This window comes from Nomascus leucogenys, chromosome 10 (assembly GCF_006542625.1).
Source record: "Nomascus leucogenys isolate Asia chromosome 10, Asia_NLE_v1, whole genome shotgun sequence".
Taxonomy (NCBI): Eukaryota; Metazoa; Chordata; class Mammalia; order Primates; family Hylobatidae; genus Nomascus; species Nomascus leucogenys.
The window spans coordinates 4,468,914-4,594,493 of record NC_044390.1 but is presented as its reverse complement, the minus strand read 5'-3'; the positions used below and the strand labels follow the sequence as shown (position 1 = coordinate 4,594,493).

Sequence of the window (125,580 nt, the reverse complement as noted above, 5' to 3'; positions counted from 1 at the left end):
ATGCTTGAGATTCGGGGTGGCAAATCATGTTTCAGCTTCGTTGTCAAAACTGAGTGATTCGTACGGGCTGCTTGGAGACCGGTATTAGAAGGATTCTGAACATCTGCTCAGTGGGAAAGAGTGTCGCCATTGATTGGTGCTGTCTGCCGTGCTGCTCAATTGGTGCTGTCTGCCTTGCCTGCAGGATGGGCTGTGGTGACGCAAATGCTAGATATTTGCTAACACTATGGGGAAGTTAACAACCTAAAATCCTAAGGTTTGTGTTCTTTTAAAAAATCAAGCTAGTTCTTTTGTTTATTAAACTTTGAAAATGGAATACAATCCCACAGTTCAAGATTGGTGAGTTTTTTGTTTTGTTTTAAAGAAATGCTGTGAAAAGTTCCACCTTTGTTTATCCAAAGTAAGTCAGGATGTCCTAACATTCTGAAATCCTCCCCTTCCTGAGGCATTATTAGTTTTTAATGTATAATTTCAGGAATACTCTATGCATATTCAAGCATATATGCATGTGTTTAAATCCACATACAGATGAGTATGTGGTATACACGTTTTTATTTTATACATTTATCATGTAATGCACATAGGTCTGTGCCTTCCAGTTTCAAATGAGAATGCATGGGGCTCATTTAGCATGTTATATAACTCTACTGTTTTCCAAGGCTGCTTAATAACAATTGTTTGCATAAATTAATTGCATAATTTATTGAGTGCTTACATGCCAGCCACTTTGTGTTTCAGTCCTAAGCCTTTTACATTCTGTAACCCCAGGAGGTTTGGTGCTGTTAGTATCATTCTCACTTTATAAATGAGATCCTGAGACACAGAGAGGGTAATTAGCTTTCTCCTGGTCACACAGCTAGTAAGTGGTCAAGCTAAAATTTGAATCCTGGGAGTCTCCTGTGTCGACGATACTTATCTGCTAAGCTGTATACCTGTGTGTGTGTGTGTGTGTGTGTGTGTGTGTGTGTGTGTATACTGCCCTCCTTGGCCTCCCAAAGTGCTGGAATTACAGGTGTGGGCCACCATGCCTGGCCCTCTGTGTATATTGAAGCCACCTGGTTACATCTATTTCTCTCTCTCTCTATATATATATATATATATTTTTTTTTTGAGATGGAGTCTTGCTCTGTTGTCCAGGCTGGAGTGCAGTGGTGCCATCTCGACTCACTGCAACCTCTGCCTCCTGGATTCGAGCAATTCTCCTGCCTCAGCCTCCTGAATACCTGGGACTACAGGCACACACTGCCATGCCTGGCTAATTTTTTGTATTTTAGTAGAGGTGAGGTTTCACCGTGTTGCCCAGGCTGGTTGCGAACTCCTGAGCTCAGGCAATCCACCTGCCTCGGCCTCCCAAAGTGCTGGGATTACAGGCGTGAGCCACCGTGCCCGGCTTTTTTTTTTTTTTTTTTTAAACGAATCTCGCTCTGTTGCCCAGGCTGGAGAGCAGTGGCACGATCTCAGCTCACTGAAACCTCCACCTCCTGGGTTCAAGTGATTCTCCTGCCTCAGCCCCCAGAGTAGCTGGGATTACAGGTACAGGCCACCACTCCCGGCTAATTTTGTATTTTTAGTAGAGACAGGGTTTTGCCATGTTGGACAGGCTGGTCTCAAACTCCTGACCTCAGGTGATCTGCCCTCCTTGGCCTCCCAACGTGCTGGGATTACAGGTGTGGGCCACCATGCCTGGCCCTCTGTGTATATTGAAGCCACCTGGTTCCATCTATTTATCAATGACCTATATCTCCCTATTGCCTTTAGGAGCAAATCTAAGTTCCTCACCTACGTCTTTTGCCAAGAGCACAAGTCTCATCGTGTGCCGCCCCCATTGCTGCCTCCTGCAGACTGCAGTTGTCTTCCCTGCCATTCCCAGCTCCTGTTCTGAGGGTTTCCTGGGTGGTTTCCTTCCATGGAATCCCCTTCCATCTCTCAGCCATACGGCAAACCCTCTATCCACTCTTTTTTTCTTTCTGAGACAGGGTCTTGCTCTGTCACCCAGGCTGGAATGCAATGGTGCAATCTTGGTTCACTGCAGCCTTGACTTCCCAGGCTCAAGCCATCCTCCCACCTCAGCCTCCCCAGTAGCTGAGACCACAGGCAAGCACCACCATCCCCAGCTATTTTTTTGTATTTTTCATGTTGCCCAGGCTGGTCTCAAACTCCTGAGCTCAAGCAATCCGCTGACCTGAGCCTCCCAAAGTGCTGGGATTGCAGGCATGAGCCACCGTGCCGGGTTCTATCCACTCTTGAGATTCAACTTACATGCTCCTTCCACCAGGAAGCCTTCCCTGAGCTCCCAAGCCTGCATCAGAGTCTAGCTAAATGCTTCCACCCTACCCTATACTGCCCCCCTTAGACCACACTGGTTTACAGGATGATATTACCTACCAGCGTTTCTCCAAGTGTGTCCTGGGGAGACAGGACATCCCTGAGACCCATTAAGGAAGTCCACAAGGCCAAAGCCATTTTTATCGTAATACTAAGATATTTTCCTTTTTTTCATTCTTATTCTCTCACGAGTGTATAGAGTCTGGAGGCTTCACAGGAAGTAAGAACATGACTGAACGCAGAAGCAGATATGAGACTGACTTTCTTCTGTTGAGTCAAATGTTGAATCGATTTTAAAAAATATAAACCAATATACCATTATATAATTTTTTTATTTTGGAAACTATAGTTATTTTTATTAAAGTAAGTTGCTTATGTAAATATACAATAAGCTGATTATTTTACTTAAATACATATTTTAGATTTTTTTCTCAGTTTGAATTGCAAATATGCAAAATATCAAGACGTAGCACAAATTTAAAAAGCTCTTTGGGGTCCCCTACAATTTTCTTTTTTTATTTTTATTTTTAGAGACAAGGTCTTGCTCTGTTGCCCAAGCTGAAGTGCAGTGGTACTATCGTAGCTCACTGCAACCTTGAACTCCCAGGTTCAAGCAATCCTCCCATCTCAGCCTCCTGAGTAGCAAAGACTACAGGTGCGCACCGCCATGCCCAGCTAGTATTTTAATTTTTTTTTGTAAAGATGGAGTCTCAAACTCATGGCCTCAAATGATCCTCTCACCTTGGTCTCCCAGAGTGTTGGGATTACAAGTGTAAGCCACCAGCTCTCTACAGTTAAGTGTACGGAGGGATCCTGCATTCAAAGGTTTAAATGCTGATGCTGTATGTCACAGAGCTAGTGAGATTTACCTAATTCCTCTAATGACTATGTAGTGGTCCATTGAAGAGAGGTAATTTATTTGAACAATAAACTCATTTTAATTATGAATTTATTTATGTATTTATTCTTCTTAAATTTTAATTTTTTCTATTTTAAATTTTTTTCTATTTTTATAATAAATCGATTAATTTATTTGAGACGGAGTTTCACTTTTGTCACCCAGGCTAGAGTGCAATGGCGCTATCTCTGTTCACTGCAACCTCCGCCTCCCAGGTTCCAGTGATTCTCTTGTCTCAGCTTCCCGAGTAGCTGGGATTACAGGCATGGGCTACCATGCCCGGCTGATTTTTGTATTTTTAGTGGAGATGGGGTTTCGCCATGTTGGCCAGGATGGTCTCCGTCTCCTGACCTCGTGATCCGCCCGCCTCGGCCTCCCAAAGTGCTGGGATTACAGGCGTGAGCCACCGCGCCCGGCTGTCCAGAGATATTTTTGGATGTCACAACTCAGGGTTGGGGGGAGTGAGGTGCTACGGGAACCTAGCAAGACCCTGGAATAGACCCTGAAATGTGCAGGAAGGCCACCCATGGCAAAGAATCCTCTGGTCTCCGATGTGACTAGTGCGACGGTGATTGACAAAGCCTGTGCCAGACTTTTATCTAGAAATCAATAAATAGAAATATCTTTATGAAGGTATTTCTTTTGCGGCTGGGTGCGGTGGCTTACGCCTGTAATCCCAGCACTTTGGGAGGCCAAAGCAGGTGGATCATGAGGTCAGGAGTTCGAGACCAGCCTGACCAATGTGGTGAAACTCTGTCTCTACTAAAAATACAAAAAAAATTAGCTGGCTGGGCCTGGTGGCGGGCACCTGTAACCCCAGCTACTCGGGAGGCTGTGGCAGGAGAATCATTTGAACCCAGGAGGCAGAGGTTGCAGTGAGCCAGGATCATGCCATTGCACTCCAGCCTGGGCAACAGGGCAAGACTCCATCTAAAAAAAAAAAAAAAAAAAAAAAAAAAAAAGATGTTTCTTTTTTTTCTTTTTTGCCTTTATTTTTATGGACACAAATGAGATTTTCCTAAATTGAGTCACCAGCCTGGCCAACATGGTGAAACCCCCATCTCTACTAAAAATACAAAAAATTAGCCGGATGTGGTGGTGGATGCCTGTAATCCCAGCTACTCAGGAAACTGAGGCAGGAGACTCACTTGAACCCGGGAGGTGGAGGTTGCAGTGAGCCAAGATTGTGCTACTGTACTCCAGCCTGGGCAATAAGAGCAAAACTCCGTCTCAAAAAAAAAAAATTTTTTTTTTGTAGAGTTGGGGGTCTCACTATGTTGCCCAGGCTGGGCTCAAGCAATCCTCCCACCTCAGCTTCCCAAAGTGCTGGGATTACAGGCATGAGCCACCGCACTCTGCCAGCCGTGATAATCTGCAGGAGATTAGGGACCTCTTTGAGAGTCAGATAAAAGCTACGGACCCCCAGAAAAAAATACTCCTACTCACAATACTTTGTACATAATATCGGGGGCTTCAGTGACATCCCGTTAGCTCTGCCAGAATGCCTTGGATGTGTGATTTTGAATCACAGTTCAACAATGGAGAGATCACTAACTCTATCCCTCCTCGCCTTCTACAGATGAGAGAATGAGAGAAGGAAGGTGCAGAGAGAACCAAGGTTTGGATCCGGGTTCCTCAGGGAGGCAAACAAGAGCTGGAGTTGGAACTCCAGCCACCTGGCTCCCTAGCGTTGGAATATTTCCACTTCACCCTGAATGAGGACGTTTAAGAAACGCTGATCGACGCTTCCTGGTACAGCAGGAAGACATGCCACCACCACCACTCTGTTCCTCTTGAGGAAACACAAAGGCCCCAGCTGTTGTTGATGAGAAACACTCGAGCACCTGGGAAAAACCACACACTCAGGATATGAGGCAGGGAGAAGGGTTGGATAGGGACAAGAGGTTGGAACTGGCTGCGTAGAGGGTGGAGACCCTAGAATACGTATCCACTTATTCCCTGACTCATTCGTTTTCTCATTCATTCGTTCATTCATTCATTCATTTGTTCATCATCCCTGGACCGAGGACTCCTGGCCATCAGGGCTGAGCTGGGATCTAGGGGACACGGAAGTAAATCAGACCCGTGCCTGTCCTTGAACAGCTCCTGCACCAGTGCGGAGAAGACCGACCCACATGTCAATCACAATATAGCGTTGCTGTGGCTTTAAGGAGCCAGTGCAGGCAGGGTGGAAGCACTGATGTAGACCCTGATGCAGGCTTGGGAGGTCAGGGAAGGCTTCCTGGAGGAAGGAGCATGTAAGTTGAATCTCAAGCGTGGATAGTGCCAGGTGCAGTGGCTCTGTAATCCCAGCATTTTGGGAGGCTGAGGTGGGCGGATCGCTTGAGCTCAGGAGTTTGAGACCAGCCTGGGCAACATGACGAGACCCTGTCTTTACCAAAAATACAACAACAACAAAAAAAATAGTGGGGTGTGGTGCTTGCCTGTGTCTCAGCTACTGGGGAGGCTGAGGTGGGAGGATGGCTTGAGCCTGGGAAGTCAAGGCTGCAGTGAACCAAGATTGCACCACTGCACTCCAGCCTGGGTGACAGAGCAAGACCCTGTCTCAGAAAGAAAAAAAGAGTGGATAGAGCATTTGCCATATGGCTGAGAGATGGAAGGGGATTCCACGGAAGGAAACCACCCGGGAAACCCTCAACAGGAAGGAGCTGGGAATGGCGGGAAAGACAACTGCAGTCTGCAGGAGGCAGCAATGGGGGCGGCATACGATGAGACTTGTGCTCTTGCAAAAGGACATAGGTGAGGAGCTTAGATTTACTCCCAAGGGCAATAGGGAGACATAGGAGAATTTTATTTTATTATTATTTTTTGGGAGACAGAGTCTCGCTCTGTTGCCCAGGCTGGAATACAGTTGCACAATCTTGGCTCACTGCAACCTCTGCCTCCCAGGTTTAAGTGATTCTCCTGCCTTAGCCTCCCAGGGAGCTGAGATTACAGGTGTGCGGCGCCACACGTGTATTTTTAGTAGAGACGGGGTTTCACCATGTTGGCCAGGCTGGTCTCGAACCCCTGACCTCAAGTGATCCGCCTGCCTTGGACTCCCAAAGTGCTGGGATTACAGGAGTGAGCCACTGCGCCTGGCGAGCTCTGGGTCTCACAAGGCTGAAGTTAAGATGCCGGCTGGCTGTGTCCTCTGCCGGGGATTTGGCTAGGAAGAGAGCCACTTCCAACCTCCCACAGGTTGAGCAGAATTCATTTCCTTGTTGTTGTTTGACTGAGGTCTCTGTTTTCTAGTCAGCAGTTGCCACTCACTCTCAGGTCCTTGCCATGACAAGACAGTTTGCTTCCTCAAGGTTCTCAGGAGAATCTCCTTTGCTTTGGTTATTTCTGATGTCTTGATCCTTTCCTAAGAGATCACCTGATTAGGCCAGGCCCACCTGGGATAATTTCTTTTTTAATTAAGTCAACTGATTAGGGACCTTAATTATATTTACAAAATCCCATACCTTGCCATATAATGTCACATAATCATGGGAACAGCGTCACCTCCTAGTGACAGGTCTTGTCCACACTCAAGGGAAGGAGATTCTCTCAGGTGTGTACATCAGGGGGTGGGAATCTTGGAGGTTATTTTAAAATTCTGCCTATCACAGTTGGCAGTGAGGACTGAGGACCTTCTCAAGGGAAGGGATTAGCAAACCTATCTCTCAGTCTGCAGGCTCTAGGTCTCTGGGTCAAGCCCAGCAGAGGTCTTGGCTAATGTGAGATGAATATGTGAGCAAATGTAGAAGTGAGATCTTATAAAAGTCCACAACCTGCTTCCTCTGTGACACCCCTTTTAAGGGGCCTTCCATGAACTGAAGGAGTGATCAGTGGGTTCAGTACTCTCTTTCTTTCTTTCTCTTTCTTTCTTTCTTTCTTTCTTTCTTTCTTTCTTTCTTTCTTTCTTTCTTTCTTCTTTCTTTCTTTCTTTCTTTCTTTCTTTCTTTCTTTCTTCTTTCTTTCTTCCTTTCTTTCTTTCTCTTTCTTTCTTTGTTTCTTTCTTTCTTTCTTTCTTTCTTTCTTTCTTTCTTTCTTTCTTTCTTTCTTTCTTCTTTCTTTCTTTCTTTCTTTTTTCTTCTTTCTTTTTTGAGACGGAGTCTTGCTCTGTCACCCAGGCTGGAGTGCAGTGGCATGATCTCGGCTCACTGCAAGCTCTGCCTCCCGGGTTCACGCCATTCTCCTGCCTCAGCCTCCCAAGTAGCTGGGACTACAGGCGTCCGCCACCACGCCCGGGTAATTTTTTATATTTTTAGTGGAGACGGGGTTTCACCATTTTAGCCAGGATGGTCTCTATCTCCTGATCTCGTGATCCACCCACCTCAGCCTCCCAAAGTGCCGGGATTACAGGCGTGAGCCACTGCACCTGGATTTTTTTTTTTTTTTTTTTTTTTGAGACAGAGTTTCACTCTTGTTGCCCAGGCTGGAGTACAGTAGCATGATCTTGGCTCACTGCAACCTCCATCTCCCATGTTCAAGCGATTCTCCTGCCTCAGCCTCCCAAGTAGCTGGGATTACAGGCGTGCACCACCATGCCTAGCTAATTTTTGTATTTTTAGTAGAGACAGGGTTTCACCATGTTGGCCAGCCTGGTCTTGAACTCGCGACCTCAGGTGATCTGCCTGCCTCGGCCTCCCAAAGTGCTGGGATTACAGGTGTAAGCCACCACGCCTGGCAATACTCCCATCTTTCAAAATGAAGTCAAGAGATGCTATCTCATTCCTTAAACTAATTCCACAAGTTCACTGCCAGGTATGTGCCCAAGAGATATGAAAACATATGTCCACACAAAAATGTGCACACAAATGTTCACAGTAGCATTATTCATAGTAGCCAAAATGTGGAAAAAACTCAAATGTTCATTGATACATGAATGGATAAATAAAATGTGGTATCTCCCTCTATACCATGGAATATTATTCTGCCATATAATGGAATTAAGTACTAACTCACGCTACAACATGGAGGAACCTTAAAGACATTACTTACTTAGCCTGAAAGCAGCCAGACACAAAGAACCATACGTCGTATGATTCAATTTCTATGAAATGTCTAGAATGGGAAAATCTATACAGACAGAAAGTACATTAGTGATTGCCTAGGGCTGGAGTGGGTGCTTAGATTGGGGGTGATGGCTAAGGAGTACACAGTATCTCCTTGGACTAGTGAAAATGTTCTAAAAGTGATCTGAAGTTGGTGATTGCACAGCTCTGTACAATTAAAAGCCATTGAATTGTACACTTTAAGTGGGTGAGTTGCATGATATGTGAATTCGATCTCAATAAAGCTGTGAAAAAAAAGAGATATACTCTTTAGTTGTTGAAATAAATCGTGATGTAATCATGCGTCACTTAGTGTCACAAAATTACCAATAGAAGAACTAACACTTGAGGAAGAAGGGAAGGAAAAGTGAGGGCTGCATGAATTAATTTGTTATCTATTAGAGAAAAAATACCTATAAATAATGTATAATTTTGATACATCCAAAAGAAATCATTATTTAGGGATGTCAAGGCAAGTAAGAGAAGAAATAGCTAAGAATATTAATAGACGGCTGGGTATGGTGGCTCATGTCTGTAATCCCAGCACTTTGGGAGGCCGAGGCGGGCAGATCATGAGGTCAGGAGATCGAGACCATCCTGGCCAACATGGTGAAACTCCGTCTCTACTAAAAATGTAAAAATTAGCTGGGCATGTTGCTGCATGTCTGTAATCCCAGCTACTTGGGAGGCTGAGGCACAAGAATGGCTTGAACCCGGGAGGCAGAGGTTGCAGTGAGCCGAGATTGCGCCATTGCACTCCAGCCTGGTGACAGAGTGAGACTCCATCTCAAAAAGCAAAAACAAAAGCAAAAACAAGAATGTTAATAGACTTTTCCAATAAGGAACAGGACTTGAGGTGGAACAGGCTAAATTATTTTTATTGTAATCCCTTGTGTACCGTTTGATTTTTTCTTTCTTTTTTTTTAAACCATGAGCCTGTATTGATTTGACTAGGAAATATATTTTCATTTAAAATAAATAAAGAGGTTCCCCCCAGTTGCTAATTCGTATAATTTAATAGTTCTCAACAGGGGTGATTTTGTTCCCCAAAGGACATTGAGCAACGTTTGGAGACATTTTTGGTTGTCCCCAAATGCTATTTTTAGGGTGCTATTTGGAGGTGCTATTGGCATCTAGTGGATAGAGGCGAGGAGTACTGCTCAGCATTCTACAATGCGCAGGACAGCCTCCACCACACAAAATTATCCAGCCCAAATGTTGAGAACATTGAGGTTGGGAAACCCTGGCTTTAAAAAATTATCTTCCTAGTCATTCTCACCAGTGCAGTTATATCAGCACAGGCTCTGGAATTTGATGTCCTGACCAATTTCCTCCAACACAACTGACCTGTCAACCTCAGTTTTCACATCTTTAAAGTGGGGGCTGCTAACAGAACCCACTTCTTTTGAAGATGGAACCAATACCCTCAGACTCCTTGGAGTCTATAATATTAAATGTCCAGTTTATTTTTATTTTTATTTTTTCGAGACGGAGTTTCACTTTTGTTGTCCAGGCTGGAATGCAATGGTTCGATCTCAGCTCACTGCAACCTCCACCTCCCTGGTTCCAGCGACTCTCTTGCCTCAGCCTCCCAAGTAGCTGGGATTACAAGCATGCACCACCATGCCCGGCTAATTTTGTATTTTTAGTAGAGATGGAGGTTTCACCATGTTGGTCAGGCTGGTCTCGAACTCCCGACCTCAGGTGATCCGCCCACCTTGGCCTCCCAAATTGCTGGGATTATAGGCATGAGCCACTGCACCCAGCCTAAATGTCCAGTTTATATTGGTTATCATCATTGTTTGCTGATGTATCTCCCCCCGCACCCCCCAGCAAAAGAGCAGAAAATAAACAACTTTCCTCAAACGAATGAATTCCAGGCCCCTTCCCTTGGGGGCTGTGTTTCTTTGCTTCTAAACCAGGAGTGTTGGAATGCATGTCTAAACTTTCTCCCATGGGGCAGGGTGAGAATTAAGTGAAACGACCTAAAGAAATTTCAGTAGAAAATGTGAGATGCTGGGTACTGAAAGATATCTCCTCTCCAAAGGAAGGGACCAGCAGGTGCAAACACTAGGTAAATAGATGTAGGGAACACAGGTTATTCCTGTTTCTGCCAGCCCCCAGGAGGGAGCAGTAAAGGTGTGTTGGGTTAAATGACTATGAATTCCACCTGTTGTTGGCCGCCCTCCACCCCCCCACAACCCCTATTGTCTCAGAGCCTCGGGTTACTCCTGGATAATATAGGAACATTGGTGCCCACACTGCAAAGATTCTGTAGGAATTCCGTAAGACAGTGAAGCATGCCCACAGCCTTCAATCAGCCATGGCTAGTTCTTAGTTTCTGATAACATTTGTAGAGGATCAGGTCTTGAGTAAACGGCTTGCCTAGTGCCACGTGCAAGCCCACTTTCCATCCGCGTTCTCACTTGGTTGGAGGCAGCTTCTGTGCCCTTTATAACCAGGAGCAACTGAGTATAGAGGAGAAGAAGTGTTTTGTCCAAGGTCACTCGATGCCTAGGGGGCACCCGCGAAATTTGGACCCAGGACCGAACTTTCAGACTCTCATCTCAGACTTCACCTCCAATTGTTCCACTCCCCCAACCTACTAGCTAGTTCTAGAACGGACAGATCCATGCTTCTCAAAACTGTTGCATAGACCCCTACCCAGTCCCAGACAAGTTTCTTTAAGACATATTTGCACCCAAGCTTTTGGCATTTGACTCTCCTTCCCAGCCCCAGCGCCATCTCGGGGGCATCTAACTCTACCCCTTCTTCCCCATCAGGTTTGAACTAGGGGAGGGGAGGGGGATGAGAAGAGAAAAGAAAAAATTGTTGGTGAAAGTCAGAAGGCTTGTTAACGTTGTAAGTTTAATATTGTTTTATTTGGGGTGGGGGGGGAATCTTTGCCCTCGCCACTTGGAGGAGGAGCGGTGGGAAGACCCCGGGAAGTTGCGCTTTCCCTTGGATTTTGGGAAAGGGGAGCATTCCTGGGGTCCTTTTGAAAAGGCCCTCCCCTCATTTCCGGCCGCCGCTGCCAGCCTTGGCTGGGCGCCTGGATCCTGTTGCTATGACGACAGGAAGAGGCGGTGGCGGCGGCAAGCGATGCTGAAGAGAGATGGAGGCTAGTGGGGGTGGGGGTGGTGGCATTGGAATGGGGGAGGGGGCAGGGATCCGGGGCTGGGGACGCGGGAGGGGGCGGGGGCAGGGGTATCCTTCATCTCTGACCTCCTCGGGGCATCTCAGCCTGACCCCTCTCCCGTTATTTTTTCCGGGCTTCCTTCGGGTGCCTCCCAATCTCTGTTTCTCTGGATCTCTCTCTCTTCCTGTCTCAGTCCCTCTCCGTCTGTCTCTCTGGGTCTCCCTCTTCTTTTCCTGCACTTGCCTTTCTTTCCCCAGGTACCTTCTGCCATCCAGGCCCTTCTACCCTCCATTTCTTTCATTTACTATCTTGCTCCCCCGCTCCCTCTCCGCACCTTCTTCTCTCTTTAAAGCTTCCTTCTCTCTAGCAAGAGCTTGCCCCCATCCCCAATTTCTCTCCCTCCCCGCTCTCCGTTTCATTCCCTCTCCCCCCCTCTCCCCCATCCTCTCAGTCTCTCTCTTTCTGTCTGTCTCTCCCCATCTGTCCCTCCTCCCTCCTCTCTGGATGACTCTCTCCCTCTCTCTTCTTTCTTTCTGTTTCCCAGATCCTGACCCCCCTCCCAACTTACCCCAGCCCTCCCCCACCCCCCTCCCTCCAGCCCCTGGGTTCCTGTCTTTGGGTCTCTGTCCCTGTCCCCTTCTCTCTCTGGATATTTCTCTGTGTGTATCTCTCCAACTTCCTTCTGCTTCCAGCCGCTGCCTCCCCCAAATTTCTCCCTCCCCCATTTCTGTTTCGCGGTCTCTGGGTCTCTCTCTTTCCGTTTCTCCTCGTCTCTCTCTGTCTCTCTCCCTCCCTCTCTGGATCTCTCTCTCTTCTTCTCCGGCTTCCTTCTGCCACTCGACCCTGCCCCCCTCTTTCCCTTCCCCCATCCATCTCCTCTCCGAGGCTCCCCATCCCTCAGCAGCTCCCCTCCCCCTCCCTCCCTACTCCCTCCCTCTCGTCCTCCAGCTCCGCACTTTACCCAGCGACACGAGAACCAAATTGTCTCCTCACCTTTTTTTTTTATATATATATATATCCCGACCCTCACTCCCTTGGGGCCCAGGCTCAGAGCTGCCCCTCAGCCCCAGCCTGGCCTCAGCACCCCCATTCTCCATACGCCTCCTCATCTCCACCCCCCGAACCAGGTCGGACGCCTGGGTCCCTCACTGCTGGGGGAGGGGGAAGCAGCGAGAATTGGGAGCCAAAAGGTTTTTCTGGGGGGGGTGCCAACAGGGGAGGCTGGACGTCCCCTCCTCCGTGCATCGGAGAGTTGACCTATCATTAACAGAGGTGAGACAGATCTTTTTATTAATCGGAGGTGGGTGGAGGTAGAATTAATGTTCTGTGACCCCCCCCCCCGCCGAATTCTGGAGAAAAGAGCTGGTCCCCTTCCTAAGGAGAAAGGAGAGTGACCCCCTTATATCCGGAAGCTTTAGAATTGGGGGTCCCAGCTCTCTTCTCCCTGGCAGCTGCTGAACGATGGACTAAGAGTCCCTAAAACCAGATTGTCCCCCAAATTGACAAAATGAAAAGATCTTCAAATCTTTTTTTTGGACGGAAGGAGAATTTCCCTCCTTTCCCTCCTCTTCCCTTCCCTCTTATCCCAGGTTGTTAGGGGCCTGGGGTGACAGGCTTACCCCACTGAAAGCAGAAATCTGTTAAGACGTGGTAGGTGGCCCTGCTGGTGGTGAGGGGGCACCATTTCGGGGAGAAGAGGCCAAGAGATCAAGAAGAGAGGAAACTCGGCATGCGGACAGAAAAGAGAGGAAGGGGCAGGCGCCCAGGCCGGGAGGCTGGAGGATGCCCCGTCCAGCGGGCTGCTGAACTGTGGCCTGAGGAAGGGCTGTGTGTGGGCAGACGGGAGTTGAGGTGGGGGAGGGAACACAACGTGTGGGGCACTAGGCCCAGTTGCCATGGAGACACCCCCCATAGACAACCTTTTTCCACAGCCCCTCCTGGGAGCAGCCCCAGTCTGAGGCCAGCTGATGGGGGGCCGTGGAGACAGGGAAGGAATCAGGAGGCCAAGGTCACCCTGTACTGGGACCTAGGTTCTGGTTTTTGTTTTGTTTTTTTAATCCCCCCTTCGTCTAAGGTTTCCAGGCTCTTAACTATAGTGGGTTTGGGGGAAGAAGTTGAAGAAGCAGTGTGGAAGCAAGTAAGGAGTACATCCCCCAGAGGACAGTTGGGATGGGGGAGACAGGCAGGGCTGGGGGCATGGTGGTCGGTGGAGAACGTGGAAGGGAGAAATGAAGGAGCCACGGGGCAGCGGGTGCAGGCTGGGAAAGTATTCCTAATTGAAAAGAGAGTTGTAGCCTTGTGGATCACATTTTTTCGGAGGGACCCAGTCTACTGGGGGGCTGTTTCTGCATGTGGAAGAAGATGAGGGGCTACTGTGTGTGTTCCTGTACAGGTGAAGTCGTAGAGGGGAGTACTGGGGGGCGTTCCCAAGAAGGGAAGCCTGTGGGGACCTGCGGAGGGGATTTTCCGGGGCAGAGGAGAAGCTGGGAGCTTTAGTGGTGGAGCAAGAGGAAGTGAGTCAAGGGAATTCTATATGATGGGAGAGAAGTTGGGGAGGATGCTTCCTGGTACATTGAAGAGAGAGTGAGGTTCAAAGTGAGTTGGGGGGGATCTCAAGTTGGGGGAAACAGTGTGCTGAAGATCCCGTGTGATGATGAAGGGCTACGAGGAGGGGATTTGGAGGCAGTGGGAGCTGCTGTGAGTGCAGAGGGGCGGGTGGGTGGTACAGTGTGCCCCCTGCTATGGGAGTACAGGGCAGAGATTGGAATGGTCCTGAATGGACAGACATTTGGGGTCTGGAGGAAGCCATTCTTGCGAGTAGAAAATGCCGTGGAACTCATGGAGGAAATTTTTCTTAATGGAGGAGAAAACGATGGTTATGATATGAGTTCGTTTAAGTTGTAGGGGGGGGTGGCGGGGGGAAGACTCTTCTAAAGCAAAAGAGAGAGTGGGGGTTTTCCTGGAGTAAAGGCATAGTATGGGGTGGGGAGTGAGTGGCTTGTGGGGAGACAGTGGGGGCTGTGAGAGGGAATGGGCTGGAGATGGGGGGGCATCTTGCAAACCAGTGGGTCTGATGTTGGGTGCATTAGAATTCCCCAGGGAGCTTTTAAAAACTTAGATGCCCAGGCCGCACTGCAGACCAACCATGTCGGACGTTCTCAGGTGGGACTCGAACATCCGAATTCTTAAGGTCCTCGGGTGATTTCAAGGCGTGTTGGAGGCCACCCGAGTCAGGAAGGGGCTTCCAGGGAGAGGAGACTGACTGAGGGTGGCTGGTGATTCTGAGTTGCACGAACTGTGAGGGCCAGCTGGGATTCTCTTTTTCTTTTTCTTCTTTTAATTTTTCCTTTTTAGTTGAAGAGAGATTGAGAGATTTATTTTTCCTAAGGAGAGGAAATTGTGGGGGACCATTTGGAGTGATGGAATGACAAAAGCCAGACCGGAGGGGGCTCGCGGAGGTTACTCCCGCAGAAGTGGTGCTGCTCGGGCTTCTTAAGTTGTGGAGGCGCTCAGGGAAAAGTTGGGGAGACAGGGAAGGGTTCTGGCAGGTGGAGAGGTGGGGCTTGCAGGGGAAGAGTGGGGAGAACTGGTGGGAACCGAATGGTGATGGGGCGGGGGTCTCTAAGGAAGGAAGAACGCGACAGGGGCTCCTGGGGAGGAGGAGGCGTGGGGCTTGGCCTCATGGGGGGCGGTGGCTTCCCATGCGGTGAGGACCGTGGAGCCCACTGGGGCGGAGCCAGCGGGGGCTAGGGGCGAGGGCTGTGAGTGTGAGCGGTGGTGGGGACTCCTCTGAGTGGGGTTAGTGGGATGGTGGGATGACTCTTGGGCGGAAAACAAGAGTGGAGAGAGATTTTATTTTATTTTATTTTATTTATTTATTATTTATTTTTTTTTTGAGAAAGGGAAGCAGTGGAGCCCCGAGTGGAAGGAGTTTCTGGAGCTGAGGCAGGGATTTTAGGGGGGGCGGGGACTGGGGGAGGTACCTGTGCCTTCTTCTCCTCTAATGCGAGATCTCGCTCCTTGCCCTCCACCAGCCGCCGACCATGGCCGCGCTCTGACCCCCTCCCCGGCCGCAGCCTCCTCCTCGCCGCCCCCTCCCCAGCCCCGCCGGCCCCGGGCCCCCCGCTTCTGCCTGCGCTGTGACCCCCCCCAGCCGCCGGCACGGCCCCGCCCCCGCTGCCCCGGTGGTGGCCCACGGCCCCCCGGCTGCCCGTGGTCAAACTGGAGTCGCTGAAGCGCTGGAACGAAGAGCGGGGCCTCTGGTGCGAGAAGGGGGTGCAGGTGCTGCTGACGACGGTGGGCGCCTTCGCCGCCTTCGGCCTCATGACCATCGCCATCAGCACTGACTACTGGCTCTACACGCGCGCCCTCATCTGCAACACCACCAACCTCACGGCCGGCGGCGACGACGGGACCCCCCACCGCGGGGGCGGCGGCGCCTCGGAGAAGAAGGACCCCGGCGGCCTCACGCACTCGGGCCTCTGGAGGATCTGCTGCCTGGAAGGTAGGGTGCGGGCGGCCCTCCCTGCAGCCCCCGCCGCTCCCCTCCGAGAGACCCTGAGCCTCCCGGGGCTGCCTGTCCCTGATCCTGGGGCCCCCTCGGGCACCCCTCTTCCTCTGCCAGAGGGGCTTCTGCGCCTTCCCACTCGGGCCCCTGACCTCCTCTCCCTTCCCACTCCTCCCTGCGTCCTGGCACCCTGCGGAATTCCTCGGCCTGGTCCCTCTGCAGCCCCTCTGCGCCTCCCCTGAACCCCCTTATCCTATCTTTCCCTAGTCCGTGTCTCCTGCGCTGCCCCATCACAACCCTGCGTCTTCCCTCTCTCCAGTACCTGGGGCTCCTCCTGTTTCATTTCTTCCACTCTGCCCTGTGCCTTTTCTCCTTTTTTTTTTTTTTTTTTTTTGACAAGGTCTCACTCTGTCACCCAGGCTGGAGTACAGTGGCACAATCACAGCTCACTGCAGCCTCGAACCCCTGGGCTCAAGCTATCCTCCCACCTCTGCCTCCTGAGTAGCTGGGACCACAGGCCTGAGCCACTGTGCCCAGCTAATTTTTTTCATTATTTGTAGAGATGAGGTCTCCTGTTGCCCAGGCTGGTCTCGAGCTCCTGAGCTCAAGAGATCCTCCTGCCTTGGCCTCCAAAGTGCTGGGATGACGGGCATGAGCCACCGCACCCAGCAGCCTCTTTCTCCCTCTTTCCCCTCAGTTCATCTTGACCCTGCTCCTCCGCTCCACCTGCCCCTTCATTTCCTCTCCCTCGTGCCCCGTGACATCTTCCCCAGTCCTCGGAATTCCCCTGCCTTTCCCGCCCACTTTCATGGCCCAGTCTCTGTGTCTTTCCCCTTCTCGTTGGCTGCTGCCCCCCGAAACTTCGTGCCTGAACTTGCCCTCACTCATGACCTTCTCTCTTTTCTGCCTTGTGCTTCTCTTCCCGTACATCTTTCTCTCCCCATCAGTGCCACCTCCCACATCTCTCCCACCAGGATGCCCTCCAACTTCCCTTCCTGGTCCTTTCGTCCTTCTTCCTTTAGTGGGCTCCACTCCCTCTTCCTCCACTCCTGCCTTCTTTGACGTCGTCCTGACTCGATGCCTCATGCCTTCGCGTTAAGGCTCCTCGTTCCTGCCACTGCTACCTCCTCGGATGTTCATCTTGGTTCTTTTCCTCTGTCCTGTTCTCCCTCTCACAGCTTCTCTCCTAGCTCGGCTCCCTGGCTCTCGACTCCCCCACTTCTCCAAGACTCCTGCCCTCTGCTGCGTCAACCCCTTCTCTCTCCCACTCTTGGCATGAGTATTTCTTTCCTGAGTATCACAGAGCTGCGGGGCTGGGAAGCAGGAGTCCTGGGTGCCAGTCCTGCTGCATATCTGCCCCGTTGTGTGACCACTATCTTCCCCCCCTGCACCCCAGCCTCACAGCCCTTGTCTGCAACGTGGAGGAGTGGAACCAGCCATCCTGATGCCCCATTTGGCCAAAACATTGAAATCTCTTGCTTCTCTTTTTCATCCCCCTCTATTTCCTCTGCCCCTTCTTCCTCTGTTTTGCTGAGTGTTCACGACAAGCCAGGAACGTTATCTCATTTAATCCTATGAGGTGGGCAACCACCTCCCTGTTGGGGATGGGTAAACTGAGGCTCAGAGAAGTGAAGTCACTTGCCCAAGGTCACCTAGCTGAGAAAGGGGCAGAGCCAAGAGCAGAACTCGAATCCCATGGATGGGATTCGCAGATGCGCTCTGTCTAGTGTACAAAGTGTTTAAAACTGAAAGCAAAATCTGAATCCATTGCCAACAGTTAAAAATAGGGAGGCTTCCTATTGTAGTTCTGATTTCCGGCTTCTTCTGAGCTAGCGGAAGATCTAGCACAAGCCTCTGTTCTACCCTGACCACGATGGGCCGGATCTGAGCAGCAGCTGGGGGGTCTCCGTTTCCCCACAGTCACCTCCATCCGCTCCATATTGCCTCCCATTCCTCCCACGGCTCTCGTGATGTTATTTGTCTCTCCTGTGGAAGTTTGAGTTCATGTCCGTTCACTGGTCTGACTAAGTACCAGGCATAGGGCCAAGTGTGAGGGCTCGCATCATGGAACCCCTAGGACAGCACGTGGCATCTAGTAGGGATGTCATTCATTCATTCACTCATTCAACGTCCCATTTTTATTGAGTTTATATTATGTGCCAGGCATTGTTCTGGATTCTGGGGCTGCAGCAGCAGAAAACAAACAGGCAAAACCTCCCGTCGTTATATATCTTATATTCTAAGGGAGAGACAGATAATGATGGAAGTAAAGTCAACCTTTAGGGTGTTAGATAGAAGTGAGTGCTAAGGAGGACAAGGAGTTGGGGGAGGGGATGGGAGGTGTCAGGGATCCCTGTGGGAAGTGGATAAGGAATCTAGGAAAAGCTTCCCCGAGCAGGTGACATTTGATTGCAGGTCTGAAGGAAGTAAGAGATGGAGGAAAGTGCTTCAGACTGTAGGAATAGCAGGCGCAGAGGCCCTGAGGTGGGAGCGTGGCTGTGTGTTGATCAAGCCAGTGGGAGGTCAGTGTGGCCAGGGCAGAGTGGGTGGCGGGGAACGTAGTAGGAGGAGGTGCAGTCATAGGGCTATCAGGGTCCCCATCCCACAGGTTCTGTTTTTTTTTAAAAAATTATTTTATTTATTTATTTATTGAAACAGAGTCTTGCTTTGTCACCCAAGCTGGAGTGCAGTGGCGTGATCTTGGCTTACTGCAACTTCCGCCTCCTGGGTTCAAGCGATTCTCATACCTCAGCCTCCCGAGTAGCTGGAATCACAGGTGTGCACCATCACGCCCGGCTAATTTTTGTATTTTTAGTAGAGACGGGGTTTTACCATGTTGGCCAGGCTGGTCTTGAACTTCTGACCTCAAGTGATTGGCCCGCCTAGGCCTCCCAAAGTGCTGGGATTACAGATGTGAGCCACCATGCCTGGCCAGGTTCTGTGTGTGTGTGTGTGTGTGTGTGTGTGTGTGTGTGTGTGTGTGTGTTTCTTTTTTTGTTTTAGGCAGGGTTTTGCTCTGTCACCCAGGCTGGCGTGCAGTGGTAAGACCATAGCTCACTGCAGCCTTGAACTCCTGAACCCAAGCCGTCCTCTTGCCTCAGCCTCCCAAATAGCTAGAACTACAGGCATGTGCCCCCATTTTTTGTAGACACAGGGTCTCACTACATTGCCCAGGCTGGTCTCAAACTCCTGGGCTCAAGCAATCCTCCTGCCTCAGCCTCCCGATGTATTGGGATTACAGGTGTAAGCCATTGCATCCGGCCTCACAGCTTCTTATACATCCCAGAAAGCACTTTGCTTTAGATTCGGAGATGGGAGCCGTTGAAGGTTCTTGAGCAGAGGAGTCACATGAGCTGACTTACATTTTTGCAGTATGTTTCTTGCTGCTGTGTTAACAAATGACCGAGGGGAAGGCAAATGAGACAACAAGAGGCTCATCTAGGGTGGGGGCAGTAGGGTTTGGGAAGTTGTTTGAATTTTTAGTATATTCTGGAGCTACCGTGGGCAGGAATTGCTGATGGAGCAGTTGTAGGATATGAGAGAGAAGAGCCAGGAGCGTCTCCAAAGCAGGGTTTTTCCACCGCAGCATGGTTGATATTTTGGGGTGGCTAATTCTGTGTGGAGGGGCCGTCCTGTGCATTGTAGGATGCTGAGCAACAGCCTTGATCTCTCCCACTAGGTTGCTAGCAGCGCCCTTCCCAGTCGTGACAACCAAAATTGTAAATTGTGTCTAAACATTGTCAGCTGTCTCCTGGGGGATAAAATCGCCCTGAGTTGAGAATCACCGCTCTAAAGCTTTGGCCTGAGCTCCTGAGAATAGGGGAGCCATTCATAAGATGAAACAGCAGCTGTTTTATTTATTTTCTCTTATCAAATTTATTATGAAGGAGAGGGATCATGGGCTCAGTTTTGGGCATGTTAAATTTACGATGCCCATTAACAGATAACATGTGGACAGAGGTCAGCACAGTGAAGGTCCTATAAAGTGCCATATAGTAAAGATTTCAGGCTTTGTGGAGCAGTCTCTATCACAACTACTCGTGAAAACGACCGAGACAGTCTGTAAGTAAGTTGAGTGTGGCTGTGTTCCAATGAGACTTCATTTATGGACACTAAAATCTGAATTTCACCGGGCGCAGTGGCTCACACCTGTAATCCCAGCACTTTGGGAGGCCAAAGTAGGTGGATCACCTGAGGTCAGGAGTTCAAGACCAGCCTGGCCAACATGGTGAAAACCCATCTCTACTAAAAATACAAAAATTAGCCAGGCGTGGTGGCACACGCCTGTAGTCCCAGCTACTTGGTAGGCTGAGGCAGGAGAATCACTTGAACCCAGGAAGTGGAGGTTGCAGTGAGCCGAGATCACGTCACTGCACTCCAGCCTGGGCAACAGAGAGAGACTCCAAGAAAAAAAACATGCCACAAAATCATCTTCTTCTTTGACATTTTCTCAATCATTAAAAACACATAAAACCCATTCTTAGCTGGATTTGGCCTGTGAGCCATAGTTTGCTGACCACTGATTCAGGTTGTTAAAGATATGATATATGAGGCCAGAGGCTGGGCTGGAGATATCAATTTGAGGGGCATCATCATATAGATGAATTAGATGGATGGAATCACTTAGAGAAGAGACAGCTGGGTGCAGTGGCTCACACCTATAATCCCAACACTTTGGGAGGCCAAGGCAGGAAGGATCACTTGAGCCCAGGAGTTGGAGACCAGCCTGGGGAAAATAGCGAGACCTTGTCTCTACAAATAATTTAAAAATTAGCTGGAAGTGCTGGTGCGTGCCTGTGGTCCCAGCTATTCAGGAGGTGTAGGTGGGAGGATTGTTTACACCCAGGAAGTCAAGGCTAAAGTGAGCCATGATTGCACCACTGCACTCCAGTCTGGGCGACAGGGCAAGACACCATCTCAAAAAAAAAAAAAAAAAAAAAAAAAAAAAAAAAAAAAAAAAAAAGAGACCAGAACAAATGATAAAATGTCATTATGTCATTGAAGGCTTAAGCCTTCGGCCAGTCCACTATTAAAATGTGAGGGAGTTGGCCGGGCGCGGTGGCTCATGCCCGTAATTCCAGCACTTTGGGAGGCTGAGACAGGCGGATCACGAGGTCAGGAGTTCAAGACCAGCCTGACCAACATGGTGAAACCCTGTCTCTACTAAAAATACAAAAATTAGCCAGGCATGGTGGCATATGCCTGTCATCCCAGCTACTCGGGAGGCTGAGGCAGGAGAATCCCTTTAACCCTGGAGGTGGAGGTTGCAGTGAGCTGAGATCGTGCCACTGCACTCCAGCTTGGGCAACAGAGTGAGACTCAATCTCACAAAAAAAAAAAAGAGAAGGAGATGAGAAGTCATCAAAGGAGTGGAGAAAGGAGTGGCCACAGGTTTGGGGAAAAACAGGTCCTTGGATGTCCTGGAAGCCAAAGGAAGTTAGTGTTTCAAGGAGAGGAGGAAAGAAGGCTGACTCCGTTGTTCTTGTCATTGTCATTCATTTGTCACTGGATGTGCACAATAACCCTGCAAAGTAGGTACTTTATTTATTTATTTTTATTAATTTTTTTTTTGAGACAGATTCTTGCTCTGTTGCCCAGGCTGGAGTGCAGAGGCGTGATCTCAACCCACTGCAACCTCCACCTCCTGGGTTCAAGCAATTCTCCCGCCTCAGCCTCCTTAGTAGCTGGGATTACAGGTACCCACCACCACACCCGGCTAATTTTTGTACTTTTAGTAGAGATGGGGTTTCACCATGTTGACCAGGCTGATCTCAAACTCTGGCCTCAGGTGATCTGCCCGCCTTGGCCTCCCAAAGTGCTGGGATTACAGGTGTGAGCCACCGCGCCCGGCCGGTACTTTCATTATTCCCATTCTAAAAGAAGAAGTGAAGGCTCAGAGAGGTGAAGTGATTTGCCCAAGGTCACACAGTTAATATGCAGTAGGGTCTGGATTTATTTTTGTTTCTGATTTGTTTACTTTTTTTTTTAGAGATGGGTCTCACCACATTTCCCAGCCTGGTCTAGAACTCCTGGGCTCAAGCAATCCTCTCACCCCCGGCCTCTCAACGTATTGGGATTACAGGCGTGAGCCATCCTGCCCGGCCCAGCATCTGGATTTGAATCCAGGTGTGTCTGGTTTTCTAGGAGAACGAAGCAACAAATCCACTTGCTTTCAGCCCATCGGGGCTCCAGGGGTGTAGAAACTGGGCCCCCCTGAGTCATTGCCTCCTGCAGTCACTGTGCCCCTGGGAACTCTCAGGCTCAATCTCCATCTCCCTTTGGAGTGTGTCTGACAGATGTAGTAGAATGTAATGATTGAAACAAGCTCGGAGGCTGCTCTGCCTAAGGAGCGGCTGTTCTTTATTCCTTTACTGTCTTTAATAAACTTGCTTTCAGCTGGGTGCAGTGGCTCACACCTGTAATCCCAGCACTTTGGGAAGCCAAGGCAGGTGGATCACCTGAGGCCAGGAGTTCGAGACCAGCCTGGTCAACATGGCGAAACCCTGTCTCTACTAAATATACAAAAATATTAGCCGGGGCTGGTGGCAAGCGCCTGTAACCCCAGGTAATTGGGAGGCTGGCAGGGCACGGTGGCTCACGCCTGTAATCCCAGCACTTTGGGAGGCTGAGGCGGGCGGATCACGAGGTCAGGAGATCAAGACCATCCTGGCTAACACGGTGAAACCCCGTCTCTACTAAAAACACAAAAAATTAGCTGGGCGCGGTGGCGGGTGCCTGTAGTCCCAGCTACTCAGGAGGCTGAGACAGGAGAATGGCGTGAACCTGGGAGGCAGAGTTTTCAGTGAGCCGAGATCACGCCACTGCACTCCAGCCTGGGCAATAGAGCAAGACTCCGTCTCAAAAAAAAAAAAAAATTGGGAGGCTGAGGCATGAGAATTGCTTGAACCCAGGGGCGGAAGTTGCAGTGAGCTGAGATCATGACACTGCACTCCAGCCTGGGTGACAGAGCAAGACTCCGTCTCAATTTATAAAACAAACAAACAAACAAACTTGCTTTCACTTTCTCTGTTTTTTTTTTGTTGTTTTTTTTTTTGAGACAAAGCCTCCCGAGTAGCTGGGGTTACAGGTGTCTGCCATCATGCCCGGCTAATTTGTGTATTTTTAGTAGAGACGGAGTTTCACCATGTTGGCCAGGCTGGTCTCAAACTCCTGACCTCAAATGATCTGCCCACCTTGGCCCACTTTACTCTTTTTTTTTTTTAATTTCTTTTTGAGACGGAGTCTTGCTCTGTTGCCCAGGCTGGAGTGCAATGGCATGATCTCGGCTCACTGAAACCTCTGCCTCCCGGGTTCAAGCAATTCTCGTGCCTCAGCCTCCTGAGTAGCTGGGAGTATAGGCATGTGCCACCATACCCAGTAAATTTTTTGTGTGTTTTTAGTAGAGACATGAGTTCGCCATGTTGGCCAGGCTGGTCTCGAACTCCTGACCTCAAGTGATCTGCCTGCTTCACCCTCCCAAAGTGCTGGCATTACAGGCATGAGCCACCACGCCCAGCCCCACTTTACTCTTAAAGAAAAAGAAAAACAAACAAACTCTGAGAAATAAGACTGATTAGGTTTATCTTTTGTTTGCCACGTCCAGCATCGTGACCTTGGCCATATATTTAACCTTGCTGTGCCTCCATTCCATCATTGGGGAAATGAGAATCCTAATAGACCCTAACTCACAGGGCCAGGGAGGGATTCAATGAGCTGATATGAGTAAAGCATTTCAAAGACTAGCAGGCACAGAGGAAGAACTAGATTATAGTGTTGCATTTTGTTGTTGTTGCTCGGCTGTTCTTCTCCTTATTATTATTGGGAATTCTAATGTGACCAAGTCCTGATCCCCTCCACTCTGATGACCCAGGAGTTCCAGCACTTCCCAATAGAAATATAACATGAGGCTGAGCCAGTGGCTCACGCCTTGTAATCCCAGCACTTTGGGAGGCCAAGGTGGACGGATCACTTGAGGTCAGGAGTTCGAGTCCGGCCTGGCCTATATGGTGAAACCCCGTCTCTACTAAAAATACAAAAATTAGTCGGGCGTAGTGGTGGGTGCTTGTAATCCCAGCTACTTGGGAGGCTGAGGCAGGAGAATCGCTTGAACCCAGGAGGCGGAGGTTGCTGTTTGCTGAGATGGCGCCACTGCACTACAGCCTGGGCAAGGGTGAGATTCCAGAGTGAGAAAGAAAAAGGAAATATAACACAAGGGTGGGCCAGTGGCTCACCCCTGTAATCCCAGCATTTTGGGAGGCCGAGGTGAGAGGATTGCTTGAGTCCAGGAGTTCAAGACCAGCCTGGGCAACATAGGGAGACCCCGCCTGTGTAAAAAATTAAAAATTAGTTGGGCATGGTGATACACGCCTGTAGTCCCCACTACTAGGGAGGCTGAGGTAGAAGGATTGCTTGAGCCCAGGAGGTCGAGGCTGCAGTGAGCTGTGATTGTGCCACTGCACTCCAGCCTGGGTGATAGAGCAAGACCCTATCTCAAAAAAAAAAAAAAAAAAAAGAAAGAAAGAAATATAACATGGGTGACCATATATAGTTAAAATTTTTAGGCTGGGCACGGTGGCTCACGCCTGTAATCCCAGCACTTTGGGAGGCCGAGGTGGGTGGATCACCTAAGGTCGGGAGTTGGAGACCAGCCTGGCCAACATGGTGAAACCCCATCTCTACTAAAAAAAACAAAATTTAGCCGGGTGTGGTGGTGGGCAACTGTAATTCTAGCTACTCGGGAGGCTGAGTCAGGAGAATTGCTTGAACTCGGGAGGTGGAGGTTGCAGTGAGCCGAGATTGTGCCACTGCACTCCAGCCTGGGCAACAGAACGAGGCCCTGTCTCAAAAAAAAAAAAAAAAAAATTAGAATTTTTCTAGTAGCTACATTAAAATAAAAAGGAACAGGTACCCAGCATAGCCAAGATATTATCACTTGAACATGTAATCAGTATAAAAATTATTAATGAAATATTATACATACACACTCTCTCTCCCTTTTTTCCCCATCCTGAGTCTGAAACCCAGTAAATATTTTACCCTCACAGAACCTCTCCATTGCCACGTTTCAAGTGTTGGGAGCTGGAGGCATCTGCATGGGACAGCCCAGCTTGTGCCCCCTCCACAGGGATTTCAGCCACACCCCCAGGTCTTCTCTCAGGACTCAAGAGTCTGGGCCCACAGCCCTATTTATTAGTGCCGACCACACAAAGCCCCTTTGCTAGCACTTTGCCTGGCTTATTATCTCATTGAGCCCTCGCCATTTTGCCAGGGGAATGTATTATTAGCAGGAATCTGATGGCCAGAAAGGGGAAGTGGCTCAGCCTGGACCACCCAGCCTGCGAGGGGCAGAGTGGGTTGGATCCTAGTTCTCCACGTGTCCACACTGCAAGAAAGCTGCCCCTTAACCCTCGCATGCCCGGGTCTGCACTAGGCAGCCCCTGGGAAGAGACTCAGGGCCACGACATCACGATCCATGCACAAGAAAAACTCCTAGCTTGATCGGTGGCATTAGGCATAAGTAAGGTGTATTCTGTGCCTAACTTTCGTTTTTTTTTCAGACGGAGTCTTGCTCTGTCCCCCAGGCTGGAGTGCACTGGCACAATCTCGGCTCACTGCAAACTCCGCTGCCTGGGTTCAAGCAATTCTCCTGCCTCAGACTCCTGAGTAGCTGGGATTACAGGCACCCATCACCATGCCAGGCTAGTTTTTGTATTTTTTAGTAGAGACGGGGTTTCACCACGTTGTCCAGGATGGTCTTGAACTCCTGACCTCGGGTGATCCGCCCACCTGGGCCTCGCAAAGTGCTGGGATTACAGCTGTGAGCCACTGCGCCTGGTCTTCTGTGCCTTTCTTTTCTTTTTCTTTCTTTTTTTTTTTGAGACAGCGTTTCGATCTTGTCGCCCAGGCTGGAGTGCAATGGTGTGATCTCTGCTCACTGAAACCTCCACCTCCCAGGTTCAAGCAATTCTCCTGTCTCAGCCTCCCGAGTAGTTGGGATTGCCTGCCACTATGCCTGGCTAATTTTTTGTATTTTTAGTAGAGACAGGGTTTCACCACGTTGGCCAGGCTGGTCTCGAACTCCTGACCTCAGGTGATCCACCCGCTTTGGCCTCTCAAAGTGCTAGGATTACAGGCATGAGCCACTGTGCCCGGCTTTCTGTGCCTAACTTTCATTGAAATTTCACTAAAGCCCTCTAAAGTCACACTACCGTCCTCAATTTCCCAATGAGAGAGCAGAGGCTCAGGGACGATCCGGTTCCAAAACCACACAGCTGGGAAGTGGTGCGTTGGGATGTATGTCCAGAGAGTTGGATTACAGAGCCCACGATCAATAACCCCCACAGCCACCAGACTCTACTGTCTTAAATATGCCGACCTCCCAAACCGAGCTGTGCTGGAAGGAACCTCTCCCCATCACTCACCCCCAATGGGGCTTTGGGCAACTTCTTCAGCTCCCTATGCCTCCGTTTCCTCATCTGTAAAGCAAGGATGCTGTCGCTGCCTACCTCCAAGGGTTTGTCCTAGGGACTGAGCAAGTTATTAACCACCGGTCATATGCTTGGAGCAGTACCTGGTGCACAGTTAGTGCTCAGTCAGAGTAGTTATTATTACTGTCGCCACTACCTGTTCAGCAATTCGGCGTGCCATGTGGTTTACATGCTCAGTCTCATTTAATCATCACGAATATTTTGAGAGAATTACTATGATCCCATTCAAAAAAGGAGGGACCAGGCTGGGCGTGGTGGCTTACGCCTGTAACCCCAGCACTTTGGGAGGCTGACGTGGGTGGATCACCTGAGGCCAGGAGTTGGAGACCAGCCTGGCTAACATGGTGAAACCCCATCTCTACTAAACATATGAAAATTAGCCAGGCGTGGTGGCAGGTGCCCGTAATCCCAGGTACTTGGGAGGGTGAGGCAGGAGAATCATTTGAACCTGGGAGGGGGAGTTTGCAGTGAGCCGAGATTGTGCCACTGCACTCCAGCCTGGGCAACAGAGTGAGACTCTATCTCTTAAAAAAAAAAAAAAAAAAAAAAGAAGAAGTCCGGGCGCGGTGGCTCACGCTTGTAATCCCAGCACTTTGGGAGGCCGAGGCGGGCGGATCACGAGGTCAGGAGATCGAGACCACGGTGAAGCCTCGTCTCTACTAAAAATACAAAAAATTAGCCGGGTGTGGTGGCGGGCGCCTGTAGTCCCAGCTACTCAGGGAGGCTGAGGCAGGAGAATGGCGTGAACCTGGGAGGCGGAGCTTGCAGTGAGCCGAGATTGTGCCACTGCACTCCAGCCTGGGTGACAGAGCAAGACTCCGTCTCAAAAAAAAAAAAAAAAAAAAGAAAGAAAGAAAGAAAAAAGAAAAGCTGGACAAGGCGGCTTACCCCTGTACTGCCAGCACTTTGGAAGGCCGAGGCAGGAGGATCACCTGAGGTCGGGAGATTGAGACCATCCTGGCTAACACAGTGAAACCCCATCTCTACTAAAAATACAAAAATTAGCTGGGCGTGGTGGCACACGCCTGTAATCCCAGCTACTCAGGAGCTGAGGCAAGAGAATAGCTTGAACCCAGGAGGTGGAAGTTGCAGTGAGCCGAGATCGAGCCATTGCACTTCAGCCTGGGCGACAGAGTGAGACTCTGTCTCGAAAAAAAAGAAAGGAGGGACATTGAGCTTGTCATCTTACCTACCACACCGTGGTGGAGGTGCTGATGGGTAAGAGTTTGTACGTGGGCGTTGTATATTCATTCACTCATTCGCTCATTCATTCATTCATTCATTTTGATAATTGTAGTAAATTATACATAACATAAATTTACCATCTTCATCGTTTTTAAGTATGCATTTCAGTAGTGGTAAGTGCACTCATGTTGTTGTGCAATCAATCTCCAGAACTCTTTTCATCTTGCAAAACGGAAACTCAGTACCTGTTAAATAACTCCACATCCCCCAACCCTCCAGCCCTGGCAACTACTATGATACTTTATCTCTATGAATTTGATTATTCCAGGTATTTCATATAAGTGGAATGACACAGTATTTGTCTTTTTGTTACTGGCTTATTTCACTGAGTATAATGTCTTCAAGGTTTATCTATGTTTATAGCATGTATCATAATTCGCTTCCCTTTGAAGGCTGAATAATATTCCATTGTATGTATATAGCACATGTTGTTTATCCTTTCATCGGTCAATGGGCACTGGGGTGTTTCCCCTTTTTGGCTATTGTGAACAATGCTACTATGAACATGAGTGTATGAATATCTATTTGAGTCCCTGTTTTTAATTCTTTTGGGTCTATCCCCAGTACTGGCATTGCTGGATCATATGATGATTCTATTTGCAGTTTTTGAGGAACCTCGACACTGTTTTCCATAGCCACTGCACCATTTTATATTTCTACCAACAGTGCACAAGGTTCCAATTTCTCCACATCCTTCACAACACGTGTTATTTTATTTTTTTATTTTATTTATTTATTTTTGAGACAGAGTCTCACTCTGTCACCCAGGCTGGAGTGCAGTGGCATGATCTCGGCTCACTGCAACCTCCACCTCCTGGGTTCAAGCGATTCTCCTGCCTCAGCCTCCCAAGTAGCTAGGACTATAGGCACACACCACCATGCCCAGCTAATTTTTGTATTTTTAGTAGAGACAGGGTTTCACCATGTTGGGCAGGATGGTCTCGATCTCTTGACCACGTGATCCACCCACCTCGGCCTCTCAAAGTGCTGGGATTACAGACGTGAGCTACCGCACCCAGCCTGTTTTAATTTTATTTATTTACTTATTTAGAGATGGAATCTTGCTCTGTCACCAGGCTGGAGTGCAGTGGCGCTATCTTGGCTCACTGCAACCTCCACCTCCCGGGTTCAAGTGATTCTCCTGCCTCAGCCTCCCGAGTAGCTGGGACTACAGGTGCACACCACCATGCCCAGCTAATTTTTGTGTTTTTAGTAGAGACGGGGTTTCACTATGTTGGCCAGGATGGTCTCAATCTCTTGACCTTGTGATCCACCCACCTCCGCCTCCCAAAGTGCTGGGATTACAGGCGTGAGCTACTGCACCCGGCCTATTTTATTTATTTTTAATAGTAGCCATACTAACGGATATGAGATGATATCTCATTGTGGTTTTGATTGCATTTCCCCAATGATTAGTGAAATTCAGCATCTTTTCATGTGCTTGTGGACCCACTCAATCATTCTTTTTTTTCTTTTTTGAGACTGAGTCTCGCTCTCTCGCCCAGGCTGGAGTGCAGTGGCACGATCTCAGCTCGCTGCAACCTCCGCTTCCCAGATTCCAGCAATTCACCTGCCTCAGCCTCCCAAGTAGCTGGGACTACAAGCGTATGCCACCACACCTGGCTAATTTTTGTATTTTTAGTAGTGATGGGGTTTTACCATGTTGGCCAGGCTGGTCTCGAACTCCTGACCTCAGGTGATCCACCCATCTTGGTCTCCCAAATTGCTACAATTACAGACGTGAGCCACCACACCTGGCCCATCCAATCATTCTTTCATTAAAAATACTTATTAAGCACTCAGTATGCACTAGGCACTGTTCTAGATGCTGGTAATACAGTGTTGAACAGCCCAGATGCTCACATTCATGACGTGTGTTTCAGTTTTGTTGCCACCATCAGCTGTGAAATGATGACCCCTTTCTGGGCCTCAGTTTCCACGTTTGGGTAATGGGTGCCATATATCAGCTGCTATCAACTGAGCACTTAATTGTGTTCAAGGCAAAGTGCTAGATCTCCATATCAGTCCCATGAGGTAGGTCCTGTTCTCTGCATTTTATAGGTGGGGAAACTGAAGCAAGTTGGCCTGTGTAACACCAGCGAGGACACAGAATAAGGAAGTGGTGGAGGCCAGCGCAGTGGCTCACACCTGTAGTCCCAGCACTTTTGGAGGCTGAGGCGGGCGGATCACTTGAAGTCAGGAGTTCAAGACCAGCCTGGGCAAAGTGGGCAACATGAGGAAACCCTGTCTCTACAAAAAATGCAAGATTTAGCTGGGCATGGTGGCGCCAGCCTGTAGTCCCAGCTACTCAGGAGGCTGAGGCAGGAGGATCACTTGAGCCCAGGAGGTGGAGGTTGCAGTGAGTCGAGATTGCGCCACTGCACTCCAAACTTGGGCAACAGAGGGAGACCCTGTCTCAAAAAATATAAAAAATAAAAAAAAAATGGAGACGTTCCAATACCTAACATTTGGCCGCCACAGGACACAAACCACATGATCTATCTCATAGGACTCTTGGAAGCATCAAATGAGTTGGCCCACCTAGGAAGCACCGAATGCACATTAGCTCTTGACAGTATTACTCACTCCCTTACATTAATTCTTCCCAGTTCCTCCTTTATCTCTATTCTTTCCCCTACTTTTCTTTGCTGGTCATGGTCTGCCTCTGATCTCACCTTCTGCTATGCTTATATTCATTCATTCATTCATTCATTCTTCATTCAACCCTCATTACTTTCTTTTTTTTTTTTCTTTTGAGATGGAGTCTCGCTCTGTCACCCAGGCTGGAGTGTAATGGTGCGGCCTTGGCTCACTGCAACCTCCACCTCCTGGGTTCAAGCGATTCTCCTGCCTCAGCCTCCCGAGTAGCTGGGATTGCAGGCACCTGCCACCATGCCCAGCTAATTTTTGTATTTTTAGTAGAGATAGGGTTTCACCATGTTGGTCAGGCTGGTCTTGAACTCCCGACCTCAAGTGATCCACCCGCCTTGGCCTCCTAAAGTGCAGGGATTACAGGTGTGAGCCACCGTGCCCAGCCTCAACTTCTTGAGGTCTCCCGTGTGCTGGGCCTACTGCCAAGAAATGCTGGGACACACAGAGGAATCGGACTCCCATGCCCTACCCCCTCCAGGAACTCTCAGCTTACCGAGGACAAAGAAGATCATCTACCATCTAATGCATGTCCTACGGGGCACCTCAGAGCGGGAAACTGACCCAAGTTTGGTGGGAGGAATGAGTGTGCGTGTGTGTCTGTGTGTGTCTAGGGAAAGCCTCCTCAAGAAGGTGCCTCCTGAGCTGCCTGCTGCAGGTAAAGTACTACATCAGCAAAGAATGTGAGCGGAATGTTCCACAGCATGGGCAGAGGCCTGCAGAACTGGACACAGCTGGGCAGTTGAGGAAACTACATTATTTATATTTATATTTTTAATTTTTTTCTCCAGCTATGTGCTAGAGGTAGTAAAACATTATGTTCCCAAGGATAAGAAAATAGCTGAGGGTGAGCATCTTAGGAGGGGAAGGAGATGAGGATGCATGACCTCTAGAGGCATGCTCCACCCCTCACACACCTCTGCTTGCTTCAACTACTCCATCTCTCTCCAGAAGGTTCCAGGTTCCCTGCAGAAAGAGACTGGAACCTCTCTCTCTCTCCTCCCAACCCCCACAGGACTGGAGACTACAACTCCCATGATCCACTGCGGCTGCTCTTTCACAACTGGACTCCAGACTTCACGAGGTCTCATGGGAAGTGTAGTCCTCATCGGCCTCGGCATCACTTTCCTTGTTTTTTTTTCCACGCATTTCCAGACTTTTCAGCCAATTGAGAGGTGGGAAGCGCCTTGCTTTTATTGAAGCCAACAACACCCTCTTTCTTACAGAGGTGGGAGCCGGAAGTCGAGTGCTGGAGCAACTTAGCGCAGCTTACAGGACAAAGGTCCCGTGGCCTTGCAGTGAGTGCTGGAAGGATGTTAGACTTTGGGTTTTTTTCCTTGCTTTTCTTCTTTTCTTTAACAGGCGGGGAAACTGAGACCAGAGAAGTTGAAAGTTTGTCCCATATCACGAGTCGGGCTCAGGAGCCAGGACTTGCGGTCTCCCAAGCAGCCCAGAGAGAGAAGGAGTTTGGGGAAGGGAAGGGTCTGTTGTCAGTGGGGTTGCCCCGCCCCCAACCCTGAAGTATCCGCCCCCACCACTGCCCTCCCCGCTCCTCCAGGGTTGAAAAGAGGCGTCTGCGTGAAGATCAATCATTTCCCGGAGGACACGGACTACGACCACGACAGCGCGGAGTATCTACTCCGTACGTGGGGGTCCGGGACAGACATGGGGAGTGGGTCAAATCGCGGGGCCTGGAGGGCGTCGGGGTGGGCGCCGGGAGAAGGCACTGGGACTCCGGCACTTGGATCGACACGCCGAGGTTAGCCTCCCAGCCAATCCGAGTCCAGATAGTGGGATCCTCTGGTCACCGATTGGCTGACTGATCTCGCTCCCGCCCCCTCCCCTCACCTTGGGGCGGGCTGAGGGAGGATCCTGGGCGCTAATTGGCCGCTTTGCTCTATTTGGCCCTCGCGGCGACTCTGCGCCGTGACTGGTTGTGGAATCCCGGACTGGGATTGGCCACCGCGCCGCAGGGCTGTGGGGGCAATCTGCGGCGGTGACCGGCCACTCCTGGGAGCCGGCTGGGAAAGCCTGTGTTGTCATTGGTAGCTACCCCGAGAACGCGGCAAATCCTAAATGATGATTGGCTGCGGCCTCAGCCAGGTTCCGAAATCGCAAAATCTGGTTGCCTGGGGTTTTAGGGGTGGGTGGAAAGGAAGGCCTGCAGAGAAAGAGAGAAGGAGGGCGGGGCGGGGAGGGGGGAGAGAGATAAGGGGAAGAAGGGAGGGAGGAAAAGAGGGAGAGAGACTCAGATAGATGAAGTCAGGCCTAAAGGGGGTAGGGAGGGAGGGAATGAGGAAGGGAGAGGAAGGGAGTGGAGAATGGAGAAACCTGGAAGATTGAAGAAACCAGGCAGAAAAGGAGGGGAGAGAGAGACCCAGGAAGATAGAGGAGGCCAGGCGAAAAAAGGGGCGGGGTGGGGTGGGGAAAGACCTAGGAAGACAGATAAGGCCAGGCAGAAAACAAAAGAGGGGGGAGAGACCTAGGAAAATAGGTGAAGCCAGACAGAAAAAGTTGGGGGGGGTGGCTAGGAAGACAGATGAGGCCAGGGAGAAAAAGTGGGGGAGAGACGTAGAAAGACAGATGAGGCCAGGCAGAAAAAGCAGGGGGGGGGAACCTATGCAGACATACGAGGCCAAGGAGATAAGAGGAGAGAGGGGAGACAGACCCAGAAAGATAGATGAAGCCAGGCAATAAAACGGGGTGGGGTGGGGGCGTGAGGAGAAGGGAAGAGAAACTCAGAAGTAGATTCAGCCTGGCAGAAAAGGGAGAATGAGGAGGGAGGAAGGAATGTAGAGAGAGAGAGAAACCCAGATGGATGAAGCGAGGCAGAAAATGGGAGGGGGTGTGGAGAGAGGTAGTAAGTGATTTGCGGGATATGGAGAAAGAAATTCGCAGACGAGAGGAAGGAAGGGACGAGAAAGAGAAAGGGAGAGGATCCATGGAGAAGTTGGGAGAAAAACAGGGAGAGTGATTTCGATAAATAAAGAGGGGGAAAGGTATTCCAGGAGAGAGAAAAATAGTCCGAAGAAGAAAGAAAAAGAGGGAGAGAAAATCAGACCGAGAAATAGAGAAATGTTAAAAACAGGAGAGAGAATGAGGCAACAGTAAAATAAACCAGAACACAGCCGGAGAGAGAGAATCACAGAACTGGCGGGAGGCGCCGCGAGATGGGGGGCCGGGAAGGGGGCGCAGGCGGCCGCGTCTGACCGCCCTCGCTCTCCCTCCTTTTCCTTTCCTTCCTCCCCCGCAGGAGTTGTCCGGGCCTCCAGCATCTTCCCCATCCTTAGCGCCATCCTGCTGCTGCTCGGGGGTGTGTGCGTGGCGGCCTCCCGCGTCTACAAGTCCAAGAGGAACATCATTCTGGGCGCAGGGATCCTGTTCGTGGCAGCAGGTGAGAGGCAGAGGGAGGGGGCGACCGGGGCGGCCCACCTGCGCGCCCACGTGTGTGTGTGTGTGCGCGCGCGCGAGTGCACGTGCGCGTGTGTGTGTGTCTGCAAAGCCACCTTGCCCCGAGCACCCCCGGGGGCCCGGAGCCTTCCTAGGCGGTCCCCAAGCTCCATCGCCACCCGCTGGGTAAGGTGGGTGTAGCTCTCGCGTCGCCTTCGGAGGAGTAAAGAGGCACAGACAGGTGTCTGGCGCGTAAGACGCCGGGCGCTTAGGAGTCTAAGCCCGCCGTCCTGGAGACGGAAGGGGAGGAGCTGGGGAGGGGGTGGGACCTTGAGACACAATTGGGCTCTTGAGGACAGAGAGGCGGGGCTGGGCCTCGGAGGGCGGGCCCAGGAGAGGTAGAAAGTGATCTGGGCGCCGATGAAGAGCCTGCTTTAAGGGGCGGGCTTTTGGAGACCTTGGTGGATCCAACAGGGGGCTGGTCCTGGGAAACCGTCCAGGACCGGGAAGTGGAAACTAAAGGGGCTGGGTCAGGGAGACTGAATCGGCCCTTGCCCGTTGCCATTTGGAGAAGGAGAGGCTAGAAAAGACGGGGCGATGCCTGGAAAAGCCAAAGGGGGAGGGGTTATGTCCTTAAGGGCACAGAGAGTCAACCTGGCTGATTGAAGCAAGAGGCCGACCAAAGCCAGTCAGTACCTGGGATTGGCCGTCTCAAGAGCTAGGGCCTAGACGAGCAGAGAGCCAGGACTGGAACACTTAAGAGGCACGTAATTAAGGGGTAAGGCCCCCTTTCTACCCCGTATGAGTAGCATTGGGAAATTCCAGGGGCAGAGCTTTTTTGGAGGAGTAGAATACAGAGAAGAGAGAGGGCTTTGCGTATTTGAAGAGCAGGGTGTGCTTTGGGGATGGGTCTAGATCCGCAAGGGGTGGGGCTTGGAGGATCTGAAAGGCCGGAGTGGCTGGACCTGAGACCGAGGAGGACCCTGGCCAAGATCCGCACGGGGCGGGGTTTGGTAAGCTAGAGGTGGGGCCTAGAGTAGAAGGCGGGGCCTGCTTTATTAAAGGCAAATTTTTGACCAGCAGGGGACGGCCTAGAATCGATACCCTGGCAGGAATTATATGAAGAGAGATTAGATAAGTGATAGGCAGGGCCTGATCACAGCAGGATGACATCATTAACAGAGTTCAAAGGAGCAGAGGGACGAGGCTTGGGAAAAACCCAGGTTTATGACGTTAAGGATGGAGGTAGACTAACTAGGGCAGGGTCTGGAAACTCATCTCATCAAAAGTGGGTTTTAGACCAGTCAGGGCAGGGCCTGGACTCTCTGGGAGTGGGGCTTAGGCCACCTAGGGGTGGGGCCTGGACAACTTAGGGTGGAGTTGCCACCAGCCAGGGTGGGGTTTAGACCAGCAGAGGTGGGACCTTAGCTAGAGGAGTGGGGTTTATGCCATGTGGGGGCAGCCCAGACCATCTGGGGGTGGGTCTTACACAACGTGGGGCCGAGTTTAGACCAGTCAGGGCTGGGTTAGACCAGCAGAGGTGGGGCTTGGGTTATCCGGAGGCAGGACCTGGACCATCCAGGGCCTTGTCTTGTCCATTCAGAGCAGGGCCTGGACCAGCCGGGGGTGGAGTTTAGACCATCTGAGATGGGACTTGAACCACCAGCCAGGGCCAGGACCATCTAGGGTGTTGTCTGGACCATTTGGGGTCCTAGACCACCTGGGGGTGGAGTTTAGATCAATGGGGGGGTGGGGGTGGGGGGGGGTCCTAGACCACCTGGGGCAGAGGTTAGACCAGCCAGGGCTAGGTTAGACCAGCAGAGGTGGGCCGTGGGCTATCTGGGGGCAGGACCTGTACCATCCAGTGCCGTGTCTGGACCATTCAGGGCAGGGCCTGGACCACCTGGGGGTGGAGTTTAGACCATCTGAGGGGGTGCTTGAGCCTGCCTGGGCCAGGACCACGCATGATGCAGTCTGGACTATTGGCGGCCCTACACCACCTGGGGGATGGAGTTTAGATCAGCCGGGGTTGGATTAGACCAGCAGAGGTGACGCCTGGGGCTAGCTAAGAGTGGGCCCGAGCCCTCTGGGTTGGAGCTTAGACCAGCAGGGAAGCGCCTAGAGCATCGGGCGGGGAGTCGTGTTCACTTCTGGCAGGACTTGGGTCAGCCAGATCCAGGACGGGGGGGTCTAGCCCACTCGGGGTGGGGCCTAGACCGCCTGGGGGTGGTGCCTGGGCCCGCTGGCGCAGGCGGGCAGGGGTCGGGGCCGGGGGGCGGGGGCGGGGCCGGGGGTGGCCTCGAGGCTCCCGTCTGACCGTCCCCGCCCAGGCCTGAGCAACATCATCGGCGTGATCGTGTACATCTCGGCCAACGCGGGCGAGCCGGGCCCGAAGCGGGACGAGGAGAAGAAAAACCACTACTCGTACGGCTGGTCCTTCTACTTCGGCGGGCTGTCGTTCATCCTGGCCGAGGTGATCGGCGTGCTGGCCGTCAACATCTACATCGAGCGCAGCCGCGAGGCGCACTGCCAGTCTCGCTCGGACCTGCTCAAGGCCGGCGGGGGCGCGGGCGGCAGTGGCGGGAGCGGCCCCTCGGCCATCCTCCGTCTGCCCAGTTACCGCTTCCGCTACCGCCGCCGCTCCCGCTCTAGCTCCCGCTCCAGCGAGCCGTCGCCGTCGCGGGACGCGTCTCCCGGCGGCCCCGGGGGCCCGGGCTTTGCCTCCACGGACATCTCCATGTACACGCTCAGCCGCGACCCCTCCAAGGGCAGCGTGGCCGCGGGGCTGGCGGGGGCCGGCGGCGGCGGCGGTGCCGTGGGGGCGTTCGGCGGCGCGGCCGGGGGCGCCGGGGGCGGCGGCGGAGGCGGCGGAGGGGCGGGTGCCGAGAGGGACCGCGGGGGGGCGTCCGGCTTCCTCACGCTGCACAACGCCTTCCCCAAGGAGGCGGGCGGCGGCGTCACGGTCACGGTCACCGGGCCGCCCGCCGCGCCCGCGCCCGCGCCACCGGCGCCCGCTGCGCCCGCCCCCGGGACCCTGGCCAAGGAGGCCGCCGCCTCCAACACCAACACGCTCAACAGGAAAACCACGCCTGTGTAGGGGCGCGGCGGGGGAGCCGAGGGGCGTGTCCGGGGCGCGTGCGCGGGCGCGCGTGCATCGAGGCTGCCGGGGTCGGGGGCGCCCCCGCTTTTCCCCGTGAGCGCGCTGGAGACTGCTGGGCCCGCCCCACGCCCACCCTCCTCGCCCCCCTCCCCCTCCGAAGCAGGGACCCCGAGGGAGGGGGCAGGGGAGGGAGTGGGCCGCTGTGAGGGAGCGTTGTGTTTTATTTTTTTGGGGGATCTCTGGGGAGGGGGGAGGGCCATGGTGTTTTTTGCAGTTTCGAGATGTTTTCTTTTTCATGTTTTGCTGTGTGCATGGGGGGCGGGGCGGGGGGAGGGGAGGGAGGGACTCCCAGCCCAGCCCAACTCCTGGAGAGGGGCCCATAATACACAAATACATAGTTACACCCACAAACTATATATATGCCCTATATAAAGAGACACAGCGAAGGGATGCAGAAAGGCAGAAAGAAGGGTTGGACGCGGGCATTCATTCATTTTTTTCATTCATTATTCCACAAGGGCTTATTAAGCACCTACTGTGTACCAGGCACTGGTACATAAGAAGGCATTGGAGCAGGGGACACGAACGAGGCACAGAAAGGGCCTCCTCATTCATTCATTACCGGCAATTTATTTGTGCGCCTTAAAAAGCTAGGCATTGTGCTCCGTGCTCAGCGTGCAGGAGGCAGGAAAACAGCCAGGGGCCCCGACGTCTCATAGAGTAAACATCCTGTGCATGAGACAGGCATTAATCGGTCATGTACATGCACAATAAATTACAGTTAGGCTACAGGAGAAACGGGATGCTATGAAATGCTCCATCAGGGGAGCCTACCCCAGTTGTGAGGAAGAGATTTCAGTGGACAGTGAAAGGATGAGAAGAAGCCAGCAGGGGGGAGCTGGTGCAGGAGTGTGGAAGGCAGAGCAGCACGTGCAAAGGCCCCGGGGCAGGAAGGAGCTTGCAGCGAGGGCTGAAGGGTAGTGAGGCAGGTGAGCGGGGATCAAGGTGAGGCTGGAGACGCAGACAGGGCCAGATTGTGCAGGGGCTCGTAGGTCAGGAGTTCAGATTTTATTCTAGGAGTGGTGAGGGCCATGGAACGGGTTTAAGCAGGACGCTAACGTGAATGGTGTACAAAGGGAAGACAGGATATCGAAGGCAAGAGTAGGTGGCAGAGATGTGCTGAAATACAGCATCAAACATGGGCACTGGCCCTTGGAGCTCACACCCTTGTGGGAGGAAGCACATAATTACACAGATGCTGAAGCACCGACATGGTGTCTGGTGTGCAGGAGAAGCCCTGGGGCTTAGAGACTCATGTGTCTGTCACTCGTTTATTCAGCCACTCATCCGTTGCCATTTTTGGCCATCTGCTAAGGTACCAGGAAGTGTGTTAGGATCCAGATCCCCAGGGGTGAAACAGACTCTAGCCCTGCTCTCAAGCAGTTTATTGTCATCAAACACCGCCATCCAGGCAGGGCAACCGGTGCTGGAACCCGGACCACAGTGGGTACTGTGGCACACGGTGGACAGAGTGACCAACTGCCAGGAGTGAGCAGCACTTGGGGGAGGCTTCCTGGAGAATATGATGCCCATTCTGGGTCTCGAAGAGATGAAGGGGCATCTTCCGGGTGATGAAAGGCATGAGAAAGGCTTGTGGGGCCAAAGAACAACGGGTGAAAACGGGGGGAAGTGAACGAGCATGATGTATTGGGGTCAGTGCTAATAGTTCTGGGATGCTGATGTACAAGGTGGGGCTGGGAGATGAGGCCGGGAAAGTAGCCACAAGCCAGAGTGTAGAGGTGCCAGGGTGGCCGGGCATGGTGGCTCATGCCTGTAATCCCAGCACTTTGGGAGGCTGAGGCTGGAGTATCACTTGAGCCCAGGAGTTTGAGACCAGCCTGGGCAACATGGCGAAACCCTGTCTCTACAAAACATAAAAAAAAATTAGCCGGGCATGGTGGAGCACACCTGTGGTCACAGCTAGTCGGGAGGCTGAGGGAGGAGGACCGTTTGAATCCAAGAGGTTGAGGCTGCGGTGAGCTAGGATCGCAGTGCTACACTCCAGCCTGAGCAACAGACTGAGATACTGTCTCACAAAGAAAAAGAGAAAAAGGTGCCTGAGTTCTAGACAGAGGGACTGAGGCTCTTCTAAGGATGGTGAGAGAGGATGACAGTTGAGCGGGGGCAAGGGCTGTGCGGTGGAGAGGAGGGGATGAGTTTGAAGTTCACGGAGAAGGCAGAGGGGACAGCGTTCAGGAGGCTTCCCTTCCATATTTGCTCAGCAAGTGTTTCCTGAGGCCTCCCCCGAGGCCTTGTGCTGGGCGGTGCTGGGAGTGGAGAGGTGATTTTGATCTTGCCCTGCTCTCAAGGGGCTCCCAGTCTGGTGGGAAAACAGGCACAGACGCAGCTTGAGGAGGACGTGGCAGCGGTGGTGCCATGCTGCCACGGCTCAGCGTGCCCTTATCTTGAGCATATGGGGCTGCAGAAGGGTACAGATCAGAGCTGAGTGTTCAGAATTTCTCTCTGAGGCCTGCGTGTGGAAGGACCAGGAATAGAGAGACTGAAAGGTCAAGGTCCCTAGGAAGAATTCTGCCAAGGCGCTTTCAGGAAGAGATGCTGGGAAATGTAGGAAAAGGAATACGAATTAGTGAGACGGAGAAGCGCTGAGTGAGAGAGAAGGATACGTGGAGAGAAGAGGGATGCCGGAGCAGGTGTTAAAAGAGACAAATCTGGCTGGGTGCTGTGGCTCCTAATCCCAGCACTTTGGGAGACTGAGGCAGGCGGATCGAGGCAGGCGGATTGAGCTCAGGAGTTCCAGACCAGCCAACATATTGAAATCTTGTCTCTACAAAAAATACAAAAATTAGCCGGGTGTGGTGGTGCACACCTGTAGTCCCGGCTACTCAGGAGGCTGAGGCGAAAGGATCTTGCTTGGGCCTGGGAGGGTGAGGCTGCAGTGACCCATGATGGCACCACTGCACTCCAGCCTGGGCAAAAGAGCGAGACTCTGTCTCAAAAATAAATAAATAAATAAATAAATAAATAAATAAATAAAATTGAGAGAGAGACAGCAAATATTTGCTGGAAGAGGGAGAGGGAACTGGTTAGGGGAGAGTGGATTCTAGAGCCTGACAGCCAAACAGAACGAGAGAGAGAGAGAGAGAGAATGAGGTTGAGGGTAGGCAGGAGGAAGAGCAAGATGGGGAGGGAGGGGGAGGGCAGGAGAGACCAAACTAGTAGAGTCACAGACAGAGAGAAAGTCAAAGACAGGAAGGTGATACAGAGAAGAGAGAAGAGGAGGAGGAGACAGAGACTGACAGGTGCACAAATCAGAGAAGTCCCAGAGATAACAGAAACACAACCACAGAGACAGGGAGAGGTAAGCCGGAGACAGACTCAGAGATTTGCACAAAAAGCAACGTGGAGACTCAGAAGCAAGCACAGCGTCAAGGAATGCTCCATTTCCAGTGTGTTGTTTTCCCAGTATTCAAGAAATATTTATTGAGTTCCAACCTGTTCTAGACCCAAGCTAGGCCCAGGGGATGTGGTGGCAAATAGACGGACAAGGGCCTGCTCTCCTGAAACTCACTGGAGAGATAAACAATAAATAATATCATTTCAGTAACCAAACAGTGCTTTAAAAATTAAGCTGAAGGCCGGGCGCAGTGGCTCATGCCTGTAATCCCAGCACTTTGGGAGGCTGAGGCTGGTGGATCACTTGAGGTCAGGAGTTCGAGATCAGCCTGGTCAACATGGTGAAACTCCATCTCTACCAATAAATAAATAAATAAATTAGCTGGGTGTGGTGGTGCGCCTGTAGTCCCAGCTACTTGGGAGGCTGAGAAAGGAGAATCACTTGAACCCAGGAGGCAGAGGTTGCGGTGAGCTGAGATCGCGCCACTGCACTCCAGCCTGGGCGACAGTGAGTGGTAACAGGATGACAGAGCAAGGATGACTTTAGATGAGGTACTTGGAGAAGACCTTGTGGCAGAGGTCACAGAGATGTGGATTGTGAGTAGGAAAGAGAGGTGAGAAAGCCTGGGGGGCAGGCATTCTGCCCACCAGAGGCAGCTCCAAAGCCCAGAAGAGTAGCAGTCTTCGAGGAGGCCTGTGCAGTGAGCAGATCCACCATAGGACAGAGGCACAGGGTAGGGGCTGATCAGTTAGGGCCTTGGATCCCTGGGAAGAAATCTGAATTTTATTCTAGATCTGATGGGAAGTGCTTGGAGGGTTTTGAGCACAGGCATGCCATGATCATATTTTTATTTTCTTATTTATATTTCTTTTGAAAAAGAATCTTGCTCTGTCTCAGGCTGGAGTCCAGCGGGCTGATCTCGGCTCACTGAAACCGCCGCCTCCCAAGTTCAAGTGATTCTCCTGCCTCAGCCTCCTGAGTAGCTGGGATTACAGGCGTGTGCCACCACGCCTGGCTAATTTTTTTGTATTTTTAGTAAAGACGGGATTTCGCCATGTTGGCCAGGCCAATCTGAAATTCCTGGCTTCAAATGATTCACCTGCCTCGGCCTCCCAAAATGCTGGGATTACAGGAGTGAGCCACTGCGCCCGGCCTCATATTTTTATTTAAATAAGAACAGCAGAATTACATTGCTGTGCTGAGCATACATAGACTTCAGGAGTCACAGGGGAAGGAAGGAGGTAGCGAGCTGTTGCCTTCCTCTGGTTGAGGCCGTTGGAGGCCTGGACCAAAGTGGAGTTAGTGGGATGGAGGAAGTGGAGGAAGGCATGGGATTTCGGAGGCAGAGCCTGCATTGGTGGTGAACTGGATGTCACAGAGGAGGGAAGGAAAAGGAACCAGGAAGAGAAGAACTCTTTGAATTGGGCACGCACATCTCTGACGGGCGCCGATGAGGATTGTTACCAGGAGGAATGAGGAGACTGGGATCAGGAAAGCGGCTTTGGGAGGGAGGAACCAAGACTTCTCTTCTGGATGTGTCAAGATAGAGATGCCTTCGAGAAATCCGAGTTGCGGCATCAAATAGCCAGTTGGATATGTGAGACTGGAGTTTGGGGGAAAGAGAGGCCATGGCTAAAAAATGTAAGTTTTGGAAACGTCAACATATAGGGGACCTTTAAAGCCACAGGACTGGGTGACGTGGCCTAGCAGGTGGGTGGCGACAGAGAAGCGACCCTGGCCAGAGCCTTGGGGACATCACATCTAGGACAGAAGGGAATGTAGCAAAACAAGCTCAGGAGTGATCTCGAGGTAGGCTGAAACCAGGAGGGTTACAGGGGGCAAATGCACCTTTGTGTTTCAAGAAGGGGAGGAGACAGCCGGCTGTGCCAAGGGCTGCTGAGACTCAGACAAGGATGCAGAGAGCAGAGTGGCCATTAGGTTTGATGACATGGACGGGGTTGGTGATCTTGATAAGTTAAGATGTCAGTTCAGTGCAGTGGTGGGGACGGAAGCCCTGCTGGAGTGGAGGGGAGAGAGAATTTGGGGGGAAGACAGAAGAAGGAAAGGGAATTCAGGCAATTGTGTGTGTGTGTAACTGACACAAAGTCCAGGTGTGATGGCTCACGTGTGTAATCCCAGCACTTTGGGGGGCCGAAGTGGGTGGATCACTTGAGGTCAGGAGTTCGAGACCAGCCTGGCCAATATGGTGAAACCCCGTCTCTACTAAAAATACAGAAATTAGCCGGGTGCGGTGGTGCACGCCTGTAATCCCAGCTACTTGAGAGGCTGAAGCAGGAGAATCGCTTGGGCCCGGGAGGCAGCGGTTGCAGTGAGCCAAGGTCACACCACTGTACTCTAGCCTGGGTGACAGAGCAAGACTCTGTCTCAAAAAAGAAAAAAAGTAAAAAAACAAAAAAGTGACCCTGAAAGGAAATAGGGAGACATGCAGATAAGGAGATGGGAGGCAGAAAAATGCATCCTGCAATTAGCTGTCATAGCAGGCAGGAGCAAGAGAGATGGGGAAGCCCAGGGCCAGGAGGGGAAGATGAACTCAGGGGGCAGGGAAGAGAGGATGCTGTCAGCTAGGCTCCGGCAGATCCCCTAGCCAGGGGTGCTCTGCCCAGCTCCTGTCTCTTGCTGCTGTCAGTGCCGGGCACACTCTGGGATTCCCCCTGTAGACCCTGTCAAGACCTATTGAGGTGAAGGGGAAGGACAGGTTTTCATCATTCATTTTCAGAAATAAACATTCATTTAGTTCTTGGAAATACTTTCTGGCCAGGCATGGTGGCTCATGCCTATAATCCCAGCACTTTGGGAGGCCAAGACAGGAGGATTGCTTGAGGCTTGGCGTTTGAGACCAGCCTGGGCAATATAGTGAGACCCTGTCTCTACAAAAATAAAAAATCAGCTGCGGCGTGGTGGCTCACGCCTGTAGTCCTAGATACTTGGGAGGCTGAGGCGGGAGGATTGCTTGAGTCCAGGAGTTTAAGGTTGCAGTGAGCTATAATTGCACCATTGCACTTCAGGCTGGGCCACAGAGCAAGACCCTGTCTCAGAAAAAAGAAAGAAAGAAAGAAAGTCAAATAAATAAAGTCAAAGACAAGAAGGTGATACAGAGAAGACAGAAAAGGAGGAGGAGAGAGACTGGCAGGTACACAAATCAGAGAAGTCCCAGAGATAACAAAAACACAACCGCAGAGATAGGGAGAGGTAAGCCGCAGAAAGACTCAAGAGATTTGCACAAAAAGCAGCGTGGAGACTCAGAAGCAAGCACAGCATCAAGGAATGATCAATAAAAATAAAAAAGAAAAAAATATTTCCTGAGGACTTCCAAGTACCAGGCCCTGCAATCTCAGGCCACTTCTATCCCATCTCTGCCCTTGGAGGCGGGGACAGGTAGTCCAGACAATTAGAATACAGAGGGGGCTGTGTTCTGACGGGGCCACGTGGGCATTGAGGAAACACAGCAGGCCCCTCCCCTAGCTGGGCGGGGATGTCTGTGTGTCATCTCACTCCATCTGGTCATTCCTTTGCTCATTCATCCATCCATTCATTCAAGTCACCCCATGCACATTTTCCAAGACTGCCTGTGACCTGGCCCTGTGCCGGGTAGAGCTGAGGATGCCAAGGTGAATTCCTCCTGTGCCTGGCCCCGGCCCCAGTCTGCTGGAAGAAGCAGACACGATCACACTGCGGGGAAACACGTGCTCCATCGGAAAAGTCCAGAGCAGGGGGTGGGCAGAGAGGCCCAGCATGCACCAGAGCCTTGCTCAGGTCAGCGCCAGGCCTGCCTGGAGCAGCCAACTGTGGGAGAAGGAGGAGTTGGTGAAAGGTGGGTCCCACCTGGGCCGTTCACAGAAGGGCTGAGGGGTAGGGGGTGAGGGGTTGAAGATCAGGCCCTGCCGCCATGCCACACGGCTGTCCTCTGTCCCTGCCCCTGGGGGAGCTGAAACTGCATGGAAGGTCCCCCAGGGGTGCCCCGTCTAATAAACTCGATGAAGAGGAGTGCTGCTGTCATTCTGTGCCCCTGACAGCCTGCCCTGCCCTGAGGCCTGCACTTTCTCCAACATGGAAATCAGTCCTTCCATCCTTCAAGACCCAGGGTTCCGGCCCCAGTCTCCTCCCCCAGGCCCAGGAGTCTGGGTCTGCCAACCCCTTGACCCGGAGTCCAGGCTCCCCGGCCCTCCTCCTCCCTCAGACCCAGGAGTCCAGGCTCAGCCCCTCCTCCCTCAGACCCAGGAGTCCAGGCCCAGCCCCTCCTCCCTCAGACTCAGGAGTCCAGGCCTCCAGCCCTTCCTCCCTCAGACCCACGAGTCCAGGCCCTCTGCCCCCTCCTCCCTGAGACCCAGGAGTCCAGGCCTTCAGCCCCTCCTCCCTGAGACCCAGGAGTCCAGGCCCCAGCCCCTCCTCCCTCAGACCCAGGAGTCCAGGCCCCAGCTCCTCCTCCCTCAGACCCAGGAGTCCAGACCCCCAGCCCTTCCTCCCTCAGACCCAGGAGTCCAGACCCCCAGCCCTTCCTCCCTCAGACCCAGGAGTCCAGAGCCCAGCCCCTCCTCCCTCAGACCCAGGAGTCCAGGCCCAGCCCTCCTCCCTCAGACCCAGGAGCCCAGGACCCAGGAGACCGGGTTCCTGTCGTCTCAGATCCAAGATTCTGGGTACCCAGGCTCTCTTCCTCTACCACTCAGAAGTGGGGTACTGAGGCTTCTTCTCCCTCAGGAACCCACGACTCCTGGCCTCAGCCCCTCCTCCCTGAGACCCGGGGCCCTGCCTCCCGCCCCTCCTCCCTAGTAACCCCAGTCAGACTTGCTGCCCCGCCCGTCTCCTGCTGCCCGGGAGACTGGGGAGCTGGGACTCTCGGCGCCGCTCTTGCCCCTTAGTGAAATGAAAGTCCCGTCAGGCTCGGCCCCTTCCTCCCCGGGCGGCCTCCCTCCCCCCTTCCTCGTCCCCTTAAAATACCCGGGATCCCTATGGCAACAGGCGCCGGGCGACAGGTGCGGGTGTTATTTACGGGTCAAGCCCGAAATAGCCCCGAGGGTGGAGGGTGGAGGGTGGAGGGTGGAGAGTGGGGGGTGGGCGGGTGGGGACGAGGCCGGGCGCGGGCGGAGGCCAGGCCGGTGGCGGTGGCGGGCGCAGCCGGACGCTTCGGAGGCAGCGCGGAGCTGGGGTCGGCGCGGGGCCGAGGCAGGAGAGCGAGAGGGGCCCCTGCTCGGGAGTCGGGGGTGGGAGCTCCGAGGGGGTGCCCTGGCCTGGAGCTGAGCCTGGCGCGGACCCGACCGGGAAGGCCCTGGGAGCCCGGGGGAGGGAGGCGGACTGATCCCGAAGGGGCGCAGCGTCTCTTTCGGGTCGCGGTTGGCCTTTGAACCCTGGGGGGACTCAGTCCTGGTTTTCTGAGCCGCAGTGCGGACCGCAGCCCCTTAGTGTGAGCCCCAGGAGGGCCCCCCGGTCCCATCTGCCCCAGCCCTCGGGGAGGCCCCGCAGCCTCCGTCTCTGGACTCCACTCTGTCTTCCAGCCACCGGCCCCTTTCCCAGGCTCAGTAGAGACCTTGGATCTTTTCTGAATGGCAGGGGAGACCCCTATCCCCTTTTCCTGAATTCCAGCGAGGCCCAGTCTTCTTCTGAGCCCCAGCCAGGGCTCTGTTCTTCTGTGGATGCCGGGTTCCCACCGCCTCTCTTGAGACCCGGATTGAATTCTGACCTCCCCTTGGGAGCTTCCCGGGACCCCAGGTCTTCCTTTTCCGAATCCCAGAGGGTCCCCAAGTCCTCTCTTCTCAAACTCTGAGCCCAAGGGAACCCCGGCCACATCTCCTCCAAACACACAGAGGACCTCAGATCCCTTCCTGGGTACCCCAAACTCAGCCCTAGTGGGGTGCTCAGATCTCTCAGGAAAATCAGTTTCCCTTTTGTCAGCCCCCCAGCGGAGACCCCAAAGCAGCCCCTTGGAGCTGCAGGGAGCTTCAGCGGGCACCAGATCTCATTCCTCTGGAGCTCTTGGGGTTGACCCCCTCCTGGGAACCCGGACTCTATCTCTAAGCCTCGGGGTGGGGGCCTTGCTTTTCCTCTGGGCCCCATCTTCTTTGCCAAGTTCTTGAGGGCAACCTAGACCCTCCTCTGAACCCCAGAGGCTTCCCCAACCCCGGGGATCGTTTTTCTCTTCTGAACCCAAGAAGCATTCTCGACTTTCCCATTTGAGATTCCAGAGAGGACTCGGCTCTCCCTCTTTCATATCCAGGGGAAACTGAGTCCGTCACCCCCTTCAAGACCCCAGGCCGCTCCTCGCTCCCGCCCCTCGAGGCCCCTCGTCGGCTCTGCCTCCTCCCCCTTCTCGACCCCACCGGCCATAAGATGATGATGTGGTCCAACTTCTTCCTGCAAGAGGAGAACCGGCGGCGGGCGGCCGCGGGCCGGCGGCGGGCGCAAGGGCAGCGCGGGTCGGGGCTGACGCCCGAGCGCGAGGGGAAGGTGAAGCTGGCGCTGCTGCTGGCCGCCGTGGGCGCCACGCTGGCGGTGCTGTCCGTGGGCACCGAGTTCTGGGTGGAGCTCAACACCTACAAGGCCAACGGCAGCACCGTGTGCGAAGCGGCCCACCTGGGGCTGTGGAAGGTGTGCACCAAGCGGCTGTGGCAGGCGGACGTGCCCGCGGACAGGGACACCTGCGGCCCCGCGGAGCTGCCCGGAGGTGAGCAGACGCCCCGAGCCCAGGGCTTGCTTCCCACGGACAGGGAGGGAGAGGGGCCCGTGTCCGAGGAGAAAACCCGATCCAGGGACGAAAGCCTGAGCCCGGAGGAGAGAGCTCGCATCCCAGTAAGCGCCAGTGCTCACATCATCCTCTGCTCTCAGGAACAGCTGAGAGAGAGAGGGATCCCCCAGATATGGCCTAGGTCCCTCACGGGCCTACCGCCAGAGAACCTGTGCCTTAGAGCTTGCTTTCCTGCTACAGACTGTACCCCAAGACCAGAATGTGCCTACAGGGAGTCTATGCCCCCAGGCCATCCTGTACCCCCAGACCAGGCTGTGACCTGAGACCCCTCAGATGAGTCTGTACCCCTATTCTGCACCTCTAAAGAGAGCTTGTGCCCCCGCCTACAGCCTGTTCCCCAAGACCATTCTGTGCTGCCAAAGTCTGTGCCCCAAGACCATCCTGTACCCCCAGATCAGCCTGTGTCCCCAGCTACAGTTTCCACCCCCAGACTAACATGCACCTCTAGACCAGTCTATACCCCTAGACCAGCCTGCATCCTTACACCAGCCTGTGCCCTCAGATCAGCCTGCACCTCCACACCAGGCTATGGTCCCAGATCATTCTATGACCCCCAAAGCCCCTGCCCCCACACAGCCAATGTTCCTAGGCATCACTGGTTCCCCCCAGACCAGCCTATAGCTCTAGAGAGAGCCTGTGTCCCTAGAAAAACCTTGCCTGTGTCCCCAGACCCAGCCTGTGATTCCAGACACAGCTGGTGTCCTCAGATAGCCTGTGCCCACCCCAGACAGCCTGCACCCTCTGGAAATGCCTGTGCCCTGGAGACAGCCTGTGCCCACTCTGCATGTGCCCACAGACAGCCTGTGCCCATGGAGAGACAGCCTGGGTTCGTGGTGTCAGCTTCCTCTTCCCAGCCTGGAGACAGCTTGCGCTCCCATCCTGTGAGCCCTGGGGAGACAGACGCCCACCCCAAAGCAGGATCTATGCCTGTTCCCCACCTACTGCTTCCACCAAACCAAGCTCTCACCAGACACCTCCCAACACCCGAGGGCAGACCTTGTTCCTTCCCTGCAATGTTCTTCACTTCCTGTCCTCTCGCCTCCAAATGCCCAGACTGGACATTTCAGCATTTCTCATTTTCTCTGAGAGACATTCCCATACTCCTTCCTTTCCGAAATCATGGCTGTTTTATCCCTGGGCATGGCAGAAAGCTGTCCCATACCTCCCTGACACGACGGGCCACGGCTTGTACTTATACCAGGGGGACATTCTATACCCCTGGGGAACTGGATGAAATCTCGTTCTACCTCCACTGACCCATGGAAAATACCTGGCACTCCTCAGAGCCCATTTGGGCTGTCATATATTTGATCACCCATATGAGATCTCCAGCACTCTTCAGTCTCCAGAGAAGGTCCTATCATCCCAGTGCCCCTCAGAGAATATGGCCTATTTTTCTGGGTTCCATATGAGATTTCCCTCATCCCTCACTTCTCCAGATGTGATATCTTATATTTGTAGAGTGCAAAATAGGATGTCCCAAGCCCTCAATAGGACAATGGGATGCCAGGCCCCCCTGGCTGTCTGAGCTACCCACTTGGTGTCCAGATGGGCTACCCTTGATCATTTTATTTCTGCAGATGGGCTATCTCTGGCCCCTCGGGGGTCTCATAAAGGATGATCTCAAACTTTTGCAAAATGGGAGGCCCCAGTGATAAGAATATTAGCTGCTTATGTAATGCCTGGTTCTCATCTCAGTGTTTTATTTGCATTAACTCATTAAGCATCATAGCTAGCCTATGAGTCGTTATTATCACTCCCATTCTAGAGAAGAGAAAAATGAGGAGCAAGAAATCTCGGTGGCTCAGTCTATACACCCAGGCTAGTTAGATGGAATTTGAAGCTTGGTTGCCTCTCTTCTCAACAGCTGCATTATATCACATCTCACTGGTCCAGCAAGAGATCCCAAAGGTCAAAGGTCCTGGGGCAATGGAGGGGGTGACCCATCCCGTCTCACCGCATCGTATGGGGTTCCTCACATCCCTTGCTGTCCCCTTCATTGATCAGAAAGGACTTCAGTCTTCTAACAGGGCCATTAACCTTCTCTCACAAACCCAACCTCTCAGAGGACATCTCCCAATCTTCATTATGTCGGAGAAATATCTCACACTCACCACTGCCCATCAAAAGGCATCCCTGGCTCCCTTGGCTGTAAGTGTGGAATGTGGGGGTAACCCTTACCCTGTACTCTTCCAGAAGGGATACATCATATTTTGGGGTGGTCAAGAGTTGGGATGTCCTAAACTATTAGTAGCCAAAAGGGGATGCCAGGCACCCTACATTGTACCAGAAGGGCCATCACACTTCCCTTGTGGATGTAGACCGTGTTTCCCGCAATGACTGCTTCAAAGAGCACCTGCGCCCTTTGCTCAGTGACGTGAAGCATCCTTTACCTCTTTTTCTTTGAAATGGAGTTTTGCTCTTGTTGCCCTGGCTGGAGAGCAATGGCACGATCTCGGCTCACTGCAACCTCTGCCTGCCAGGTTCAAGCAATTCTCCTGCCTCCGTCTCCCAAGTAGCTGGGATTACAGGCATGCGCCATAACATCCGGCTAATTTTTGTATTTTTAGTAGAGACGGGGTTTCACTATGTTGACGAGGCTGGTCTCAAACTCCTGACCTCAGGTGATCCACCCGCCTCGGCCTCCCAAAGTGCTGGGATGACAGGCGTGAGGCACCGCGCCCAGCCCAGCATCCTTTACCTCTTGCTGCTGCATGAGAACTCATATATCCCACTCCTCCTGGCTGGACATCTCACCCCTTCTCCTCCCCTCAGGGTACTTGGGGAGCGCTCACGCCACCTTACCTGACACAGGGACTGATTTCTTGTCCCTTCATATCCTTGTTCAAATTTTTTCACGTTCACGGACTGCCTGGTCCCTCTTCTGTGGCCTTTACTCCTGTTATTCTCGACCTCTCTTCACCTTTTCTGTGCCTCAGTTTCCCCATCTGTAGAATAAGACAGTAGGTCAGGCTGGGTGAATTCTGAGGGGATTTCTGGGTCTAAAATGCATTCAGAAAGTGCTCCCCTCCCTTCCTTCCTTCATTTCTCCTTCCTTCTCTCCCTTTCTTCCTTTTTCTGTCTTTCTTAACTTTAAAATTTCTCTTTTTTTTTTTTTTTTGAGATGTAGTCTTGCTCTGTCACCCATGCTGGATTGCAGTGGTGCCATCTTGGCTCACTGCAACCTCTGCTTCCCGGGTTCAAGCGATTCTCCTGTCTCAGCCTCCTGAGTAGCTGGGATTACAGGCGCGTGCCACCACTCCCGGCTAATTTTTGTACTTTTAGTAGAGATGGGGTTTCACCATATTGACGAGGCTGGTCTCGAACTCCTGACACCAAGTGATCTGCCTGCCTTGGCCTCCCAATGTGTTGGGATTACAGGCATGAGCCAGCGCACCCGGCCCTGTGCTTTGTTTTATATTATTTTTTCCTCGTTCTTTTCCAGCTCATCTCTTTAATGTGTTTGATACACACTCACGGATATGTATTTTGACTTGGAAAATATATAGTGTTAGTTTATATGTGTGTTTTACATAAATGAGCTCATGCTATTGATTTTGTCTGATCTTTGGGATTTTTTTTTTTTGAGATGGGATCTCACTCTATCACCCAAGCTGGAGTGCAGTAGTACAGTCTTGGCTCACTGCAACCTCTGCCTCCCGGGCTGAAGCGATCCTCTTGCCTCAGCCTCCTGAGTAGCTGGGATTACAGGTGCGTGCTGCCACACCCAGCTGATTTTTTGTATTTTTGGTACAGATGGGGTTTCACCATGTTGGCCAGGCTGGTCCCAAACTCCTGAGCTCAAGTGATTCTCCTGCCTTGGCCTCCCAAAGTGCAAGGATTACAGGTGTGAGCCACCTCGCCTGGCCTCGACTTTTGGATTTTTAAATTAAATTATTAGTATTATTATTATTGTTTTGATCAACATGGTGTTTCTCAAATCTCTCCATCTTGCTTTAGGTTATTCTAATTCATGGCTATATGTACTGGAGAGATTTTCACAAGGACTGTCTGTGTCATTTACTTGTCTGTTCCCCTATTAGATGGACACCTGGCTTTATTCTGACTCCATGTTACTTATAAACAGTGCTGCTGTAAACATCTGCATATATATTCCTGTTTTTTTTTTTTTCTGGAGTTATACCCTGCAATGAAATTGTTGAGCCACAGGCTATGAACGTTCTTCATTTCATAAAGTACCTCAGAGTGCCTTCCCAAAAGACTAGGAGTACCCGTTCATACACGGTGTTTCCTCTTATCTTTTCAAACGCTTGATATGACCCTTTTAATGTTGGCCAATCTAATTGATGGAAAGTGGTGGCTCCCTGCTGATTCCAGCTGCCTCTCTCTGATCCCTGATGAAGTGGGGCATCTCTTCATGGACTTGAGTTACCCAGGCTTCCTCTTTTGTGAATTACTATTCATACCCTTTGCCCATTTGTCAACTGGGTTCTCTCTCTCTTCTTGCTAATCCACAGGAGCTCTTTGTGTGTTCCAGGTAGGAATCCTTCCTGAGACAGGAATCCTTTCTGAGTCTGTTAGTCTTCTGCTACTTGTATCTTGGTATCCTTTGTTGAATCAAGTGATTATCCATATGTAATCCCACTTGACCCTCAACAAACCCATACGAAGGGGCCAGGAAAGAGATTATTATCTCGTTTTAAAGAGGAAGAACTAGAGGCCCAGAGAAGCTAATGGCGCACTCGAGGCCACAGGTCCGGGGCTCAGAGCCCTGGGTAGGAGTCCCAGCTCCTGGATGGCGGTGTGGTCGCAGGTGGCTTTCACACCTCTGGGCGTCATTTTTCTCCTCTGTGTATCAGGGATGCTGATGTCCAAGTTTTAGGCTCCCGTGAGCTGTGTTAACTGTCCAGCCCTGGGCTTACGCAAGGGACCTCACATCCTCATGTCTGTTTTCTCTCTCCTGCTCCCACAGAAGCAAACTGCACCTATTTTAAATTCTTCACCACAGGGGAGAATGCACGCATCTTTCAGAGAACCACAAAGAAAGGTGAGAACTTTTCACCCCCTGGTGGGCGACAGGTGGGGAAATGCTGAGCATGCTGGAGGAGTTCCAGAGAGAATTTTCCCCTCCTCTGCTTTACCCCAGGGTGGGCCTTGTGTCTGTAATCTGTGGCTGTCCCCTGGGGAGTGCTGGCGGGAGAGTTAATGACGGGGACGTGGTGCTCTAGAGAATCTAGAGAACTCTTTTTTTTTTGAGATGATGTCTTGCTCTGTTGCCCAGGCTGAAGTGCAGTGGCACAATCTCTGCTCACTGCAACCTCCGCCTCCCCAGGTTCAAGCGATTCTCCTACCTCAGCCTCCTGAGTAGCCGAGACTATAGGCACCCACCACCACGCCCAGCTAATTTTTGTATTTTTAGTAGAGATGGGGTTTCACCATGTTGACTAGGCTGGTCTCGAACTCCTGACCTCAGGTGATCTGTCTCCTCAGCCTCCCAAAGTGCTGGGATTACAGGCGTGAGCCACCGCACCCAGCTGTGCCTAGAGTTCTTACCCCATCTCTGCCTATGCCACGTTCTGTGTCACCCTGGGCAAGTTGCAGCCCCTCTCTGTGGGTAGTAGCACTTGGGCATCTCACAAACCTGCATGCATCACGTGCTGACCACAGAGCTTGGCACTCCATCTGTAAGATCTCCAGTCCTCACAGTAGCCCTGCAGGGCGGGGGCTTTATCTTCCATCTTCCATCTTCCATCTTCCAGAAGTCCAGGAATGGTTACAATTATTTTTCCCAGGAAGTGGGAGAGGCGGAAGCAGGATTCAGACCCAAATAATTCTGACTCTCAAGGAGCACGCTACTAAAGAATCTTCTGAGGAAAGGTGTGGTGGCTGACACCAGTAATCCCAGCACTTTGGAGGCAGGCAGATCACTTAAGGCCAGGAGTTCGAGACCAGCCTGGCCAACATGGTGAAATCCCATCTCTACTAAAAATACAAAAATTAGTGGCTGGGCGCCGTGGCTCACACCTGTAATCCCAGCACTTTGGGAGGCTGAGGCAGGCAGATCACAAGGTCAGGAGATCCAGACCATCCTGGCTAACACAGTGAAACCCCATTTCTACTAAAAATACAAAAATTAGCTGGGTGTGGTGGCTCACGCCTGTAATCCCAGCACTTTGGGAGGCTGAGGTGGGTGGATCACGAGGTCAGGAGATCGAGACCATCCTGCTTAACACAGTGAAACCCTGTCTCTATTAAAAATACAAAAAATTAGCTGGGTGTCGTGGCAGGCGCCTGTAGTCCCAGCTACTCGGGAGGCTGAGGCAGGAGAATGGCGTGAACCCGGGAGGCGGAGCTTGCAGGGAGCCGAGATCGTGCCACTGCACTCCAGCCTGGGCGACAGAGGGAGACTCCGTCTCAAAAAAAAAAAAAAAATCATTAAAAAAAAAAAAAAATTAGTTGGGCATGGTGGCAGGTGCCTAAAATCCCAGCTACATGGAAGGCTGAGGCAGGAGAATCGCCTGAACCCGGGGAGGCAGAGGTTGCAGTGAGCTGAGATTGCACCACTGCACCCCAGCCTGGGCCACAGAGCAAGACTCCATCTCAAAAAAAAAAAAAAAAAAAAAAAAAAGAAAAGAATCTTCTGAGAAGATGGAAATATTCTGTTTGTGTGCTGACCCATATAGTGGCCATGGCCCCACGTGGCTCCAGCACACACACTTGGAATGTTGCTGGTGAGACACGGAACTGAGTTTCTAATTGTGTTTAAGTTAAATTGATTGAGCATGGAGGCCACTTCTGGCTAGCAGTGAACGTACTGGACAGTGCTGTTCTAAACACTTTGCCCTTTCTTTTTATTCATTTTGTATTTGTATTTATTTATTTTTATTTTATTTTATTTTATTTTTGAGACGGAGTCTCGGTCTTTCACCCAGGCTGGGGTGCAGTGGCGTGATCTCAGCTCACTGCAACCTCCACCTCCTGGGTTCAAGCGATTCTCCTGCCTTAGGCTCCCTGTTAGCTAGGATTACAGGCACCCGCCACCACGCCGGGCTAATTTTTGTATTTTTTGGTAGAGACAGGTTTCACCATGTTGGCCAGGCTGGTCTTGAACTCTCCTGACCTCAAGTGATCCACCCACCTTGGCCTCCCAAAGTGCTGGGATTATAGGTGTGAGCCACCGCACCTGGTCCACAGGAGGAAATTTAGGCTGAGAAGGGTTCAGCCTAAATTCCTACCGGAATCTGGAAAATCCTACCAGAATCTTCCACGTAGGAAGTAGTTGGGGAGATTTCCAACCTGGATCATTCCACTGGAGCACACTGCCTTTGCCATCGTCTCCCACACACCCCACTGCCTCACCTTCCTCACCTGTAAACCAGTGGTAACCAGATCCTAAGTAATAGTTGGTAATTCTCAACTCTTTCTAATCCTGGCCCTCTCCTCCCTTTGCTTAGTGACTTTAGAGAAATAACTGACCCTTTCGGAGTCTTAATTCCTTCAACAGTGTAAGTAAAATGTTGGGCTGGATGATATTTTACTTGAAAATTCTTCTCTCGCCCTGAATCTTCCATCTTCCTGGTTCTGGGTTCCTACAGGTGAATCCTCCTCATTCCCTACATCCCATGTTCTCTGCTTCTTTCCTCTCTCTTCCTGGCAGAGGTGAATCTGGCAGCTGCGGTGATAGCAGTGCTGGGCCTGGCAGTCATGGCCTTGGGGTGCCTCTGTATCATCATGGTGCTCAGTAAAGGTGCAGAGTTCCTGCTCCGAGTTGGAGCTGCCTGCTTTGGCCTCTCAGGTGAGGGTTCAGAGCCTGGAGGCTGAGGACATTGCATGCTGGGAGGATCTCCAGGCACTATTGCATGCTGGGAGATGGGGTCTCTATGCACTGTTGCATGCTCGGAGATGGAATCTCTGTGCACTGCTGCATGCTGGGAGTAGGGTCTCCACACACTGTTGCATGCTGGGAGTAGGATCTCCACACACTGTTGCATGCTGGGAGGTGGGATCTCCAAGCCCTGTTGCATGCTTGGAGTTGAGGGGAAGAAGCCCGAGGGCTATAGTAGGTTCAAAGATGGGAGAACCCCAACAACCGGGCTAAGGATTGGAGGGTGTCCAAACATTGTTTTAGATTTGGACCTGGGATCTCCAAGAATTGTTGCATGCTGGGAGATGGCATTTCCAATCACTGTTGCATGCTAGGCATTAGAGAAAGCTCAAGGACTCCAGAGGTCTCAAAAATTGGAGAGTTCTAAGCCCTGTTGTTGGCTGGGAATTGGAAGCTGTCCAAACACTTTTCAAGGTTTGGACATGGAGTCCCCAAACACTGTTTCATGCTGAGATGTTTTAAGCATTATAGCGTGTTGAGAGGTCAGGGAATCCCAGGGGCTGTAGTAGGCTCAAAGGTGGAAGAGTTCCAAGCCCTATTGTTGGTTCAGAATTTGATGGTCTCTAAATGCTCTTTTAGATTTGAGACTTGAGGTCTGCAAGGACTGTTGCATTCTTGGAGCTGAAGGTCTAAATAAAATGCTGCATCTTGTGAAATGTAGCCCTCAGCAATAAACAACACTTCAGTTTATTGTACTTCCAGTTGTAATCCTTACAACAGCTCTGTTAGGCAGGGCTTACTATCCCCCATTTTATTAATTTATCTATTTTTGAGACAGAGTCTCCCTTTGTCGCCCAGGCTGGAGTGCAATGGCATGATCTCGGGTCACTGCAACCTCCGCCTGCTGGGTTCAAGTGATTCTTCTGCCTCAGTTTCCCAAGTAGCTGGGATTATAAGCAGGCATCACCATACCTGGCTAATTCTTGTATTTTTCGGTAGAGACGGGGTTTCACCATATCAGCCAGGCTGGTCTCGAACTCCTGATGTCAAGTGATCTGCCTGTCTTGGCCTCCCAAAGTGCTGGGATTATAGGCGTGAGCCACCACACCCAGCCTCCCCCATTTTATAAATGAGGAAATTGAGGCTCAGAGAAGTCAGATGAATTACTCATGGACACACAATCAATGATGGCGTGATGGCAGAGGTGGGATTTTAAACTCGGTTTTCTTTCTTTCTTTTTTGAGATGGAGTCTCACTCCGTCACCCAGGCTGGAGTGCAATGGCACGATTTCAGCTCACTGCAACCTCTGCCTCTAGGTTCCAGCCCAAGCTGTGCCCTGAATCACTGTGTGGCCTTGGGAAGGTTCCTTTTATTTTCTGGGCCTTGGTTTTCTTCTTGAATCAAATGTTTTCTTTTCTTTTTTCTTTTTTTTTTTTTTTGAGACAGAGTTTCGCTCTTGTTGCCCAGGCTGGAGTGCAGTGGTGCTATCTCAGCTCACTGCAACCTCTGCCTGTCAGGTTCAAGCAATTCTCCTGCCTCAGCCTCCCAAGTTGCTAGGATTACAGGTGTGTGCCACCACGCCTGGCTAATTTTTGTATTTTTAGTACAGACAGGGTTGCACCATGTTGGCCAGGCTGGTGACCTCAAGTGATCCGCCCACCTCAGCCTCCCAAAGTGCTGGGATTACAGGCGTGAGCCACCGCGCCCGGCCAAGACTTTCATAAAACACTTTAATATCAACACTTTCCTGTGCACCCCCAGGGGTAATGCAGGTGTGAGTTTAATAATAACGCCAGCACCAAATTCCTACCAAGCTACTAATTCCATGAAAACAGACATCATCTTTATATTTTGTCATCGTTCCGTCCTCAGGGAGTTAGAGAGGGCCTCTCTGGGGAGGTGACATTGAAGATGTCAAAGCATGGATAGACAAGCTGGGAGAGTTTGCTGCATTGCAGATCTTGAAAGAAAGCCAGTGTGACAGGAGTGTGGAGAGAGACAGGGAGACTGGTGCAAAAGATGTCACTGCATTAATGTGACATTAATGTCACTGGCCCTGTGACATTAACAGGGAATCAAAAAGATCTAGGTTGGAGTCTCAACTTCTTAACAGCTGTGTAATTGGGGCAAACCTTTTTCTATCTCTGAGCTTAAATTTCCTTATAGCCATGAACTCACTCATCCAGGTACCTGTTAATTTTGTGTCCATCCTAGCCATCCATCCATTTATCCTTCTGTCGATTGATCAGTTTCCTCCCTCTCTCCCCTTCCTTCCCCTCTCTCTCTTTCCCTATCTCTCTTTCTCTCTCTCTCTGTCCTTTTTTTTTTTGTTTTTGTTTTTGTTTTTGTTTTGAGACAGGGTCTCGCTCTCTCATCCAGGCTGGAGTGCAGTGGCGCGATCTCATCTCACTGCAACTTCGACTTCCAAGGCTCGAGTGATTTTCCTCCCTACCGATCAGCCTCCTGAGTAGCTGGGAATACAGGCGCACGCCGCCAAGCCCGGCTAATTTTCGGATTTTTTTTTTTTTTTGTAGAGATAGGGTTTCGCTATGTTGCCCAGGCTGGTCTCCAACTCCTGAGCTCAAGTGATCCTCCTGCCTCGGCCTCCCAAAAGTGCTGGGATTATAGGTATGAGCCACCACGCCCGGCCCCTCTCTCTTTTTCTTTTCCACCCTCTTTCCCTTCCTCTCTCCCTCCAATCATCTATTTCTCCTTTTTTTTTTTTTACTTGTCCATTCATTTAACAAGTATTTCTTTAATATCCAGTGAGTCCTAGATGCTGTGCTAGGAGCCGCTGAGGATGCAATGATGAATAAGATAAAGATGATGTTTGTTCTCATGGAATTTGTAGCTTGGTAGGAATTTGGTGCTGGTGTTATTATTGAACTCACACCTGCATTACTCCTGGGGGTGCACAGGAAGCTGTTGATATAAAAGTGTTTTATGAAAGTCTTGAGCACAAAAATGTTCTGCAGATTGTACTACCAATTGAGAGTGAAGGAGGATTTGATGTTCTAATTACTGTGGTTAGATTGGGTGTCAGGGACTGGGGCCGGTTGGGATTTTGAGGTCTCCCTAGATAAAGGGACGTGTCCAGGTTGTCTTTTTTCTCTCCTTATAATACATATATCAGCTGTTGTTCTATGTTTTAGAGGTATGAGACAGAGAAGTCTGCTGCCCTCGTGGATTTATAGTGCAGTGGGAGAGACAGAAATGAGATAAAGAGACATTAGTCCTATAAATCAATATACATTCATAACTACCAACTGTGCTGAATGCTATAGATAAAAAGTATAGAGTATGAGAAAAATGTATGACAGGAGGCCCACTGTAGATTTAGGCGGCAGTGGTTAGTGAAGGTGTCCCTTCAAAACGTGTACTTCATACAGAGATGTGAAGAATCAGGACGTCTAAGGCAGGCTCAGGGAGGGGGAGGCGGAAAATTATTCCAAGCAGCATAAAGGTCTTCAAGCCTGAACAAATCTGGTGCACTGAAAGTCCTGCTCCACGCTGTAAGAGTGTGGGAGGAGCAGCTTGAGAGGAGGCTGCAGAAGCCGCAGGAGCCAGACCCGCATGCCTTTTTATTTAGTTTATTTATTTTTTATTTTTGAGACAGAGTTTTGCTCTGTCACCCAGGCTGGAGTGCAGCGGTGCGATCTCGGCTCACTGCATCCTCTGCCTCCCGGGTTCCAGCGATTCTCTTGCCTTAGCCTCGGAAGTAGCTGGGATTACAGGTGCCTGCCACCACACCCGGCTAAGTTTTGTATTTTTAATAGAGACGGGGTTTCTCCATGTTGGCCAGGCTGGTCTCGAACTCCTGACCTCAGGTGATCCACCTGCCTTGGCCTCCCAAAGTGCTGGGATTACAGGCATAAGCCACCTTGCCTAGCCATCCAACAGCAAATTCTATTGGCACTGCTTCCAAAACATATTTTGAATGCAAACACTTCCCTCTAGTTCACCAAAACACTAATCCAAGCCACGGCTATATTTCCCTGAGGTAATTTCTATGGCCCCCTAACTCTTCTCTATGCTTCTCCTTTTAACCTCCTCAAGCCTGTTCTCCACAGAGCAGCTAGAGTGATACTTCTATTTTTTTAATTTAAAATTTTTTAAGACAGGGTCTGGCTCTGTCGCCCAGGCTGATGTACAGTGGCACAATCACAGCTCACTGCAGCCTCAACCTCCTGTGCTCAAGCAATCCTCCCATCTCATCCTCGAGTAGCTGGGACCACAGGCACACGCCACCACTCTGGGCTAATTTTTAAAATTATTTGCAGAGATGAGGTCTCACCATGTTGCCCAGGCTAATCTTGAATTCCTGGACTCAAAAAATCCTCTCGCTTCGGCCTCCCAAAGTATTGGGATGATAGGCATGAACCACCGCACCCGACCAAGTGATACTTTTTACTTTTTTTTTTGAGATGGAGTTTCGCTCTTGTCGCCCAGGCTGGAGTGCAATGGCACGATCTCGACTCAGTGAAACTTCTGACTCCTGGGTTCAAGCGAGTCTCCTGCCTCAGACTCCCGAGCTGTGCCACCACGCCTGGTTAATTTTTTTTTTTTTGTATTTTTAGTAGAGATGGGCTTTCTCCATGTTGGCCAGGCTGGTCTCAAACTCCTGATGACCTCAGGTGATCTGCCCGCCTCAGCCTCCCAAAGTGTTGGGATTACAGGTGTGAGCCACCATGCCTGGCCCCTAAGTGATACTTTTATATCATAAGTCAGATCATGGATTCTCCCCAGAATAAAAGCCACTTAAATTCCTACTACTAGAGTAACATGATGGCAAGGCCTCGTGTGGGCTGACTCCCGGCGCCCTGTGACTCCCTCTCCTGCCATCTGCTCTCCCTGCTCCGGCCACGCCGGCCTCTGCTGTTCCCCAGACGCTCTAAGCTCATTCATCCCGCAGCGTGTTTTGGCCGCCTGCCTCCTCAGCCTGGAGCGTTCTTCCGCCGGCGCTTCACATGTCTCATTGCCTCATATTGCTTAAGTCTCTGGTCAAATATCACCACCTCAGAGAGACCAGCACTGACCATCGTGTCTAAAGGGGACTCGTTTGGTATCCAAGAAAACGTTAAAAATAAATAAGTAAATAAAAGAGCAGGGCGTGGTGGCTCACGCCTGTAGTCCCAGCTACGCAGGAGGCTGGGGCAGGAGAATCGCTTGAACCCGGGAGGCGGAGGTTGCAGTGAGCTGGGATCTCGCCAGTGCACTCCAGCCTGGGTGACAGAGCGAGACTCCATCTCAAAAAATAAATAAATAAATAAATAAAATAATAATAATAATAAAAGAAAGAGCGTGTGAGAGAAACTGGGCGCGGTGGCTCACGCCTATAATCCCAGCACTTTGGGAGGGTGAGGTAGGTGATCACTTGAGCCCAGGAGTTCGAGACCAGCCTGGGCAACATAGTGAAAACCCATCTCTACCAAAAATACAAAAACTAGCTAGTCTCATTACCTGATCTCAAAAAAAAATAGATAAAAATTTAAAAATAAAATAAACTGGCCGGGCACGGTGGTTCATGCCTGTAATCCTAGCACTGTGGGAGGCTGAGGCGGGCAGATCGCAGGATCAGGAGTTCGAGACCAGCCTGGCCAACGTGGTGAAACCCCGTTTTTACTAAAATATAAAAAATTAAGCGGGCGTGGTGGTGCGCGCCTGTAGTCCCAGCTACTAAGGAGGCTGAGGCAGGGGAATCACTTGAACCCAAGAGGTGGAGATTGCAGTGAGCCAAGATTGTGCCACTGCACTTCAGCCTGGGTGACAGAGTGAGACTCCATCTTAAAATAAAATAAAATAAAATAAACCAGGCACGGTGGCTCACTTCTGTTATCCCAGAACTTTGGGAGCCAAGGCTGGCAGATCACTTAAGCCCAGGAGTTTGAGACCAGCCTGACCAACATGGTGAAACCCTGTCTCTACTAAAAATACAAAAATTAGCTGGGCGTGGTGGCAGGTGCCTGTAATCCCAGCTACTCAGGAGGCTGAGGTGGGAGCATCGTTTGAACCTGGGAGGTGGAGGTAGAAGTGAGCTGAGATTGCACCACTGCACTCCATCCTGGGTGACACAGCAAGACTCTGTCTCAAAAATAAATCCGTAAATAAATTTAAAAAATAAGAAAGAAAGAAGACTCATTTCCAGTTGGGACCTTACCGGCTTTATTTTTCTTCACAGAATTGATCACTACCTGGAATTCTCTATTTATTTATGCCCGTATTCATTTGCCAGGGCCACTATAAGAAAGTAGCACAGCCTGGGTGGCTGTGGTACAACAGAGATTGATTTCCTCGCCGTTCTGGAGGCTGGAAGTCTAAGACCAACACGTCGACAGGGAGGTTTTCTCCAAGGCTTCTCTTCTTGACTTGTAAATGGCCAACTTATCCATGTATCTTCACATGGTCTTCCCTCTGTACCGGTCTGTGTCCCCAGTTCCTTCTTTCTTTTTTTTTTTTTTTTTTGTTGAGTCAGTCTGGCTCTGTCACCCAGATTGGAGTGCGGTAGTGTGATCTCTGCTCACTGCAACCTCCTCCTCCCGGGTTCAAGTGATTCTCCTGCCTCAGCCTCCCGAGTAGCTGGGATTACAGGCACCCTGCCATGACACCCAGCTAATTTTTGTATTTTTTAGTAGAGAGGGGGTTTCTCTATGTTGGCCAGGCTAGTCTCGAACTTCTGGCCTCAGGTGATCTGCCCACCTCTGCCTCCCAGAGTATTGGGATTACAGCCATGAGCCGCTGTGCCCAGCCTTCTTTTTTTATTTTGTTATTTTATTTTATTTTTTTTGTAGAGACAGGGTCTCACTATATTGCCCAGGCTGATCTTGAATTCCTGGCCTCAAGAGGTCCTCCTGCCTGAAATTTTTTTTATCTCATAAGGACACCAGTCCTTATGGATTAGGGTTCCTTCTGATGACCTCACTTTAACTTAATTATCTGTTTTTGTGTGTGTGTGTTTGTTTTGTTTTGTTTTTTGAGACAGAGTCTCACTCTGTTGCCCAGGCTGAAGTGCAGTGTTTCGATCTCAGCTCGCTGCAGCCTCTGCCTCCAGGATTCAAGCGATTCTCATGCCTCAGCCTCCCGAGTAGCTGGGATTACCCGCATGCGCCACCACACCTGACTAATTTTTGTATTTTTAGTAGGGATGGGGTTTCACCATGTTGGTCAGGCTGGTCTCAAACTCCTGCGATCCGCTCGCCTTGGCCTCCCAAAGTGCTGGAATGACAGGCGTGAGCCACTGCACCCAGCCTTAACTTAATGATCTCTTTAAGACCTCTATATCCAAATACAGTCACGTTCTGAGGTACTTGGGGTCAGGACCCCAAAACATGAACCTTTTGTGAAGAACACAGCTCAGCCCTCAACAATGCATTTAACTGATAATTGTCCATCTCTCCTTGGATGAAACTCCAGAAGGACAGGGACTTAGTTCTAGTATCATTTATGTATTATGTGTATTTTGTAATAAGAGCTCAATGAACATCTGTTGAATGAATCAAAGGATGCATGAATCAGGTCTGCTGTGGTGGCCCACACCTGGAATCCCAACATTTTGGGAGGCTGAGGCAAGAGGATTGTTTGAGGCCAGGAGTTTGAGACCAGCCTGGGGCAATGTAGAAAGATCCCTTCTCTACAAAATAAAATGAAATAATTAGCCATGGTGGCTTGCAACTGTAGTCCCAGCTACTCAGGAGGCTGAGGCGGGAGGAGGGCTTGAGCCTGGGAGGTCAAGGTTGCAGTGAGCTATGATCGCACCACTGCACTCCAGTCTGGGTGGCTGAGACCTTGTCACTAAAAAAAGAGAAAAGAAAAAAAAAAGAATGAATTAGGAAAGGAATGAAGGGGAGTCCTTGTCTAAATGCTTTTCCATTTCCCATTTTGTAATGTTGGGCTGTGTGGTGCAAAGAAGGGGCTTTTAAATCACAGCATCCAGGCTGCATTCTCCAGCCCCCGAATCAAAACCTCAGTGAATGGCTGGGCACGGTGGCTCAGGCCTGTAATCCGAGCACTTTGGGAAGTGGATAGATCACCTGAGGTCAGGAGTTTGAGACCAGCCTGGCCAACATGGTGAAACTCCATCTCTACTAAAAATACAAAAATGAGCCGGGTGTGGTGGCGTGAGCCTGTAGTCCCAGCTACTCGGGAGGCTGAGGCAGGAGAGTCTCTTGAACCCGAGAGGCAGAGGCTGCAGTGAGCTGAGATTGCACCATTGCACTCCAGCCTGGATGACAGAGTGAGATTCCGACTCAAAACAAAACCAAAAACAGTAAACAAACAAACAGAAAAAAACACCACAGCGGGGCTGGGGTGCAGGGAGGAAGCAGGGTCAGGAACTGGGGTTGGGGCAGGACTCCGGGGTCTGGAGAGAAGGCGGCTGGGATCAAGCGTGACTCTCAGACGGTCCCGCGTGACCTGGCTCCTGCCCGCTTCTGCAGTTCCATTACCGCCTCTCTCCCCAACCCCAACAACTCTCCTTGCTCTGACACACTCAGCTTTTCTCTTTTCTCCAAACACTCTGTGCTGCGTCCTACACAGGGCCTTTGCGTCAGCCCCTCCTTCTGCTCGGAACAGCCGTTGCTTCGTTTTGAGCATGACTGACTTCTTTTCATCCTTCAGGTTCCAGCTCAAATGGCTTTTCTCGACACCATCCAAAGTCCCTGCTCCGCCCCTGGGTGCCACTCTCTCTGTTTCTATTTCCTTCCTCTCATGCATCACCCTCTGAGATTATCTTGTCTCCTCATTTGTTTATTTTGGACATTGCAACCTGGCAGCCTGCAGGCCCTCGATGGCCAGGAGATGTGCTTTGTTTGCCAGGCAGTGTGTAAAGATTTCTCCGAGTTGACGTTTAAAGGTTGGGAGAATTCCCGTAAAAATAATAATCATTTAAGCAATTATGGGCCAGGTGCGGCGGTTCACCCCTGTAATCCCAGCACCATGGGAGGCCAAGGTGAGTGTATCACTTGAGGTCGGGAGTTCTAGACCAGCCTGGCCAACATGGTGAAACCATGACTCTACTAAAAATACAAAAACTGCCAGACGCGGTGGCTCACGCCTGTAATCCCAGCACTTTGGGAGGCCGAGGCAGGCGGATCACAAGGTCAGAAGTTCGAGACCAGCCTGGCCAACATGGTGAAACCCCGTCTCTACTAAAAACACAAAAATTAGCCAGGTGTGGTGGCGTGTGTCTGTAATCCCAGCTACTCAGGAGGCTGAGGCAGGAGAATCACTTGAACTGGGGAGGTAGAGGTTGCAGTGAGCCGAGATCACGTCACTGCACTCTAGCCTGGGCAACAGAGTGAGACTCCATCTCAAAAAAAAAAAAAAAAATTAGCCAGGCGTGGTGCACACCTGTAGTCCCAGGTACTCAGGAGGCTAAGCATGAGAATCACTTGAGCCTGGGAGGCGGAAGCTGCAATGAGCTGAGATCACGCTGCTGAGGGGCTGCAGCTGGCCTCTGCCATCATTTCCACCTTACTTGCTGCCCTGTGTGTTTACACTTTCTCATGCCCCCTGCAGGCATTTGAGTTTTGCAAACTTTGGTTTATTTGTTTACTGTCTATCTCCAAGTAATATATAAGCTCCACGAGGGTAGGGTCTTTCTCTATCATGTTCTTTCTTTTTCGCTTTTTTTTTTTAAATCAGCCTGTAATCCCAGCTACTCGGGAGACTGAGGCAGGAGAATCAGGAGGCGGAGTTTGCAATAAGCTGAGATCACACCACTGCACTCAAGCCTGGGTGACAGAGCAAGACTCCATCTCAAAAAAAAAAAAAAAAATCTAATGAACCATATTCACCCTACAGTGCTGCGAACACCAGAATGCATTTCTCCCATCTAGCTGTGATTCTATATCCGCCTTTTAATCATTTTCCAGCGTACTGTTCTGTGGCATCAATTCCGTTCACATTGTTATGAAACCATCACCCCCATCCACCTTCAGAACGATTTTCATCTTCCCCAGCTGAAATTCTATACCTGTTAAACACCAACTCCCCTTTTTCCTCTTCCCTCCGGCCCTTGGCAACCACCCTTCTACTTTCTGTCTCTATGACTTTGTGTCTTGTGTTTTTTTTTTCATCTCCAGCTTCCCAAATGCTGCCTGCTATATAGTAGGTGTTTAGTAAGTATTTGTTGAGTGCACGCGTGGGAAGGTGCCAGGGCGGGCGGGAGGGCTGGGAGAGGATGGCGGAGACGTTCAGACACAGCTGGGGTCACGGGGGTCTGACTGCGCGCTGTCCTCTGTCCCACAGGCCTGCTGCTTTTGGTGAGTCTGGAGGTGTTCCGGCATTCCGTGAGGGCCCTGCTGCAGAGAGTCAGCCCGGAGCCTCCACCAGCCCCACGCCTCACCTATGAGTACTCCTGGTCCCTGGGCTGTGGCGTGGGGGCCGGCCTGATCCTGCTGCTGGGGTCTGGCTGCTTTCTGCTGCTCACACTGCCTTCCTGGCCCTGGGGGTCCCTCTGTCCCAAGCGGGGGCACCGGGCCACCTAGAGCCACGGGTGAGACTTCTCTAAGCAACCACCAAGCCCTTTGACCTTCTCCATTGTACCCCCAAGATCTTTTTGCCCCATCTCCTAGAGAAACTGTGTTCTCCCTGCTCGGGGGCCCATGTTTTTTTACACGCCTGCTTCCTGTCCCCTTATCCTTTCTCCCTCTGTAAATACGTTTTTCTCGGTGCCTGTATGTGGGTTGCTTGGGGGTGGGATGGGAAGAGGCTCCTTGCAAACGACGGTCCCCAGAGAAGACTGGCGGGGACCTGATGGGATAGCTGGGGTGTGGGGTCGGGGGATGAGGTCAGGGGGTCTTGGGTGGGAGTTGGGGGCCCCTTCATTTCCCAGGTCTGGATCGATTCACTTGCCAGGAGAGACTTTTTACAACTCATCTGCAGCTCAGGGTGGGGTTGGGGGAGATAGGGAAGGGTCTGACCTGGCTGTGATCTGATTTGGGATTAAAGGTTTGGAAATTTAACAACTTTGGTTTGGAGTCTATTTGTGACGTGATCGTGCATTCTGGGGTAAAGAAAAGTGACCCCGTATACCCTCCGGAAACATACCCTCCAGAAACACTTTTGAGCCCAGAAGTCACGTGAAAACGAACCCATATACAATGGTTGAGAGTGTGGAAAACACAATATATTTTTTATTTTTATTTTTATTTTGAGACAGAGTCTTGCTGTGTCTCCCAGGCTGGAGCGTAGTGGTGCAATCTTGGCTCACCGCAACCTCCGCCTCCTGGGTTCAAGCGATTCTCCTGCCTCAGCCTCCCAAGTAGCTGGGATTACAGGCACCCACCACCATGTCCAGCTAATTTATATATATATATATATTTTTTTTTTTTTTTAGAAGAGACGGAGTTTTCCATGTTAACCAGGCTGGTCTCGAACTCCTGATCTCAAGTGATCCACCTGCCTCGGCCTCCCAAAGTGCTGGGATTACAGGTATGAGCCACCGCACCCCACTCAGATTTCCCCTTTACACATGATTCCCCTCATATTGGATTAGGATTTACCCCAATGCCCTCATTTTAACTTGATTACCTCTGTAAAGACCTTATCTCCAAATGAGGTCACATTCTGAGGTACTGGGGGTATATATATATATATATATTGTGTGCGTGTGTGTGTGTGTGTATGTGTGAACATTCAACCTTTAACAATGTGTATATTCTAAATTGTGTTTTCTGGCTGGGCACGGTGGCTCATGCCTGTAATCCCAGCACTTTGGGATGCCAAGGCAGGTGGATCACCTGAGGTCAGGAGTTCGAGACCAGCCTGGCCAACATGATGAACCCCGTCTCTACTAAAAATACAAAAATTAGCTGGGCGTGGTGGTGCGTGCCTGTAATCCCAGCTACTCAAGAGGCTGAGGCAGGAGAATTGCTTGAACCTGGGAGTTGGAGGTTGCAGTGAGTGCACTGGAGTGCAGTGAGCCGGGATCTCGCCACTGCACTCCAGCCTGGGTGACAGAGTGAGACTCTGTCTCAAAAAAAAAAAAAAAAAAAAAAAAAAATCAAAAAGGTGGGGGGAAGGGGGATTGGTTCAGGAAAGCCTTCTGAAGAAGATGACGAACTTGAGTCTTAAAGGTGAATAAGAGTCAGAGACAGTGGAGAGAGTCAAGGGCGTTCCAGGTGGGTGGGAGAGCCTGGACAGAAACGAGGAAAAAGATGATGAAGCTGTGAGTGAGGAAATGTGAACGCTGGTGTTCGGAGTGAGACACAGGAATCGTGAGAGGGGTTGGGGCGGGCTGTCTTTTTTTTTTTTTTTTTTTTTTTTTTTTTGAACGGAGTCTTGCTCTGTCGCCCAGGCTGGAGTGCAGTGGCGCGATCTCGGCTCACTGCAAGCTCCGCCTCCTGGGTTCACGCCATTCTCCTGCCTCAGCCTCCCACGTAGCTGGGACTGCAGGGGGGCGGGCTGTCTTATGAACAAGGTGGAGAGACTTAGATGCTCAACAGAGCAGCTTGGCCTTGACCCTGAGGGTACTGAGGAGCCACGGGAGCTTGCTGAGCAGAGACATGCTGGCATCAGGTCAAGGGGTTGAAACAAGGTTTCTTATTCTTGAAGTCACAAAATTGCAGACCCAGAAGACAGACTAGTGGTTGCCAGGGGTTAAGAAAAGGGTGAGTCTTGGACCCATGCGATGGCTCATGCCTGTAACTCCAGCACCTTGGGAGGCCGAGGCGGGTGGATCACCTGAGGTCAGGAGTTCGAGATCAGCCTGGCCAACATGGTGAAACCCCGTCTCTACTAAAAACAAACAAACAAAAACAAAAAACAAAAAATATACAAAAATTAGCTGGGTGTGGTGGCTCGCACCTGTAATTCCAGCACCTTGGGAAATGCCTGTTCTAATTTAGGTCCATGGGCACAGGCCCTAGGGTGGAGCCCTTGCCAGACACCCTGCCCTTCTCTACCCAGCAGTTCTCTGCCCCCCTCCCACATCAAAATGCCTGTTCTGTATCTATTGAGATGATCATGTGATTTTATTTTTATTTTTATTTTTATTTTACAATCTCACTCTGTCGCCCAGGCTGGAGTGCAGTGGTGTGATCTCTGCTCACTGCAACCTCTGCCTCCCAGGTTCAAGCAATTCTTGTGCCTCAGCCACCCCAGTACCTGGGATTACAGGTGTGCACCACAAGACCCAGCTAATTTTTGTATTTTTAGCAGAGATGGGGTGTCACCATGTTGGTCAGGCTGGTCCTGAACGCCTGACCTCAAGTGATCATCCCGCCTCTGCCTCCCAAAGTGCTGGAATTACAGGTGTGAGCCACCGTGCTCGGCTGACCATGCGATTTTTGTTTCTAATTCTGCATTCTTCCATTCAACAAGTAGAAGTGTCCTGCAGTGCCTGGGCTCCTGGGAGCCAGGCTGGTGTGAAACCCCAGCTCCCCGACTTATGGCTGGAGCAACAGCTTCACCTCTTGCTGTCTTGGTTCCTTCATCCCTAAAGACGGTGCATGAGCTCAACCCCGTACCTACTCCCAGGAGTCACCGTCGGGAGTAAACGCCATCATAAGCCCTGCAAAGCTCCCAGGAGACCGCCTGGCATGTGGTCGCAATTCCATCTGCCTTTGCTGTTATTTTTTCTCAAGTGGCACTTAGAGAGTAAACAGGGACCCCCGACGAGCTGACAGCCTGCTGATGGAAACAGACACTAATCACATCATTGAAGTAATGAGTGTGCAATTATAGACCGAGTTAAGTGCTACGAGACAAGATAGTCCACAATTGTTTTTTGTTGTTTGACTTTGTGCCCAGCCAGGTCAGGGAAGCCCCAAGAGACATCTGCCATGGGGGTGGCGGAGATAGTTGGTCTCGGGTCTTGGGGGAATGGCTCCGGGTTCACACCATTCTCCTGCCTCAGCCTCCCGAGTAGCTGGGACTACAGGCGCCCACCACCACGCCCGGCTAGTTTATTTGTATTTTTAGTAGAGACGGGGTTTCATCGTGTTAGCCAGGATGGTCTCAATCTCCTAACTTCGTGATCCACCTGGCTTGGCCTCCCAAAGTGCTGGAATTACAGGTGTGAGTCACCGTGCCCAGCCGGCTGGCGGGCTGGCTGGCTTCCTTCCTTCCTTCCTTCCTTCCTTCCTTCCTCCCTCCCTCTCTCTCTTTCTTTCTTTTTGAGATGGAGTCTCACTCCGTCCCCCAGGCTGGAGTGCAATGGCACAATCATGGCTCACTGCAGCCTCGACTTCCCAGGTTCAAGCGATTCCCATGCCTCAGTCCCCCAAATCCCTGGGACTACAGGCACACACAGCCACAGCCAGCTAACTTTTTGTATTTTTTGTAGAGATGGGGATCTCCCACTGTTGCCCAGGTTGGTCTTGCACTTCTGGTCTCAAGCGACCCACTTGCCCTGGCCTCCCAAAATGCTGGGATTACAGGCATAAGCTACCGTGCCTGGCCACTCTTCATTAAAAAAATATATAAATAAATAGAGACAGGGTCTCACTGTGTTGCCCAGGCTGGTCTCAAACACCAGGGCTCGTATGATTCTCCTGCCTCGGCCTCCCAGGTCCATGAACCACCGCACCTGGCGGGAGTGGCTCTTTGTCCAGTGGGGTCATCATTCTGAAAACTCTTTCTTACCTGGGGTCACAGCAGGGAAGCTTCAAAGCCAGAGACTCAAAAGAAAGGGGAGCTGGCAATTTTCCCCTAAGCCCTCCCTGACCACACTCCGAGTGGTTCCCCCACAGCCAGTTCAGGCTTCAGTTCTGGGTGGGGAGAGACCGGAGGGAGGGGAAGGCAGAGATATAACATAGACTTATCAGAAGTGGGAGAAGGAATTACAGACCCCACAAAGACAAATGACAGGAATCACATCAGCCCATGAAACAATGTATTGTTGGGGCTCAGAAAACAATACCCTCGAAGTAAGTATGACGTTTGTCAGGTGAAGTATTTGAACTAAAGGAGATTAGAAGGTCTCAGAGGCGGCCGGGCCATCATCTCTACAAAAAATACAAAAAAACTAGCTGGGTATGGTGGTGAGTGTCTGTAGTCCCAGTTACTGAGGAGGCTGAGGCAGGAGAATCACTTGAACCCAGGAGATGTAGTTTGCAGTGAGCCGAGATCATGCCACTGCATTCCAGCCTGGGTGACAGAGTGAGACCCTGTCTCAAAATAAAATAAAATAAAATAGAACAGAACAGAACAGAACAGAACAGAACAGAATAGCTGCTGCTGATGATGCACAGTGCTATGTATGAGTGTTCAAACAGTAGCTAATTAAATTAATTTTTTTGAGACAGGGTCTCTCTCTTTCACCCAGGCTGGAGTGCCATGGCGTGATCACAGCTCATTGCAGCCTTGACCTCCCAGGCTCAAGCGATCCTCCCACCTCAGCCTTCTGAATAGCCAGAACTGCAGGTGCATGCCACCACACCAGGCTAATTTTAAATTTTTTTAAAGAGATGAGATTTCACCATGTTGCCCAAGCTGGTCTTGAACTCCTGAGCTCAGGCGATCTGCCCACCTCGACCTCCCGAAGTGCTGCAATTACAGACATGAGCCATCACATCCAGGCTATTTTAATTTTATAACCTCTCATGAAATCTCTCCTTCCTCAATTTGTCTTCTGAGGGTTCTGGCTTTAGCCAGAATTGGAAAAAGGCCCAATGCTTCATGAAGGTTGACAGCTGGAGGAGTACTAGAAGGTTGCCTGGCAACAGTGGTGTTAGGGCAGACAGGAGCAAGTCCCTGGGTGGTTTCCTAGCAGAAGGAATGTGGGCAGGGCTGAGCCTAGGAAGCAAGATAGGAGATGACAAGGGTGCCCAGATCATCGGTTTCTGAGGAATTTCTCATCCCTGCTCCCCAGAGCCTCTGGACACAGCCCATCTCCCTCTCTCTCTCTCTCTCTCTGTCTCTCTCTTTTTCTCCCCTCCCTCTCATCTTTTCCTCCTCTTTTTTCCCTTTCCCTCTCATCCTTCCCTCCTCCTCCTTTTACTTCTCATTCTTCCTTTTCTTCTTCCTCTTCCTCCTCCTCCTATTACTATTACTACTGATAATAACAATAGCTAACATTTGTTGAATGCCTCATCTGAGAGATTTTCTTTTGGAGTGATTAAAAGTTTCGGATGCTAGGCCAGGTGCTGGGGCTCACACCTTCAATCCCAGCACTTTGGGAGGCCAAGTTAGGCAGATCGCTTGAGCTCAGGAGTTCAAGACCAGCCTGGGCAACATGGTGAAAGCCAGTTCCCTATAAAAAAAAAAATACAAAAATTAGCCAGGCATGGTGGTGCATGCCTGCGGTCCCAGCTACTCGGGAGGCTGAGGTGGGAAGATCACTTGAGCCCAGAAGGTCAAGGCTGCAGTGAGCTGTGATTGCACCATTGCAATCCAGCCTGGGAGACAGAGTGAGACCCTGTCTTGAAAAAAAAAAAAAAAAAAAAAGGCCGGGCACGTGGCTCACGCCTGTAATCCCAGCACTTTGGGAGGCTGAGGCGGGCAGATCACGAGGTCAGGAGATCGAGACCATCCTGGCTAACACGGTGAAACCCTGTCTCTACTAAAAAAAAGTACAAAAAATTAGCCGGGCGTGGTGGTGGGCACCTGTAGTCCCAGCTGCTCGGGAGGCTGAGGCAGGAGAATGGCATGAACCCAGGAGATGGAGGTTGAAGTGAGCCAAGATCACACCACTGCACTCCAGCCCGGGCAACAGTGCAAGACTCCGTCTCAAAAAAAAAAAAAAATTTTTTTTTTCTGAAACTAGATAGTGGCAATGCTTGCTCAACATTGTGGAGGTACTTATGTACTTAGTATCAGTAAGTATAGTACATGTTTTACATAGTTAGAATGGTAAAATCTTGCTTTATGTAATGGTAAAATTTTACCACAGTAAAAATAAAGTCTAGCCATGGGTAAAGAATAGTTTATGACCACTATGAAATAAAGAGAAGTCAGCACGAGGAGGTTCTGAAATGGGTATCACTCCCTGATAAGAGGATAGAAGGAGGCCAGGTGCGGTGGCTCACGCCTGTAGCCCCAGCACTTTGGGAGGCTGAGGCGGGCAGATCACGAGGTCAGGAGTTCAAGACCAGCCTGGTCAATATGGCGAAACCCCATCTCTACTAAAAATACAAAAATTAGCTGGGCATGGTGGTGGGTGCCTGTAATTTCAGCTACTCGGAAGGCTAAGGCAGGAGAATCGCTTGAAGCTGAGAGGCGGGGGTTGCCTCCGAGATCGCGCCACTGCACTCCAGCCTGGGCGACAGAGCGAGACTCCGTCTCCAAAAAAAAAAAAAACCAAGGAAGATAGAAGGGGAGAAGGGAGTTGTTGAGCTGTTGCCTCACCCTTGAGCACGGTCTGGACAGGATACAACGTGTGGAGCTGCCCCAGGCCATGGGCGACCAGGAGGCAACAGGCAAACATTGAAGACGTGAGTGGTAAAACAGAAAGGGCTTGGTTCTTAGCAACATGCATGAGTTTTTGCACAAAATCTTCCTGTTAGGCAAGGTAACTAAATATCTTTTTTGTTTAGGTAATCAGTTCTTCAAAACTGAGCCCATCTTGATAAGTTACTCCACCAAAGGGTGGAGTGCAGTAAAGAAGAGAGGCTTGTGGTTACAGATGAAGCAATGTCTTTGAGAAAAGCCCTTCTTTGCCACAATCACTTTTTTTTTTTTTCTTTTGAGACAGGGTCTCGCTCTGTCGCCCAGGTTGGAGTGCAGTGGCGTGATCTTGGCTCACTGCAACCTCTGTCCCCCTGGTTCAAGCGATTCTCTTGCCTCAGCCTCCTGAGTAGCTGTGATTACAGGCACCCACCACCACGTCCAGCTAATTTTTGTATTTTTAGTAGAGACGGGGTTTCGCCCCCCGTCTCTACTAAAAATACAAAAAAAAAAAAATTAGCCAGGCGAGGTGGCGGGCGCCTGTAGTCCCAGCTACGCGGGAGGCTGAGGCAGGAGAATGGCGTGAACCCCGGGGAGCGGAGCCTGCAGTGAGCCGAGATCGCGCCACTGCACTCCAGCCTGGGTGAAAGAGCGAGACTCTGTCTCAAAAAAAAAAAAAAAAAAGACGGGGTTTCGCCATGTTGGCCAGGCTGGTCTTGAACTCCTGACCTCAGGTGACCCGCCCGCCTCGGCCTCCCAAAGTGCTGGGATTACAGGCCTATAAAAGCCATTTTAACTGGGGTGAGAGGATAGATGTGTCACGTAGTTTAGCCAGGCATCGTGATGCACACCTATAGTCCCAGCTACTCAGGAGGCTGAGGTGGGAGGATGACTTGAGCCTGGAGGCTTCAGTGAGCCATGATCGCGTCCTTGCATCCCAGCCTGGGCAACAGACCCTGCCTCAAAAAAAATAAATAAAATAAAAATTAAACTAAAATAGGGTTGCCAGATTCAATGTAGGATGTCCAGTTGATTTCAAAACTCAGATAAACAATGAATAAAATGTTCAAGTCTTAGTACAGCCCCCAAACCGCATGAGATATACTTACATTCAAAATTTTTTGTTTATCTAAAACTTTAAATTTAACTGGGCATCCTGTATTTTAATTTCCCAAGTCTAGCAATTCTATTTTAAAAGAATCCCTCTGTCTGCTACGTTGAGAGCAGATGGTCAAGGCGGGAAATGAAGGTAGAAGCAGGGAGATGGTTTAGGACGCTACTGTGATCATCTAGGTGAGAAAGGCTGAGTCAGACCAGAGGGTGCCAGCGAGGCTGAGGACCCACCCTGTTCCCAGCCCTGCCCCTCCTGCTGCCCTTAACTGATGTGACACCATCCTTGTGAGGTCTGTGGACAGAGCAGGGGAACTGCACGGAAACTGACAATATCAACCTAAAAATTATTCACTGCCTACTCATTTCCCGTGCAAGGATAAACAAGAGTGCTGAAATGTGAGGCTTGCAAAGCCACAAGATAGGGAGGGCTTAATCATTTGCTCCCTTATCAGCGTTACAAAGGCATTTTCCACCTTGCACTTCCTTTTCCGTTTGGATAAAAATTCAAACTTCTAGGCCAGGCGCAGTGACTCACCCCTATAATCCCAGCACTTTGGGAGGCCAAGGGGGGGTGAATCACTTGAGGTCAGCAGTTCGAGACCAGCATGGCCAACAGGGTGAAACCCCGTCTCTATTAAAAACACAAAAATTAGCTGGGCCTGGTGGTGCATGGCTGTAATCACAGCTATCCGGAGGCTGAGGCTGGAGAATCGCTTGAACCCAGGAGGCAGGGGTTGCAGTGAGCTGAGATTATGCTACCGCACCCTAGCCTGGGCAATAGAGTGAGACTCAGTCTCAAACAAAACAAAACAAAACAAAACAAAAAAAAACCACATACACACAAACACACACTCAAACTTCTTTTATTTTTTGAGACAGAGTTTCGCTCTTGTTGCCCAGCCTGGAGTGCAATGGCATGAGCTTGGCTCACTACACCCCCGCCTCTCAGGTTCAAGCGATTCTCCTGCCTCAGCCTCCCGAGTAAAAGGGATTACAGGCATGTGCCACCACGCCTGGCTAGTTTTGTATTTTTAGTAGAGAAGAGGTTTCTCCATGTTGGTCAGGCTGGTCTCCTGCCTCGGCCTCCCAAAGTGCTGGGATGACAGGCATGAGCCACTGGGCCTGGCCACATTCAAACTTCTTTTTTTTTTTTTTTTTTTTTGAGATGGAGTCTCACTCTGTCGCCCAGGCTGGAGTGCAGTGGCTCAATCTCAGCTCACTGCAAGCTCCACCTCCCGGGTTCACACCATTCTCCTGCCTCAGCCTCCCGAGTAGCTGGGACTACAGGCGCCCGCCACCACACCTGGCTAATTTTTTTGTATTTTTAGTAGAGACGGGGTTTCACCGTGTTAGCCAGGATGCTCTTGATCTCCTGACCTCGTGATCCACCCACCTTGGCTTTCCAAAGTGCTGGGATTACAGGTGTGAGCCACTGCACCCGGCCCCACATTCAAACTTCTTATCACGACTTGCAAAGTTCTGCATGATCCGGGCTCAGCACCTCCCTTCTCCTGCTGTGCTCTGGCCGGCTCACTTTGCCTCAATCACGCTGGCCTGTGTCCATTCTTGGAACTAGCATGGGCCGGGCTTGCTCCTGCCCCAGGGCCTTTGCCTGTGCTGTGCCTTCTGCCCAAAGTGTCATTCTCTTTGCATTTCTCATGGCTGGATACTTCACTGTTTTTAATTCTCGGCTTCAACATATTTTCATCCAAGTCTTCCCTTACCCACTTTGCAAAGAAAAGACCCACCTCCCATACACTCATTATGTTACATTGCATCCCTCTGTTGATTTCCAGCATGTCTCTCATTACAGTCTACAGTTTGTTGTTTTTTTCTTTCAGATGGAGTCTTGCTCTGTCGCCCAGGCTGGAGTGCAGTGGTGTGACCTCAATTCACTGCAACCTCTGCCTCCCGGGTTCAAGTGATTCTCGTGCCTCAGCCTCCCAAGTAGCTGGGACTACACGCGTCCACCACCATACCCAGCTAATTTTTGTATTTTTAGTGGAGATAGGGTTTCACCATGTTGGTCAGGCTGGTCTTGAAGTCCTGACCTCATGATCCGCCGGCCTCGGTCTCCCAAAGTGCTGGGATTACAGGCATGAGCCACCGCGCCCGGCCAACAGTAACAGCCCTTTCAAAATGCCTGGTCCATAGCATGTGCTCGACAAATATTTGTGAAATCACTGGATACATAAGACAGTTCCAGGGAAGGGGAGTGGCTTGCTCAGAACAGGGAAGCTGCCCAGGAGTCTTTCTCCTGATTCTCAGACCATGATCCCCTGCTGCTCAGTTCCTCATGGATTCAAGGCTGATGAAGGCAAGGGCCACACTGTCACCCACTCTTTGAAAGCCCCAAACCAGAAGTCATTCCGGTGTGGCTGTTCAAGGTTCTTCATTGATCAGGTCTCTTGGTAACAACTGTTGGCCCCCCACAGGTACATGTCACACTTTCTTTATGCATTCATTCATTGATGGCACTTACATTGCTTCCATTTCTTGGTTTTTGTGAATGCTGTTAAGAACATCAATGTATAAATTACCTCTTCAGGCTGAGAGTGGTGGCTCACGCCTGGAATCCCAGTACTTCGGCAGGCCAAGGAGGGTGGATCACTTGGGCCCAGGAGTTCAAGACTAGCCTGGGCAACATGGTGAAACCCTGTCTCTACAAAAGTAAAATAAAATAACATTAAAATTAAAATTAGCTGGGCTTGGTGGTGCATGCCTGCAGTCCCAGCTATTCAGGAGGCTGAAGTGAGGGGGTTACTCGAGCCCAGGAAGTAGAGGCTGCAATAAGTAAGCCAAGATCGCACCACTGCATTACTCACCAGGCAACAGAGAGAGAGACCCTGTCTCAAAAATAAATACACAGATAGGCTGGGGCCAGTGACTCACGCCTGTAATCCTCGGCTTGGGAAGCTGAGGAGGGCGGATCACCTCAGGTCAGGAGTTTAAGACCAGCCGGGTCGACATGGCAAAACCCTATCTCTGCTAAAAATACAAAAATTAGCTGGGCATGGTGTTAGGTGCCTGTAGTCCCAGCTACTCGGGAGGCTGAGGCAGGAGAATCACTTAAACCCAGGAGGCAGAGGTTACAGTGAGCTGAGATCGCACCACTGCACTCCAGCCTGGGTGACAGAGTGAGACTCCATCTCAAAAAATACATACATACATACATACATACATACATATCTCTTCAAGATCCTGCTGGGAATTCTTTTGGGTATCTCCCCAGAAATGGAATTGCTGGATCCCATGGTAATTCTATTTTATGAGTTAGAACTTGATGGCCTGAATTTTTGTGGTGTCAGCTGCAGACTCACAGTGATTGAAGCCCAGAAGGGGATGGGCTTTAAGAGGATGACGCTGCAACAGAGGGGCTTTAGTTAATACGGATGTGCTGTGTTCTTGAAACTTCCTAAGAAAGTAGATTGTAAGTGTTCTTACCACACACACAAAAATGATAAATGTGTAGCAACGCATATGTAAATTAGCTCAATTTAGCCTTTTACAACGTATACTATTTCAGCACATCACGTTGTACACCATAAATACATACAATTTTTATTTGCCCTAAAAAATAAATCAGTAATGCTTAAAAAAATTAAATTTCATATTGTAGGGGGGGAAAACAGTGCATGATGTTGCAATGAACTGCGTTTCATTTCCTGAAGCGTCAGCAAAAGACCAGCCGTGGGGTAGAAGACCGGAGTGGAGGGAGCGTGGCCTCCCCAGCTCCCCACTTCCTTCTCAAGCTGCAGGCTGAACTAGGGTCTCTGGAACTGGGCTAAGGGGCCCCCGTGTCTGCAGCCTCTCTGGGGGGCTTCATGGACTCGAGCAAAAGGCTTGAGGCTGGAAACGAGGGTATGAGTGTGCGGAGAGGTAGGGTGAGGTTGGGTTTCTGCAAGGAAATAATAATCACCGTGCTTAACTGATGTACTAGGCACCAGGCTGAAGGCCACAGCAGCTGGCGAGGCTGGGAGAGAAATTGACTTACCCTCCTGCTGCCCCGCCTTTGGCTGGAAACAGTCATGAGCCGCCACCTAGCGGCGAAAATGACAGCAACAACTTGGACCTAGAGCTGGGGCCACGGAACAAAGGCGCCATCCCTTTAAATTAGGGCAATTGCCCTCTCTCAAGGTAGCTTCTCTGTTCTGGTTACCTGCTGACTTATACCCAGTCACCCCAAACTTCGTGGCAAAAAACAACTGCTATTTATCCTTCCTTCCTTCCTTCCTTCCTTCCTTCCTTCCTTTTTTGAGGCAGAGTCTCGCTCTGTCTTCCAAGCTGGAGTGCAGTGGTGCGATCTTGGCTCACTGCAGCCTCCACCTCCCGGGTTCAAGCCGGATTCCCCTGCCTCAGCCTCCCTGCTAGCTGGGATTACAGGCACGCGCCACCACGCCCAGCTAATTTTTGTATTTTTAGTAGAGACGGGGTTTCACCATGTTGGCCAGGCTGGTCTCGAATTCCTGACCTTAGGTGACCCGCCCGCCTCAGCCTCCCAAAGTGCTGGGATTACAGGTGTGAGCCACCACGCTCAGCTATAGTTTATTTATACTCGTAGATTCTAGCAGTCAAGAATTTGGACAGAGTACAGCAAGGGTGGTTTTATCTGCAGCCTCAGTTGGGAAGACTGGAATGGAGGATGCCGGAATTATCTGGAAGATCTGGGAGCTTCTTCACTCACACGTCCGGTGTCTGGGCTGGATGACTCCAAGGTTGTGGGCAGCTGGAGGACAGCTGACCCGAGTGCCCACACGTCGCCTCTCTGTGTGACTTGGTCTTCCTCACAGCATGGTGGTCTCAGGACAGGCAGATTTCCTGCATGATGTTTGGTTCAGCAAACAAGGCAGAAGGTGCATCACCTTTTATGATCTAGACTCAGAAGTTGCCTCTAGGCTGGAGTGCGGTGGTGCAGTTATAGCTCACTGCAGCCTTGACCACCTGGACTCAAGAGATCCTCCTGCCTCAGCCTCCCAAATAGTTGGAACTACAGGGACATGCCACCACGCCTGGATTATTTTTATTTTTTAATGTAGAGACGGTGTCTATTCTGACTCTATCAGTCGAAGCAGTCAAGGACTCACCAATATTTCAGAGGAAGGAGCTATAGACTGCACCTGTAGAAGGGAGAATGTCAGCCGGGCGCAGTGGCTCATGCCTGTAATCCCAGCACTTTGGGAGGCCGAGGCAGGTGGATCACCTGAGGTCAGGAGTTTGAGACCAGCCTGGCTAACATGGTGAAACCCCGTTTCTACTAAAAATACAAAAAAAAAAAAAAAATTAGCCAGGCCTGGTGGTGGGTGCCTGTAATCCCACCTACTCTGGAGGCTGAGGCAGAAGAATTGCCTGAACCTGGGAGGTGGAGGTTGCAGTGCGCTGAGATCGTGCCATTGCACTCTAGCTTGGACAACAAGAGCAAAACTCCATCTCAAAAAAAAAAAAAAAAAAAAGAGAGAGAATGTCTAACAACTTGCAGCCATGTTTTAAAACTGGATGTTCTCCCTGTGGACTTGAATATAAAGCTTCGTCAGTTGCTTGGTGTGGTGAAGCAATGAGAGTGTTTTTTTGCGGGCAGGAGGTGTCGGATAGATCAAGAATTTATAATAAGCATAAGAAATGTACTTCTTAAAAAAGCCAGCCTGGGCAACATAGTGAGATTCCCATCTCTACCAAAAAAAAAAAAAATTAGCCCAGCGTGGTGGTGCACACCTGTGGCCCCAGCTACTCGGGAGGCTGAGGCAGGAGGATTGCTTGAGCCTGGGAGGTCAAGGCTGCAGTGAGCTATGATTGTGCCACTGCACTCCAGTCTGGGTGACAGTGCAAGACCCTGTCTCAAAAAATAAAAAGAAAAAAAAGAAACATACTAAAAAAGATAAGGACACATGTTAGCAATGTGAAGCAAGAACAATTATCCATAAAGCAAGGGGCTTCTGGAACTAAAAAGTATAAAAATACACGATGGTAAAAAATATATAACATTATCCTCTAACAGAATAGGCAGTAGGGTGGGTGCCATGGCTCACGCCTATAATCCCAGCAGTTTGAGAGGCTGAGGTGGGATGATCACTTCAGACCAGGAGTTCGAGACCAGTCTGGGCAACATGGTGAGACCGTGTGTCTTTAAAAAAAAAAAAAAAAAAAAAAGGCAGAATTGATACAGCTGAAGAAAAATGAACAAGTAAGAAAATGTGGTGGAGGAACTTCTCCAGGAAGCTGACATAATTATATTAACATCAGAAAAAATAAAAGAAAAGCCATCGTAAGATATAAGAGACAGCTGTTTCTCAAAAACCAAAATCTCTGCTAAGAGAATCCTGATTTTGTTTTTGTTTTTGTTTCTTGAGATGCAGTCTTGCTCTGTCGCCCAGGCTAGAGTGCAGTGGTGCAATCTCAGCTCACTGCAAACTCCACCTCCCAGATTCAAGCGATTCTTCTGCCTCAGCCTCCCCAGTAGCTGGATTACAGGTGCTCGCCACCACACCCAGCTAATTTTTGAATTTTTAGTAGAGATGGGGTTTCACCATGTTGGTCAGGCTGGTCTCAAATTCCTGACCTGGTGATTCGCCCACCTCAGCCTCCCAAAGTGCTGGGATTACAGGCCTGAGCCACCACACCCAGCCGAGAACCCTGATTTTGTTCAGGTGTCAAGTGGCCACCCTTGTTCCTTGGAGACTTGGCCCTTTTCTAGTTTCAGGCATGAATCTTGATTACTCTAAGGCTTAGTAACGTGCTGATTTGGAAAATGTGGTCCCTGAACCAGCAGCCTCAGCCTCACCTGGGAGCTCGTCAGAAAGGCAAATTCTTGAGCCCCACTCCAGACCTACTGAATCAGAGTCAGAAACTCTGACAGTTAGCTTTTCCTTTCTCCTCCTCTCCAACCTGTGGTTGGACAAGTCCTCCAGGTGATTCTGATGCACACTAAAGTTTAAACACTTTCAGCCCAGTTAGGTAACCTCACGCCCACTGCTAGTGGTTACTTAAGGAAGGGGCTGGATGCAATTGTTTCTTGAGATGTGAGTGGGAATCTCGTGAGAGGCTTCCTCATGTTGGAGAGGGCCGCGTTGGAAGGGCCTTTCTACGCCCTTCGTCTGCTTTTTAGCTCATCCTTTCCAAAAAATTAACTTTTTATTTATTTCAGACAGAGTCTTGCTCTTGTCGCCCAGGCTGGAGTGCAGTGGCGCGATCTCGGCTCAACATAACCTCCACCTCCCAGGTTCAAGCGATTCTCCTGCCTCAGCCTCCCCAGTAGCTGAGATTACAGGCATGCGCCACCACACCTGGCTCATTTTGTATTTTTAGTAGAGACGGGGTTTCTCCAGGTTGGTCAGGTTGGTCTCCAACTCCCGACCGCAGGTGATCTGCCTGCCTCGGCCTCCCAAAGTGCTGGGATTACGGGCGTGAGCCACTGCGCCCGGCTGATCTTACATTTTCTCGTGCACTTATTCATGAGCTTTTTTTTTTTTAATGAAAATGAATTACTACCATCCATTCTCCTTCCAAACTGCTCATACGCGGTATTCCCAAGGTTTTTGCACATGTATATAACAGAATGTCAAAGTAGATTCATTGCAATCTCAGTTTCTGCTCAGGCCCAAAGATTACAGATGCCAGCAAGGTCAGATCTCACAGTAGGGCCATTTCTGCATGACTTCAGGAGAAGATACTGAAAACCTAATTTCCCCACACCCTTGGCCTCTTGTCCACCTGAAGGTAAGAAAGGAGTGTTGAGATTAGAAGATATTTTTTTTCCGTAGGTTATTGGGATACAGGTGGTGTTTGGTTGCATGAGTAAGTTCTTTAGTGGTGCTTTGTGAGATCGAGGTGCAGCCATCACCCAAGCCGTATACACTGCACCCTATTCAAAGTCTTTTATCCCTCGCCCCCCTCTCACCTTTCCCCCCCAAGTGCCCAAAGACCATTGTATCATTCTTATGCCTTTGCATCTTCATAGTTTAGCTCCCACATATCAGTGAGAACATACGATGTTTGGTTTTCCATTCCTGAGTTACTTCACTTAGAATAATAGTCTCCAGAGATTAGAAGAGTTTTTGTTTTGTTTCTGTGTGTTTGTTTACATAAGCTGTTGGTGTGCTGTGACTCCCATCCTCTGTCCACCATAGGTGTGTGATGGAGGATGACAGTCTCTTCAACTGGACAATTCAGAGTAGTTATATGGGGTGAGGGGCGGGCCCAGAGAGGAATAGGGTCTGATATGGTTTGGCTTTCTGTCCCCACCCAAATCTCATCTTGAATTGTAATCCCCAGGTGTTGGGGGAGGAACCTGGTGGGAGGTGATTGGATCACGGAGGTGGCTTCTACCTTGTTGTTCTCGTGATAGCAAGTGAGTTCTCAGGAGATCTGATGGTTTTATAAGTGTTTGGCAAGTTCCTCCTTTGCTTGCTCTTCTCTCTCTCCTGTTGCCTTGTGAAGAAGATATTTGCTTCTCCTTCCCCTTCTGTCATGATTGTAGTTTCCTGAGGCCACCCCAGCCATGCGGAACTGTGAGTCAATGAAACCATGAAACTTTTTTTTTTTTTTTTTTTTTTTTTGAGACTGAGCCTCCCTGTCATCCAGGCTGGAGTGCAGTGGTGCAATCTCAACTCACTGCAACCTTTGCCTCCCAGGTTCAAGCGATTCTCCTGCCTCAGCCTACCGAGTAACTGGGACAACAGGCATGCGCTAATACCGGGCTAATTTTGTATTTTTAGTAGAGATGGCGTTTCACCGTGTTGACCAGGCTAGTCTCGAACTCCTGACCTCAAGTGATCCGTCCACACCTCATCCTCCCAAAGTGCTAAGATTACAGGCGCGAGCCACCACACACAGCCTCGGGTATTTACAGCAGTGTGAGAACAGACTAACACAGGGTCTCTACTCATTGGAGGGAGAGGGTGGGAAGGGAGACGGGGAGACGGGGAGACGGGGAGACGGGGAGATGGGGGAGAGGGAGGTGAGAATGAATATGAGAATGAAAGTACCAGGAGCGTTTATCCTTTGCAGGAGCGCCACCTGGAGGTAGGAGGTGAAGTCTGCAGAGAGAAGCTGGAAATGTACTGACGGATCTCCGAGGATGTGACCAAGTGGAGGAGCTGCATTTACAGGCATCGAGGGAAACTGCAGGTGAGAGATCTGCAGCCTTGCAAGAGAGTGGGGGAAGCAGGAGAAGCTCCACGTGAGGAGATAAAGGAAAAGCTGACCACGCTTCCTCCACGTTGCAGGCAACCTGCCAAAAGGATTTTAATTACTGAGCTGACACTGTATTTTTTTCTTGTATGTGACTTTTTTAAGAAGCAGCTGGAAGTCTTTATGACCTAAGACGACTATAAAAATTATGAGAAGGCCGGGCGCAGTGGCTCACACCTGTAATCCTAGCACTTTGGGAGGCCAAGGTGGGCGGATCACTTAAGGTCAGGAGTTCAAGACCATCCTGGCCAACATGGGCGAAACCCTGTCTCTACTAAAAATACAAAAATTAGCTGGGCGTGGAAGCACATGCTTGTAATCCCAGCTGCTCGGGAGGCTGAGGCAGGAGAATCACTTGAATCTGGGTGGCAGAGGTTGCAGTGAACCATGATTGCACCACAGCACTCCAGCCTGGGCAACAGAGCAAGACTGTCCCCCCAAAAAAAAAAAAAAAGTTATGAGACTTGCTTTAGATGTCACCCAAGGGCACAGGTAAAGAATTAGACCTAGGAGTTGGGTATGATAGGGCAATGGGGGAAAAGAAAAAATTGTTTACTGAATCAAGGGAATAATCACACCTACATCTTTGCAACTCACGTGCTTACAACTAGGGCAACCAAATTGTTCCGGTTCACCCAGGATTTTCTCTGGTTTAGCCCTGAAATTTCTGTGTCCTGGGAAATTCCTCATTTCTATTTTAAAACCGAAAGTCCCACATCCTAAGACACATAAACACACGCCCCTGCACACACCAATCCTGGTAAAACGGGAACAGTTGGTCATACTATCTACAACAACCCTATTCGAGATCTGTGTCTCCACGATGAGGAAAGGCATGGAGTTCTGGAGATTTTAACACATGTTCCCAAGGTCACACAACCTGCCCTTGTATCCAACACTGAAAGCAGATGACTCTCCTCTTTCCGCGATTCTAAGCCTCTTCCCCCAGCATGTCCCATGTGGAAATGTTAAGAAAATGCAACTGGCCAAAACTTGCTACTGCATTTGTGATTTTAGAAAGTAAATGATCAGACATTATTAAAATTATCAGTGCAAAAAGAAAGTGAGACTGAACGGATTGTTTACCTTAACAAGATCAAGTTAAACTTGTACAGGGCTTATATATAATGCCGCTTAAAAGCTCAAGTTTATGGGGGGCAGTTTTGGTGGAAGAAGCTCAGGCAGTCCCTCTGGTGGTCGTTATGGATCTGACGGTGGAACTGGTGGATATGAAAACAGAAGGTTCTAAAAACAGCAGAAAAGGGCTACAGTTCTTAGCAGGAGAGACAGTGAGGAGTTGTCAGGAAAGCTGCAGGTTACTTGGAGACAGTCGTCCCAAATGCATTAGAGGAGGTGTAAAAATCTGCCACAGAAGGAACAATGATCCGTAGTCAGAAAAAGTTACTGCAGCTTAAGCAGGAAACCCTTCTTGTTCAGGACTGTCATAGCCACAGTTTGCAAAAAGTGCAGCTATTGATTAATGTGATGTAGTGTCAATTAGACGTACATCCCTGAGGTCTTTAAAACAAAACAAAACAAACTCAGCCAGGCACAGTGGCTCACACCTGTAATCCCAGTGCTTTGGGAGGCCTAGGCGGATGGATCACCTGAGGCCGGGAGTTGGAGACCAGCCTGGCTAACATGGTGAAACCCTGATGCTACTAAAAATACAAAAATTAAGGCCGGGTACGATGGCTCACGCCTGTAATCCCAGTGCTTGGGAGGCCAAGGGGGGCAGATCACCTGAGGCTGGGAGTTTGAGACCAGCCTGGCTAACATGGTGAAACCCCGTCTCTACTAAAAATATAAAAATTAGCTGGGCGTGGTGGCAGGCACCTGTAATCCCAGCTACTCAGGAGGCTGAGGCAGGAGAATTGCTTGAACCCAGGAGGTGGAGGTTTCAGTGAGTCAAGATCGTGCCACTGCACTCCAGCCTGGGTGACAAGAGTGAAACTCCGTCTCAAAAAATAAATTAAATAGATAAATAATTAGCTGGACGTGGTGGCAGGCACCTGTAGTCCCAGCTACTCAGGAGGCTGAGGCAGGAGAATCACTTGAGCCTGGGAGGCGGAGGTTGCAGTGACCTGAGATCGTGCCACCGAACACCAGCCTGGGCAACAGAGCAAGATTCTGTCTCAAAAAAAAAAAACAAAAAGGCTCAAGTTTATGAATGAACTGTTCATATCAGGTGATGGTCTTTGAAAATAATGACTGTTTTTTGTATCAACTATTGTGCTCATGTGATTGATTGAACAATGCTTCCAAAGAATTTGAAACAATAAGGCAAAGAAACCTAATGTCCATAACAGAAAAAGAAATGTATAGCACTAGAAAAATTCATTTTTTTTTTTTTTTTGAGACAGGGTCTCACTCTGTCACCCAGGCTGGAGTGCAGTGGTGCAATGATGACTCACTGCAGCCTCCACCTCCTGGGCTCCAGCGATCTTCCTGCCTCAGCCTCTAGAGTAGCCTGGACTACAAGCATGCACCACCATATCCAGCTAATTTTTGTATTTTTAGTAGAGACAGGGTTTTGCCATTTTCCCCAGGCTGTTCTCGAACTCCTATGCTCAAGCAATCCACCTGCCTCAGCCTCCCAAAGTGCTGGGGTTACAGGCATGAACCAGTGAGTGAGCCTGGCATGGTACTAGAAAAATTCTTTGTTTGTTACACAGGTAAACGTGTGTCATGGGGGTTTGTTGTACAGATTATTTCTTCTTTTTGTTTCTAGTGTATTTACTACTTCCTGATATACAGATTTTTTATCACCCAGGTATTAAGCCCAGTACCCACTAGTTATTTTTCCTGATCCTGTCTCTCCTACTACCCTCCACCCTCTGACGGGCCCCAGTGTGTGTGAAAAATTCTTACAGTCTTCTAGAAAATACAATAGTTAGCCTTTGGAACGTAGGGTATTATATAGAGAAGCTGTAGAAAATATATTTCTTTGAATTTTTTTTATTACAAATGATCACTATAATGTTTAAAATATGTTTACCACCTACAGTTGTGTGCTAGGGAAGCCATAACAAAATACCCCCCACTGGGGTGCTTATGGTACCGAAATGGATTTTCTCATAGTTCTGCAGGCTGGAAATCCAAGATGGAGGTGCCAGTAGGGTCAGTTTCTCCTGAGGTCTCTCTGCTTTGTATGCAGATGGCTGTCTTCTTGCTGTGTCTCCACATGGTCTTTCCTCTGGATGTGCACATCCTAGTGTCTTTTTTTTTTTTTTTTTTTTGAGATGGAGTCTTGCTCTGTTGCCTGGCTGGAGTGCAATGGCACCATCTCAGCTCACTGCACCCCTGCCTCCTGGATTCAAGCGATTCTCCTGCCTCAGCCTATCGAATAGCTGGGATTACAGGCGTGCACCACCGTGCCTGGCTAATTTTTGTATTTTTAGTAGACATGGGGTTTGGCCATGTTGGCCAGGCTGGTCTTGAACTCCTGACCTCAGGCGATCCGCCCACCTGGGCTTCCCAAAGTGCTGAGATTACAGGCGTGAGCCACCGCACGTAGCCCCTAGTGTCTTTTTTTTTTTTTTGAGACAGAGTCTTGCTCTGTCGCCCAGGCTGGACTGCAGTGGCGTGATCTTGGCTCACTGCAAGCTCTGCCTCCCAGGTTCACGCCATTCTCCTGCCTCAGCCTCCCGAGTAGCTGGGACTACAGGCGCCCGCCACCACATCCGGCTAATTTTTTTGTATTTTTAGTAGAGACGGGGTTTCGCCATGTTGGCCAGGATGGTCTCGATCTCCTGACCTTGTGATCCGCCTGCCTCAGCCTCCCAAAGTGCTGGGATTACAGGCGTGAGCCACCGTGCCTGGCCTCCTAGTGTCTTTTTTATGTCCAAATTTCTTTTCTTCACAAGGGCCTCTTGTCTCCCAATACAGTCACATTCTGAGTTACTGGGAGTTAGGATTCAGCACACGAATTTTGAGGAGATGTAATTCAGCCCATAATTAAGCCCTGTCCTCGTCAGACTGATGGTCTGTGCTTTCTCTGAACAGGGATTTATATATTCCTTTTTGACAGCAAGGAACTCAGGTTCTCCATGGCCACTTTATGAAGTTGCTCCTGCTGGTACATGACCCTCAGTTAGTTTCCTGAAGTCATTTACAAAGCCACCTCCCCATGTGTTGAGTCTCTTTAGTTTACTTCAAATCCTGGGCCTCTACTGCATGGCTGTGCTTTCCACAGATTCACATGTGAGATCTTTTCTATTTTTTTTTTTTTGAGACAGAGTTTCCCTCTGTCGCCCAGGCTGGAGTGCAACGGTGTGATATCGGCTCATGGCAAGCTCCGCCTCCTGGGTTCAAGCGATTCTCCTGCCTCAGCCTCCCGAGTAGCAGGGACTACAGGTGTGTACCACCATTCCCAGCTAATTTTTGTATTTTTAGTAGAGGCAGGGTTTCACCATATTGGCCAGGATGTTCTTGATCTCTTGACCTCATGATCCTCCCACTTCGACCTCCCAAAGTATTGGGATTACAGGTGTGAGCCACCACGCCTGGCCACATGTTAAATCTTTTTTTTTTTTTTTTGAGACGGAGTCTCGCTCTGTCACCCAGGCTGGAGTGCAATGAGGGATCTCGGCTCACTGCAAGCTCCGCCTCCCAGGTTCACGCCATTCTCCTGCCTCAGCCTCCCGAGTAGCTGGGACTACAGGTGCCCGCCACCGCGCCCGGCTAATTTTTTGTATTTGTAGTAGAGACGTGTTAGCCAGGATGGTCTCAATCTCCTGACCTCGTGATCCACCCACCTCGGCCTCCCAAAGTGCTGGGATTACAGGCATGAGCCACCGCGCCCGGCCACATGTTAAATCTTGACACCCAGTGTGATCGTAGAGGTTGGGCCTTTGGTGATGGCAGCAGCCACTCCAGATGGCTTGCCGCTGCCATGACGCCACCTGCTGCACGGAGGCCCAGCCTGGACTATACACGCTATGGAGCCGCAGGGAGCCCGGCCCCTTCTGAGCTGGGGCGGGAGCTCCCAGGGTGATGCTACAGCTGTCCAAACCCCAGCTGTGGATCCGAGCCTCCCTTGGATCGTATCACATATCAAGACTTACTCTTGTTGACAAAAAGAGTCAAACTCTATAAAATATTTGAAGAGATTTATTCTGAGCCAAATATGATAATGACCATGGCCCCTGACGCAGCCCTCAGGGGGTCCTGAGAACATGTACCCAAGGTGGTCGGGGGGGCAGCTTGGTTTTATACGCTTTAGGGAGGCATGAGACATCAATCAAACACATTTGAGAAATACATTGGTTTGGTCCAGAAAGGCTGGACAATTTGAAGGAGGCAGGGCCTTCCAGGCTTTAGGTAAATTAAAATATTTTCTGGTTGACAATTGGTTGAGTTTGTCTAAAGACCTGGGATTAATAGAGAGGAAATATTCAGGTTAAGATAAAAGACTGTGGGCCGAGCGTGGTGGCTCACACTTGTAATCCCAGCACTTTGGGAGGCCGAGGCGGGTGGATCACGAGGTCAGGAGATCGAGACCACGGTGAAACCCCGTCTCTACTAAAAATACAAAAAAAAAAATTAGCCGGGCGTGGTGGCGGGCGCCTGTAGTCCCAGCTACTCGGAGAGGCTGAGGCAGGAGAATGGCGTGAACCCGGGAGGCGGAGCTTGCAGTGAGCTGAGATTGTGCCGCTGCACTCCAGCCTGGGCGACAGAGCGAGACTCGGTCTCAGGAAAAAAAAAAAAAAAAAAGACTGTGGAAACCAAGGTTCTTTTGAAGTCTTATAGTGGCTGCCCTTAGAGACAATAGATGACAAATGTTTCCTACTCAGACCTTCAAAAGGTGCTAGATTCTCGGTTAATCTCCTCAGGATTGGGGGGTCCTGGAGGAAAAAGATCTAGCTATGTTAACAGAGATCTTTTACATATGCAAATATTCCCCCCCACCAAGGACAGTTTTGCAGGGCCATTTAAAAATATGGCAAAGAAACATGTTTTGGGGTAAAATATTTTTATTTTCTTCTTTGTTAGGTAAAATGTTATGCCGGAGTCAGACTGGAAAGTAAGTCACGATATATAGGGCTAAATACGACACATCTGATGAGAATTTGTGGTTTGTAGGGCATGAGTCCCCAGACCCCTTAGATAAGAATCTGGGCAAGATGAAACAAAAAAAAAAAATCAGAGATGAGTTCTCACTATGGTAATTCAATGAGTGTGACTACCAGCATAGATGTCCATAAAGAATATCCATTAGGGTCACCCATTTTAATAATGTTCACCAGGACTCTTCAATCAAAACAACATCCACTCTCAGAATAGCTTAGAATCAAAGGAGGACTTTCTGGGTTTTTTTGGTTCAAGAAGGATTGGGCAAGAAAACTGCAGGGAGTGAAGGAATGCTGAGCTTTGGAAGCAATTAGAACCAAGAAAACAAAAGCTGAAAGCACTGTTACTCACTCCCGCTTCCCGGATGCTCCCTGAGTCATCTTTGTGTTTCTCCATAAAGACTGGCTTCCTCCACATGGCGAGACAGATGGCCACCAAGAACTCCTAAGCTTTAAAAAGAATGACTCTCTGTGGCAAGAAAACGCAGAGACACTCCTCCCCCACCTTGCTACTCCCCATGCGGCTTCCACACTGCAACCTGGGACTGTGTAGTGAGGGGAGGGGAGCGAAGAAGTTTGCGTTAGTCTGTTTTCACACTGCTGATAAAGACATACCTGAGACTGGGTAATTTATTTTTATTTTTATTTATTTATTTATTTTTTGAGACGGAGTCTCGCTCTGTCGCCCAGGCTGGAGTGCAGTGGCGCGATCTCGGCTCACTGCAAGCTCCGCCTCCCGGGTTCACGCCATTCTCCTGCCTCAGCCTCCCAAGTAGCTGGGACTCCAGGTGCCCACAACCACACCCGGCTAATTTTTTGTATTTTTAGTAGAGACGGGGTTTCATCGTGTTAGCCAGGATGGTCTCGATCTCCTGACCTCGTGATCTGCCCGCCTCAGCCTCCCAAAGTGCTGGCTGGGATTACAGGTGTGAGCCACTGCACCCGGCCAGTTTATTTTTTAAAAAAGAGGTATAATGGACTTAACAGTTCCACACGGGTGGGGAGGCCTCACAATCACGGCGGAAGGTGAAAGGCACATCTTACATGGTGGCAGACGACAGAGAAATGATACAAGCAAAGACAGCTTCATGGGTATTGTAAACTCAGTGTTTGTGTCCCGACAAAATTCAGCTGTTGGAACCTAACCCCAAGGTTATGGTATTTGTAATACGGGAGCTAAAAAGAAATTATTTAGGCAGACAGTGAGGGTAAGAGAGTCCTCAGTAAGGTTTCCTATTAATAAAGAGCAGCCCGCAGATAATTTCTTTTCTAACAGAAAGCAGCCTGAAACATCGAGCTGCAAGCATAGATAAACAAGCTAAAAGCTTGCATAGGTAAATGCCGGCAGCTGTGCCAATAGAAAACGGATGCCTGGGAGCCGGGTATATTCAACATGGAGGTTCCCTCTTCCCTTTTCTTTGTCCCCGCACGTGCAGTAAAAAAGCAGACAACATGGCCCCGGCAAGGCAGAGACCCCACCTACATAATAAAAGATTAGGGTGGGATGGCCAGCTTCTTTGTGGGCTATGCAAACGTCACACCTGGTCCGACTAATCTCTCAGCCCCTTTGTAAATCAGACGCCACCTCCTCAAGCTTGTCTATAAAAGCCCCATGCATTTCACCACAAAACCAGGGGTCCCACTTGGGAACCCCTCTCTCTCTCTGCAAGAGAGAGAACTATTCTCTTTTCTCTTTCTTTTGCTTATTAAGCCTTCTTTTTTTTTTTTTTTTTTTTTTGAGATGGGAGTCTGGCTCTGTCATTCAGGCTGGAGTGCAGTGGCACGATTTCGGCTCACTGCAACCTCCGCCTCCTGGGTTCAAGCAATTCTCCTGCCTCAGCCTCCCAAGTAGCTGGGATTACAGGCACCCACCACTGTGCCCAGCTAATTTTTGTATTTTTAGTAGAGACGGGGTTTCCACCATGTTGGTCAGGCTGGTCTCGAACTTCTGATCTCAGGTGATCCGTGCCCCTACTCGGTCTCCCAAAGTCCTGAGATTACAGGCGTGAGCCACTGCGCCCGGCCCAGTCTCTTTCACTATGTGAGGACACAGCAGGAAGGTGCCAGCTATGAACCAGGAAAAAAGCCCTCAGCAGACACTGAACCTACCAGTGCTTTGGTCTTGGCCTTCCAGCCTCCAGAACGGTGAGAAATAACTATGTGTTGTCTGTAAGCTGCCAGGTCTTTGGTATGTTGATAGCAGCCTGGATGGACTAAGACACTCTCTCCTTCCTGCCCTGGACCCTCATCAGGGCCAGAAGTGGTTGGGGTGATGGCCCAAGCAGACTTTAAAAAGCACTGGCCTAGCACAAAGGTTGGCACACTATAGCCTACAGCTTGTTTTTGCAAATAAAATTTTTTGTTTTTAAAACAACTTTCTGGGCTGGGCACGGTGGCTCACGCCTGTAATCCCAGCACTTGGGGAGGCCGAGGCAGGCGGATCACCTGAGGTCAGGCATTCAAGACCAGCCTGGCCAACATGGTGAAACCCCATCTCTACTAAAAATACAAAAAAATTGGCCGGGTGTGATGGCAGACACCTGTAATCCCAGCTACTCGGGACGCTGAGACAGGAGAATCATTTGAACCTGCGGGGAGAGGTTGCAGCGAGCTGAGATCACGCCACTGCACTCCGGCGCCTGGGCGACAGAGCAAGACTCCATCGAAAAAAAAAAAAAAACTTTCTATAGATACATAATATTTATGCATATTTATGACATACATGTGATAGTTTGATACATGCACAGAATGTATAATACTCAAATCAGGGTATTTAGGATATTCACCACCTCAAACATTTATCTTTTTCTTTTCGAGACAGAGTCTCTCTCTGTCACCCAGGCTGGAGTACAGTGGTGTGATCTTGGCTCACTGTAACCTCCGCTTCCCGGGTTCAAGCAATTCTTCTGCCCCAGCCTCCCAAGTGGCTGGGATTACAGGCGTGCACCACCACACCCAGCTAATTTTTGTATTTTTAGTAGAGATGGGGTTTCACCATGTTGGCCGGGCTGGTCTTGAACGCCTGACCTCAGGTGATCCACCCATCTTGGCCTCCCAAAGTGTTGGGATTACAGGAGTGAGCCACTGCACCTGGCTCGTTGATCATTTGTGTTGGGAATGTTTCAAATCTTCTCTTCTAGCTGTTTTGAAATATACAATATATTGTTATTAACTATAGTCACCCTTCTGTGCTATTGAACATTTGAACTTATTCCTTCTATCTAACTGTGTTTGTGCCCATTAACTATCCCACCCCTTCTAGCCTTTGATAACTCTCTCTTTACCTTCATGAGATCTACTTTTTTAGCTCCCACATGAGTGAGAACATGAGGTTGTAAATAAAGTTTTATTCGAACACCGCCACTCCTACTTGTTTACATGTCAGCGATGGCTGCTTTCATGGTACAACAGCAGAGTGGGGTAGTCTCAGCAGAGATCCTACAGCCCACAAAGCTGGACGTGTTACTCTCTGGTCCTTTTGTTTTCTGCCCTCTGGTCCAGGAGTTTGCAGCTCTGGGCGTTTTTTGTTTTGTTTTTTTTTTTGAGATGGAGTCTCACTCCGTTGCCCAGGCTGGAGTGCAATGGCGCCATCTCGGCTCACTGCAATCTCTGCCTCCTGGGTTCAAGCGATTCTCCTGCCTCAGTCTCCCAAGTAGCTGGGATTACAGGCGCCCACCACCACGTCCAACTAATTTTGTATTTTTAGTAGAGATGGGATTTCACCATGTTGGTCAGGCTGGTCTTGAACTCTGACCTCAGATGATCCACCCGCCCCGGCCTCCCAAAGTGCTGGGATGACAGGTGTGAGCCCGGCCATTTTCTTTTTTGCTTGTGCTTTCTGGAGATGTTCAATAATTCTTACATTTTTTCCTGGATAGCTGATCAATCATTATTTCTTATTTCCTTGAATTGTTCTAGGAGGAAATGTGGGGTAGAAAGAGTATGATGGGGTTCTTGGGCATGAATAATCCATAAATAAGTCAGATTTCTTTTTAAGATGAGAAACTTAATTTTATTGATACGGATGAAGAGCAGGGGACACAGAGTCATCTGCATCTCCATGTTTCCGATAGCCTTGGCCAGCACGATCCCCCATCCTTTAGTGGCCGGGGCTGTCTTCTTGCTACACTTTCAGTGCTGCATATTCATGAGATCCTGGGGGTTCCCGGGTGGTGTCGGAAGCTGCCTCAGACAGGGCGCTGGTGCTTAGCTCAGCATAGGTCACTCTTTGGGGGTCTGCCGTCTTTGGAGAAAATAGATGAATATTAGAACTGAGTGTTCAATATGGCAGCCACTAGCCACACATGGCTATTGACATTTAAATTAATTACAATTAAATTTAATTTAAAATCCAGGTCCTCGGTCACACCAGATGCATTTCTTTTTCTTTTCTGTTTTTATAACCCTTTATGTCTGTGACATCAATGGATCTCCGTAAGCCTTTTCTCATTTTTTTAAATTTTTATTTATGTATTTATTTTGAGACAGAGTCTCACTCTGTTGCCCAGGCTGGAGTGCAGTGGCGTGATCTCGGCTCACTGCAACCTCCGCCTCCCGGGTTCACACCATTCTCCTGGCTCAGCCTCCTGAGTAGCTGGGATTACAGGCGCCCGCCACCACGCCCAGCTAATTTTTTGTATCTTTAGTAGAGACAGGGTTTCACTGTGTTAACCAGGATGGTCTCAATCTCCTGACCTCGTGATCCGCCCGCCTCGGCCTCCCAAAGTGTGGGGATTACAGGCGTGAGCCACCGCGCCCAGCCCGTGCATACGCCTTTTAAATGGAGATTTTGGTTCTCATTAGGGGAGTTTCGTGACTTGTCTAAGACCACACGGGTGATAAACTATACATTTCTGTACGGGCTTAACCAGGAGGCACACACGACCAGCCCATTGTGGTGAGGGAGCTCTTGTAGGACTCCTAAGCGGGAGGACTCACCGAGAGAGATACCCTTTCCATATTGGATAAATCTGCCTCTGAGTGAGAAAGAAAAAAAAAAATCAGTTCTCAGCTGCAGAAGTCAGAACTTAGTCTTTCTATCCGGTGATTCCCTTAAACTTCCCCGGTCCCTTACCGGCAGCCTCCTGCTCTGGAAGTTTGGAATGGCTGGTTCTGAGAGAGAGAGAGAGACACGTGAAAGGATGGGATGTGAAGATTTCGGGGAGAGGGTGAGGGCAATGGAGGGGAGAGGAGGGGAGAGGAGAGGAGAAGAGGGGAGAGGAGGGGAGAAGAGGGGAGAGGAGGGAGGTCACAGAATGGGCTGGGATGGGAGCTCAGGGTGCCAATCCCAGATGTGCCAGTGGGTTCCCTTGAGAATGACATGGGAACTAAGTGGAGCATGAGCTATGCCAAGCGTCTACCTCTTGGTGGATTCTTCAGATGACGAACCTACAAAAAATGCAGGAGGAATTTACCTACCGAGAAAATCCTTCACTCCCCCTCTCTCCCTTTGCGTTCTCTGAGCTCACCGTGCTGGCTGCATCTGTAGATGATGAAGACTGAGAGGAAGAGGAGAAGGATGGAGATGCAGCTGAAGATGGCGACAAAAATGGTTCTGGTGTCTGGAGAGGGAAGAGCAGGTCAGAGAATCAGCCTGGCTCCTGAAATCCACCGATGGGGGTGAGCTGAAAAGCTAAGAGGAGCCAGACAGACGGCCTGGCTTCCAAGCCTGGATCTCCCACCTCGGAGCTGGAATTTCCTATTGCTTTGGGGAATTTCCTTAATCTTCTCCAAGCTTCTGTTTCCCCATCTGTAAAGTGAGGATAGCAGCAGTAGCTACTTTATTGGATGGTGGGTCAGTACCTATAGAAAGGGCTGGAACAGTGCTTGGCGCATAGGAAATTCCAAAAATTCCCAGGGAATGTTTGGTGCATAGCAATGATATTGATCATTTATTGTGAGCCAGCTCTGTTCCAGTTGCTCCATATATATGTGTGTATATATATATACACATATATAAATAAATGTATGTATATATATAAATGTATATATATGTGCGTATATATATAAATGTGTGTATATATATATACACTTTTTTTTTTTTTTTGAGATGGAGCTGTGCTCTGTCACCCAGGCTGGAGTGTGATCCTGGCTCACTGCAACCTCCACCTCCTTGGTTCAAACAATTCTCCTGACTCAGCCTCCCGAGTAGTTGGGATTACAGGCGTGAGCCACCACGTCTGTCTGTGTAATCAGTGTCTGAAATCCACTGATAGGGGTGAGCAGAAAAGCTTAGAGAAGCCAGACAGATGGCCTGGCTTCCAAGTCTGGATCTCCCGCCTCGGAATGGAACTTCCTCAGAGCTGGACGTTTGGACCAATAGACTTTGAGTAAAGCAGATGACCTACTGTCATACGGGTGGGCCTCATCCTATCAGTTGAAGGCTTTAAGACTTTAAGAGAAAAGACTGAGGTCCCCCAAGGTGGAAGGGATTCTGCCTCCAGACTCAAGCTGCAATATCAAGTCTCCCCTGGATCTCCTGCCCGCCTGCCCTGCAGATTTCAGACTTGCCAGCCCCCCACAATCACGTGAACCAATCCCTTAAATCTCTCTCTCCATATATGTATCTACATGTGTATGTTCTTTTTTTTTTTTTGAGACAAAGTCTCACTCTTGTCATCCAGGCTGGAGTGCAATAGTGCAATCTTGGCTCACTGCAAGCTCCGCCTCCCGGGTTCAAGGAATTCTCCTGCCTCAGCTTCCTGAGTAACTGGGATTACAGGCACCCACCACCACGCCCGGCTAATTTTTGTATTTTTAGTAGAGACGGGGTTTCACCATGTTGGCCAGGCTGGTCTTGAACTACTGACCTCAGGCAATCCGCCTGCCTCGGCCTCCCAAAGTGCTGGGATTACAGGCGTGAGCCACCACACCCAGCTTATATCTATATGTTCTATTCTGTTTTTCTGGAAAACCCTGGCTAACACACACATGATCTCAGCTCTTGACTTCAAACGTGTTTTTTTTCTTTTTTTAAAGAGAGAGAGAGAGAGAGGTGAAAGGATGGGATGTGAAGATTCTGGGGAGAGGGTGAGGGCAATGGAGGGGAGAAGAGGGGAGAGGAGGGAGGTCACAGAATGGGCTGGGATGGGAGCTCAGGGTGCCAATCCCAGATGTGCCAATGGGTTCCCATTGTTGCCCAGGCTGGAGTGCAGTGGTGCGATCATACTCGAATTCCTGAGCTCGAGTGGTCCTCCTCACTCGGCCTCCAGGGTAGCTGGGAGTACAGACCACCACGCCCAGCCAACTTCAAACACACTTCAAAGAGCTCGTTGATGCCAGGTAATGAACAGCAGTGACAAGGGCATGGAAGGCGTTTAGAGTGGGGAGGGGTGGGGCTCTCTGAAGGAGACATGATTCCCCAAGACACCAGAACGACAAGGGATCAGCTGGGAGAATTCAGGGAGGATTCCTAATAAGAACAGAGTTAGACCAGGGTAGAAAAGAATGACCAGTGGCCGGGCGCGGTGGCTCATGCCTGTAGTCCTGGCACTTTGGGAGAGTGAAGTAGGTGGATCACTTGAGGTCTGGAGTTCGAGACCAGCCTGGCCAACATGGTGAAACCCTGTCTCTACGAAAAATATAAAAAATAAGCTGGGCATGGTGGCACACGCCTGTAGTCCCAGCTACTCAGGAGGCTGAGAGAAGAGAATTGCTTGAACCTGGGAGGCGGAGGTTGCAGTGAGCCGAGATTGCACCACTGCATCATACACTCGACTGACCGAGACCCCAACTCAAAAAAGCATCCCTCTCAGGAGATAAAATTTCTACCAATTAAAAAACAAAAACAAAAAATCAAACAAAAAACAAAACAAAACAAAAAAACTAGTTCTTGAGCAATATTGCCATGCAAGTCTACATCAGAGCGTTTTAAATTCTTACAACAACCCTGCAAGGTAGTACAATTATTTCCCTCCCACTGGTGAAGGGCATGCATTCCCGTGTGACTCCTGGGATTACAACAAGCGTTGCGTGCAAAGCTCACAGCGTTGAGGAAGAGCGAGCAACCTGGTACTAAAGCTAGGCGACAGAGTCCATGCAGTTCCCCCCGTTTTTTGTTCTTCTTGGCACTTTAGAGTCAAGAAACACAAGTCATGAGACTTTAAGGAGTAAGTAGCAGAAACATGATTCCGCTGTCTTTGTTAGTGTGCTTTGAGTCTGAGAATTTTTCCTAGGTGTGCAATGATCTGTGGTCGCATTACAGAGCCAAGTCTGAGATGCTTCACATGCCTGGTCCTCTGCACCAACAGAGGGTCTCCCGTCCAGACCCTTCACCTACTTGGTTCACTGACTATGTTTGCGTTGGCATTTCTACATGTCTATATATAGAGAATTACCTATCTAATTTATCTATCTCGCTAATCTATCTACCATCTATCTAGGTATCTATTATCTATCTACCTATCTATCTTTATCTGTTTCTCTACCTACTTACCTATCATCTATCCAATCTATCTGTCCTATCTAATTATCACTTATCTATCTACCTACTTGCCTATCACCTATCCAATCTATCCTATGTAATTAACTGTCTAATTTTTCTATCTTGTTAATCTATCGCTTATCTAGGCATCTATGTATCTATCTTTATCTGTCTATTCACCTACTTACCTGTCGTCTGTCTAATCTATCCATCCTATCATATCTAATTATCACTTATCTATCTACTGACTTACCTATCATCTAGCTACCAAATCTATCAGCTATCTAATGTATCTGTCAATCATAACTAGTTATCTATCATCTCTCTATCATCTATCATCTGTATGTATCTGTCTATTCACCTACTATAATCTATTTAATCTATCCTATCTAGTTATCTATCTATCTATCTATCTATCTATCTATCTATCTACCTATCTAATTTTTCTATTTTGCAACTCTATCACCTATCTAGGTATCTATGTATCTATCCATGTATCTGTATGTCTATCTATCTAGCTAGCTTTATCTAGCTACCTACTTACCTATCATCTATATAATCTATCATCTATCTAATGTATCTATCAATCATATCTAATTTTCTATCTAATCATCATCTATCTTATCTATTATATCTAGTTATCTATCATCTAGCTAGCTAGCTAATCTATCTGTATCTATCTACCTACTTACCTATCATCTATTTATCTAATCTATCATATCCAGTTATCTATCTAGTTACTTATCTATCTAACCTATTGTATCTAGTTATCTATCTACCTGCTTAACCTATCATCTGTCTATCTAATCTATCATATTTAGCTACTTATCTACCTATCATCTATGTATCTATCTAATCTATCATATCTAGTTATCTATTTATCTACCTACTTACCTATTATCTATCATATCTAATTATCTATCTATCCCCCTCCCTGAAATAAGGTTCTTTCTGAGCTGATCATCAGGGAGCAGCAAAAGGAGTGGAGAGTTTGAAACAAGACATACTTGAGTTCTAGTACTGGGTCTCCTACCTCCTGACTTTGTGAATGTTCCCTTCCCTTTCTGGAATACGTTATTTTTTGGTTAAATATAAGGAGGGGGCAGAGAGCTAATAATATCTAACTTGAAGAGTTAGGTAATGATGAAAAATCCTGGCTTTAAAGCACTCAGTCTAGAAACTGACTCATTGTGTAGGATAATGGGATTGTAGGTATAATGATGATTTTTTTCACCCAATATTCCACCCACACCCATCTCTCTCTGTAACAGATTCTGTCAATGTTCCTCAACCTATGTTCCCCAGATCCCTTTCCCACTTTTATGCATTCTAGATCGTGGCTTCTTTCCCTTTCCAAAGTGAACATTTGTATCTCTTCTTTGGGGGACTGCCTGGGAGAGCTCCAAATGCCTTGGAATTTACATGCCCAGGGCAAACTGCCACTGACTGCTGTGAAGACCCCAGCTCCATAGCCTCTGGTCTTTGACCTTCTGTGTCTCCACTGCTTTTCTGCAGGATTGAGCCAAAGATACCATCTGAGGGACACGGATATCCCACCCTTGTTTAATCTCTTTTCCTCCCAGCCCTTCTTCCCCACTCCCTAAAATGTAATTTTCAAGCCAGGCACGGTGGCTCACGCCTGTAATCCCAGTACTTTGGAAGGTCGAGGCGGGCAGATCACCTGAGGTCGGGAGTTCGAGACCAGCCTGACCAACACGGAGAAACCCCATCTCTACTAAAAATACAATATTAGCCGGGCGTGGTGGTGCATGCCTGTAATCCCAGCTATTTGGGAGGCTGAGGCAGGAGAATTGCTTGAACCCGGTAGGCGGAGGTTGCAGTGAGCTGAGATCACGCCATTGCACTCCAGCCTGGGCAACAAGAGCGAAACTGTCTCAAAACTAAATAACTAATAAATAAAATACAATGTCACTTTCACACTAATGCTGTCTAAGAGCCTGCTTCTGGTGGAGCTGAATCAGAGAACCCCTCAAAAGCAACATTTTTTTTTTTTTTTGAGACAGTCTCACTCTGTCTCCCAGGCTGGAGTGCAGTGGTACAATCTCAGGTTTGCAACCTCCACGTCCGGGGTTCAAGCAATTCTCCTCCCTCAGCCTCCCAAGGAGCTGGGATTACAAGCGCCCGCCACCTCACCCCGCTAATTTTTTATATTTCTAGTAGAGATGAGGTTTCACCATGTTGCCTAGGCTGGTCTCAAACTCCAGAGTTCAAGTGTTCTGCCCACCTTTGCCTCCCAAAGTGCTGGGATTACATGAGCCACCATGCCCGGCCATAAGCAACAATTCTATCAGTGCATCTCCAAGGACTTATGAAAACAGGGCAGGAACAGCTGCTCCTGGACTCTCAGTTTTCCCAGATGGAAGCAGAGAAACAGCAGCGTTGCCTTGTCCTTTCTGTTCTCCCCTTTTCCAGCCTACAGTATCTTTCACGCAGCAATTCACTAGAAATGAGAAGTACATTATTGCAAAATTCTTGTCTTCATATGACCCCATAATCAGCTGAACTGGGTTCACCCTGAGATGTCCACATATCCTGGCCAAATTTCGCATCAGTATTTGCAAATTGCCAGAATAAATTATAAGTTGCTATGCTACTAGAATCAGACTGAGCAACAACATACAGCCTGACACGGGCATAAATGGAGCCACAGACACCAGAAAGAAAGCCAAGTCTTGTGTGATAAAATTCATCTTCATTCTCTACCTAGCGATTGAACATAGGGTCCTTTTCTGGTGTGTTTGAGGCATATACATACAGGCTGGGGACATTATACCTGTGCTTAAAGATATTTTACTTTTATTTTATTTCTTTACTGAGACAGGGTCTCGCTCTGTCACCCAGGCTGGAGTGCTGTGGCACAATCACAGTTTACTGAAGCCTCAACCTCCTGGGCTCAAACGATCTTCCTGCCTGAGCCTCCCAAGCAGCTGGGACTGCAGGTGCACACCACCATGCCTGGCTAATTTTTGTATTTTTTGTAGAGATGGGATCTCACCAGGTTGCCCAGGCTGGTCTTGAACCCCTGGGCTCAAGTGATCCTCCTGCCTCATCTTCCCAAAGTCCTGGGATTACAGACGTGAGCCACTGCGCCCGGCAAAGATATTTTATTCTGTTTAGAATTGTGATGATACAAATTTGAACTCAAAAAATACATTTTAAGAAATTATATAATACCCACTGGGATGGCTATAATTTAAAAAAAGAAAAGTAAGTGTTGACAAGGATGTGGAGATATTGGAACCCACGTATATTACTGGAAGGAAGATAACATGATACAGCCACAATGGAAAATGATTTGGCAGTTCCTCAAAAAGTTGAACATAATAGTCACCATATGTCCTAGCAAATCCACTTCTAGGTACATACCCAAGATAATTTACAGTGGGGAGGCAAACAGATACTCCTACCACTGTGTTCCAGCACCATTATTCACTTTAGCCAAGAGGTGCAGACAACACAAATGTCCATCAAAGGAAGAATGGGGCCAGGCACAGTAGCTCAAGTCTGTAATCCCAGCACTTTGGGAAGCCGAGGCGGGTGGATCACCTGAGGTCAGGAGTTTGAGACCAGCCTGGCCAACATGGTGAAACTCCCTCTCTACTAAAAATACACAAATTAGCTGGGCATGGTGACGGGTGCCTGTAGTTCCAGCTACTCAGGAGGCTGAGGCAGAAGAATCACTTGAACCTGGGAGGCGGAGGTTGCAGTGAGTTGAGATTGTGCCACTGCACTCCAGCCTGGGCAACAGAGCAAGACTCCATCTCAAAAAAAAAAAAAAAAAAAAGAATGGATAAGCAAAATGTGGTCTATCCATACAATACGATGCTTTTCACCATGACAAGAAATGAAACACTGATGCATGCTACAGTACGGATAAACTTCGAAAACATTATGCTAAAGAGAAAGGAACTAGTCACAAAGGATCACATAGTGTATGAATCCACTTACACAAAATGTCCAGAATAGACGAAATCATAGACACAAAGAGGCATATGAATGGTTGGAAGGGCCTGGTGGGAAAGTGGGAAATGAGGAATGACTGCTTAATGGGTACAAGATTTTCTTTTAGGGTGATGAGAATGTTCTGGAATTATGTAGTGGTGATGGTTATACTACCTCATGAATATACAAAATGCCAGTGAATTGTATACTTTACAAGGGTGAATTTTTGGAGTGTGAATAATATATCAATAAAAAAAGAAAGAAAATAAATGATACAAGAGCTCAGAATAGAAAAGCTTCTCTTCCTCCTCCCCCTCACACCTCACTAGATCTCCCACCTTGTTTCTGACACTTCTGTGTTCCTCTCTCCTGTTAGATTTCATATCTTACTTAGAAAATGTTCCTGACATGAATTGTGTTCATAGTGTTAGGGTAGCAGTCATTTCCCAAGCCTACTATCATGGAATAAAAACGTTTCAAATAGCTATCTTGTAAGAACACTTTGGAGGATACCTTTTTAAAAACTGGTTATACCAGCACAGACTGCTAGCAACAACCTTCAGCAACTTTGGCTCTTTGGAGTAGGTTGCAGGAAGATTATGACTTGCTGAAAGGAAGGATGATTAAGCATCTAGATGCCAATTTATATTCTGCATTTGGCCCTTAAAGTCTGGATGAGCTCCTGTTTCAGCCAAATGCTGCCAAAAGCTCTAACTTTTTTTAATTTTTTTTTTTCTTTTTGGAGACAGAGTCTCACTCTGTTGCCCAGACTGGAGTGCAGTGGTGTAATCTCAGCTCACTGAAACCTCTGCCTCCCAGGTTCAAGCAATTCTCCTGCCTCAGTCACTTGAGTAGCTGGGAATACAGGCACCCACCACAATGCCCGGCAAATTTTTGTATTTTTAGTAGAGACTCGAACTCCTGACCTCAGGTGATCCGCCCACCTCAGCCTCCCAAAGTGCTGGGAATACAGGTGTGAGCCACCTCGCCTGGCCCAAAAGCTCTAATTTTTATGAGAACCTCTGAGGACAGAATCTTAGTCAATTGCTAATGAATAAGCAACATTAGGGGAAAAAATTCAATATTCACCTGTGTTTGAGAATTTTAGAGTTATAACAAACTCTTGATTATACATATTCCCAAAGTAGCTACTCTGCGTAGGTCCCCGGTCCTACTCCCCAAATGGGTCACCCAAAAATTCACCCCCATTATTCCCCAAATCCCACCCTAATTTTTCATCATGTCGTATGGCAAACAACGCCCTCTGTGCTGTTTTACACACCAGCTTCTTCAGAACCCAGAAGCACTTTAGAGGTTATCTCCCCTCATCCCCCACCCTCAAAACACAGCAGTTTCCCCAATAACATTGAGAAAATGGGCATTAAAGTTCTTCTTCTAGGCCGGGTGTGGTGGCTCACGCCTGTAATCCCAACACTTTGAGAGGCCGAGGCAGGGGAATTGCTTGAGGTCAGGAGTTTGATACCAGCCTGGCCAACATGGTGAAACCCCATCTCTACTAAAAACAAAAAAAAAAAACAAAACTGAGCTGGATATGGTGGTGGGTGCCTGTAATCCCAGCTATTCGGGAGGCCGAGGCAGGAGAATTGCTTGAACCCAGAACCCAGGAAGTGGAGGTTGCAGTGAGCTGAGATTGTGCCACTTCACGCCAGCCTGGGGGACAGAACGAGACTGTCTCAAAAAAATAAATAGGCCGGGTGCAGTGGCTCACACCTGTATTCCCAGCACTTTGGGAGGCTGAGGTGGGCAGATCACGAGGTCAGGAGTTCGAGATCAGCCTGGCCAACATGGTGAAACCCCATCTCTACTAAAAATACAAAAATTAGCTGGGTGTGGTGGCACACACCTGTAGTCCCAGCTACTTGGGAGGCTGAGTCAGGAGAATTGCTTGAACCTGGGAGGCGAAGGTTGCAGTGAGCTGAGATTGCACCACTGCACTCCAGCCTGGGTGACAAAGCGAGACTCTATCTCAAAAAACAAACAAACAAATAAATAAATAAATAAAAATAAATTTCTCCTTGTGCACTTTAAGCAAAGGTGATCCCCCATCTCATGAAGCAGATCTAATTGGGAAAAACATCTCCTTCCTAATTCTCTTACCTGTTTTCATTGAGGGAGCTTCAAGTTCATCGTGTTTATCTAGAAAATAGGAGGGAAGAAAAGGAATTACGCTAATCATACAGGAACCTTGGGGACAGGAGTCCTCACGTCCTACTTATAGACTTCCTGTCTTCTTTGGGAAGCAGAAAAGAGAATGGCTTCTCCATTCCCTAGATGCTCCCTGGGTCCTCAGAGCATGGACAGAGCCTCAGATTACTCTTCCTAATACTCCTGGAGTTTGATAGTATTTTTAATAACAAAAATATTTATGAATGACACTGCTAACGACCCCTCCAGTTTGATTCCTTGCCAGTCTTCTCTATCTTGACAAAGAACACCATTCACCCAAATTCTTTCCTTTTTTTTTTTGAGTCTTGCACTGTTACCCAGGCTGGAGTGCAGTGGCATGATCTCAGCTCACTGCAACCTCCGCCTCCTGGGTTCAAGAGATTCTCCTACCTCAGCCTTCAAAGTAGCTGGGATTACAGGTACCTGCCACCACACCCTGCTAATTTTTGTATTTTTAGTAGAGATGGAGTTTCACCATGTTGGCCATGCTGGTCTCAAACTCATGGCCTCAAGTGATCAACCTGCCTTGGCCACTCAGAATGCTTCCAGGCATGAGCCACTGCACCCGGCCTATATTTCTATCTCCCCAGTGGCACCACTTAGTCTAAGTTAAAATATCACCTACTCAGCCAGGCGCGGTGGCTCACGCCTGTAATCCCAGCGCTTTGGGAGGCCGAGGTGGGCGGATCATGAGGTCAGGAGATCGAGACCATCCTGGCTAACATGGTGAAACCCCGTCTCTACTAAACATACAAAGAATTAGCTGGGAGAGGTGGCGGGCACCTGTAGTCCCAGCTACTCAGGAGGCTGAGGCAGGAGAATGGCATGAACCCGGGAGGCAGAGCTTGCAGTAAGCCGAGATCGTACCACTGCACTCCAGCCTGAGTGACACAGGGCTGTGTTCTCATCTGGAGGCTTGACTGGGGAAGGGTCCATTTCTCCACTCCTGTGGTTGCTAGCAATATCTGGTTCTTTACAGCTGTAGGATTCATGCTAGACTGATTCTGCAGCACTTGCAAGAAGAGAGATTGAGAGAGAGAGAGAAGAAAGAGAGAGCAAATGCCCTAGCAAACAGAGTTTTATGTAATGTAACATAAATGTGACCCAAAGCAGAGGACTCAGCTAAGCTGTGCCTAGACTCCTGACCCACATCAACTGTGAGATAATAAATAGGTGTTTCAGTCTGCTAAATTAGTGGTAATTTGTTTTGCAGCCATAGATCACTAATACAATGCCTCTCACAGTTATTTTCCATCTATAATGTGTTTTTTAATTACTCCGATAGCTTGCTCTTATTTATTTCTTTCTTTCAAAGAAGAATGTGAGCTCCTGTTGGCCAGAGACCTGGTCCGTCTCAGTTCCTACAATATGCTCAGGATCTACCAAAGTATCTGAATTTGTAGGGTGAACGGGCAGCTATTTTTGTGCCAGGTATTTTGCATTAATTTTTTTGTAATGGAAGCATTTATATGCCCATTTTGTAATAAGTAAAAAGTAGTATAATAAAGTGATTTGCAAAGCAGCAAACAGATTGTATATGGAAGGCTGACCTGGAAAATCAACCACTGGAAATTGATACTATAGCCTGTCTTGTGATGTAATGGTACAGCTGCGATAGAGGTGAAGAAATCAGGAAACAGTAGATGATATGCCAGAGAACATAACTGGAAAATGGCAAATAATCTCCAGGCTTTTAGGGCTAAAGTGTGGGTGCAAAAATTCTTAAGACTACAAGAAAGAGTTATTGGGAATACAATTTGAAACCAACATCAAAGTGATGAGCACCTTGTCGGAGTATCATTGATCAAGAGCCTCAGAAAGAGGGCAAATCAGAGGTGAAACATTAAGTACTCAGTTACTCATCATGCCCCAAGCCCAGGCTAAGTCATTGCTGTGGACCCATGGCTACTTCTACACTACACTGATGACTGTAAGGTCTCTCCAGAGATTTCCCATGATATGGCAGGATTGACCTGCTGGAAGCAACTGTGGTCAATTGAGAGGTATTGTTTAGTGACTAATGAATGGATGGATGGATGGATGGATGGATGGATATATGGATAGGTGGGTGGGGGTGAGTGAATGGGTGAAAGGGTGGATGGGTGGATGAATGGGTGGAAGGATGGACAAATGAGTGGCTGGGTAAATAAATGGGTAGGTGGGTAGATAGATGGATGAGGGGGTGGGTGGACGGATGAATGGAAGGGTTGGTGGTTGGATGGATTATTGGATAGATGGATGGATGGATGGATGGATGGATGGGTGGGTGGGAGGATGAATGGATGGACGAAGTGGTGAATGAGTGGATGGATGGAAGGGTGGGTGGAAAGTTGGATGGGTGGGAGTGTGAATGGAAGAAGGGGTGGGTGGATGGAAGGATGGAAGGATGGATGGGTGGATGGAAGGATGGATGGATGGATGGATGGATGAGTTGATAGATAGATGGATAAGTGAGTGGATGGATGGGTGAATGAGTGGGTGGGAGGGTGGATGGGTTGGTAGGTGGGTAGATGGGTGGGTGGGTTGATAGATGGGTAGGTAGGTTGATAGACGGATGGGTGGGTAGATTGATAGATGGATGGGTGGGTAGATAAATGGGTAGATGAAAGTGATGCAAAATTATTCTTTATCCCTCTTTCTTGGGATCTCAAGTCATTTATGTTACAATCCTCCCATGTGCATCTTCTCACCGTGGTCCTCATCATTTTTTTTTCCGTTGCCTGCACCATGCCTGCCATACTTTTCCACACAATGGGATCTCTTAGCCCCATAATCCATTATTTGCCATTCCTACATCCCTCATAGAGCACTGGACAGTCTTTCTGGCTTTCCTTCTCTGGCATAAAGAAATATAAATTTTCATTTATGTCTGAACAGCAACTGTGAAGCTCATTGTTTTTGTGACACCGGGGAGGTCACCTAATCTCTACAAGCAAAAAGAAGTTAGTAACACAACCACCCTCATAGGAAGTGAAGACTGAACGAGTTAGTGGAGGCAAGTTACCTGTCGTGGAGACAGGAACATAGAAAATGCTAGATACATGTCAAATGCCAGTGTTATCACTCTATCCTCACCTGTCACCCAGATCTCCAGCTCGTTGCTGGGGAAGGAGGCCGAGTGTGATGGGTTTCTCAGGTAACACACACAGCTGTAGTTTCCACTGTCATTACTTGTCACGTTCCAGAGCATGAAATCAGTCTGGTTTTTTCTCACTTGCCTGACTTGTAATGGTTCTGGGATCCCCATTTTCAGCAGAGCAATGACAATACATTCAGTTGCATTGTATGGAGTGAGACATCGCAGTGTCCTGAGACCTGGAGTCATCCCAGGGTCTACATTGACTGAGAGCAAAGGTTCTGGGAGTGATCCTGAAGAGGACAAGGCAATGGAGGTAAAGAGAAGGGCCAGGGCTTTTCCATTTTCTACTGCACTTGGGGACTATCTCATCCATCTCTCCGTATTAACCATGTCTTTCATTTTCTGCATTTGATGCTTTAACATTTTGGGGCCTTGCTGCCCTTGGTGGGACCTCCCCTCCCAGGGTTAGTTAATTTCTAGAGCCAGTAAACCACTTGTCCTCAAGTATGTCCCTCAAATGCAAGCCAATAGATCCAGAGCCCCCACACTCCCAAACACCTTCATTATGGGGCTCTCACACTCAAGGTCAATGTTGTCCTAATCACCCCAGGTCCAAGAACTAGACAACCAGGGACAGCCTCTATACCCCAAAGCCAATTCTTTTTTTCTTTTTCTTTTCTTTTTTCTTTTTCTTTCTTTTTTTTTTTTTTTTTTTGAGACAGGTTCTCATTCTATCACCCAGGCTCGAGTGCAGTGGCACGATCTTGGCTCACCACAGCCTCTGCCTCCCGGATTCAAGCAATTCTCGTGCCTCAGCCTCCCAAGTAGCTGAAAGCACAAGTGCACACCACCACACCCAGGTAATTATTGTATTTTTGTAGAGATGGGGTTTCGCCATGTTACCCAGGCTGATGTCAAACTCCTGACCTCAGGTGATCTGCCCTCCTCGGCCTCCCAAAGTGCTGGGATTACAGGCATGAACCACCACACCTGGCCAACTCTAATCTTGTTCTCCCCACAAAATACAATCAAAGCTATGGTCCACAGTTCTTCCTCCTCCCTCTGCCCCTGATTGACCCTAGTGCTTCCCCCCATACCCCCCCATAGTATAGCCTTCCTCCTCCTCTTGGGGACTGTAACAGACCATCTTTTCCATGGCAATCATCACTTGGTCTGTCAGTCTTACCATACCTCAATTTTCTATTAACTGACCATATTTGACACCACCCTCCCACATCCACATCCCTGGGACCCTCTCAGAATCCCTGATGAGAATCTTGCCCCACATTCAGTTCCCATTTTCACATTGAAGGTGTTGCATCTATCCTTCTTTTTTTTTTTTTTTTTTTTTTTTGAGACGGAGTCTTGCTCTTTCATCCAGGCTGCAGTGCAGTGGCACAATCTCAGCTCATTACAACCTCTGCCTTCTGGGCTCAAGAGCTTCTCCTCCTGCCTCAGCCTCCCTAGTAGCTGGGATTACAGGCGCCTGCCACCACGCCCAGCTAATTTTTATATTTTTAGTAGAGGTAAGGTTTCACCATGTTGGCCAGGCTGGTCTCGAACTCCTGACCTCATGTGATCTGCCCACCTCTGCCTCCCAAAGTGCTGGGATTACAGGCATGAGCCACCGAGCCGTGCCCGGCCTGCATCTATCTTTTTGTCTCCTAGGTTCCTTCTTCCCCAGCCACATCCCACGACAGGAAAAGAAATACGTGCATCAGGCAGGCTTTGGTAACTCACGCCTGTAATCCCAGCACTTTGGGAGGCCAAGGCAGGAGGATCACCTGAGCTCAGGAGTTCAAGACCAGCCTGGGCAACATAGATCCTGTCTCAACAAGTAATTTAAAAATTAGCCAGGCATGGTGGTGCTTGTCTGTACTCCCAGCTACTTGGGAGGCTGATATGGGAAAATTGCTTGACCCTGGGAGGTTGAAGCTGCAGTGAATTGTGTTCATGCCACTGCACTCCTGACTGGGTGACAGAGCAAGATTCTGTCAAAAAAAAAAAAAAAAAAGCAGCCAAGTGCAGTGGCTCACTCCTGTAATCTCAGCACTTTGGGAGGCTGAGGTGGGCAGATCACTTGAGGTCAGCAGTTTGAGATCAGCCTGGCCAACATGGTAAAACCTGTCTCTACTAAAACACAAAAATTAGCCAGGTGTGGTGGCGCACCCCTGTAGTTCCAGCTAGTCGGGAGGCTGAGGCAGGTGAATTGCATGAATCCAGGAGGCAGGGGTTGCAATGAGCCGAGATCATGCCACTGCACTCCAGCCTGGGCGACAGAGCAAGACTCCCTCTCAAAAAAAAAAAAAAAAAAAAAAAAAAAAAAAAAAAGGCCGGGTACAGTGGTTCACGTTTGTAATCCCAGCCCTTTGGGAGGCCGAGGCAGATGGATCACTTGAGGTCAGGAGTTTGAGATCAACCTCACCAATATGGTACAACCTCATCTTTATTAAAAAATACAAAAATTAGGCCGGGCGCGGTGGCTCATGCCTATAATCCCAGCACTTCGGGAGGCCGAGGCAGGTGGATCACGAGGTCAGGAGATGGAGACCATCCTGGCTAACACGGTGAAACCCCATCTCTACTAAAAATACAAACAATTAGCCGGGTGTGGTGGCGGGCGCCTGTAGTCCCAGCTACTTGGGAGGCTGAGGCAGGAGAATTGCTTGAACCTAGGAGGCAGAGGTTGCAGTGAGCCGAGATCATGCCACTGCACTCCAGCCTGGGCGACACAGCAAGACTCCGTGTGCATCAAAGAGTACATCTGAGGCTGCCCTTCTCACCTGTGACCACCAGCTGCAAGTGTTCACTGCTTTCTGACCACTCATGGGAGGCTGTTGTCTTGTAGGCACAAAAGTACCTCCCAGCATCCTTAGGCTTCAGGTCTGTGAAGGGGAATTCGGCTTCATTTTGTGCCGAGCTCTGTTCCTGCTTGTACCCAGAGTCGTTCACCTTGCGCAGCACAAATGTCACATTCTGGGAATGAGCCTGACACTTCAGGGTCACATTGCTCTCGGCTTCAACCACCGAGCTGGGCCAGGCATGGAGGGAGGGCTTGGGCGGTTTCTCTGGAAACAATTCAGAGTTAATTTGAGTCTAGAATTCAGACGATTAAAGGAAAAGGTCATGAAGCGTGGGATGCAGGAATAAATAAAGTTTAAGTAGGAGAAAACTCACCATTCTTTTTCTCATCTTCGTAGCCCAGACACAGCCCTGGAAGAGAAATCTCAATGAGAGAAGAATTATGTGCTTGTCCTTGAGTACAAATCCAGCAGAGAACATATGACTAGCTCGTTATAGGTCTGAGATATAGATATATGTATTATGTATATATGTATTATATATAATAAATATATTAAATGTATGTACACATATTATACATAATACATATATAAATATAATACATATATTAAACATATGTATTACATATATGTATATATTTTTGGCAAATATCTCCCCAGACTTACCTCTTACTTTTGTTCCATTGTTTGTCATTCAGAAGCTAGGTGTATGGAGAAAATTCCAGCAACTTCTTTCTTTTTTTTTTTTTGAGATGTAGTCTTGCTCTGTTGCCCAGGCTGGAGTGCAATGACATGATCTCAGTTCACTGCAACCTCCGCCTCCCAGGTTCAAGCGATTTTCCTGCCTCAGCCTCCTGAGTAGCTGGGACTACAGGCACCCGCCACCACGCCTGGCTAATTTTTATATTTTTAGTAGAGAGAGGGTCTCACCATGTTGGCCAGGCTGGTCTTGAACTCCTGACCTCAGTTGATCCACACGCCTCAGCCTCCCAAAGTGCTGGGATTATAGACGTGAGCCACCGTGCCCGGCCCAGCAACCTTTTCTGATGTATTGAATTGCTTTCACGAGTAATCCTTCTTTCACCATCTAGAAATTGTTCAACATTCACCTATGCTTTTTTCTTGTATTTTCTGTGATTGCAGTGTTTTGTTTTGTTTTGAGACAGAGTCTCACTGTGTCACCCAGGCTGGAGTGCAGTGGTGCAATCTCAGCTCACTGCAACCTCCTCCACCCTCTGGGTTCAAGTGATACCCGTACCTCAGGCTCCAGAGTAGCTGGGACTACAGGTGTGTGCCATCATGCCCAGCTAATTTTTGTTGTTGTTGTTGTTGTAGAGATGGGGTTTCGCCATGTTGCCCAGGCTGGTCTCAAACTCCTGAGCTCAAGTGATCCGCCTGCCTCGGCCTCCCAAACTGCTGGGATTACAGGCATGAGCCACTGCGCCCAGCCTGATTTTACCCTTGCCACTTAAATAAATGCAAAGGTTATTTTATCGTGGAGTGAGAGAGGTGGGTTTTATTTTTTATTTTTATTTATTTATTTATTTATTTTTTGAGACAGAGTCTCGCTCTGTCACCCAGGCTGGAGTGCAGTGGCGCGATCTCGGCTCGCTGCAAGCTCTGCCTCCTGGGTTCACGCCATTCTCCTGCCTCAGCCTCCTGAGTAGCTGGGACTACAGGCGCCCGCCACCACGCCCGGCTAATTTTTTGTATTTTTAGTAGAGATGGGGTTTCCCCGTGTTAGCTAGGATGGTCTCGATCTCCTGACCTCTTGATCCACCCGCCTCGGCCTCCCAAAGTGCTGAGATTACAGGCGGGAGCCACCGCGCCCGGCCGAGAGGGTTTTCTTGCTCAGTTCCAGTAGAGAGAATCTGCTCCCCCTTCCCCGTGTCTTCTGGTCCCAAATACTCTCCTCAGTTTAGCTTTGGTTTCCACTTACATTATCCCCTCCCTCTTCTGTGTTCTGTTCTCTACATTCCCCGCCGGGAACGGAGCGTCGTAAACTTGGGTGGAAAACGGGATGTCAGTCATGGGGCTTGTTTCAGGTGAAGTTACGTAGAATTTAGGTAGAAATTCTCTAGAGCCACGAGAGTGTCTCAGGACATTGGTTTCTTGTTGACACAGGTGCCGATGCAGAACGTGACCCCCCACCAAGCTTCACCGCAGAGGAATGAGGTGGAGGCCTCACGATGGACCGAGGCTGTGTTGGCAGCGAGATTCGCTGGGATTGGCAGGTAGGAAACAGCCTCTGCGTGGGCAGGGCATCCCAGGACTCAGGCTCTCTTTTGAGACCCTCCCCAAATCCCGCTTTTAGACTTATATCATCTCATCTCTGCTATCCACCCATCGTCTGTTCAAACAGTGATTCCTATATTCTTTTTCTTTTTGAGTCAGGGTCTCACTCTGTGGCCCAGGCTGGAGTGCCGGGCTGCGGTCACAGCTCACTGCAGCCTCAACCTCCTCGGCTCAAGTGATCTGCCCGTCTCAGCCTCCCAAATAACTGGGACTACAGGCACGCACCACCACGCCCGGCTGATTTTTAATTTTTTTTGTAGAGGTGAGGACTCACTATGTTGCCCAGGCTGGTCTCGAACACCTGAGTTCAAGCGATTCTTCCACCTTGGCCTCCCAGCGTGCTGGGATTACAGGTGTGAGCTACCTGCACCCAGCCCAATCCCCATATTCTTTTTCTTTCTTTTCTTTTTTTGATACGGAGTCTCCCTCTGTTACCCAGGCTGGAGTGCAGTGGTGCTATCTCAGCTCACTGCAACCTCTGCCTCCCAGGTTCAAGCGATTTTCCTGCCTCAGCCTCCCGAGTAGCTGGGATTACAGGTGCTCGCCATCATGCCCAGCTAATTTTTGTATTTTTAGTAGAGACGGGGTTTCACCATGTTGGCCAGGCTGGTCTCAAACTCCTGACCTCAAGAGATTTGCCCACCTGGGCCTCTCAAAGTCCTGAGATTACAGGCATGAGCCACCACACCCGGCTGATTTGTGTTTCTTGAAAAGAGAAGTTCAAGTTGTAACTCCCAGGACCTGCGAATGTGACCTCATTTGAAAATAGCATTATCTGATCTTTGCAGATGTAATTAATTAAACTAAGATGAGGTCATACTGGAGTAGGCTGGGTATCTAATCCAATATAATTTACAAGAAGAGAAAAAGAACTGGGCGCAGTGGCTCACGTCTGTAATCCTAGCACTTTGGGAGGCCGAGGCGGGTGGGTCACGAGGTCAGGAGATCGAGACCATCCTGGCTAACACGGTGAAACCCCGTCTCTACTAAAAATACAAAAAATTAGCCGGGCGTGGTGGCGGGCGCCTGTAGTCCCAGCTACTCGGGAGGCTGAAGCAGGAGAATGGCGTGAACCCGGGAGGCAGAGCTTGCAGTGAGCCGAGATCGCGCCACTGCACTCCAGCCTGGGGAACAGAGCTAGACTCCGTCTCAAAAAAAAAAAAAAAAAAAAAAAAAGAAAAGAAAAGAAAAAAGAAAAAGAGAGAGACACGCAGAAGGAAGATGGCCATGCAAAGACAGAGGCAGAGAGGCCAGGCTGCAATCATAGTGCTTTGGGAGGCCAAGATATGAGAATTGCTTGAGCCCAGGAGTTGGAGACTAGCCTGGGCAATATAGAAAGATCCCATCTGTACAAAAAAAATTATTTTAATTAGCCCAGTGTGGTGGTGTGCACCTGTAGTTCTAGCTGCTCAGAAGGCTAACGGGGAGAATTGCTTGAGCCCAGGAGCCGAAGACTAGCCTGGGCAATATAGCAAGACCCCATCTCTAAAACAGAAATTAATTAGTCCAACATGGTGGTGTGCGCCTTTAGTTCTAGCTGCTCAGAAGGCTGCGGGGAGGCTTGCTTGAGCTCAGGAGGTTGAGGCTGCAGTGAGCTATGGTGGTGCCACTGCATTCTGGCCTGGGCAACTGAGTGAGACCCTGTCTAAAGAAAAAAAGAAAACAGAGCCAACAATTGGAGTGATGCATCTACAAGTTAAAGAATGCCGGGAGCACTGGCTCACACCTGTAATCTCAACACTTTGGGAGGCTGAGGCGGGCAGATCACCTGAGGTCAGGAGTTCGAGACCAGCCTGGCCAACGTGGTGAAACCCCGTCTCTACTAAAAATACAAAAATTAGCCAGGCATGGTGGCCCATGGTTGTAATTCCAGCTACTTGAGAGGCTAAGGCAGGAGAATTGCTTGAACCCAGGAGATGGAGGTTGCAATGAGCTGAGATCATGCCACTGCACTCTAGCCTGGGTGACAGAGCAAGACTCCGCCTCAAAAAAAAAAAAAAAAAAAGCCAAGAATTGTCAGCCGTCACTAGAAGAGGGGCATAAAACAGATTCTCCTTCATAGCCCTCAGAAGGAATCAACATTGCCAACACCTTGGTTTCAGACTTCTCATCTCCCCAACTTAAAGCAATTTTAATTGCTTTAAGCCATCAGGCTTGCAGTACTTTGGTATGGCAGCCATTGGGGGATGAGGTCAGTCTCCTAGTTGCCCAGCTTACTGCGCTCAGCAGCTGGAGGCTTGCGTATGAGCCCGATGGTCACCTCTAAGGCACAAATAGCCGGGTGCAGTGGCTCACGCCTGTAATCCCAGCACTTTAGGAGGTTGAACTGGGTAGATCACCTGAGTTCAGGAGTTTGAGAACAGCCTGGCCAACATGGTGAAACCCCATCTCTACTAAAAATACAAAAAATTAGCCAGGCGTGGTGGAGGGCGCCTGTAATCCCAGCTTCTCAGGAGGCTGAGGCAGGAGAATCGCTTGAACCCAGGAGGTGGAGGTTGCAGTGAGCCGAGATCACACCACTGCACTCCAGCCTGGGAGACAAAGCAAGACTCTGTCAAAAAAAAAAAAAAAAAAAAAAAAAAAAAAAAAGCTCATCTAAGGTGCAAATGTGGTAGGAGACGAGCATTACCCCAAAAGGAAGGGCTGCACCCAGAAAAGGAGGAAGGAACTGAGGCAGATGAAGCTTGTCGATGTCCACCACACCCCCTGTGCACCAGGGAGGAACTGAGGCCTTAGGCAGGTGGAGCTCTGCTGGGTCAAGCCTAGAGCTTCTATGTAGTGAAGCTGAGATTATAACCCAGGTCTTCCTTTTCACAGTGTGAGCTCTGTCTGAATACATCAGGTTCAATTGGAGGATCGTTAAAATCAGCCTAAGAATCGGGCTGGTCAGAAAATTGTCTACTTGGGGCCAGGTGTGGTGGCTCACGCCTGTAATCCCAGCACTTTGGGAGGCTGAGGCAGGTGGATCACCTGAGGTCAGGGGCTTGAGACCAGCCTGACCAACATGGTGGAACCCCGTCTCTACTTCAAATACAAAAGTTAGCCGGGTGTGGTGGCGTGCACCTGTAGTCCCACCTACTCGGGAGGCTGAGGCAGGAGAATCACTTGAACCTGGGAGGCGGAGGTTGCAGTGAGCCCAGATCACGCCATTGCACTCCAGCCTGGGCTACAGAGTGAGACTGTGTCTCATAAATAAATAAATAAGAGAGAGACAGAGAAGAAAATTGTCCTTTTGCCCACAGCCTTGCACCCTGTAGATCCTTAAGCCCAGCCCTCCTTATTCCGACGGAGGATGATGGCAATACTGCGGTATTTAGTGCATACAGACTCGGAGACCCCACCGCAGCTCTGCATTTCCCAGCGGAGTCTGTCCCCGTGTCTCTGCAGCGCGGCCTCCTCGTGGCTTGCATGTGGGCGGCAGAACTCACGCTGGCGACGCCCACAGCCCAGACCCACCTACCGCAGGTGTGCAACGCATGGAAGTCATTACTTCCACACACCGCATTTCCACCTGGACTTCCACTCCCACATGAGTTTTCCTCACCAGCCCAAGCCCATTTGTCCCAGCCCTGGAGGACTCACCGAGGCAAAGCAGGGAGAGGAATTCTGTGGTCATAGCGTCCCTTCTCCCAGAACCAAGGCCCCGCCTTCGGTTTTACCCTTCAAAGGCGGAGCGGGACTGGGGCGGCCGCAGCTCTCTGGCTGTCCGGTTCGTCCCCAGGATGTGCAGATGGAGGAGGTTTTGCTCAGACACTGTGGTTCTCTGCCCCACTCTTGCAGTTCCCTTCTCACAACCGACTCAGGAAACAAGAAGCCGTCGATGACAACTTCTTCCCCCTGAATCCGGTGTGTGTGGCCCCACCCGCCCAAGCTCTGTCCTACCTTATCTGAAGTTCTGCCAAGAGTTTTCTGTAAATGTAATTTTTAATTTTAAAATATTAATACTGGCCGGGCGCGGTGGCTCGTGCCTGTAATCCCAGCACTTTGAGAGGCCGAGGCGGGCGGATCACCTGAGGTCGGGAGTTCAAGACCAGCCTGACCAAAATGGAGAAACCCCGTCTCTACTAAAAATACAAAATTAGCCAGGTGTGGTGGCGCATGCTTGTAATCCCAGCTACTCCGGAGGCTGAGACAGGAGAATGGCTTGAACCCGGGAGGCAGAGGTTGCTGTGAGCCAAGATTGCACCATTGCACTCCAGCCTAGGCAACAAGAGCGAAACTCCATCTCAAAAAAAAAAAATTAATACCTATAGCTTCCTGTGTACCCACTAGCCAGCTCCCCACAATGTTAATCTCCTTTTTTTTTTTTTTTTTGAGACAGAGTCTTGCTCTGTCACCCAGGCTGGAGTGCAGTGGTGCAATCTTGGCTCACTGCAACCTCTGTCTCCTGGGTTTAAGGATTCTCCTGCCTCAGACTCCCAAGTAGCTGGGATTACAAGCATGCACCACCACACCCAGCTAATTTTTTGTAGGGACTGGGTTTCACCATGTGGGCCAGGCTGGTCTTGAACTCCTGGCCTCAAGTGATCTGCTCGCCTCAGCCTCCCAAAGTGCTGGTATTACAGGCGTGAGCCACTGTGCCCAGCCAATGGTAATCTCTTATAACTACAGTACTTTTTTTTTTTTTTTTTTTGAGACAGAATCTTTGTCAGCCAGGCTGCAGTGCAGTGGCGCAATCTTGGCTCACTGCAACCTCTGCCTTTTGGGTTCAAGCGATTCTCCTGCCTGAGCCTCCCAAGTTGCTGGGATAACAGGCTCCCACCACCATTCTTGACTAATTTTTTTTTGTTCTTTTTAGTAGAAATAAGGTTTTGCCATGTGGCCCAGGCTGGTCTCAAACTCCTGACCTCAGGCAATCCGCCTGCCTCAGCCTGCCAAACTGCCGGGAATACAGGCGTGGGCCACCGCACCCGGCGTATGGTACATTTTCAAAACCAGAAACTGCACTGGCACCACACGTTTAACTGGGTTGCAGAGGTCACTCAGATCTCACCAGTTTCTGCATAATTCGTTTCTCTTTTTCTCTTCCTCCTCCTATTTCCTTTTCTCCTTTTCCTTCTTTTCTCCTGCTCTTCCTCCTCTTCCACCTTCTTTTCCTCCTCCTTTTTCTTTGTCTATGGGTATAGTTCTGTAACATTTTATCGCCTGTATGTATGGCTTTATAGAACCACCACCACAGTCAAGACACAGAACTGTCCCACCACCACGTAGGAACTCCCTCATGCTTCCCCTTTATAATCGCTCTCCCACCCTAGCACCTGCTAATCTGTTCTATGTCTCTATCACTTTGTCACTTTGAGACTCTTGTATAAATGGAATCGTCCATCGCCTCACCTTCTGAGGGTGACCTTTTTCACTCAGCACAATGCCTGTGAGATTCATTCAAATTGTTGTGTGTTATGATGATGGATACATTAGCCGGGCGTGGTGGCACACGCCCGTAGTCCCAGCTACTCAGGAGGCTGAGGCAGGAGAATCGCTTGAACCTGGGAGGCGGAGCTTGCAGTGAGCCGAGATCACGCCACTGCACTCCAGCCTGGGTCACAGAGCGAGACTCCATCAAAAAAAAAAAAAGAATTATCTAATGGATATAATGTATGTCACTGGGTTAATGGACACCTGAAAGCCCTAACTTCATCATTTTGGAATCTATCCATGCAACAAAGTTACGCTTGTACCCCATAAATGTATACAAATAAAAAATAATCAGCTGGGCATGGTGACTCACGGCTGTAATCCCAGCACTTTGGGAGGCTGAGGCAGGATTACAGGTGTGAGCCACCGCACCCGGCCTATACTTTCTATCTTAATAACTACAAAAATAATAACTTGCTGGATGGGTCCCTGTGCCCACCCTGTCCTGTCCTAGGTGAGGAGGATGGGAAGAAAGCCATCGTCCTGTCCTGGTGCAGCTCTCAAAGAGCTGGAAATGCTGGCTGCACGGGAAACTCTAAGGATCGGCAGCTCTGGCGCGTCCTACCCTTGGCAGCTGTGTGGTCTGTGGATAGAGAAGGACCGACCTGTGGTTAGTGGAGGAAGAGGAGGAATATTGTGTTGATAAGCACATCCTCAGAGTTATAACAGGAGACAATAGTTATAAAATAAGAATGATATTTATGAAAAATAATAAGATTATTAACAAGAAACAGCAACACATCTTGAAAACAAAATGTAACTACAAAATATAAATGTTGACTTTTTTTTTTTTTTTTTGAGATGGAGTCTCACTCTGTCGCCCAGCCTGGAGTGCAGTGGTGAGATCTCGGCTCACTACAACCTCTGCCTCCCCGGTTCCAGCAATTCTCCTGCCTCAGCCTCCCGAGTAGCTGGGATTACAGGCATGCACCACCACGCCCAGCTAATTTTTGTATTTTTAGCAGAGATGGGGTTTCACCATATTGGTCAGGATGGTCTCGATCTCTTGACCTTGTGATCCGCCCACCTTGGCCTCCCAAAGTGCTGGGATTACAGGCATGAGCCACCGCAGCTGGCAACTGTTGACATTTTACATCTGCACCAGAAAGACTGGCTACCAATTACGAGCAAATGGATGCCATGGATAGAATGGAATTCCCCCCAAACTGGGTAAAATGTTGGAAACACATCAAATAAAATGTAAAAGAAATGTATTATAAATACAGGCTGGGCATGGTGGCTCATGCCTGTAATCCCAGCACTTTGGGAAGCTGAGGTGGGCAGATCACTTGATGTCAGGAGTTCGAGACCAGCCTGGCCAACATGGTGAAACCCCGTCTCTACTAACACATAAAAATTAGCCGGGCATGGTGGTGGGCGCCTGTAATCCCAGCTACTTGAGAGGCTGAGGCAGGAGAATCACTTGAACCTGAGAGGGAGGTTGCAGTGAGCTGAAATTACACCACTGCACTCCAGCCTGGGTGAAAGAGCGAGACTCCCTCTCCAAAAAAAAAAAAAAAGAAAGAAAGAATGTATTATAAATACATATGACCAAACACAGTGGCTAACGCCTGTAGTCCTGGCACTTTGGGAGGCCAAGATGAGAGGATCACTCGAGTCCAAGAGTTCGAGACCAGGTTGGGCAATATGGTGGAACCCCGCTTCTACAAAAAATACAAAATTTAGCCAGGCGTGATGGCACACACCTGTGGTCCCAGCTACTCAGAAGGATGAGATAGGAGGATTGCTTTAGCCTGGGAGGTCGAGGCTGCAGTGAGCCGTGATCTAGCCACTGCACTCCAGCCTGGGTGACAGAGTGAGACCCTGTCTCAGAATAAATAAATATAATAAATAAATAGGTATATCCCAATATTGGACTAAATGCTGGTCCAGAAGCACAAAATAGAAAGAATGGAGAGGAAGCGTTAATAAATATTATACAGGAAGCAATGTTTCTCCCTTCATGTGGAGGAAGAGTTCCCCGCAGGTGAGAGTCACCTACTACTCAATCTGACTCTGAAGTTTTAAGTATTGATTCAAGTTATCAAAAGTGTATTAAGGGCTGGGCATGGTGGCTCAAGCCTGCAATCCCAGCACTTTGGGAGGCAGAGGTGGGGTGATCACTTGAGCTCAGGAGTTCAAGACCAGCTTGGCCAACACCGGTGAAACCCCATCTCTACTAAAAGTACAAAAATTAACTGGGCGTGGTGGCAGGTGCCTGTAATCCCAGCGACTCGGGAGGCTAAGGCAGGAGAATCGCTTAAACCCAGGAGGTGGAGGTTGCAGTGAGCCGAGATCTTGCCATTGCACTGCAGCCTGGGTGACAGAGTGAGACTCCGTCTCAAAAAAAAAAAGTATTAGGTGGCTCATTGTGCCCAGTTCTGTCCTCCGTCCCCAGTGAGAAGTACAGGAAGAAGAAAGCCACCATCCTTCCCTAGAGCAGATCCCAATAGAGCTTAGAGTGCAGGTTCCACAGAAAGCAGTTAAGGCTCAGCTGGTCCAACCCATCATTCCCCGGGCAGCTGTGGGATCTATGGATAGAGAAGGACAGAGCTGAGCTTAGAGGGGAAGGAAGGGGATGAAGACTGTTTTCTCCTGGCATCCAAACACAGCTTTTCAACCACGGGGAGCACCACCCTCACTTCCCATCGCCCCATCCAGGGATATTTGAAAGGTATGAGAGTAGTGGCTGTTTTGTTTGTTTGTTTCACAATAATTAGGTCTTCAACAGGTGTTCAATGGGAAAGGAAGTATTAGCAATGTCGAGTTACGTGTTCCTATAATGGACAAGACAGTCTCACATGGTGAAGAACTATTGCACTTTAAACACCATTTGTGGCCACGCCTGGTGGCGCACACCTGTAATCCCAGCATTTTGGGAGGCTGAGGCAGGTGGATCACTTGAGGCCAGGAGTTCGAGACCAGCCTGGCCAATGTAGCGAAACCCCGTCTCTACTAAAAATAGAAAAAAATTAGCCAGATGGTGGCAGGTGCCTGTAGTTGCAGCTACTTAGGAGGCTGAGGCAGGAGAATCACTTGAACCTGGCAGGCAGAGGTTGCAATGAGCCGAGATTGCACCATTGCACTCTGGCCTGGGTGGCAGAGTGAGACTCTGTCTCAAAACAAACAAACAAAAAAACAAAAATACCTTTTGTGCCCATGTGGAGAAACATGTGAAGTCCCCATGGTAGAGTCTGATGTTTAAAGAACCCCATTATGGATTGAATGCACAGCAGGGCGGCTACAGTTCACAAGGCTGCACTGGGTAATTAGAATTTGCTAAGAAGGTGGATCTTAAACAGAAAGGTCCATAAGCTAGATTGAGATAACCATTGTCACAATTAGTGAACTTTCTTCCTTAGTACACAATTAATTACTTAGTAGGAAAGTTCCCAGAAGGTGGATCTTAAACAGAAAAGTCCATTAGCTACATTGTGACAATCATGTCACAATTAGTGAAATTTCTTCCTTGGTACACAATAAATTACTTAGCAGGAGGGTTCCCCACTCGTAGGTTTATGGGGGTATAACTGACAAATCGAAATGGAATATATCAAAACATCATGTTGTACACAAATATAACTCCATTTTTGTCGATTAGATCTCAATAAATCTGGAGCAGAAGAGAATTCCGTATCTCTACAGCAGCCCAGGAAAGAGAGAGGGGCTCCATTTTTTAACGTGGATCTGTTACTGGAAAGGGTTCCCAGTCCAGACCCCAAGAGAGGGTTCTTGGATCTCACACAAGAAAGAACTCAGGGCGAGTCCACGGAGTTTATGGAAGCAAGTTTATTAAGAAAGTCAAGGAATATGGCTGCTCCATAGGCAGAGCGGTCCAGAGGGCTGTCGGTCGGCTGTTTTTGTGGTTATTTCTTGATCGTATGCTAAACAAGGGGTGGACTGTTCATGAATTTTCCAGGAAAGGGGAGGGGATTTCCCTGGAACTGAGAGTTCCTCCCTCGTTTAGCTTCTGGAAGTTGCCATGGCATCTGTAAGCTGTCTTGGTGCTGGAGGGAGTGTCTTTTAGCATGCAAATGCATCATAATTAGCAAATAATGTGCAGTGAGGATGACCAGAAGTCACTTTTGTTGCCATCTTGGATTTGGCAGGTTTTGGCTGACTTCTTTATTGCATCTTTGTGTCTTTGGGTCTTTGTGACCTGTATGTTGTGACCTGTCTCATCCTGTGACTTAGAAAGCCTTAACCCCCTGGGAATGCAGTCCAGCAGGTTGCAGCCTCAGTTTACCCAGCCCCGGTTCAAGATGGAGTCACTCTGGTTTGAAGGCCTCCGACAGATCCACCTGGAGACAACTTCCGGCTGTACCAGGCCTCCATCAGGAAAGCTCCCATGATAACCACAATTATGGCAGCCAGACCCAGTTGTATGAAGTTACTCAGGGTGTAGTTGCTCGATGTGGTACCTGGGGGAACTGAAAGAGAGAAGGGGCTCAGCACTGACCCTCAGAGGTATCCCTCCTTCTCAAATGGCCCCGCCAAATCTGACTCTCATCACCCACTTAATGTTTTCGGGTTTTTTTGTTTTGTTTTTGAGATGGAGTTTTGCTCTTGTTGCCCAGGCTGGAGTGCAGTGGTGCAATCTCGGCTCACCACAACCTCTACCTCCCCGGTTCAAGCAATTCTCCTGCCTCGGCCTCCCAAGTAGCTGGGATTATGGGCATGTGCCACCATGCCCGGCTAATTTTATATTTTTAGTAGAGATGGGGTTTTGCCATGTTGGTCAGGCTGGTCTCGAACTCCTGACCTCAGGTGATCCGCCCGCCTCAGCCTCCCAAAGTGCTGGGATTACAGGTGGGAGCCACTGCTCCTTGCCACCCACTTAATGTGTTCTAGCCGATAGTCCACTGTACTTTTATGTTTTAATTGAACTTTTTTTTTTCTTGAGATGGAGTTTTGCTTTTGTTGCCCAGACTGGAGTGCAATGGCGCAATCTCGGCTCACTGCAACCTCTGCCTCCCGGGTTCAAGTGATTCTCCTGCCTCAGCCTCCTGAGCAGCTAAGATTATGAGCATGCGCCACCACACCTGGCTAATTTTGTATTTTTAGTAGAGACGGGGTTTCTCCATGTTGGTCAGGCTGGTCTCGAACTCCTGACCTCAGGTGATCTGCCCGCCTCAGCCTCCCAAAGTGCTGGGATTACAGGTGTGAGCCACCATGCCCGGCCATAATTGAACTCTTTAAAGTTTTAATCCCTGAAAACAACAGATGGAATCTTTGTTGTTGTTTTTGAGATGGAGTCTCGCTCTGTCACCCAGGCTGGAGTGCAGCGACACAATCTCGGCTCACTGCACCCTCCACCTCCTGGGTTCGAGTGATTCTCCTGCCTCAGCCTCCCGAATAGCTGGGACTACAGGCACCTGCCATCACACCCGGCTAATTTTTGTATTTTCAGTAGAGATGGGTTTTCGCCATGTTGGCCAAACTGGTTTCAAACTCCTGGCCTCAAGTGATTCGCCTGCCTCGGCCTCCCAAAGTGCTGGGATGACAGGCGTGAGCCACCGCGCCCGGCCAAAATATGGAATCCTAATGAGTTGTAGTGGGAGTTCCTTTATCTTCCTTCCTTGATATTCACTCCACCTTAGCTCTCTTCCTTCGTTCATTTGCTCTTTATCCCATTTCCACTTTCCCACATTGCCTTTTCTCCTTCCCCATCCTTATGTTAAGGAATAGTCTTACGGGCAGCCCATGAGACGGAAGGAGTTCCACAGAACCCGGAATTCCGTGGCTGGATCAGCATCCTCGCAGCACACGCTGCTGTGCAGGCAGAGCACCTGAGAAAGTTTGAGTTGAGGCCGGGCACAGTGGCTCACGCCTGTAATCCCAGCACTGTGGGAGGCTAAGGTGGGAGGATTGCTTGAGGCCAGGAGTTCGAGAGCAGCCTGGGCAACATGGCGAAATCCCATGTCTACTAAAAATACAAAAAAATTAGCCAGGTGTGGTGGCAGGTGCCTGTAATCCCAGCTACTCAGGAGGCTGAGGCAGGAGAATCGCTTGACCTGGGCCTAGGGTTGGGGGGTGGAGGCTGCAGTGAGCTCAGATTGTGCCACTACACTCCAGCTTGGGCGATAGAGTGAGACTCCATCTCAAAGAAAACAAACAAACAAACAAAACCCTGGCCTCCAGATTTTCAGGGAGGCTGATTTGAGTAATAATAAAACTCTGATTGGCCAGGTGTGGTGGCTCACGCCTGTAATCCCAGCACTTTGGGAGGCTGAGGTGGGCAGATCACGAGGTCAGGAGTTCGAGACCAGCCTGGCCAATATGATAAAACCCCATCTCTACTAAAAATACAAAAATTAGCCAGGGATGGTGGCACACACGTAGTCCCAGCTACTCGGGAGGCTGAGGCAGAAGAATCGCTTGAACCTGGGAGGCAGAGGTTTCAGTGAGCCGAGATCGCACCACTGCACTCCAGCCTGGGCAACAGAGCAAGACTCCGTCTCAAAAAAACAAACAAACAAAAAAACTCTGAGGCCGGGCGTGATGGCTCACGCCTGTAATCCCAGCACTTTGGGAGGCCGAGGCGGGCGGATCACAAGGTCAGGAGATCAAGACCATCCTGGCTAACACAGTGAAACCCCGTCTCTACTAAAAATACAAAAAAAAAAATTAGCCTGGCGTGGTGGCGGGTGCCTGTAGTCTCAGCTACTCAGGAGGCTGAGGCAGGAGAATTGCTTGAACCCAGGAGGCAGAGGTTGCCATGAGCTGAGATCACACCACTGCACTCCAGCCTGGGCGACAGAGCGAGACTCTGTCTTAAAAAAAAACAAAAAACAAAAAAACTCTGGTCTCCCGCTTACCTGGCTCAATGTGTATTAAACTCTTTTCTGCAATTCCTGTCTTGATGAATGGGCTTCATCCGGGCAGCAGGCAAGAGGAACTCATTACAGCAGTTTCAACAGATGCAAAATAATTTACAGAGCTGAGGAAGCAGAGTGCTAGCACCCAGTAAGGCAGGAAACAAGATACTTTCAGAATTCTAGCAGTCAGTGCTAAAAGACATGGGTAGACACCGAATCCATGGCACAGAAGCAGGAGGCTGTGCAAACACCATGTTCTGAGGATGAGATAATTCTTTTTTAATTTGAAACTGGGTCTCACTATGTTGCCCAGGCTGGTCTCAAACTCCTGGGCTCAAGCAATTCTCCATCCTCAGCCTCCCAAAGTGCTGGGATTACAGGCCTGAGCCACTGCGCATGACTGAGAAAGAATTATTGAGAGTGAAATCACTAACACCAAGAAAAACCAAAACACGCCAGGCACGGTGGTTCACACCTGCAATCCCAGCACTTTGGGAAGCCAAGGTGAGCGCATCACCTGAGGCCAGGGGTTCGAGACCAGCCTGGTCAACATGGTGACAACCCCGTCTCTACTAAAAATACAAAAATTAGCCAGGCGTGGTGGCGGGCACCTGTAATCCCAGCTTCTCAGGTGGCTGAGGCAGAAGAATTGCTTAAACTTGGGAGGCAGAGGTGAGCTGAGATCGTACCACTGCACTCCAGCCTGGGCAACAGAGCAAAAGTCTGTCTCAAAAACAAAACGAAACAAAACAAAATAAAAAACAAAAACGCTAAGAGATGCAAAGAATGGTAGAAGGAATCTGGTGCTGGTGGATTCATAATTTTCAAAAACAGCCTAGAAATTATCCAAGGATGTAGTACAACAAAAAGGCAAAGGAGGGCTGGGCGCAGTGGCTCACGCCTGTAATCCCAGCACTTTGGGAGGCCGAGGCGGGCAGATCACCTGAGGTCAGGAGTTCAAGACCAGCCTGGTCAACATGGCGAAAACTTCATCGCTACTAAAAATAGAAAAATTAGCCGGATGGGTGGTGCTGGCCTGTAATCCTAGCTACTCGGGAAGCTGAGGCAGGAGAATCACTTGAACCTGGAAGGTGGAGGTTGCAGTGAGCCAAGATCGCACCATTGCACTCCATCCTGGCAACACAGTGAGACTCCATTTCAAAAAAAAAAAAAAAAAAAAGGCAAAGGAGTGGAAATTGTTAAAGGAAGGGAAGCTTTTTTTTGTTTGTTTTTGTTTGTTTGTTTGTTTTTGAGACGGAGTCTCACTCTATCGCCCAGGCTGGAGTGCAGTGGCAAGATCTTGGCTCACTGCAACTTCCGCCTCCCATGTTCAAGCAATTCTCCTGCCTCAGCCTCCCAAGTAGCTGGGTCTACAGGTGCATGCCACCATATCTGGCTAATTTTTTATTTTTGGTAGAGACGGGGTTTCACCATGTTGGCCAGGCTAGTCTCGAATCCTTGACCTCAGATGATCCGCCCACCTCGGCCTCCCAAAGTGCTGGGATGACAGGCATGAGCCACTGTGCCCGGCCAGAAAGGGAAGATTTTTTTATGAGCGATGATATTGCAAGTCATGCAGAAATGAGATTCACAGAAGAACAAAACAATCTCTGATTAAAAACAACACACACAGTTCCTCAAAATCATACATGCCCTTACCTGTCACCAACATCTCAAGCTGATCACTGGGTTCTGAGGCCCAGAAGGGAGACTTTGTCTGGTAGTACATGCAGCTGTAGTTCCCAGCATCGCCGGCTGTCACGTCCTCCAGAGAAGTCTATCTCCTTCCCTGCTGGACTCCGCAGCTGGATGGGCGATGACGTCCCTGCCTTCAGTAGAGCGAACATGATAGGCACGAACAATTGGTCTCGCTTCTGGCACTGCAGAGTCACCCTTCCACCTGCGGTCACTGTACCCCTTTGGTAGGTTTGGAGGAAAGGTTTAGATAAATGTCCTGTAAGAGAAGTCAGACTCTGAGGTCCTGGGGAGAAGTCTGGAATCTCCCACTCACCCCTGTTCTCCTGGCCGGAGGCTCTCATGGAGTGTGGGAAATGAGAGATTCCTGATCTCTTCTACCTTCCTCCACTTTCTACTCCGACCCCAGGACAGAGATTCTCCCTCCTACAAGACCTGTATAAGGCCGGGCATGGTGGCTCACACCTATAAT

General features: G+C 49.5%; 4 protein-coding genes and 1 pseudogene across 9 annotated transcripts in view; 3 read left to right on the top strand and 2 right to left on the bottom strand.

Moving 5' to 3' along the window:
- Positions 1-12,011: 12,011 nt before the first annotated feature.
- Positions 12,012-37,057, top strand: CACNG8 (calcium voltage-gated channel auxiliary subunit gamma 8). Of its 2 annotated transcripts, none has more exons than XM_030819735.1 (5): positions 12,012-12,676; positions 15,439-15,908; positions 31,851-31,934; positions 33,546-33,686; positions 36,013-37,057. In XM_030819735.1, the coding sequence occupies exons 2-5, from the start codon at positions 15,728-15,730 to the stop codon at positions 36,777-36,779; spliced, it is 1,173 nt and encodes a 390-aa protein (XP_030675595.1). In that variant the 5' UTR covers positions 12,012-12,676; positions 15,439-15,727; the 3' UTR covers positions 36,780-37,057. The 2 variants fall into 2 exon arrangements, with proteins under 2 accessions (XP_030675595.1, XP_030675596.1); XM_030819736.1 differs by lacking the exon at positions 12,012-12,676 and adding an exon at positions 13,500-13,541.
- Positions 37,058-43,530: 6,473 nt separating this feature from the next.
- LOC115837049 lies at positions 43,531-44,202 on the top strand (annotated as a pseudogene).
- Positions 44,203-45,950: 1,748 nt separating this feature from the next.
- Positions 45,951-65,702, top strand: CACNG6 (calcium voltage-gated channel auxiliary subunit gamma 6). Of its 3 annotated transcripts, XM_030821826.1 has the most exons (4): positions 45,951-46,873; positions 51,888-51,962; positions 54,573-54,710; positions 64,987-65,702. In XM_030821826.1, exons 1-4 carry the CDS (start codon positions 46,540-46,542, stop codon positions 65,223-65,225), a joined length of 786 nt encoding a protein of 261 aa, XP_030677686.1. In that variant the 5' UTR covers positions 45,951-46,539; the 3' UTR covers positions 65,226-65,702. The 3 variants fall into 3 exon arrangements, with proteins under 3 accessions (XP_030677686.1, XP_030677687.1, XP_030677688.1); XM_030821827.1 differs by lacking the exon at positions 54,573-54,710; XM_030821828.1 differs by lacking the exons at positions 51,888-51,962; positions 54,573-54,710.
- Positions 65,703-92,418: 26,716 nt separating this feature from the next.
- Positions 92,419-114,972, bottom strand: VSTM1 (V-set and transmembrane domain containing 1). Of its 3 annotated transcripts, XM_030821823.1 has the most exons (9): positions 114,763-114,972; positions 109,262-109,297; positions 108,868-109,152; positions 102,937-102,975; positions 93,902-93,994; positions 93,794-93,821; positions 93,508-93,545; positions 93,372-93,409; positions 92,419-92,676 (listed from the first exon to the last, which is right to left on the bottom strand). In XM_030821823.1, the coding sequence occupies exons 1-9, from the start codon at positions 114,794-114,796 to the stop codon at positions 92,557-92,559; spliced, it is 711 nt and encodes a 236-aa protein (XP_030677683.1). In that variant the 5' UTR covers positions 114,797-114,972; the 3' UTR covers positions 92,419-92,556. The 3 variants fall into 3 exon arrangements, with proteins under 3 accessions (XP_030677683.1, XP_030677684.1, XP_030677685.1); XM_030821824.1 differs by lacking the exon at positions 93,902-93,994; XM_030821825.1 differs by lacking the exons at positions 102,937-102,975; positions 108,868-109,152; positions 109,262-109,297.
- A 5,891-nt stretch (positions 114,973-120,863) lies between these two features.
- Positions 120,864-125,580, bottom strand: part of TARM1 (T cell-interacting, activating receptor on myeloid cells 1) — an 11,114-nt gene continuing 6,397 nt past the window's right edge. Inside the window, 4 exon segments of the mRNA XM_030821822.1 lie at positions 120,864-120,890; positions 120,892-121,025; positions 125,073-125,185; positions 125,187-125,367. Of these exon segments, the coding sequence (XP_030677682.1) occupies positions 120,864-120,890; positions 120,892-121,025; positions 125,073-125,185; positions 125,187-125,367 (455 nt within the window).

Excerpts from the sequence above, each read along its gene's own strand:
- CACNG8 (XM_030819735.1), top strand. The coding sequence starts at position 15,728 with ATGACCATCGCCATCAGCACTGACTACTGGCTCTACACGCGCGCCCTC. Across the intron at positions 31,935-33,545 it reads CAGCGCGGAGTATCTACTCC|GAGTTGTCCGGGCCTCCAGC; the intron begins GTACGTGGGGGT and ends CCTCCCCCGCAG. Across the intron at positions 33,687-36,012 it reads GATCCTGTTCGTGGCAGCAG|GCCTGAGCAACATCATCGGC; the intron begins GTGAGAGGCAGA and ends GTCCCCGCCCAG.
- CACNG6 (XM_030821826.1), top strand. The coding sequence starts at position 46,540 with ATGATGATGTGGTCCAACTTCTTCCTGCAAGAGGAGAACCGGCGGCGG. Across the intron at positions 46,874-51,887 it reads CCCCGCGGAGCTGCCCGGAG|AAGCAAACTGCACCTATTTT; the intron begins GTGAGCAGACGC and ends CTGCTCCCACAG. Across the intron at positions 54,711-64,986 it reads TGCCTGCTTTGGCCTCTCAG|GCCTGCTGCTTTTGGTGAGT; the intron begins GTGAGGGTTCAG and ends TCTGTCCCACAG.
- VSTM1 (XM_030821823.1), bottom strand. The coding sequence starts at position 114,796 with ATGACCACAGAATTCCTCTCCCTGCTTTGCCTCG. Across the intron at positions 93,822-93,901 it reads CTACAGATGCAGCCAGCACG|GTTCGTCATCTGAAGAATCC; the intron begins GTGAGCTCAGAG and ends CATTTTTTGTAG. Across the intron at positions 93,410-93,507 it reads TCCAGAGCAGGAGGCTGCCG|AGGCAGATTTATCCAATATG; the intron begins GTAAGGGACCGG and ends TTTCTCACTCAG.